The sequence below is a fragment of the Phoca vitulina genome, unplaced genomic scaffold (genome assembly GCF_004348235.1).
Source record: "Phoca vitulina isolate PV1807 unplaced genomic scaffold, GSC_HSeal_1.0 scaffold3, whole genome shotgun sequence".
NCBI lineage: Eukaryota > Metazoa > Chordata > Mammalia > Carnivora > Phocidae > Phoca > Phoca vitulina.
In genome coordinates, this window is record NW_022589706.1 from 33,135,429 (window position 1) to 33,279,607 (window position 144,179).

General features: G+C 34.7%; 1 protein-coding gene across 1 annotated transcript; it reads right to left on the minus strand.

The window, feature by feature from the left end:
• Nucleotides 1-11,423: 11,423 nt before the first annotated feature.
• Nucleotides 11,424-88,670, minus strand: GABRG1 (gamma-aminobutyric acid type A receptor subunit gamma1). Its single transcript, XM_032400294.1, has 9 exons — nucleotides 88,307-88,670; nucleotides 74,654-74,802; nucleotides 58,394-58,461; nucleotides 37,222-37,442; nucleotides 36,313-36,395; nucleotides 32,975-33,112; nucleotides 32,698-32,850; nucleotides 27,911-28,122; nucleotides 11,424-17,352 (listed from the first exon to the last, which is right to left on the minus strand). Exons 1-9 carry the CDS (start codon nucleotides 88,408-88,410, stop codon nucleotides 17,083-17,085), a joined length of 1,398 nt encoding a protein of 465 aa, XP_032256185.1. The 5' UTR covers nucleotides 88,411-88,670; the 3' UTR covers nucleotides 11,424-17,082.
• Nucleotides 88,671-144,179: the final 55,509 nt, after the last annotated feature.

Sequence of the window (144,179 nt, forward strand, 5' to 3'; positions counted from 1 at the left end):
GTTAGGTCTTATGACTCCAAGTGTTTCTACACTAATTCTCAAGACCAATAGATACCATGCTGTGTCTGGAAGAAGTTTCTGAAACAGAAATAAATAACAGATGGTTTTTCGTAGATTGGAAGGACTTTTGATTCAGATGTTAAAGATGAGATTCAAAACACTTGGATGGTATCTAATTGTTCCGGAACTAGTAAATGGAAAACTCAAGTGGTTTTTTTTAATGTGATTGGATAGTAGTAGATGGAGAGTGGTCTGTTTGACTCTAATTGCACGTTTTCCCAGTGTATATGAAAGCACTAGGTGTAATATATGTCAAATGATTACCATCAGAAGCATAGTCAGCGTTTCACAAAACAAACATAACAGAAAATATTTCAAACTTGAAAGTTGTCTACATACTCTTGGGTAAATGTCCATCAAAATTCAATGTTGAATATTTAATGAAGAATTTCTGTATTTAGTAGAATTGAAAATTAGAAGTGACTCACGGAAAAGTTGATGGAGGCAGAAGTTGAAGGACTCAGAAAGCTGAGTCCAGGGTTTTTGTTTGTTTGGGGTAGCCTGTGACCACTGAAAGAAATCATATTTAGATTCCAATTAATTTTAATAGGCATTAAAACAATAGCAAGATTCCTCGAGCACTTTGCGATTATCACAAACAGGCTGATTATTCCATTTTTTACAATTTACTACAAAAGTTTAAGTTTTTTATTTATCATTTTTATGGCCTTTAAAAGTCTAATTTCATTAATAGGTGCTCTCATCAATCCCGAGGGCAATTTGTCTTCACTTTATTACTTTCACTTCACTTTTATCACTTATTAATGCACTTTTGAAATGAGAATATGTTTGTATTTGTGGTATTTCAGCAATTTGGAAATAAAATATTGTTCTAAAACAATATCATTTGAGAAAATAATCCATGATGTTTATAATATTTCACATTGAGAGCCACTGTTCCTAATGTTTCTGTGACTTAATTGTTAATTTATTTTGCTTTTTATAGAGGTAACCACATTTCTTTTATTTTTCTCTATATCCAACTGTGAAATAAAGAAACACACACACAAACACACATTGTAATTAGTCAGGGTAATCTAACTTCAAATCTTACTCTGCCATTTACCAACAACATGACCTGAACAGATAATTCTACTACCAAAACCTTCACTACATCATTTTATTTTTTTTAATTTTTTAAAAAGACTTTATTTATTTGAGAGAGAGAGAGAGAAGGAGGAGAGGGAGAGAGAGAATCCTGCTGAGGGAGGAGCCTAACCCGGGGCTCCATCTCAGGACCCTGACAGAGATCATGACCTGAGATGAAATCAAGAGTTGGATGTTTAACAGACTGTGCCACCCAGGTGCCCCTTCACTACCTCATTTTAAAATAACATAGGGAAGGGATGCCTGGGTGGCTCAGCCCGTTAAGTGTCGGCCTTCGGCTCAGGTCATGATTCCAGGATCCTGGGATTGAGTCCCGCATTGAGCTCCCTGTTCAGCGAGAGCCTGCTTCTCCCTCTGTCTGCTGCTCCCCCTTCTTGTGCTCGCTCTCTCTGACAAATAAATAAATAAAATTTAAAAAAATAACAGAGGGAAACTCTAGAAATTAAATGAAATAATGTATAATATATATGTGTGTGTATATACATATATACACACACACACATCTCTATAATAAGAATATATAAAGAATGTATCATAATGTATTTAATTCATGTCTTCATGATTTCTGTGAGGTATTGGTGATCACAACCCTCTTGGATTATAACCTCAGAAGATCTGGGTGATATGTTGCCAGTAATATTCTGTCAGTCATGGAATTATAGTTGCTGAATTTTGTTTGCTGGAATTTCATATGAAATGTATTACCGATACCTATGCAACAGGCCTATAGTTTTCTTAGTTCCTCCTTTTTTTCCAGATTTTAAATAAGTTTTGTGGAAAGTCAAATTGAGAAATTTAAAAAATTTATTTGTAGTCTATTCCTTGAAATGTAAAATAATTCCTTGTTACATTTCTCCGGCTGCAGTGCCTTTCCTTCTTGATTCACAGTGTTACTGCGATAGTTAATACTTCCATGTCAATCTTGGGTAGTTCCTACTGACTTGTTACTATTGTGTAATCATACAAAGTACTTTAAGATGTCTCAAGTCTTTCTTTATCTGATGTTTTATCTTGCTTACATTTCCAACATTGATTACATGAATTATCTCACTTGTTTTATCAGTGCTTTTTCTTCTTTATTTTTTAATTGCTTGCCTGTGTTAATCCATTCAATTCACATCATGTTTATCGCTTTACAATTTTCTGTCTTTGTCATTTTCCTCTTTTTTGGTTTTTCTTGCATTTGTTATATTATTTGATTGAATTTTTATTCAATCCATTTTCTTTTTTTCTTGTTGATAATGATACATTAAATACCGTCCATTTGCTAGATAGACTGTATCTTGTTCCATACTTTTTAAAGGAAATTTTTCACACATTTGTTGTCTTATAATCAGGGTATAATTATAGCTTTTCTGTCTTTGAACCATTATTTCAATATTTTTTTCAAATAATAGTTATTAATTTCCTCTTATGTGGCAGCTATTTTGGACCCTGACTTTCTGAAGTTTACAACATAGAAAATAGACAATCAATTAACCAATAGATCAATATTTGTGTAAATATTTATAAAAGTTACTGTTTATTATAAGTGCTTCAAAGTGAATAAATGGGACTCAGATCAGTCGGATATGGAGAACAGAGAATAATTGTAGGGGACCACATTTATAGAGTAATCAGAGGATGCCTCCTTTAGATTACAATTAAGCTTAGATATAAAATATAAGAAAGGGACAACAAAGCAAACTATAGGGGAAAGAGTAGTCTAAGCAAAAATAATAAATTATAACAAAGTTCTTAGTTATTAGCACCCCAGGGGCTTTGAAATGACACTAGACAATCTCGTAGATGTTGGCAAGGCCAAATGTTACATGATTTTCTAGTAAATGAGTAACTGAATGAATTTATATTAACAAACAAACAAACTTCAAAGTGTGTGGAGATTAGATTGCAATGAATAAGGGTGGAAGGAGAAACATCAGAATACTGAGCCAATTTAGGAGTTCAGGGGATAATGAAGACTGTGTTTATGAGCTCACAGTGGAACTAGAGACAAATAAATCACAAAAGTAGGAACAACAGGTATGTAGTATGTAATATGTATGTGTTTTCCCAGAATATTGAAACAAATATTAATTTAAGTGCCTTACTTAGTATATATGCTTTTCAGTTTGCTACTCTATCTACTCATACCAGTCTTGGGTAGGCTGCTTCAGAAACTGTATATTTAAATAACCCACCTGGCCTAGAAGGCATTTAAATTAAGAAATACATATATATCCCTGCATTCATGAGGCTCACATTTATTCAGAATTGGAGAGATGATATAGAATAAATATATAGGTTATAGCATTACTATCACTAAAGAATCCTAGGTTCCATCACTCACAGCTCCTTCATTTCTAAAGAAGAAAAGTTGCAGTAGTTACTATTACTGCCTAAAATACCTCAAAACTTACTGCATGAAACACTCCTGTTGATATGCTCTTGGTTTTTATAGATTAAGAATTCAGATATGGCACAATGGGAATGATTTGTCCTGATTCCACTATGTCTGGGGCCTCAGGGAAGATTAAATGGGTAGAGGCAATTCAGTGCCTGAGGACTGGAATTAATCTGGGGACATCTTCACTCACTTGTTGAGTAGTTTGATACTGTCAGCTGGGACCTTAGTTGGCCTAACGGCTAAGAACACCTACATATTATTTCTCCATGTGATTTCTCCGTGTAGGCTATTTTGGGCTTCCTCACAGTATACTAGGTAGGTTGTAGGACCGAGTACCCCAAGAGAACTAGGTAAAAGTTGTATTATTTTTTATGATCTAACATTGGAATGCTTGTATCATTACTTCCACTAGAATTACAAGCCTTTCCAGATTATAAAGAAATAACATAAATCCTACCTCTTAATTGGAGGAAGGTCAAAATCACATTGTAAAAAGAACATGTGCATTCGGCAATGCTGTTGCCACCATTTCTGAAATACACAGTCTACCGTGCAACTGATACAGTAAATAATGGAACTCTGGAAGTATAATTTGCTTTATATAGTACTTGCAAAGAGCCAGCCACATCATAACTTCATTGCATGTTTCATCTTAGTTTAAATGTTATTTTAATTTTCATCTTGATAGTTTTAAGGAAAGCAGGTCATGGTTGAAAACCACACCATTTAAAGACCATTAGGAAACACATTTTTCAGAATAGTCAAAGAAGCATTTCAACTTATTAGCTTTCCTATGATGAATCACAAAATGAACCAGCTTTATACTAGGAAGTCAGCACCGCTCAATAAACTAATCAATGAACTAAGGCTTCAGCATATGGTATACACACTCTACTCCCCCCAAGATATTTTAAGCTCATTAAAATGGTCCAAACCAGATGCACATCCAATTTTTTTTAATGCAACTGTGAAATCCTTACCAAAAATGATTTTTTGCAAACGCTTTGAAAGTTCTCACAATTTATTCACATGCATTCTTGAATGTCTACCTTCCTTACTGTTCAACTAATCAGTCAAAATATATTGGACGACAGCCCCGTGAAAAAACTGAGGAAACTTGTAATATATTTGGCCTCTTACAATTATGTATTTATTGGCAAAAGTTAAGGAAGTGATAAAAATATTGAATTATGGCTTACATGGAGATTGATACTAATGCATTCTTCTTCTAGCATATATTCTGCATCATAGAATATGAAATAGAAGGGTCATGAGATGCATATGCAACTTGGCACCCACGTCTGTCAATAATAACTTGCTGCAGCCAAGTAAGTGCTTTCCTTCCTCTGCTTCTTGTAATGCTTGCAATATGCCTGTACAGTGTCTTTAAAAAATAGAAGCTTATTTTTTAACTCATAAAGATAAGAAATCTTGGGATAAACAGTCTCAGGCTTATTTAGCAACTCAGCAGGGGTATGATCCCTGTTCTTTCTATACATCAATTTTTACACCTCCAGGTCTTGTGTCTAAATTTGAGGGAGGAAGAAGGGAAAAGCCAAAAGCTGACAGATCTAAGGACTGAATGTACCCACCAGCCTTGTATAATTCTTAACAAGAAAAAGAAAAGTTTGCTGGAAGGAAGACTCAGGTACTTTCTTACATCTAATTAATGGGGATTGGATCACGTGGTCACCTTTAGATTATAAAAAAAAGTACAAGGAGACAAATACTTATTTGCTTCTTTTGCCTCTATAGAAGAGCAAGGCTGGGGGAAAAAAAGGAGCTGTGAATAATCTTTTTTGGCACTCACTTCACGTTATCTACTGCACATCCTATGGAGTCATTGCATTTATTGTCATCCTTGTTTTACAGTTGAGATGAGGGTGGTTGGCGGGGTGAAGTAGTTTCCCCAGTGTCATATAGTCAGTAACTAATGGAGCTGGGCTACAAACTGGGCATCTAACATTTTCAACTGCTGTACAATGCATCTTCCTATTACCACCTGGATCAGAAAGTCATTATTTCAAGAAATCTCTTTTTCATAACTCTTTCCCCTCACATAATCATCAGAGCAGATATTAATAATTTTGGATCATCTGAAAGATGCCAAAAGTTTCTATAAAAGTTATCTTTACTAAATCAATTAAAACAAAACAGTAAGGCTTACAAGTTTAAGAAATTTGTCTATGGTCATACAAAAATAAGGGAGGGCTAGGATTTGGTTCTAATTCCACATAATTTCAAAGCCGTTTTGTTTTTGTTTTTGTTTTTTACTACACAACAAGGGTTATAATTTTCCTAAATATAATGACTGTTCCAGATGCCACCCACTTATATCCACTCTGCAAAGAAGATTTTAGAGGTAATTTATCTATCATTTATCTATCTATCTATCTACCCATCATCTATCAATCTATCATCTACCTATCTACTAACAGATACATATTTAATTATGGTTAAAAACTCAGAATATAAAGTTTATCAGTTTAACCATTTTTAAGTGTACAGTTCAGATGTGTTAATTATATTTACATTATTTTGCAACAGATCTTTAAAACTTTTTCAGCTTGCAAAACTGAAACTCTATGCCTATTGAACAACTCCCCATTTCCAACATCCCATGGCAACTACAATTCAATTTTTTGTTTCTGTGACTTTGACCACCTCAGATACCTCATATTAATGGAATCTACAGTATTTATCTTCTGGTGACTGGCTTATTTCACTTAGCATATTGTCTTCAAGTTTCATCCATGTTGTAGCATGTCACATAATTTATTTCTTTTTAAAAGCTGAATCAGATTCCATTGTATGTATATACTACATTTTCTTCATCCATTCATCTGTCCATGGTCATTGGGTTGCTTCCACCTTTTAGCTATTGTGAATAAAGTTACAATGAACATGGGTGTACAAAGATCCTGCTTTCAATTCTTTTGGATATGGATAGTATTGCTGGATCATTATAGAAGTAATTTTAATTAATAAAATAATTTAAAACATTAAATCTGTAGATTTCATTTGGAGATTGCCCTTTTTATCTACCCCTGCATCCTTGTAGTTTTATGTTAGAAAAATTAACCTGTGGCCTTTGACTCTCCAGTTATATAGAGCTATACAAATAATCTTGTTTATCCAGATTGTTAGACCCTTAATGAAATCTTCTGCTTTTAATCCCATTCTGGACATGCATGTCCTGCTAATTCTATCCTTCAATGTCAATGAATACAAAAGAAATACATTTAATTAATTTAGGGCTTAGACTGGGTATGTGGAGCTTAGATGCCCAGAGAGGCAGTTTTGTAGTGTGATATAGAGGACAGGCTCCAGGCTGGCATGCCTGGGTTTAATCCCAGTTGTACCACTCATTTTCTCTGTGTCCTTGGGCAAGTATCTCAACCACTCTGTGCCTCAGCTTCCATTTATGTAAATTGGGGATAATAATACTATCTAATTCTTAGGCTATTATAAGGATTAAGCTGGTTAATATGAATAAAGCTCTTAGGATAATATCAAGTGAATATTATGTGCTGGCTATAATTACTTTTCTTATTGTCATATTATTTGTTATTGCCCACTCCTTTTTCATTCTCAGAAGCCATTCTGTCCTACAAGTCCTCATAGAAAAACATGGTTCTTAGTCCCATGATAGTTATTCAACATGTCACCCGCAATTTCCTGTATTAATTATTTGTCGAAGGTGGTTAAATTAGAATTGGACTATGGTGTGTTTATGTTGAATCATAAATGTTCAGTTGTGGGGCCAGCCAATACTACCGATATGTTTTAAAGTCACACCCTCATTCATATTGAATTTTTGTAAATAATTCTGGACACATAGTAAAAGCTCAGTGTATACTATTTTATTATGCTTTATAACAATTATCAAACTCAGAAAGTATGTCATATTCATTGTAACCTTAGCAAGAAAGGAAGCACTAGGAAGATTCAGATCTTGTCTTTCTTGGTCCAGCTTCTCTTCCTCCATTCAAACTGGCAAGAAAAAAAAAAAATTTACCATGGAGACAAAAAAAAAAAAAAAAAAAGAAAGAAAAAGAAAAGAAAAGAAAATCACTAATATTAACCAGAACTTTGGCAACAAATGTCACTTTAAAAAAAATCTAGCAAAGTAGTCCTTGGCTCTTAGAGCAAATATATACTTAGAAATTTATTGCACCAGTGTGTCAAAATTTTACCTCCTAATATCAGAGAAAATGGAGCTGGAGAGACGGAGAAGCTTCCTTGATGCATAAGTCAAGCTTGCCAAGGCGTCTTGGCCCAGTCATGGCTATTGACCCTGCAGTAGGAAGCACAGAACTCAGAATTGCCTGGAGTGCTTCTAACTCTTATTTTCCAGGTAGAGAGAAAATAAATATATGACCTTAAGGTGTATTGATTGTAATCATTTCTGAATCTTCCAGTATTGTCCTCAAACATTATTCTGAGTATGTTCCATTTCCCCTCCAAATTCCTCTAGCCTTCTTCTCTCTGCTCTGTGTCCCAGAAAACTGACTGTAAGGATTAGGTTAAAGTCCCCCTTGATCTCTGGCTTTCAGGTGGGTTTGCCAATGATGAGCACTAGCAGAAAATCAAAGGGAAGAAGGGAAGAGATGTCAGTGAGATATTTATTCTACAGGTTCCCTCCAGCAGAGTTGCCATGAGATACCAGTGTCCTTCAGTTAAAGGTCACAGTGCCTGTCAAATGTCCTTTTTTAAAAAAAGATTTTATTTATTTATTTGACAGAGAGATAGAGAGAGAGCACAGATAGGCAGAGCGGCAGGCAGAGGGAGAGGGAGAACTGGCTCTCTGCTGAGCAGGGAGCCCAATACGGGACTCAATCCCAGGACCTTGGGATCATGACCTGAGCCGAAGGCAGACACTTAACGGACTGAGCCACCTAGGCACCTCTCAAACGTCCTTTTGCCTACAGCTCTTTCCTTCTAGCTTCCTGCCTATTCCCTTCCCCTTGGTCCTTTAGCACTCACTACTCCTTCTGTAATTAGTTTCAGGATCCTAGAAGATGCTTGGGGGCTTTTCTAACTCTTATCTGTACTTTCATAAAGTGTTCTTTTATTAAACCCTTCCCAAATTATACAATTCAAATATCCCATCATTCTCTTTCTGGGATCATGACTGAAAAACACATCAAAAACACTGAGGTGAAAATACATTTTCTTACAAAAAGGGAGACAGAGTTAGGGAAGATGGGAGGGATTATGCATGCTGTACAAATCGTTCAAATTCTTTTTTAACATGCCTTAAAATCCAGAGTTTACATTGTAAACACAGAATTTATAAGAAAAAGGCGTGAGCTTGATGTGGGATGTTCACTAGGTCTCCCACACTCTCTGGTTTACAGTTATCTTGTTTGCCAAATGGAGTGCTTACTTACTATTGGTCCCTCATTTCCCATAGACTTTGCTAATGGTCAGCTGAGATCATTAATATAAAGATACTTGTGTAGTAAAACAGTATGCTAATATTAATTATTTATAATAATGCAAAATGAGGTTTTCAAAATTTTTATTATGAGTGTAATCTTTTAAAAAGACAAGTCAGAATGAAGAATTGAAATGTTAGCACAATTATTTGAAGGTTAGAAGCTAAAAATAATTAAGAATCTAAATCTTAGTTTGAATATAAGAAAATTTTAGTAATATACTTGAATCAATATTCAGAAATTTGATTTATGCTAAATGTTGAGTATGTCATTACTAAGTTACTTCTTATATAGAATTATCCGAAAGAAGCATTCCTATTTTATTCACAGTGTACAATTTTTAACAAACTACTTTTGGTGACTATTTGAAATGTAAATTTTAATAATTGAAGTGCACATCCTGAAATGCAGAAGGAAAGTACATGAGTAATATGCACAGTAAATTAAATATTTATTCCAGTGAAATTATTCAGAAAGGGCTGCTTAGATTTTAATACCGTGAAAATGTTAAAAGCAAGATTTTATTTTGACACAAACAATTTTAATGAGAAAACATACTTCATGTTTTCTCAAGGGGGAAAATATTAAAATTACTTTAATATTTGCATTTATCACTTTTCTTTTACTTAAAGCATCTTGTGTCAATTTTGGTGGCAATAGCAATCTTCTCTCTAGATTAATCTACTTTATCTACTTCAAACAACATTGAAATAATTATGAGGAAGCATGTATTTTCATTAATAAAACAGATTTACAATAATTTTTTTTACAAATTCTAAACAAGAAAACATAGCCTCAATTAATGTCTATTTGAGAGGGGCTGAAACTATAAAATACAGTGGAAAGCAATTAAGTGCATTATTTCACATAAAACTCTTTTTAACTAAGATCTTTTTCTTTTAAATTAAAATAAAAAAGGGGGTCTTCGGTGGCTCAGTCAGTTAAGTGTCTGCCTTCGGCTCAGGTCATGATCCTGGGGTCCTGGAATCGAGCCCCACATTGGGCTCCCTGCTCAGCGGGGAGTCTGTTTCTCCCTCTGCCCCTCCCCCAGCCCATGTTCTCTCTCTCTCTCTCTGTCTCTCTCTCTCTCAAATAAATAAATAAAATCTTTTTAAAAAATTAAGAAAATGAATTTTTTAAAATGTGGTACCTTTTTAAATGTCACAAGTAAAGTTATTCCAAAATATAAGTTGGCAAACTTTCTCTCTAAAGTGCCAGAGAAAAATATTTAGCCCTTATGGGCCACTTGATTTTTGTTGCACCTACTCAACAGTGCTATTGCAGTGCAAAAGAAACCATAGACAATACATACATGAACGGAGTGGCTGTGTTCAAATCATCAGTGTTGTAGCCATAGTTTGCCAATTCCTTTTCTAGAAAGTCAACAGTCTGTATTATATTTGATTGGATGTCAGGAGAATTTTTCAGAACACTTTTAGTACATATTTAAAACATTTCAGCTAAAATGAAGTCCACATTGGAAATAACAAATAAGCTGGTAAAGATCATGCTCTTACTAAATAATAGAATATTTTTGTGCTTTAAACAGAACTGAGTAGGTTGAATTTTCGGTCTAAATTTCTCTTTTGTGAAGGAAATCTGTTCTAGTGTTAGAATATGAACAATCATTTTGTCATTAGAGTAGTTCCATGTAATTGAAAGATAAGGGTCTCTAAATTTAATTTCAGTTTACAGGCATATGAGCTTGGAGAATGACTCTAATATACTGAGCCTTGGTTTTCCCATCTGTTAAATAGAGCTCTTTGCTCTGAATACTACATTATTAATGTAGAATGCTTAAAGTTCCAGACAATGGCAGGTGCTCAATAAACATTAAATCCTCCTCCATCTTCTTCAGTATTTTATGGAAACAGCATTGGACCTGAAGGAAAACTCATAAATTCTTTTCTTTTTTAAGTACTCTGCCATGGTGGCAGAGAACAGAGAACTGCAAGGGTGAAGCAGAAAATACCCTCTTTGGTGATTTTCTGGCTTTTAATTTTCCGTCACTATTTCCTCAAATAAAATAAAACATTTTCATGACATGGAGTATTTGGAATGGCCTGGGTACTAATCCATGTAATATATATTGCTCTCATTGACTCACCTGGGGAAGAATATCTCACAGTTCATATTAGGATGAAATCACAGGTTGTTAGAATAATCCAGAAATTCATAGTCTTTGTAGTGAAAATCATGCATAAAGATGAACTATCCTTACCTACCTTTTTATAGTTCATTTTCAGAGCTCTCTATCAAAGAGAAAACCTTACGTTTATGTTTTTCATTGGAAAAACGTAAAACAACATTGATCAGAAACTAATTTAAGCACTAAAGTCATGATTATATACTACAAAACAATAAAGGGACATATCTGTAGGAAAACTATTCAGAAAAACACATTTTAAGAGAACGTAACACTGTTTCTCATTCCAAAGTTACTGACTTTATTTTGCACTTAGAATCATCAAAGTACAGAATACTTTGAAAAGTTGAGATACCTTTGCCACACACTCACAAAATGCTCCCCAAAATGATAAGGCAGAAGCAGACAACAGAAGCCATTACAATCACAAGCCATAAAACTTTATTATATGAAGTGACCGGATACACTTAACGGATGCAAATAGCTGTTATTACAGTGATTTATCGAGATCCAAACTATTTCCATTTAGGTCAGTCATGTCTTTAAAGTCTGTTAATTAGCCCTTTGTGCTTAACTGCCTTACAGTTTTCACAGGCTTATCCTATCCATTCAAAGATTCAAACTATTCATGGTCCAGGTACTTTTCATGGTCCAACAATAAAAATTTATTTATTTATTTTGAGGTAAACATTTCAGAAATTGAGAATACAAATCAACTTCTTGGATTTGTCTCGTCCCACAGCAACCTATTTCCTACTGCCAGTTTTCCTCCCTTCTTTGTCCAAATACATTATTTTTTCTTTCTCAGAAAGAAAGAAGAGAAAATTATTTGAAAAGAAAGCCCTTTTAATGAGAAATAGATTTAAATAATAATCTGGACAGACCTGCCTTATGATTTGTACTTCAGGAGATTTTCTTTTTCCTCATCCCTAATGTGGGAAAAACATAGATCAATAGAAAAAAAATAAGCATTCGATTAAAATGTTCAAAGTAACAGCAAACAAGATTGTAATGCCTCCATAACTTCCTTGTAGTGTTTTCGCGTCTATTTACACACGTCCGTACTGTTCGCTACAGGACCCCTGCTCTCCTCACGCACACCATGTCACTCCGTTAATGCTGCCTGTTAATCACAGTTCCATCTCCATTTTCCTGTCTCATTCAGGGGCTAGCTTCCCTCTCCTTCACTGAACTTGTAGCACCGCAGTACTAACCTTCTTCCTCCCTCACCTCCTGTTTTATAGTTGCTTCCTAACTGGCTTTGGCTTTTCTTACTCCAAACATCACACACCAATAAGAGGAAAGTTCTGCAGTATTAACAATGATTCTTTTCTCCTTAAGTATCTTTGTGAACTCTCCATGAATTTAGACTATCACCCAGCCCACTGCGGTTTGTATTTTTGCGTCTTTACCACAGGGCCTAACCTATCTTTGTTTGTCTCATCTTTAATCGTCTCTATATGCATCTTAACTTTCAATTAAAATGGAACTTTTATTTGTGCCCATGCTTCTGTTTCTTTAGTCAAGCTGTTTACTCAACTGGAAGTGTGATCTCTAGTTAACCTCACCTAGTGACATATTGAATTCTCAAGCTCCCATCTGTGGAAACTTTCCCAGAGTTATCTTCCCTCCTTAAATTGCATAACTAATCCTCTCACTATATGTTTCTTGAGATTTCATCTTTATATATCCCCTATTGTACCTATGCATAGAAAGTGCTGCATAAATATTTTGCATTAGGTTATGTCTCTTCCAAAATGCAAAGACAAAAAAAGGCAGAACTGACCTTATATTTACTAGAGCAATATGGTCAATAGTGTTTGGAAACTCCATTTGGAATATTTAAAAAAAAAAAACTTTATTTATCCATTTTTAGAGAGAGGAGAATGGGGGGGCAGAGAGAGAGAGAATTCCAAGCAGACTCCACGCTAAGTGTGGAGCGCCACGCAGGGCCTGATCCTACGACCCCAAGATCACAACCCGAGCTGAAGCCAAGAGTAGGATGCTTAACCCACTATGCCACCCAGGCGCCCCCATTTGGAGTGTTTTTGACAGTGATTTGGTAATGGTTTCTGTGACTTTACAGTGGCTTGTCAAGGGCTTCATATAACAGTGAAAAACAATGAAGACCAACAGAAACATGAGACCAAGTATGTCTGTACTTCATATGGCAAGACATTGAGCAGTTAAGTAAATTTGATGATGTAAAGAATAATAGCTTGGTCAGAAATTATTTTCAAAAATGTTTTTGGTGGGACAAATGCTAACTCATTAAATGTCCACTGAGTCACTTCAATTCCAGTGCTAAGTAAGATCAATGAAATAATCGAGAATGTGGTATCTTGCCACAGGAAATTTTCCAAGTGAAAATGGCCCTGGCATAGAAGTTTGATAATTTTATATATGTACTTATCCATTTATTAGGTGCTTATTCAATTATTGGTTATTAATTTAAATTTTACTTGAGCAAATGATCCTATCTAAATCTCCTTTTGTGTAATCAAAGTACAAGATGCATTTTGTTACAACATATTCACTTGGGGGGTGCCTTAAGCATCTGCCTTCAGCTCAGGGCCTAACCTGAAGTCCCAGGATTAAGCCCTGTTTCGGGGACCCTGCTCAGTGGCTAGTCTGCTTCTCCCTCTCCCTCTGCCCCTCCCCCTGCTTGTGCGCATGCTCTCTCTTGCTTGCTCTCTCTCTCAAATAAATACATAGAATCTTTTAAAAACACAACATACTGACTTGGAATACAATTTCCCATTTTACAATTATGGGCCCCTTGATTTGAGAGTACTATCAATCATCCTTTTTGGTGCTAGATCATTGACAAGCATGCAGCCCTCCACTTTGGCCTTGCTATTAAGCAAAATTGCAGCATATTCTATGACAGTATATTAATGTCAGATATGGGAACACTAAAGGAAAAAACAACCTGGTGATTTCATAGCTACACACATTTACTGTGTTTTAACCTATAGTTGATCAGTTTTAATAGGTCCCTAATGAAATCTATGTCTTTAACTTAAAAAACATCCAATAAATTGTCCGATTTCTATTTACATTAAAACTTTATACTTAGTTGGATTTACTGAGGAATTTTGCCCTCTCCCTACCAGATTCTCAGGGAGGCTGTCTTTTTTTCTTTTCTTTTCTCTTGCTTTCCTTCTTTCTTTCTGTCTTTTTTTCCCCTCAGAAACTACTTGGCATTTTAGGAATTAATTTCAAGTGAGCCTAAGTTTTTCTGTGTAATTAAGAATAAATAAAATATTATGAAATTGTAAATTCAAGAGAATAAAATTGTGCCAGTCACAGTTTCCCTTCTCAGAACTTGTAGATCCTGGTCATATATTTAAAGGATGGGTCTATATGAATTAAAGTTTTCCCAAATGATTCTGCTCCATTTATCCTTCCTATCCTCTACATCCACTTCTTTGGTCTATATTAGTGTTACAACCATTTAAAGCAGCTAGGAAGCACAAATTCCAGTGAGCCCAATAAATTCAGATATAACTCTGAAAGGAGGATTTTTTAGAAACCTGTTTCTCAAGATGATAAAACTTCTTGAAAGAAGAGAGGGACAGGAATTAGACTGCATTCCCTTTAAAAATAAGTTCGATTTATTGCAACTTTTATTCTCATTATTATAAATACTAAGATTTACACATCTCTCTTTCTGATCTACATATTTAAATAAAGCTGCTCAAAATTCCACTTGCTTTGAAAACAAAGTGTTTGTTTTAATGATCTAAACAATGAATGTGTATAGTAAAGCATCTTTCATATTTTTATTAATTTTATTTCCACTTGTTAATATTGCTAACATTTAAAACCAAGTTAATGGAACACCAATGAGAAAATCAAAGCTATTTATATTAAGCATTTTAAAGTATTTTAAAATACAGTCATGCTCAGATAGAGTTGAATAATCCCAGAATTAAAATTGCCTTCATGAAAATGAACAGGTTATAGCTGAGAACATGGAAATAGCCATAATACATTTTAGTGAAGTGTTTTATCCTTCATGGATACTTTATTTTCCATTTATCCATAAATGAATGTTCACATTAAAAATATCCATCAATACTCAGCTATAAAAATGAATGCGTGAATAATTTGTAAGTGAATATATACATGGCCAAAGTTTAATTTGGCTCTCCATTCGAAAAAAGTAGTGTCGGTGGATATTGGGCATTATCACTCAATTCATGCTTACATTGTTTCAGAGGTTTATAATCAAAGGAAAAAACTCTGATTTAGCTGAGGAATGCACAATGAAATGTATTTAGATTAAAAAACAACTATATATTCTATAAAGATAAGCATAACCATGCCAGAGCCTCACTCGTATTCTCTAACCATGTGGGGAGAATTACTGTATTAAAAAAAAAAAAAAAACTAGTATCAAATGCACAGGCCCTAGCTCCCTCCACATACCCTAGGATAAGCTTTGATCACAAAACTCCTGATCCTCATGCTTGCTCTTGGCAATGGAAACAATTTTTAAAGCTTATCTCCAAGATCACTTTGGTGATTTCCCAAAAAATTAGGTGGTGGTGATGCATGTGAAGTCCTTATAATCGACAGATATGCCAAACTATTTACAGGAATGTAATGACCAAAGCCTAAATTTAATTCTCCTCTTAATGAGAGAGGCATTTGGGAAACTATCAACCAACAGGCCTTACACTCTAGTGTGGTTTTCTCAGCTCCTATCTCTAAGAATCTAGAGAGCTCCAACACTCGTGTTCCTTAGAGGGGCCTCTAATAGAACTCCACTTTTACCATCATCTTTGAGCCTCCTCTCATTTTTTTAAAAAAGAGAACATCATAACAATTTACAACAAAGATATAAAACTGACAGTGTCCAAACATAGAACCTGGCAAAGACAATATACGACGCACCTAAAACTATATTTCTAGGATGTTTTTAGTCTGGCAATTATTAATAGTACATATTTAAGACCATATCTTCAATATGAACCATTACTCAATTTGCTAGATAATAATTCTTTTCCCACAATGAGTGAATACAAGCACTGTTCATCAATGTTTTTCATCCACTTAGGGAACGTTAACACTTTTGTAGAGCATAAAGAAAAAATCAATTCTTTCTGTATTTAATTTCAGTGTTGGTAGATCTAAACATTTCAGTGTTAACTTCATACTTCATAAATGCTGTGAGGCAGAGAATAAAATGGTTAAATGTAACTTTTTTTCACCTGTATTTAAAAGAAATTACTTTGGCAGTTTCCATCCTAGTTTGTAAATCACCAAAACTAAAGTAACTACAGTTCTATTTAATATTGTGTCAGGAAATGGACTTGATTAAAATACAGATAAAAATTGTCCTTTTAATAAGGTAAAAATTGGTCTTTTCTTCTGATTTAGTTTGTTCTTGGGAGTGAAACATCTGGATATAAATGCCAGGAAATCATGGCTTTATGGTTTTAACTAGCTCTATTCCAAACAGGGCATACAAATAAAAAGTAAGGGGAAAAAATCAAAATAACAATATTTTCCAAGCAAAAAATTACTACATAAACGTTAGGCATGAGATTAGGCTCCCATTACAAACAATGATAGATTATATTTAAATAAAATATTATTAAAGTTATTAAAATATTCCATCTTTAAAATATGAATCACAGAACTTAGAAATTCAAAATCCTAATGGGATACAAGTAAAATAAATAAGATTAAAGTAAAAATATATAATAGTATTTTACTATACTGAATTTTGCAACTAATCTCTTTTACATATGGTGAAGTAATTAACATGAAAGCTGCTACTTTATCTATGAATCCGTAGAATAGTTACAATGCTTTTACATTTTAACCATTGGTTTCTCTGCATTTTAAATTTAAACTTCATATTACTTAAGTGCAATAGATTATATTGGATTCAGTTAAACTTCTTATGATTTTTGCCTGGTAAATAGAACTTATAAGTAAAGATAGCCAACCCAATAAACCAGATTGAACAGGGCAAAAGCTGTTGGGAAAAATATTCGAGAATAGGAGTCAATTTTAGCAATGCGTATGTGTATCCTTCCTTCCCTCCATGACCCTGTTCTGCAGTCTTCAAAGCAACAGAAGAAGCTGGTACAGTCTTTGCCCTCCAAACACTGATACCCATAATCCTCTTCTCCATGTGGCAGAGAAATGCTATTCATTGGAATCAGAGTGGATCCAGGATGGAGTCCAGGGGACATCTGAGTAAAATAATAAATGAGTTTTTGAGAAAAAATATCATAAAGAAAGATCAATTTGTCTCCTCAAGGCGAACTCTAAAAGACTGATATGCAATAAAAATAATCTTAGTCTACAGAAATCAAAGAGGTGTTCAATCTTAATGTGTTTTTAGATCATAATTTACTTTGTAAGACATAACTTAATATTATTTTCCATTTCAAAGACCACGCAGGAAAAAACCCTCAAATATGCAATATATTTTATAGCTTTAGAAAATCAACCTACCAAAATATTGTTAAACATGAATCTAATTCTAAAACAAAAATAAACTCTATATTTCTCTATTTTAAACTAAAACATTCACAATGCTATAAGTATCTGCTTGCTATTATTATATTATGTAATTTATTTATTTTAGTTACAATGAGAACAAAGAGCAAAGATGACATTTTGATAATGCAGAAAAGGTTTGAGGAGCTGTGAATGAATAAAAAAGACATGAGTTGGGTTTATAGCAGTGGATAAGGCATCATATTTTGGAGACAGAATATGCAGGAGTTAAAAATTCAGGTTTGATGGGGCGCCTGGGTGGCTCGGTGGCTCAGCATCTGCCTTCAGCTCAGGTCATGATCCTGGGATCAAGCCCGCATCGGGCTCCCTGCTCCTGGGGAAGCCTGCTTCTCCCTCTCCCGCTCCCCCTACTTGTGTTCCCTCTCTCGCTGTGTCTTTCTCTGTCAAATAACTAAATAAAAGTCTTTAAAAAAAAAAAAAAAAACTCAGGTTTGAGAACAACTGTGCCCAAAATTTGACTCATTCTACCAATATAGCTATCCTCACAGCTGGAATTATATTAGCACCTAATCTTTGTGATGGCTTTGATGAGTAAGTTTCATGGCTTATTTAAATGATGAGTGCCCCATCTTGTCCAATTATAATAGTTATTATTATCAGGATTATTTGAAACACATATCAAATTAACTTTTTATGATGTCAGGTTCTGACTAATACTTTTATAATAAAAAGATTTTTTAAAAAAATATTTAAAAATCAAGCAAGTCTAGGATACCATGAAACACTAAAGCAATCACTTTGGAGTCAGACAGGCTTGGACAGAAATTCCAGCTCTGCCCAGGAGAGTTAATGTCACTCTGAACAGAAAATGTTAGTGCTCTTCTTTCTATCTCTGTGTCCTCTCCTATACAAAAGTCACAATAATACATAGATCCATTTGATAATTAAATGAGATGATGTACATAAAGCACAAAGCAAAACATTTGAAACAGAGCAAGTATTCAGCATAGGTAATATTATTGTTGTCATTGTCATTGCTAGTGGTGATGCTTGAAGAAGAAATACCACCATTTGGTATAAAATACATGCTAAAACAAGCAACAATAACAACAACAATATGGACCTCATAAAAAAATGCTACTGGACAAAATACTTAATGAACTCTTGAATAAAATGGCAATTAAAACATTAATGAAAACTACAGTTTAGTAACTCTCCCTTCAGAATTTCTGCATATTTTAGGGGTTATATTAAAATGTAAATCTTAACAACTTGTTATAATTGGTGGCTTTATTATCTAAACACTAAATATAATGCTGAGATTATAAAAATTATTTTAACCTGATCTTAAATTCTTCCTGATGAAAATGTTTACAACAGTTTTTTCATCCTGCATTTTGAAATAGAGAAATTTCAAAGCCATGCAAATTAAACATTGTATGGAAAAGTTTTTAAAAACACAAAAAAGAATTTTTAAATATTTGGACCTATATTCAAATCCATTTTGTTTCGAATCCAAACTACTAAATATTAAAATTCAGTAGATGTAAAAGTAGCAAATAACCATATTTAGTGATATTTTAAAAGATAAATGCATCACACAAGTCATAATATTAGAAACAAAATGTGCAGCCTGAAGATAAGGAGCAATGCCCTAAACACAAATAAATTCATGACTCCACTTGCCTGGATGTATCCTAAAGAGCAGAAGCAGTATATTATTAAATGTTAATGACATATCTTTTGAGCTTGACACTTGGGGATACTTGACTAGACTCCGAAATTTTAGTGGAACAGTAAAATTATGTACAAAACGAGGCAAATTGGTATTCATTTCCTTGTCACTTAATACTTAAATAGCATATGTTCAAATGCTAATCAGAATGAAGTGATTAAAATACAAGTTTGTTAGTTGGCAATTTCAAGGTTATATGGCATAAAATACATTCCATATATCACTCAGCACTGCCATAAATAGGAAGACGATGTGTTTGTTGGAAGATACCAATTGTGCATGAGGGGGATGATTAAACATTAAAGTGTCCAAAAGTGGAGAAAAACTGCAAGTGGTTCATTTTAAAACTGGACTAATCTCTGGTGGTCAAAATCATGGAGAGCTTCTACAGCAGTGACACTTTCAATTGACATCCAGTTTCCTGCTACCCCCTCAAAACACCACAAGCTCATATAGTAAAAGAAGCTACACTTTAATGAATGATGGATGTGAATAGAAATAGACTTTATAGATGCTGAGAAAAATATCCCAAGAGCTGACACAGTAGCAATAAAATAAAATATTTTGACACATAGATTGTGACCTGGAAACCACTAAAAGAGTAATCAGAAGAATATACACATTCCAAACCTTATTTATCTGAAGTGCAGCTGTTTTGTTTTACCCATCTTATAATTTCTCAAGTAAAACTCCTATTGCATACCAAAATAGCAAGTATTGAAAAAACAAAAAATAAATCAGTTTAAGTAATATAAAAAGAAACTACATACTAAGATTTTCTTTTACTTTAAATAATATAATTTTGAGAATATACCATTTTGTTGTTATTTGAAAAAGTCACTAAGAATATAGCTGAATTTAACATTATGAGAAATTAATCCCGTTCTCATTATTAAAGATATGTTTGTCTGCTTATATATTAAATACTACATTATTTATATATTAAAGATTTATTTATTATTTGAGGGGGGGTGCTCCGAGCAGAGGGAGACAGAGAAAGAGGGAGAGTCTCAAGCAGACTCCCTCAACAGCGCAGAGCCCAACATGAGGCTCAGTCTCATGACTCAAGATCGTGACCTGAGCAGAAACCGAGTCAGAGACTAAATCAACTAAGCCACCCAGGTGCTCCCCCCTTTATTTTTTAAAGATTTATTTATTTATTATTTGAGAGAGAAAATATATATTACATTATTTATATGTTAGTGATAGAGTTAAGTATACAAAATATATTTCAAGCACCAAGATACACTAATGCCAAAGAAATATTAAGTAGTAAAGAAAATATTTATGTGCAAATTATATTTATGTATGTGCTTGTATAATTATTATTTGTATCATATACTAATATCAATGTTATTAAATATTAGTAATATGAACATCAAACGTTATTAGGTCATGTTACTGATATTATGAAATACTGACTAATATCACGGTTATTAATTTCCCATTTAAAACTTTGCATGTGAGAATGCAAGCCTGAGCACAGGTTTTCTCCACTCCACTTTTATAAAAGCCCATTGAAGTATCAAGCGGGATTTCAAAAACTACAAAATCCACATCAGTGTTAAAAACAGTCATGCAGTGGATCTTGGTGATGCGGAGCAGCCAATCAGCATGTCAGAATTCATACTAAGTTCTTGAAAGACAAGCAACAGGTGAAAATAGACCAACAGATAAGGTAGACCAAAGGAAGCCCCATTTCAGAAGAGGCTCAGAAAATGGAAACCTGGATGTGGGAGCTATTGTTCCCACCCAAGACACTTTAGAAACACTCTAATGCAGGACAAATGGAAACAATAAGCAGGATGGAACACATGGCGGTAGTTAAATGTCCATTTCCAGAATAGCTACAGCTGTTTGAACCACTGTTCATCTGTGCATATAGAAAAGTAGAGATGCTGACAGGTTGGTGTCTGCTCATGTGTAGAACTCTGTAACTTCTAAAAATAAATAAACAGATAAATTCATGCCATTCTAGGGAGGACTAGGGCTCATGAAGTTGTTATTGGAATGTTCTAGTGATACCCTCATCATCTTTTAGAGTGTATGGGTGTATGTCTGGAAGCAGTAAGATGTCATGCTCCCCTTCCACACACATGATAATGAAATGTGACAGTTGCACACTCAACAGTTACATAGAGGTCAAGCTTGCCGGGCCTACTGGAGAAAAATCACCAAGAACTTTCAAGGTAAACTAACAGTATAAAGGAAAAACATGAAGACAAACTGATTCTGAATTACTGATTCTAGTAATTTAGGAAACATAAAGGAATATTAAACTTTTGAATTAGTTCACTCAGAAATACTTGAAGAGATGTTGTGTCCACTTAAGGAAAACAGGTGGGAGAACAGTTAGAAAATGGGAGCTCTCAGAAATCCAAGAAGTTATTGTAAATTTAGAAAAAAACCTAAAGCATTGTAAAATAAAATCTTGAGGAGGGAAGTTGCCCACAATATATAGACAAAAATACCTCAATAAAAAATATGATAAAAAAAAATCTGGAATACGTGGATAATTAACCAAAGAGGTCTAAAATCTATCTAATAAGAACTTTAGAGGAGAAAAAAGAAGTAAATTGAAATAAAGAATCAAGAAAATTCTCAGAAATGAAAGATAGGATATTAAACAATGAGGAAATGATTAAGGTCAAAAAAAAAAAAAAAACAGAAAGTGTACTGATTCTTAAGAAATTTTAACCCCGTGGAGAAAGAGATGAAGATGAACATTTTCAGGTAGGAAAAGAAAATGCTTTACTGACAAAGAAATAATAATCAGATTCGCATTATAATTGTGGATAATAATGAATTAAGAAGTAGCTATTTAGGTGTATTATTTAAAATTTGAAAATTAACCAATAATTATTAAAGGTAAGATAAAATATTGAAGGAAAGAATAAGGAGACAGTGGGAAAGCTATATTTTTCTTTTATACCAAAGAATTATGACTATTTTGAAATCTGGTACCTCAAGAATCAGAAGTATAATGGAAATAATCATCACAGGAAAGTAAGGGCAAAAATGGTTAAAGTGTGGTTAATTCTGAAGACTGGGAGCAAGGGTTCAAGGCAAAGAATTTTATTCTTCACTTATACATTTTGCATTGCTTGATTTGTTCATGTGTTTCAACCATGCATGTATTATTATTTTTTTTAATTTAATTTTTTAAATGAGATTTTTTACTTGTGATTAATCTGGTCCACTTCAGCTGTAATAATCTATGGTTTTAGTAGGAAGAGAAATATCAAGGAGTGTTATTTGGAAATCAAGGTTGAAAAAACAAGGAGTTGGTGGCGGTGGTATTTATATACCTCTAGAAGAGCATTATATGACCATTGTCACAAATGATATTAAATGGCTATTCTACCCATTGAAAACATCCCACATCCACTGACTCTTTACAATTATTTAAATAACCCTGTTTTTCACATCTCATCAGTATCAAATGATCCCTTCTGGAAACTTTGCCAAATATCATTACAGGAAATAAGATGTATAATTTGTGAAACTGTGTGGCTTTTCATTATTTTAGCATTCTGAAAGGTAGAAAAATGTTTATGCACATAGATATGCACTAACTGAAAATAAGATCTTTTCTTTGCCGAGAAGGGGCTGCAGGTTGGGGATTGTGGGCAAAACAAAAACTTTCCTACACATTATCTTCACTCTAATACCATGGTTCCTGCTTTAGGAATATATTACTTCTTGAACTATTGCAATAGTTTCCAAATTTATCTCCCTGACTCTTCTGCCATTCAAGTGTATATTCTATTCTGCTCCTAATTATCCTTCAGAAACATAGATATGAATATGCCATCTTGTTTTTAAAAACATGCCTGGCTTAATAGTGCTGACACTACAGAATGTAAAATTTTTACCACAGTACTGGAGACTTTCCACAACTTGGCCATAAACACTTTTCTATCCTCAACCTAGGTTATTTTCTTTCTGAAGATTCCTATTTTCTAGACCAGCACTCTCCAATACAACTTTCTGTGATGATAAAAATGTTCTAGATCTGCACAGTCCAATATGGTAGCCACTAGTCACATGCAGCTATTGAGCACTTGAATTGTGGACTAACGATACTAAGATACTGAATTTTAAATTTTGGTTAATTTCAATTAATTTAAATCAACCTAGCCATAAATGGCTAATGGCTACTGCATTGGACAGTACAGCTTGGAACACATAACAGTCTATATTTTATTCTCATACGTAAGACTCAACTTGGCTCATGTGGTTCTTTCTGTCTTAAATGCTCTTCCTAATTTTTTCTCCTGAAATCTGCAACTTATTCTTCAAAGAACTACTTCAATGATTTCTGTAATTTTCTCTGTCAAATCCCCTTTGGAAGAATTGGTTTACAGCTTTTTGAATGAATTATTTACACTTGAAATGAAAGGGAGCCATCCACTGTGGCTCACATTGACATAGCCTCTTCTCAGTGTTATATGCTTAAGTCAATGTTTCACAGACTGCATCATATGGTATCTGGAGGTTTCTTCAGTGCAAAGGATAGAACACATAGCTCAGGCTTTGTGGTACCTATCTCTATTTCAATATGAACATCTCCTTTAAAAATGTTTTTTATCGGAGGACCTGGGTGGCTCTGTTGGTTAAGCATCTGACTCTTGGTTCATGATCTCAGGATCCTGAGACTGAGCCCTGTGTCAGGCTCCATGCTCAGCAGGGAGTCTGCTTCCCTTCTCTGTGTCCTTCTGTCCCTCCCCCCATGCTCTCTCTCTCTCGCTCTCTTTCTATCTCTCAGATAAATGTCTTTTAAAAAAGTAAAAAAAAAAAAAAAAAATTTTTTTTTTTAAGATTTTATTTATTTGAGAGAGAGAGAGAGAGCACAAGCAGGGGAGTGGCAGGCAGAGGGAGAAGCAGACTCCCCGCAGAGCAGGTAGCCTGATGCGGGGCTCGATCCCAGGACTCTGGGATCGTGACCTGAGCTGAAGGTAGACGCTTAACCAACTGAACCACCCAGGCACCCCTAAATTTTTTTTTAATTTATATTCATTGTAGAAAATATTTGCTTCTGAAAAAGTACTTGAAGTCTGTCATCTAATTGAGCTAATTCCCCTATAGGATCTTTGTTTACTTTTAATTTTTAATTTGTATTGTACTTTATGTATAGTATATTTTTCCATAACTAGATTTAAAGATTAATGAAAGCAAAAAACATATGCTATTGTTTTTTTCTCTCCAAAGTGCCTTGTCCATGGTTGGTGAAATAAATTTCCATCATTGTACATTTTAACCAAATTGAGAGGTTACGAATAAGTCAGTCTGTCCTCAAATGGGTAAAACAGGACCCTGATATAGGTATATATAACATGGTTTTCTGAGATTCCTAATCATCTATGGGAGGAATATTCTAGTTTCAACATGACTACTCTTGTGGCTTACCACAATTACATTTCTATGACCTTTATCTGTTTCATAGAGTCTTAATTCCATGTTCCAACATTCTTAACTTAGATTTTTTAAAAAAATAGATAATTACATAAACACAACTGAATCATATTCTTAATGAGTATAAATAAAAACACAATAATATGTATTAGATGGGATGGAAATGTGGCCCAAATTAAAATGTCATTGATATTCACAATAAAAATATAAAGAGGAAAGAAAGATATGGAAAGAAGGATCGAAGGAGGGAACGAAGGAAGGACGGAAGGAAGGTGGGAGTTAAGGGGGGAGACAGAGAGAGTGAGGGAGAGAGGGAGAGAAAAGGCAGAAAGAACGAAGGAAGGAAGGAAGGTGTGAGTTAAGGGGGGAGACAGAGAGAGTGAGGGAGAGAGGGAGAGAAAGGGCCTAATATTTCACATGTGGAGTAAGGTAAAAAGCATTTTTATTAATTTATGTTTTTTAAGAGGATTCATGGAAGCTAAAAATCTAAATTTGGACACATCTAAATATTATCTCTTTTTAAAATAAATTAGAATATTCTGGGTTCTCAGTTAAGCAGTCAGACCTCAAGAAGGTGATTTTGGTTTTGCTTAATAACAGACACGTTGATCTTTCAATGACTCTAGTCAAGGTCTTTGGTTCTGACCTATTACCATAAGTCATCTAGAGAACAAAAGGAGGAAATGCTAGATTTTAAATTACTCAGAATTTTGAACTTAATGGAAGAAAGTGTGGATATGGAAGGAAGAAAAAGAGAGAGAAGGAGGAGAAGAGGAAGAAGAAGGAGGAGGAGGAGGAGGGAAGGGGGAGGGGTTAAGAGAAGAAAGAAGGGGAAGAGGAAGAAGAACAGAAAGAAGAAGAACAACGACAACAAAGAAACATTTGAAAAGGTGTAAAAGCAAGACGCTGCAAGATTTCTGGGTCTAGGTTGTGTGTTTGATTGTCCTGGCTGGCAGAAGTAAAAGCAGACTCCACCAAACCATTAAATAGAGCACTTACGACAATAAGCAGAGCTGTTTATTCTTCATAAAAGTGCATTCTGATTTACTTGATTAGCAAGACCAGATGGCTGAACACTGAACCAAGCAGGGAGTCAGATTTGATTACTGATCCCAGTTTTTCAATCAAAATGTCATTTAGTATTAAAAGAACTCATAAATCACATAACTGAACAGAAAGGAAAGACTACAGAACTTTATTTTGGCTCCAAGGAAAATATTTTTGTACCCAGGTAGTCAGTTATATATATCAACTTAAATTTTGATGTTTGAAATTTAGTGTTTCAAAGCTCTTATTTAATTTTTATTGCATATTTTTTCATCTTTACTATTTGCTTCCTGGGCTTGATGTTAAATTTTAAATACTCAATATAGATTTTTTTTTCCTTAAATAACTATTCTAGAACATTGCTTAAGACACGGGTTTCCTTAATAAATATTTGGTGAATGGAAGATTAAAAAAACATCATAATTTTAAGGTTTGCACTCCAATGGTTAAGTTTACTGAGTAAATGTGACAAACTGATTAGCTATAGTCCCAGAGTAGACACTTGGTTGAGTGTCTTTGATAATATAATAATAGTATGTACATTATATATTCTTAGAATGAAATTAGAGAATCTATGTGAGATTGTACATTTCCTGATTTTATTCACAATTTCCAGAAGTAAAATTTTCAAAGTAGTAATTGAACATAGCTATTGGTGAGTAAAAAATAAAATGGAACATCCAGAGAGGATAATTTGCTTTGATTAAGGGAAAATAGTAGAAAACCTGCATTTTTCTTTACCTAAAAATTCAGCAAATGGATATTAAAGTTGACATCATTGCCCTCTGATGGTTTGTCCCTTCAGGGGCTACAATATGTCTCATGGATAAGCTAAAATAAGTCAAATTGAGAAAGTCACAGGCTAATTCTGCAATGTAAGTTATCAAATGTGTACTGCCAGCCATGTGCTCTGCTCTCCTGGAATACTCTGGGAAACCGAAAGCAAATCTACATAGGGTTTGGTCCTTGGAATATAACATGAAAAGTAAAATATAATTTAAAAATATGTCAAAGTTTTATAAAGAAATTAATGAAAAATGGGAGGAGGGATGAAAAGCATTGCATCCTAGAACTTACGAAGTTAGGAGATAATATGTAAAACTCCACGCCTCATTATATAGGCTCTATGGTAGTCTTTCAAGCTTGCCACTCAAGCGTAGCTGTTGTATATAGTTCTCATTTATTTAGGTATTTGGGAACAAATCTGCTTTGAAAACATTTACTGGAATCAGCAATAAAGTGCCTTTTTGGTCAATATTAGAGAAACAGATGTTTGCTTTTCTGAGTCCTATGAGAACAGGAAGTATAAAGGAAGGATTACAAGCTTCAGCTCTGGCACCAAAAAAGACCTGGGTATGAGTCTTGGATTTTTCACTTCCTCAGGCTGTCCTTGTGCAAATTACTGAACTTGTACTCATAGGAGCATAAATGAAATCATGCACATAAAACACCTGGCATATTCAGTAAAAGTGTTAGATATTATTTTAAGGTTGTTGTAATTGCCATTCTAATAAGAATTTATAGTCAATCATCCAACACTTAAGTATCTTAGAATTAATAGAACGAATCCTAATATATCAATTTGATGTTATACGTGTTGAGGTAGATACATGATAGGGAAGGGGGAGTAAGAGCACGCAATTATACACAAACCAAAAACACTTTATAGATATGACTTCCAAACACAGCTGAATACTAAAATTAAAGAGGGTTCTTTATCTTTAAAAATGAAATAATTTTGTGGGCCACCTGTTGTTAGCGCCCAAATCCTAACCAAAAAAATAGAATCAAAGAGGGATCTTAAATAATTTTCTAGGTACAAAGAATCTAGCACTTGAGGAAAATTCACAGCGTAAGAAACCACTCTTTACAAGGGGGATCCAAAAGTCTTTTCTAAGGGGAACTATATATACTTTTCCTAGTGGGCAATGACCTAACAGTCATTGAAACCTCCAGTTTCATCTTAATGGGATTTGGCTTTTGTTGGAGTACCTCAAGAATCCCTATCAGTCTAAGCAAGTGTAACATGAGTATTCAAAATATCTCTAACAGTAAGTTGCTGTTTATGAAAATAGAGATTTTTAACATACCGAGCTTTTATTCTTTAGCTTTCTGTCTCTAGTAGTCTTTAGTTTTTTGTTGCTGGTAAAATAATGCAAGGTGCCATATTCCATCAAGGCTGCAAAAACAAAAATGAAACAAACAGAAACAAAGAGATCCATCGCAGTCACATAAGAAACCTTAGGTAAGGACTTCCTGGCGATTGTGCTCAGAGTTGTCATAGTCAGAACTGTAGTGATACCTGTGGAGGGAGGGGAAAATACAAGGTAAAAAATAGCACCCGATTTTTATTTTTCCACCTGATTTGGCAATGTTGGGAGCAGAAAGAAGCAAGAGAAACAAAAGGAAAGGAAATTACTCGTGATTTACAGAAAAAATGACCGGTAACCATAGCTACGTTACGTTCGATGTGCTCTTCGCATCTGCAATGAGTTGTAATCATCTAAATTTGTGGACTACAAATAGCTGACTCCCCACACCCATCCTTCCATTCCTCCACAGCAAGAGACTGTCCAATTTTTAGCTGGCATGAGGTTGCATGGAAGAACTTCTTTGCCACCTTGGCTCAGCTATGTGTGGACACAGGCTGAGATCTAGCCAAGGAGAATCAAGTCAAGGGTATAAACAGTGTCCAACAGATGGCATTAAAAATGCAAAAAGGGAGTCAAAAATTTCAGATTTACAATTGTGAAATAGGTAAGTCATGGGGGTGTAATGCAAAAAGCATGGTGATTATAGTTAATAAGGCTGTGCTGTATATTCAAAAGTTGCTGAGAGGGTGCCTGGGTGGCTCAGTTGGTTAAGCGACTGCCTTCGGCTCAGGTCATGATCCTGGAGTCCCGGGATCGAGTCCCACATCGGGCTCCCTGCTCAGCAGGGAGTCTGCTTCTCCCTCTGACCCTCCCCCCTCTCATGCTTTCTCTATCTCATTCTCTCTCTCAAATAAATAAATAAAATCTTTAAAAAAAAAAAAAGTTGCTGAGAGTAGATCTCCAAAGTTCTCATCATAAGAAAATAAATTCTGTGATTATGTATGTTAACTAGACTTATGGGGTGATCATTTTGCAACAGATATAAATATTGAATCATTATGCTGTACTCCTAGAACTAATATAATGTCAATTGTATTTCAATAAAAATAAAAGATGGCATTAAAGAGACAGAAAATGCTCATCTTTCTTTCTTCCTCGTAGCTTTCTGCTGGAATGGAATGGCCAGAGCATCAACAGCCATCTTAGAACATTACATAATCATGAGAATTAAAATCATCCACAACATAGCAGAAAACTAGGATAAAATAGCAAACATCATATTTATGCACATCCCCTGCCATTTTCTTGCCATTTATTTTGGTTTCTCTTCATAGCCTTTATTACTCACTGATGTTATATGCTCTTCATATTTGTACATTACCTGCACACCCCACTAAAACATGAATGCCATGAACATGGGGATTTTACAGCTACTGTTCACTGTTAACACTGAAGCACTTAGAACACTGCCTGTTTCATAAAAAAGCATTTGGTAAATGTTTGCTAAAACACAACGTGGAATAAATAAGCTCAGGAAATTGTACTTCAATGACATATATATGTATGTATGTATGTGCATATACTTGTTTTAAAAAAAATCTTGAGCTCCAAATACATACGGCTCACAATTATAAGAGATATTCTTCAAGTTAGATCTGGCTATGGCTTATCTTTATAGTCAAAATGCTAATATTAAAAAATATGAATTCATATAACAACACAATTCCACAATTGGCTATTCCCTTTGATGACACTATGGCATTTTTTTTGGCTTCATACAAATATCATGGAAGAAGCAAGAGCAAAAATGAACTACTGGGACTTCATCAAGATAAAAAGCTTCTGCACAGCAAAGGGAATAGTCAACAAAACCAAAAGACAACCGACAGAATGGGAGAAGATATTTGCAAATGACATATCAGATAAAGGGCTAGTATCCAAAATCTATAAAGAACTTATCAAACTCAACACCCAAAGAACAAATGATCCAATCAAGAAATGAGCAGAAGACATGAACAGACATTTCTCCAAAGAAGACATCCAAATGGCCAACAGACACATGAAAAAGTGCTCCACATCGCTCGGCATCAGGGAAATCCAAATCAAAACCTCAATGAGATATCACCTCACACCAGTCAGAATAGCTAAAATTAACAAGTCAGGAAATGACAGATGTTGGGGAGGATGCGGAGAAAGGGGAACCCTCCTACACTGTTGGTGGGAATGCAAGCTGGTGCAGCCACTCTGTAAAATAGTATGGAGGTTCCTCAAAAAGTTGAAAATAGAGCTGCAGTATGACCCAGCAATTGCACTACTGGTATTTACCCCAAAGATACAAATGTAGGGATCTGAAGGGGTACATGCACCCCAATGTTTATAGCAGCAATGTCCACAATAGCCAAACTATGGAAAGAGCCAAGATGTCCATCAACAGATGAATGGATAAAGAAGATGTGGTATATATACAATGGAATATTATGCAGCCATCAAAAAAACCCCACGAAATCTTGCCATTTGCAACGACGTGGATAGAACTAGAGGGTATTATCTTAAGCTAAATAAGTCAATCAGAGAAAGACATGTATCATATGATCTCACGAATATGAGGAATTCTTAATCTCAGGAACCAAACTGAAGGTTGCTGGAGTGGTGGGGGGTGGGAGGGATGGGTCGGCTGGGTGATAGACATTGGGGAGGATATGTGCTATGGTGAGCGCTGTGAATTGTGTAAGACTGTTGAATCACATACCTGTACCTCTGAAACAAACAATACATTATATGTTAAAAAAAAAAGAAAAGAGGATAGTAAGAAGGGAAAAATGAAGGGGGGGAAATCGGAGGGGGAGACGAAGCATGAGAGACTATGGACTCAGAAACAAACTGAGGGTTCTAGAGGGGAGGGAGTGGGGGGATGTGTTAGCCTGGTGATGGGTATTAAAGAGGGCACGTATTGTTGGAGCACTGGGTGTTATACGCAAACAATGAATCATGGAACACTACATCAAAAACTAACGATGTAATGTATGGTGATTAACATAACATAATAATATTTAAAAAAAAAAAAGACAACTGCTGATCTGATTTCTAACACCATAGGTTAGTTTTGCTGTTTTAGAACTTCATATAAATGGGGGCTCCTGGGTGGCTCAGTCGTTAAGCGTCTGCCTTCGGCTCAGATCATAATCCCAGGGTCCTGGGATCAAGCCCCACATTGGGCTCCCTGCTCAGCAGGAAGCCTGCTTCTCCCTCTCCCACTCCCCCTGCTTGTGTTCCCTCTCTCGCTGTGTCTCTCCCTATCAAATAAATAAATAAAATACTTAAAAAAAGAACTTCATATAAATGAGCTTATTATAGTATGTATGCTTTTGTGTCTTGCTTATTTGACTCAGCATCCTATTTTTGAGATTCATCCATATTGTAGCTCTGTGTTGTGTATCAGTAGTATGCTCCTTTTTATTACAGAGGCGTATTCCATTGGCCATAATTTACAATTTACTTATTCATTCACCCATTGACAGACATTTGGTTATTTCTTGTTTGGGGCTATTGTGAATAAAGCTGCTATAAACATTAAAAAAAGAAAAAAAAAGAAAGAATCCATTCAAATTTTCTTTGGGAAAAAAATATGAGAACAATGTTTAAAAACAAAAATGTAATATTTAAGTCATACTCATGGTAGCATACAAAGAATCTGAAATAATTTATTTACTCTAAAGTATGTTCTAAACATAAAATAATTTGAAATAATAATAATAGTTTAAATAGGAAACAAAATGCAGGGATTAAGTACATTTTATTCACTGGCTATATGTACATTTCTCTTTGGACTCCCAAGGGGACTGTATTTTCCAAGTTTAAAGCTGGGTGCCTCAGGCTTTATCTTGCCACTTTTATGTGATTTTCATTTTACTGTATTTATTAAATGGAGTTATTCACCAGCTATCATAGAAATCACATGAAAACCTCCTTATTGTTGAAAACAGACTGTCCCAACTTTATATTTTTTAAGACACAATTATCAGTAGTGTGATTCATGTCTTGCACTGATCTTGGGAATGAAATTGATCAATAAGTTGTCTTTGTATATCAATACATAAATGGATGCTGTTTTCTTTTAAACAAACGTATAGTGATTAGACACATTTTTATATGATTTTGATTATTGCAATTGATTGCTAAAGAAAGAAACCAAAAGTCTATTTTTTCACGTATGAATTACAAATTACCCTTCTAATCAGTGTTATTGTACAGGCATCTCTCAAAATATTCATAGACTAATTACACATTTTATAGATTACAGAAGCCCAGAAGTTTCTTGTCCCTTTCAGTGACTTGCCCTTTAGAAAAGTTCACTGTTGATTAGCACCATTGTAAGAGCAGGGGATTTCAAAGCCTTCTAAACACACATCGGTTAATAAATGCTGGCTATCAGTGGTTCAGCTAAAAAATAAAATAAAATCTTGATGAAGAGTGATTAAAAATATAGACCAAATTGAGATATGTGTGGTTTTTGTTTATTAATTCCTGCTGAGTATTTATGTTTCCTTTGAACTCCATTAGCAGGAAAAATTTTTTAAATTCTGAAATTTTAAATTCTTTGTGATTCTATTTCCTACTTGTTTGTCATATATTCATTTCAACATTTTATAAAGCACTAGAGCACTTGTAAATTTTTGCTTGATTGTAATGTAGAGGAATATTCTAATATGTTCAACTATAAACTTTCTTCACATTAAAATATTTTAACAGTCTCATGATACTATAGCATAATATTCATATCATACCAAGTGATGTTCTTGCAGGAACTGCATCTTTATTGATCCAAAAAGACACCCAGGAAAGAACAACTGTCAGGATACATGGAATGTAGGTTTGAATAGTGAAATATCCCATTCGTCTGCTCAGGTCAAAAAAAATTGTCATGATAATATAATCCCCTGGAAGAAAAAAACAGTTTTATTTTTGCTATTAAAATATATAAAAGTATAGAGTCCAACCTATGATTTAAATACATAGTCATTTGTTGCTAGCATCATTCAGTGATTGGTGTTTCCTTCTTACCAGAGATTGTGTGAGAAATTTCAGTTGAGTTCCGTAACCCTACAAATGCAAACTGATATAATCTCCAGTATTTAGGATCAGCCACTTCTACAGAAGGTTTTTTCCACTTATACTCAATTTCATTTTTAGGGTAGCCATCTAGATAAAAATTAAAATAAAAATATATAGATTAGCAAGATTTAAGTCTGTTACTGTTTCAATACCAACATCATTCCAAGGCAAGTTCTTTGAAATTCATGTTTGTATTATAGGTATGTCAAATATAGAAAACATGGCATAAAATATATGTGTATAGTTTAAAAATCATATAATGATTAAATAATGATAATCCATGTAACTCTACTTAAATAAAAAAATAGAATCATGCTAGTGTCTCAGAAAACTCATGTGTCCACCCCAATATAGTAGTCCCTCTTGTAAATAGAGGTAACCACTAACTTGATTTCTGTGATAATCCTTCCCTTGTGTTTTGGTTATAGATTTTCTGATATGCACTTCTGAAACAATATAGCTTATTTTAGGTTCTTTTTGAATTCTACTTGATTGTTGCCATACTAGATGCATTACTTTATATTTTACTTCTTTTGATATGATATTTGTAATAGTCATCCATGCTAATGTATGTAGCTTTAGTAAATTTGTTCCATCATAAAGATGTACTGAAATTTATCTATTTTACTGTCGTAGACACCTATAATGTTTCCTTTTGGTCAATAATAACATTGCTACTAGTAACATTACTATACATGCCTCACAAAATACATGTATGCAAGTTTCTCTGGGATATATATAGGTATGGAATAGCTGGGGTCATAGATTGCATATAATTTCTACTTTATGAGACAGTGCCAATCTTCTTTTCATAAAGAGTATACCAATAAATTCTCTCACCGGCCAGAGTATGAAAGTATACCTGGGTCCATATTCTCATTTAACTTGATGTGGACAGTCTATTTTTACTGGTCTGTAAGCTAATTTTATTTCACATTTTCCTGATTATGAATGAAACTTAGTCATTTTTTCATATGTTTATTAGATTCTTAGGTTTCTTCTTTGGAGAATTGCTTGTTGAATCACCTATTCCTTTATTGGGTTTTCTCTCTCTCTCTCTCTCTCTTTCTGTTTTTGATCTGAATTAGTTATATATCCTGATTACTAGATCTTTGTTAGTAATTTGTGTTGAAAATGTCTTTTTCATCTTGGAAGTTGCTTAGCATGGAGGTGTATCCTTTCAAAAAAAAATTTTTTTTTCTGCCACATGTCAGAAAAATCCACAGGGACTTTTCGGAGTAATCAAGTGAAGGAAATTTGGGCTATAAATTCATGTGAAGGTGGGTTTGTAATTATATCCTCTCAAGGAATTACTTCACCCTAGTATGCTGTTTGCAGAGGCAACTTTTCTTTTAGACTTTAATATGTTTGTACATACATACACATGTATGTGTTGCTTCTTCATGTTACCTTAAGCATCCAGCCTTCGTAACCCAGCTGTATGTAGGAATTACGTTCTATTAGAACCCTAATCCACAAAGCTGTCAAAGTCAAAGCTCAAATTTACCTTGTTTGGCAAATGTCCTTGGGTCAAAAGTCACTATAAACATTTCTGGCTTAATTTTTTATGCTTCAATGCCTTCCTGGTGATTTCACTTACATGTTTTTGAGAAGATTTTTAATAATATAAAGTTTTAAATTGTTTTCAACAGAAGAATTGGTCTACTACATTATGGGAACAGAATTCACTATCAACTTTAAAAATTTTCAAAACATTGTATCACTTTGTACCAGGATATCCTCATCAGCCATTCAATGAAATAGCTCATCTCTCCACTAACCTATTAAAAATCTGTTCTCTCTTTTCTTTTTTCATGTCTTCTTTCTTGTTCTATCAGGCTCTAACCTTTGCTTTTCCATAATTTGTATTTTTTTTAAATTATCATTATCAATGCAATAGAATATAGTCATAGTATATGAGTGTGTGCACTAATAAAAGTAGTGAGCTTGTTACTTAACTATTCTAAATTTCATGATATTGACTTTTTAAATAGGGATGTATTGAAATTTTTGAATATATTTGTTGTGAAATTAGGTATAGAAATCTTAATTCTCTGCTGGATCCATGTAGAATACCTGAAAAGTTAGCTATGATTATTATATTTATGTCAGTGATAACCAATTGCATTCACAGGGACAGATTATTAATTTCTAGCAATGACAATCAAAGCCAAAGAGATATCACACCAAGAATTTAGTCATGGTGTCTAGGAGGCAAGTACAATAATTGCTAGATTTTCAAATATTTGCATTCCAACTATTCCTTGAGTGCTTGGATTAATCAAGTCTTTGTTATGATTTGGCTGTTTTATTCATTGAGAAGTTGATGTTAGAAAATTAAAGCAGTGAGATAGATTATAAATTTAAAAGGACATTTTAATGAGACAAAAATCTTTAAGAAAAGTCAAGAAAATCATTAATAAAAGCAGCAAGAGATATTTGGGAATTTTGTAAGTGAAGAAGCAGGATAATACTTGTGAATACATAAAATCTACAGTGAATAAATTTTAGAATGTGATATATAAAAAAGTCAAGTTTCAATAGAAGGAAAATAGCAGACAATTTGTGTATATAAGCAATAACATTTTTTAAACTCATTTTACATGTTTTTAAGACTTGTTCAATTATATATTATCTAGAAAAGCATTTTTATAAAAATATATGTAAACAATAAATATGAAATAAAATTGATATTCATATACAAAGATAATTATTTTCTTGGAACAAAATACTTTTTATATTAAAATTATTTAGCTCTAGTCATTTCTCTGTGTTTCAATCTTTCTTTTGAATAAAATAACCTTATTTCTACCTTGGTTTTTCCAGTTCATTAAAGTCTTCTCAAAGATTTGCTATTCATGTAGTAAATATTATTCACCAAACCAATCTTTGAAACATATTTTAAAATCCAATATAACAAAATTAAATCTTGCCTCAGGAGATGAATAAAATTTGAAACAATATTTTATTCATGGCAGTGTTAAAACATTTGAACACAAACCTATCTTCAGGACTACTTTATTTAATCAAAATAGGAAAAAGACACTGGATAAAACCAAAATTTGTAAGCAAAGGTATAATTAAATATATACATTTACTATGCATTTATTGTCACTTTTTAATTTAAAAGCAAGAAAATACGTCATTTGTAACGATTTTATCTGAGAGACGAACATAATCCCCACCTCTGAAAATTGTTATATTTTATCTCATTTTATTTTACACATTTAAATAAACAGAGTCTGAGGCTAAAATTCTATGAAATTATAACATATTTTGTCACTTACAGCTTGAAAATTCCAGTGGGCAAGAATGTTCATCCATAGGAAAGTTATGAAGCTGAAGATAACATTCTGCATTGATTGTCAATCTATTTAAATGAAAAAATAAATATTAAATATAAGAAATAATTTCAAGCATTAAAAATCCTTTGTCTAATTTTCAAGAATGATTTTGGCCTACATTAACAGACTGTGATATATTAGAAAATAATAATAATTGTAATGTCTCAAAGTTTTAAGTGGTGATATTATCGCATTCACAAGTGAGTAAGAAAATTCTAACATTTTCCTCTCCAGCCAACTAAGCTGCCACTGTATATATTTCAGTATAATTTCTGTTTACAGTTAAAAATTTATACTTCAGGATCACAACAAACACACACACACAATTAACAGAGTATACATGGTTAAGCATGGTGATTGTTTTCTCTTAAATTTTCATGAACTTCTTTCCATTAAGGATGATTCTTAATAAGATTGGGATGATTCTTGGTAAGATATGTTAAGATATGTTCAAGACAATGAATTAAACTTGAATCTTCATTTAATCCTTTCTTAAGAATGTTTTACTACATTATTGAATTTTATAGCAGGATTGACTCCTAGAGAAAATCTCAGTCAACCATTTGTATTATGGGTTAAAACACATAATGGTCACACCACACCTTCTTATGTTTCAGGAGCGGGCGGATATCAAGAGGTTTTTTTTCTTTGCTTTTAGTCCCTTTCATATACCAGTTACTCTGAGCTTAAAAAAAGAAAGTTTCCAAAATATTCCACCACTTTAAATTTTAGTGTATGAAAGGAACTCCATATTTCTTTCTTTGTAAAACTGAAAAAGGAAAATTTGTGAGTTGATCAAGTATTAGTATGGAAAATGAATTAGAACAACAACATTTTTTTAAATAGTATTACCTTAGAGTATATAGAACTCGTCCATCATTCCAAATTCGAAGCAGACGATTAGGAGTTGTTATCCAATGTGCATCAGATTTTCTTGAGTTTCTGAAGAACGTGTCAGGAATCCAAATTTTCCCTACCATATTACTGTTAAGCATAAGCACTTTCATGGTACTGTTGAATTTTAAACGACTGTCAAACCAGGTTTGGGCAAAAATTATATCTATTGTGTATTCCTGAAAGATAAAAAGAAGGGTAACAACCTATAATAGTAAAGTCACTATTTTAGATGTTTTCTTCAGATGTTTAAATTTTTACATTATAAAGTTTCCATAAGTAAATAGCTCTTAAACTCAGTCCTTTCTATGCCATTATCTTAACCTTCCTCTTTAATTGTTTACCTGAGTCATTTAAAATAAAATCCAAAATTTCTAGTAATAACTGCTTCCCATCGTGGCTTTATAATTGTTTTATAAATTTTACTCAAGATTTTATAATATGTGGGCTATACATAAAATATAAAATATTTTATATTATTACATAAAATATAAAAGCAAATTATCTTAATGTTAACAATTATATTAATTTTTGTGATATTTACATGGAGCTGAAGTTAAAAAAAATCACAAATAAGTACAAAATCAGGATGCAAATACTCACTAAATTATCTAAAAGATCTTATATTGTCTTTTGTCCAAAAAAATTAATTACAATTATGTAGATCCATTGTTTTCAAAAGTTTCAAAACAATCACACAATGCACACACCCCTATTAAGTGGGTATAACATGCCAAGCACTATGTTGAGTTTAGTACATATCCTGTCATTAAAGCCTCACTGCAAACCTGTGAAATAAGTACTGTTATAATTTTTATTTTTAAATCACATTTATTGAGCAATACAGAAGTAAAATAATTCTCCCCACATCACAGAGGTAAATAAGCAGATAATAAAGAGACTGAGTCACACCAGGCTGAATCCCAAATCCACATCCACAACAACCACATATATTGGTGGTCCTAGTGGAGCCTGATGGAGCCAGGATTAGAGCACAGGCTATGCCCATTATCAGCAAGTGACTGTAAACAGGAAATTGCATGGTTACGAGAGAACCTTCGAGGCAGTGATTAGGTATTATCTACCTTTGCATCCTGACAAAATGCCTGCCACATTATAAGCATTAAAATTGATTTGATAAAATTAATGAATAAGAATGCAGTAATTATCAATGCTATTGAGAAAAGTGATTATATGCATGTGTGTGTATAACTTTGATATTAAGAGAGAAATAAAAGAGTAAATTGAAAAATATGAGGTATTACATGAGTTACTTGTGGTGAAGGAGATTGGTTGATCTCTCCTGATATAATGCCAGCAATTGGCCAATTTACCTGGATGGACATATTTAGTATAAGAAATGGAAGTTTAATTGAGAGTTTGACAAATGAATGAAGATTTGAAAAAAGGTAAGGAGAATAATAAATAAACAGACTGGAGTCAACTTGTTAATAGGGAAGTTGCATCAAATCCTAATTTCCAGGCAGAATATTTATAATTGTAATTTACGTGACTAGAATGTGAGGAAATAGAATAGAGAAAGAATATAGACTAGAAAGGAAAACCTTCTTTTATGTATTTTTTTCTTTTTATTTATTTATTGAATAAATGTGACATGTAACATTATGTAATTTTCAGGTGTACAGCATACAGCATACATAAAGTTACTTTGATACGTTTATATACTGTAATCAGATTGCCATTGTAGCAATATTTATTACATTACATAATTATGGTACATTACTGTCTATATTCATTATACTGTGCATTAGATCTCTATGGCTTATTTACTTATTACAAGTTTGTATCCTTAAACACCATCATCTTATCTATTTTGGATGAACAGTGTTGCAATTTGGGAAAAGCACATACATATTAGTAATTATTTAAAATCCAACAAAGCCCTAGACATTATGCATTTGAGTATGAGATGTGCTTTATAAAGGGGTTAAGCAATATAGATAACCTACTATGAATAATTTTTTTATAAAATATATTTTTTAAAGATTTCATTTATTTATTTATTGGACAGAGAGACAGAGAAAGAGAGCACAAGCAAGGGGAGCGGAAGGCAGAGGGAGAGGGAGAAGCAGGCCTCCCGCTGAGCAGGGAGACCGTTGTGGGGCTCGATCCCAGGACCCTGGGACCATGACCTGAGCCGAAGGCAGACGCTTAATGACTGAGCCACCCAGGCCCCCTACTATGAATAATTTGTCCATATTATAATGTAACATGTGATCATTCAGTAATCTATCCATATATTTAGCCTCTCTTGTGTGTCATTGTTTTGCACGGATGTAAAGACATAAAGTACTTAAGCACAAAAACACACTTGCACCATGATCCCCTCCTGACATAGTCTTGATTGCCATGAGGTTGCCAGAATGATTTAGAGAGAGAGATGACGAAAATTTCGTTTTCTCCAACTTGGTATGGAATGGCGCCGAATCAAGTTGTGCTGTGGCATAGGGGTTGAAGGTGCTATTGCAACCAGGTAAGCCCTATACATTCCACAGCCACCAGCTTGCTGATGTCCGTTCCATAACTCAAGCGGAGTCATAATGCAAAACGTATCTCATAATACATAATAATGAAGTATATTTATTCTGTAGATGCTTAATCATATTATTTAGTAACATTAATGGATTGAACATGCATTTAGGGGGCCAATGAGCCTTCATATAAGATATCACTGGTGTACTTTCTCCCTGAATCTTGTGGAAAATACTTGGACAACTTTACAACAGTTACCTTTAACTCTTATTCTGACCGCCTGCTTCTCAGGCCAGATATCTTTTCTTTGGAATAAATTATGACTTATCTAAACAACCACTTCAACTTAGCCATTCAGAGTCTAGCAGTGTAACCTGTGTTAATGCCATGGCTTCTGGTTTTAACAGTAAATGCAAATAGAAGGAAGCCTTATACTCATTCTATTGTGGATCCTAAAAAGAGTATTTAATAACATTATGTGGCAGAATTACTTTGTACTTTTGTATGGAATCCAACAGTAGAAACTGCTTAAGATAAAGGATGAGGCTTACCTGCCAGGATTATAGGTTGGCAAAGATCCAACATTGGTTGGTAAAGGGAACATCATGCTACCTGATAGGTATACTTGGCTGCAGTGTTTCTAACTCATAGGGCATTAATGGCTGCACTTGGGAGGGAACTAACATGTGTAGGGGTGGGATTTAGCAAGCAACTGTGAATCCTGCTTAGCAACTGACAGGATCTTTTTTAGAATACCTGTTGATAAAGTGCTAATCTCCATTGAAAGAGTTATGATTTCTAAAGAGTAAACTCTGAGCAGAGAGTCTTGGGGGAAATGGGGAAATTTTTCTACCCATATTTATTCCCTCAGTCTAGGACCAAGAAGAGAAAGATATAGAGCATGTGTCTTGATAATCCAACTTTCTTAAACCCTTTGCAGATGCTAATACCTCCAAGCTCTTTTAAATTGCTAATCCTTAATAAGTGCTTCACTGAGATAAGAAGGTCATTAAAGTCTGTGCTATTTTTATGTAATCGAAAAATCCAATTTCATTTACCCATTGTATTAGTATAACTTCTGGAAAATGATCAAAGTGTGCTATTGTTCTTCGTGTCCTTATTTAGAGGTTATAATTATCTGCATAAGAAAGAAGCAAAAGAAACATGAAAAGGAATGTCCATTCACTCAGGACAACAAGTACAATAGCTTCTAGTATAAGCATTTTGCAGTAAGGAACAGTGCATTTAACATTCGAGATCCAATGTACATTATGACACTTTGTTTTCTTCCAAGTTAGCTGAGAAAACAGCATTAGTGAATAAAGGTGAAGAAGTGAGTCATCTTGATTTCTAACTCAGTCAAATCAAAACATAGCTGATGAAAGTGTGTGTCCTATAGTCTTCTTACTACGTGGTCAGACTTGCAATTATGCACATGTCTCACATTCAATAGAACTAGTTAATTCAATATTATTGTCTTTCTACTAATGGAAGAAACTTCACACAAAATGCAGACCTGCCTAAGTAATTAATAGAGGTGCATAATTTCGTCATGAAGTTTGTTTGATCCTCATCTGGTCTTCACACCCTGGCATTAATCTCTCCCTAAACTAGCTATTACTGTGGCCAAAATAGCATGCTGGGCCAAATAATGGTTTACAGTACATTAGATACTGAGGCTATGGACATGTAAAGAAAGGGTACAGGCGCAGCTAATCCACAGTACAAATAGCTTTAGTGGTAAAAGTTCATAGATAGCTGCTCCACTTTGCTCAGTTATTATAAAAGCACCGATTCTTGATACTATCACAATATGGTAAGTAAAATCTTGGTATTATTCTAGTTTTCAAATAGAAAAAGAGATAAGGAACAAAGATGATATGTCAGGATAAACCTGAATTCATCCAGAAAAACACTGAGAGATATTTAAAAAGTAGACATGAATTCTGGGTTCAGTTACCAAACTTTTAGGCTCTTACTTTTATGTCTCTAAATGTAAATTGCGAAAAGAATATAACATCATGTGCACTCATCAATTAACTTTTTAACAAATATTTTTCAGTGTTTAAGTTACTTCTATGTTGTTCTGGGTTTACAAAGATGAAAATGGATCCTACCTGTTATGAATATACTATATATAAAATAAAAATCGAAATTAATAAAACTTAAGAAAGGTACAATTAAAGAGAAATGGAAACAGCAGAGGAAACTTAAGGAAGACTTTATGACAGAAGTTGTATTTAGCCTGAACCCTGAAGGATATATGAAGTTCAGATACGTGCTGGGGTCAAATAATAAAAGTGGGGAGGAAGTAAAGGTAGTAAAATGTAGGGCATAATGGGGAAAAAAGAATGTAAGTCATATATAATGAAAAAGTGGTGCATTTTCTGTCCGTCAGGGAATGTGCATTCCTCAGATATACAGAAAATTCTATATCTGGAAGAGTTTTTGAAAACAATTACCTAAAATTACCAATTACCAATAATTGACTCTGGAACCTAGACACAGATCCATCCCCATGTATTGCTGAACTGAGTATTATGAACTGAGAGTCCTAATACTTCATGTGTTAATTTTATGCACCATACTTAATAATACATTTCCTATTAGATATTTCTTCTATAATAGTCAATATACAATTTCTTTTTTTTTAAAGATTTTATTTATTTATTTGACAGAGAGATACACAGCGAGAGTAGGAACATAAGCAGGGGGAGTGGGAGAGGGGGAAGTAGGCTTCCCATGGAGCAGGGAGCCCAATGCGGAACTGGATCCCAGGACTCTGGGATCATGACCTGAGCCGAAGGCAGACGCTTAACGACTGAGCCACCCAGGCGCCCCCAATATACAATTTCTAAGAATAAAATATCAAACTTAAATAATCACAGACAGCTAAACTTTACAAAGGATTTACAAATTAAAAAAAAAAAAAATTCCCAGGCCTTAAAAAGTTTATAATATACTAGAGAAGATAGAGTTAGATTCTAGATTTATATAATAAGTCACGTAAAATCTGGGGTGGGAACAATCCTTATGAACCTGTTTCAGTCAGGTTCTCCAGAGAAACAGAAGCCATAAGATGGATGGAATGGATGGATAGGTTGATGGATGGATGGACAGAGACAGATATAACAGATAGATTTATCTTAAGGTTTTGACTCAAGAAATTGTGGGGACTTCAAAGGCAAAAACTTGCAGGGCAAGCCAGCAGACTGAAGAACAGAGAAGAGTCGATGTTTCAGTCTTAAGTCAAGAGACCAGTCTGGTGGTAGAGTCTCTTCTTCCTTGAGGGACCTCAGTCTTTTTTCATAAAGCCTTATCTGATTGAATGAAACCCATCCACATTATAAAGGATGAGCTGATTTACTCAAAGTCTACTGATTCTCACATCTAAAAACTGTCTTCACAGCAACATCTAGACAAATATCTGGGTATACATAAAATGGACACATAAAATAGACCATCACAGAGTGGACACATAAAATAGACCATCACAGAGTTATAACATTAGGAATAGACATTCATCGATTCAGGAAGCCTTAAAAAATTAGGCATGTGTGTATTTGCTAGACAGATTAAAGTGACTAATTTTTGTGGCAGGAAGAATCATATTTCCCCAGCTCATGTTTCTGTGTAAATCTACACTCTTCATTTTTTCCCATCTCTTACTCACTCTACCTCTCAGAGAAGTCTGTTCCATATTGCTCAATTGGCTAAATGTAATATATAAAAAAATCATTTCTTAATAAATTCTTGTCTCTTTTTCATTCTTTGAACTCCAAATTTGATCTGAAAAAACTCTCTCCAAATCTCAATGGAAAGTTAGAGTCAGTGGGTGCACAGGAGTGCTGGCAAAACCATGAGTCCAGATCCCTAACCCTATTCTACATCCCCACTTCAATCACTAATTAGAAAGGTTTGTTTGCCTGTCTTCTACGCCTATTTGTCAGTGGATTCAGAATCTGTGCAGAGGGATAAAAATAGATTTTTTGGTCCTTTCAAACACCAAATATGCTCCAGAACATATAGATTACCATTTTTTTTTTCCATACAGATATCCACTTGTTAAGAAGTTCTCAGATTCAATTTTGGCATTGCATAAGGTAATAAAATTTGGAATTCTGTTTTTCAACTATAGGATTCCCAAATTAAGTCATACGATTTATGTTTATTTATGTCATATGTTTTGCAAAGTAATTCCAAAATGTTATCTGCCTTAAGATTGCTGCATGAGATCAAACATACAATATTGCCTATTCCCTGTACCATTCATAGGAGAATACGAGGTGTGGCTGTCCTCTTACCAGACATCTACTGCTAGGATGAGAAAAGTCTTGGACATGTCAATAATATCTCTATCAGTCTACCATGAGAAATCCATTACTTCAGATCTTGAAATTTTAAACAATAAGGTCCTCTAAGCATTTATAAATTTGTGAATTTAACCTTCCACAGTTATGCATGCCCTGAGAAGTTTCATCAAAATTATGACCTACTGATACCAAATATCACACGGAAGGACAATTTCTTGAAAAAATTCAAGGAACTTCCCCAATGCATGGGCATCAAAAGGTTGTTTACGGTCATCCCGCTTTTCTGAGATGGATATAAAAGAGGAAAGGATATGCACATGAAGTGTGTGGCATCTGCAACACAGGGAGCTGAAGTGAGAAACAAAGACAATCTGGAAGGCAAAAGAAAGGCTTTCTAGATTCACCATAGCACTGCATCAATCACAAAGACCGAAACTTAAACGGCTGGAGAAAAAGCACCCAAGTGAAAAACCTAACATATAATCAAGAGAAATCCAAATTCTTTTCAGTGTGGATAGTTGGACTATTCTGAATTCATGAGGTGAGACTGCATCTAGAGGGGGGCAGTTTAGTGTAGTGATTAAGGATGAATGCTACCATTGGGAAGTCTTCTGGGGTTTGAATTCTGAATATAACAATTTTCAGTTGACCTTGAGTAAATTTCCCAGCTTGTTATGGCTCACTTCCTTCTCTCGAATCCCTGCATAAGGTTCTTGCTAATATTTAATATAAATTACTTAAAACAATGATTTCACACATAAGAAGTATTCTATAATATTACGGTCATAATAATGAAGGAAAGACGTCATATCATTTTAAAAAGGGGACAACAGCGCCTTTGCAAACATTCCAATTTACAAAGATTATAAGACACAGCCATGTAATGCCTCCTCTGGAAGACATGAACATTTTATAGAAATAGTTTTATTTTTGAGGAGATTTCTTCATGTATAGAGACAGCCAGTTCCAATACCAAGATTCTAAGTCATAAAAATTCTCTAGCTTCTGGAAAGCTATAAATATTCATATTATTAGCTCATCTGCAGAATTTGAATCACCTAGTCAGTTTTTGTTTCATGAAATATTTGGCCCGCTCAAAACTTGGGGCACCAACTGAGTCTTGTTTTTCTCCTACCTCAGTGGCCACTCCTTCTCAGTCCCTTTTGCTAGTTCCCCTGCATCTTTCATATGCCTAAGCAATACAGTGCTCCAGTTTAATAATACTCAGTTCCCTTCTCTTCACTCCCAAGATAATCTCATCCAATCTCATGACTAAGTATCACGTATATAGTCTGAAGAATGCAAAGGCTATATTCCAAGTGCAAATACTTCCCTTGAAATCCCAACATGCATGTATAACTGCCTCCTTAATGCTTTTATTTGGATAGCTAATAGACACCTCAATCTTAAAATTTCAAAATAGAACTCTCGATCTTCAATATCTTCCAAAAAAACCCAAAACAACAACAAAAAAAAAACCCCAAAAAAACAAAACAAAAAAAACCTCTTGTCTCTCTTCTCCATTTCATTAAATGACAACTTTATTCTTCCAAGTTTTCAGTGAAAAAATCTTGGACTCATTCTTCATGCCTCTTTTTCTCTACAATTCCACATCTGGTCTTCAAAATACCTTGGTGTCCCCATTTTCAAGTTATTTACAGATTCTGATAAATTCTCATTTGTTTCACCATCATCAACTTTTTCCTTGATCATTGCAATTATTTGTAACTAGTTTCCCTGCTTCCACAATTAGCTTCCTATAGTTTATTCTTCACTCAGAAGGATAATGGTCTCACGGAAAATATTAAGTCATATCACTCCTCTGATCAACACTTTTCTATCACATTCCCATATTCAGTCAGACAAAAAACAAAAACAAAAACAAAAACAAAACCCAATATCCTTTCAATGTATTAAGGACTCCAGATGATCTGAAACCTAATACACCAACTTTTCCTACCTCTTTTAACCCTTGTTAATTTTACTACAAACACCACTGTTCTCCTTGTTGTTCCATGCACATTCTTATCTCAGAGCCTTTGCTCCTGCTATTCCCTCTGGCAAAGCACTCTCCAGGTATCCGCTTGACTTTCTTCTTTAACACTGTTGATTTCTATTTAAATGTCACCTAGTGGGTGACACTTCCTTTGGCTACTACATGCACTAGAACTTCACCACCATCCTGACCCTTCTTCCTATCAAGTGTTTTGCCTCATTTCTCTTTATTCATTCATTACCACTTCATATGTTTTATATTTACTTATTTTATAGTGCCTCCCAACTAGAATGTAAGCTCCATGAGGGCAAAGGGTATTTGATTATTCAATACTATAATTTGAACTCCTTTTTTAAATCAAGCATTCTTCTTTTATTTATTTTTTGTTTTTTTATTTGAGTATAATTGACACATGATGTTACATTAGTTTCAAGCATATAACATAGTGATTCAACAACTCCATGTGTTAATATACTCAGATCACTGCAAGTGTAGCTACTTTCTGTCACCATGCAATGCTATTACAATACCATTGACTATATTCCCTATGCTGTACTTTTTATTCATTCCTATGTCTTATTCATTTCATAACTGGAAGACAATATTTCCCATCACTCCCCCTTTACCCATTTTGCCCAACCTCTACATCCCTCCCCTCTGGCAAGCCTTGTGCACTCTTGGTGGGAATGTAACTTGGTACAGCCACTGTAGAAACAATATGGAGATTCCTCAAAAATTAAAAATAGAAATACAATATGATCCAATAATTCCACTACTGGGTATTTACTCAAAAATAATAAAAACACTAATTTGAAAAGATATATACACCCCTATGCTTATTGCAGCATTATTTACGATAGCCAAGATATAGAAGCAGCTCAAGTATCCACTGATAGATGAATGGATAAAGAAGATGTGAGATATGTGTATATATACATACTATGGAATACTACTCAGTCATAAAAAGGATGAAATCTTGCCATTTGTGACAATATGGATGGATCTAGAAGGTATGCTAAGTGAAATAAGCCAGACAGAGAAAGACAAATACCATATGATTTCATTTATTTGTGGAATCTAAAAAACAAAACAAATGAATAAACAAATGAAAAGCAGAATCAGACCTGTAACCTCAACTCTTAAAAATAGTGTCTGGCATATAAAAGACAATAAATAGTTGTTTATGGGATAAATGGATGATACATATATTTTAATGCCTGCTGTCTGTAATGCATTTGACTTAATCTTCAAGAATTAGGCCAAAATCTCATAAATTCATGCCTGAGTTCATAGTTACATAGGTCTATGATCTAAACTAAATTCATAATTACAGGTCTATGATCTAAACTGGAGTTATACAAATACTGTTACCTCTGCAACATGTGAGCGAATGTTACATTCTAAAGGGGAAACGTATAAATACACAGCATGACATCTGGAAAGAAATCATCTTCATGGTTACTATTAAAAACATGGTAAGGAATTCTCTGCAACAGATGATTGATATTCAAGGGAGGACTCTGCTTCCTAGAGAAGCCCTATCACCAATGAACCATCTGTGCTCCATCTACATGGGCAATATTTACCATTGATTGGTTCAATGCTAGATAGCTAGATTCTTTGCTCTCTGGTCTGAGTGTGACAAGTATTCCTGCATCTGTAGTTACACTGTATTAAAAATATATTCCTCTTTACTTGTATATTGAAATTTATTAAGAGGATAGATCTCGGGATGCCTGGGTGGCTCAGTCAGTTAAACATCTGACTCTTGGTTTCAGCTCAGGTCATGTTCTTGCAGTTGTGGGATCGGGCTCCACATTGGGCTCCTTACTCAGAGTGGAACCTGCTTCAGATTCTCTCTCTCTTTCTCTCTCCTGCTCAGTCTCTCTCTCTCAAATAAATAAATAAAATCTTAAAAAAAAAAGGAAAAATCTCAAGAGCTCTCACCACACACACACACACACACACACACACACACACACACACAAAGAAAAAGAAAAAAAAGGTAACTATGTGAGGTGATGGATATGTTAATTAGCTCGATTATGGTGATCACTTCACAAGGTGTATGTATATCAAAACATCAAGTGGTACACCTTAAATATATACAATTTTTATTTGTCAATGGTACATTAATAAAGCTGAAAAAAATTTTCTTGCTGTTAAAATTAGTCTTCCTATCTAAGCAAGATGGAACATTATATTTGGAAATGATATATTTAGAGAGAATCTGCATGTCTCAGGTTTTAAATTATTTATATTAATTACCACTTTATAGATTCTTTCCATTGTCCATATTCTTAATGCAGAAAATGAATTTTCTGACACTGTCAGTCTGCTGCTAGAATGGCATTGTTTGTACTGCTTTAGAAGAACTGATTGCCAGTGTTTACCTCAGTAGTTTGAATATAATGTGCACATCAGAAAGCTGAGTGTTCTTATGAGAAAATCCAAGGTTTAGCACACAATTTGCAGAATTTCCATTATAGAAATTTGTCATAATTTCCATAATAGCAAAACATCAAATGTCAAGACATTTAAACAAGTTCTTTCTCCTTCACATTTTAATTAAATTGCAGAGCAAATGATGTTTGTTCAGATTCACTGCCAATCTAGGCCTAAAACTTTAGTATTTTATTAAAATCATTTCCACTAAAAAATATAAAAATAACATATTGAATAAGAGATAAGGCACTGTCTTTTAATTATATGCACAATTTTAAATACATGTCAGATAATCAACAAAATGAGTCTGGATACCTCAAAAGAGGGTATTGTAGTGAGAAGTTGTGATGTAGTGTAAAGAACACTGGTTGGTTGGAATCAGGAAATCATACCATAGTTCCAAATCTGTGACTTTCTAGAATATAATGCTGACCAAGTCACTTATTCTGTCTCTCTGGAAAAATGAGGGCAAGAGGCAAGATCGTTATTATGATCATCCTGAGCTCTAAAGCCTGGTGATCATGAAAACATTATTGATCATGAGAATGTTATAAAATGTTAGAAATTAATTTTAAAAATATTTTAAACATGGGGCGCCTGGGTGGCTCAGTCATTAAGTGTCTGTCTTCAGCTCAGGTCATGATCCCAGGGTCCTGGGATCAAGCCCCGCGTTGGGCTCCCTGCTCCGTGGAAAGCCTGCTTCTCCCTCTCCCACTCCCCCTGCTTGTGTTCCCTCTCTCGCTGTGTCTCTCTCTGTCAAATAAATAAATAAAATCTTAAAAACAAATGTTTTAAACATAAACAAGGATAAAGGCTAAAATGAACATGATGTTTTTCAATGACCCTTCCCCATAAAATTACTTTGAGATATATGTGTTTTTGTTACTTTCATTTAATCCCACTTAATTTCCGCTAAATTGATTGTTGAAAATGGCTTCAGGCAATGGCCGCCAAACTTGGTTGACTAGAAATCTTTGAAGAGCATCTCAACATGATGATTCCAGATCCCTGTCATGAATTACTGAATCAGAATCTCCTGGAGTGATGACTGAGAATTTGGATTTTTCTTATAAAGAAAAAAAATATTATTTTCTTATATATAGTTTGGGTTATAAAGGCTGGGAAGTTTTTGACAAGATTCTATCCTTTCCTCAATCCATTTATATACTATATCCACTAGTTTTCGGCATAGCAAAAAAACAAAAAGCAAAAAAACAAAAAGAAAAAAAGAAGAAAGTAAAAGAGAGAGAGAGAGATCCTTGCTGTACAGAATAATAGATCTCTAACTGTGAACCTTAGGGCATTCAAACACCTTTTGCAGTCAGTATCTACAGATGGGAAAATTTATGTAGCATTCCCTCAAAATGAACCATGTAGGCTGCCATCTCTCTAAATATAAGCTCCCTTTACTAATCAGCATATGAGAACTTGTGTGTGTGTGTGTGTGTGTGTGTAATTAAGAGAAGTTTGTTTTTTAACATTCAACTAAAATATGTACCTCTACACAATTTTAGAATGTAGCCTTCTAAAAGCATGAAATATTAACCCTTTGAAGTTACCTTAGGCCATGTCGAAGTACCACCACATGTGCAAAACTGCCTTTTCTTAGACATTTATTGTTTTGTTATGTTTTTATATTACTAGCAAAGCATTAGCACTTGTCACTCTGCTTCTATAAATAAATTTTATATTGAGATACAAAACAATTTAAGTTGTTGCCTATTAACTTTGGGTTCAGTATTGAAAGTCCTTGGTAGGTACCATATAACCCAAATAATTCAATTTCAAACAAAGGGGTAAAAGAAGGGGAATCAAGAGGTATGTCTGAGTCAACTATAATAAATGAAATAGTGACTTGGAGCAGCTGGGAAGAAAACAAGGCTAAAACCAGCTATTAATCACATGTATGAAAGTCACAAGTTGAAACAGCTATCTAGACCCTCATTCTGCCTGAAGTTTCCCTTTTATGCCTAGCCTGAGGCCAGATCTACCAAGTAGTATGGGCTCATTCTACAACATTCTATATTTACTAATTCATAAAGGACTCAAATTGGAACTAACCCGGGACTCTCTACCTTGAGGCATATCATTAGAAAAGAATTCAAAATAGATACCTCCAAAATCTGACCAAGCTGTATCAGAGATCTCAGAGGTGTTTATACGCATATTCTAAGGAAATAATTATGGGTGGCCAATGGATTTTGATAACATTACTTTTAATCACAACAAAGTGGAAACATTCCAATTGCTAAATAATGGATTATTAATATATTATGGTACAAATACATCCCCTAATATTATGTGATATTTAATGACATTTTTTAAAAAGTAATTAAGTGGAATAACAGTCATGATATAATAAGTGGAAAGTTACAAAGTTCTAAAACAATATGTGTAATATTACAGCATTTGGTAAAACTATATACATAAAGATATTAAAATGATAGTAACAATAGTTACACTGGATAGTTATAATCTAAATTTTTTTCTTTTGGCCTAAGTGGAATTTCTAATTTTCCCATATTGGACATGTATTTCTTTTATAAGAAGAAAAAAAAACACAATTTTTATGGTGTTTTTTTTTTTTTAAGAAAAAAATCATAGGGTCACCATTTGTAACTTAAAATAAGTATGGGCTCATACACTGCATTCTTCCTGGCACTTCCCCTTCTGTTTTGATATGATCTGCATTTTTTTAGCCATCTTCCCCATTAGGTTTTATGCCTCTCTGAAGGAAGGAGGTCATAGCTTTTATAACTTAGCAGCCAATACACCAACTGTCACAATACAGGTAGTAAATAAATATAAGACAAACAAAACCACAAAATAAAAATTAAAATGAATTTGTGTACATCAAGAAATAATAAAATTATTTTAATAAGTTTTGGAGATTCAGAGGTTAATTTAATTTCCTTAATTTTAGAACTTTAACTTCCTATTTATGGGGCAAATGAGCATACTGGATCAAAGAAGCATAGAGATGAAAATAACACTCATTCGTTTACAAATTTTAATTTTATCTCTGCTAGTGTTGAATCAAAAAGTACGTAAATTTTATGTTGTTTTAAGATGAAGCTTGTGAAAAGAAATAGATTTTAGAGTATCTAATGCCAAAAAAATTAACATAATGCAGAAATAAAAAAATTAAATCCATGGAAACAAGCCTTAAAATATTGTACAAACCAAGCAAATAAACTTAAAATCGTTAAATATAAATGCATTTCTTCAAGTACTTTAATTTATCACAGCCAAGAAAACAAAAACCCTTTGTCTTCCCTCCATTAGCATATTCAGGTCAATTATCCAGATACAAAAGTGTATATATATTCTATGTTTTTGCTGTTTCATAATTCCTCAACTTAATGTACTTGGCAAGGAGCAACTAATTCCTGTTAATATAGTAAAAGGAATAAACAGGGTTTCTTTGATATGTAGAAGCTATGCCTAATGCATTACCTCCTTGAATCTAGAAGCAGCAGGGGCAAAAAAGAGAGAGAACGACAGAGAGAGAGAGGTAGAGAAACCAGTTGACCATTAGCACCAATTGCATGAAACACTGAAAAAATGTGTTCCTTGCAGTGTAAGAAATTCTTGAAGAAAAATCTCTGTGTGGGCACCAGCTTTCTCAATATATCTAGAATGTTTAAACACAAGTTATATGTCTGGAGAGTTTATTATCAAAAATGAGTGATAAGATAAAGTAAAAAAAAGACTTAAAAGTCAGCCCTCACCATTTGCATGCACATTATTAACTATACCCCCCTCACCATCACCCCCCCCCACACACACATTTGATACTTGGCTGATCCACTTAAATGAATGGAACAAAATTTGATTGCTGGGAAAATCCTTTATTTCCACTCCATAATGAATCATGTTTATGACTTTTGTAATGCTAAATATGCTTTTGTTTAAGAGTGTTTTGTTTTGGGGATAAAAAAAAAAAGAGTGTTTTGTTTTGGGACGCTTCGGTGGCTCAGTCATTGAGCATCTGACTTCAGCTCAAAATATGGTCCCAGGACCCTGGGATCAGCCCCACATGCGGCTCCTTGCTCAGCGGGGAGCCTGCTTCTCCTTCTGTCTGCCCCTCCCCCGGCTTCTGCGCGCGCATCCGCACGCATGCACGCGCTCTTCTCTCTCTCTCTCTCTCTCTCTCAAATAAATATTTTTTTTTTTAAAGAGTGTTTTGTTTTTCTTTTATAAGGAAGATTTGGATTTTCCTTTTCTCGTAAAAGGAGTCTGAAAAGGGGGATTATTTTTAAATATGCCTACACTAGCCATGAAGAAAGCATCCTGGTTTTTGCTAAGTTTATTTAAGGGTTTGTGTCCTGCTGACCGTCTTGTAGACATCTCCAGCCAGTGGTGATTTTGGAGTCCAGCCCAGCTGGTGCCCCAGCTACTTTCTAAGTTGTGCCCCGCATAACTCGTGCCCTGGTTCCTCTGCTCTGCCTCCATTACCAAGACCAATCGCAGTTTAATGCAGGAAGGATCTAGTCAGCTTCAGCTCCATACTCTAGGACTGTGTGATGTATCACTCGGGCAGCTAGAATGATATAAAGTGAGTTCTTCAGACATCAACTGGGACCTCATTCTTTTTTTAAGTTTTGATTTAAATTCCAGCTAGTTAACATACAGTGTAATATTTGTTTCAAGTGTACAACAGAGTGATTCATCATTTCCATACAACACCTGGTGCAGGTCACCTATTTCACCCATCCTCCCTCCCCCTCCTCTCTGATAACCATCGGTTTGTTCTCTACAGCTAAGAGTCTGTGTCTTGGTTTGCCTCTCACTCTCTTCCTCTCCTTTTTTTCCCCCTTTGCTCATTGGTTTTGTTTCTTCAATTCCACATATGAGTGAAATCACATGGTATTTATCTTTCTCTGACTGACTTATTTTGCTTAGCATAACACCCTCTAGATGCATCTATGTCATTGAGTTTGCTTCTCTCTCTGGGCCCATGCTTTCCAAGTGCTCATATCAGTAATCTCTTAATATTGGACTAAATAAGGGTGTACCAGTTTCTATAAGTAAACCCATGTCCAAATCATACCTGTAATTTTCTTATTTTTTATTGCCAGAAATATTCAGAAAAGGGTTTTTTTGGGGGGGGAAGTTCTATTTAAATGTTTTGTGTTCCCTTTTAACCAACAACAAAAAGAGAAAAAGAAATTTGCCCTTCCAAACAGGAGTGTCACTTCAGAGAGGAGTGGGCATGCATATTGAGAGCTGGGAAGTGTCTGTCTCTCCAGGCTGCTCTTCCCAGCCCTGCCACCCTGGGGTTGGATGGCCAGTCCAAGGAGTTCACTTTATGGGAGCCCTGGAAGGCCTTGGAATGAGTGAGGGAGCAAACCCCCATCCTGCAGAGAAGGACTTGGTCTCTTCTGCAGGTAGGGACATGAGCATGTGGGGCCTGGTGGTTCCAGAGGAGAAGGGAGTGGAAAGGTTAGATCTGGAATGTTCCATGGAAGCTCCAGGGCCTCCAGGTCTGGAAAATATGTTTGCTAGAAAAATAAGATGCTTTGGGAATTTCTGCAGTCTGTGTTCTCCACCTACCCATGAGAAACCTACTGTCTTGGCCAAAAGAACAGCAGGGAGGGAGCAGAGGTTGGAGGCCAGGCACTGGTCTGGCCTCAGTGGAAGATTCCAGAGAAGAGTGAGGCAGGCAGCCATCTTTGGTTTCCTGGGTCCTCCTCCTGGCAGCTGTAGAGACTATGAAAACTCCCACCCACCTGGCCATTGAGGTGTGGGCTCCCAGGCTGTGGGCAGTGCTAAAAGAGGAAGGCTGGCCATCTGTCATAGGTTGGTGGGTGCCCAGGCCCTGGACCCTCAGAATAGGATGCCCAAGGGGAGCAGGGCTAGCTGAACAAGCAGGGGGCCTGGGGACGCGCCGCCTGCTAAGCTGGCCAAGGCACAGTGGTCATGGTTGGCACTGATGTAGGCCATGTAAGCCATCACGTGGGGGAATGTAGTTCTGCTCTGGATGCCGTGCAGCAGGTGTGCCATGGGACCCTTGGCAAAGATGGCTACGTCCTCCCTGTCATAGGTCTCAGGGTGCACGGGCATGGGAGACTGCACCTGGTAATTGCTGTGAGCATAGTCCACCATGCAGACATTCTCTCGCTCATGGCCTACCACTTGCAGCCAGGCCCATTGCCATACAGGATGGCAGTGAAGGACTTCTTGTCTGTACTGCTTACCATGGGGGCCAAAGATAGCGTTGCCAGGGGGGTGTACCTGCCAAAGATGAAGACATGGGAGTGGTCCGCAGTGACAATGGTCAGTGTGTCTTCCAGGGAGGTCATGGTGTATGCCTACCCAATGGCCTGGTGGTATTTCTACCACCTCGTGCAGAGCCTGCTTGGCCTTTCCCTCCAAGCTATACCAGGAATTTTCATCTATCACTGTTTCTGTACTTATTCCCCTTGTGTTTTTTATATATAAAGATTTTTATTTATTTATTTGAGAGAGACAGAGGGACGGAGAGAGTGAGCACATGCTGGGGGGTAGGGCAGAGGGAGAGGGACAAGCAGACTCCCCGCCTATCAGGAAGCCTGCCTTAGGGCTCGATCCCAGGATCCCAAGATCATGACCTGAGCCGAAATCAGACTCTTAACCGACTGAGCCACCCAGGTGCCCCCTTATTCCCCTTGTGTTTAGCCTCCTTAGTTACCCATAATTTCATCTTGGATTCCCTAGATGTCTTATTGATTTTGACTTGATTCAGAGAATTGCTATGCCCTTTGAATGCTGTATTAGCTAGTCAGAGGAAAAGCTGCTATTGTTTTATTATCCTAAGACACTTACCCGAAAGAATAAAATCACGTAATTTCTCCAAAGCCCCCAAAATTAAGAAGTTAAAAAACATTTAAATCCAGGCTAATAACCTCTATTAACATTTTTTTTTTTTGCCTTCAGTTCTGATTGTATATTTTTGTTCTGTTTATATTTAAGATTGTTTTTTATTATTAACTTTTTGTAAAAATTTTAATTCCAGTATAGTTAAGATACAGTGTTATATTGGTTTCAGGTGTATAATATAGTGATTCAGCAATTCTATACAGTTCTCAGTGCTCATACATAACTCAGAGTTTTAATTACAGCACACATAGTTGAACAGCCTCTATCCAAATTACTTTATTCTTGTTCAGTCCTCATTAGTGCATCTGTTACTCATTTTGAATTTAAATTCTCAAAATGTAAGCTATAGAATTAATCTATTTATTGACTAAATTATACATTTGTTCAATGTTCAATTATTGAATATCCTACTTTTTTGATAGTGATACCACGATTGAAGTCATTAATCTAACCCTGAAAAAAGGTAAGGAAAAGCATATCTTATTATAGAATAATGTTGTTTTAGGTCTTACCAGTAATCTAAAGAGATATTATTTATTGTAGCCAGTCTTAAAAATAAATAACCATTTTTCATGAAGCCAAATATTGGCTAATTAAAAAAAATAAAACCATTAAGCTAATACATTAATTTTGTTCCTTACCAGTAACTTAAATTGTATGAGTTGTTAAGGGGGGAAGGGGAAACCTATCCTCTTGGTTGCTTAATTACACTCAGATCTGCTTGCTTGATTACACTCATATGCAAAACAATGTTGTTCATTTTATGAAAACTGAATTCTAATTTTCCTGCATTGTTTAGTTAAAACAGTCTTCTATGTAAACTGCTCCTTATTAATCCCCAGTATGACAATGTTTCTCTTTTAATAAACACTATCAAGTATTCTATGTCTTCTTTTCTTGTATGTGCTTTAGTATCACCAGTTTTAATAGCAATTTCATTTAATTAGCTTTTTAAAAAACTATCACTGGCCAAGGTTATAAGTATGTAGTTTGCCCTCCTGGGAAAACTAAATCTTTAATACCATGAAACTTTTATACAGGAAGATCATCATAGAAGTTTCTCAGTAGCCATTCTTTTTTTTTTTTTTTAAAGATTTTATTTATTTATTCATGAGAGACAGAGAGAGAAAGAGAGAGGCAGAGGAGAAGCAGGCTCCCAAGGAGCAGGGAGCCCGACGCGGGACTCGATCCCAGGACCCTGGGATCACGACCTGAGCCGAAGGCAGACGCTTAACCATCTGAGCCACCCAGGCGCCCCTCAGTATTCATTCTTGTCAAAGTATCTCTGGAATATGAATACAGCCTTGAATCCTATTTCTCTTTATTTTAATGACCACATTTTTTTAAAATCAATTCATTCAAATTAAAAACAAGAACCCAAGACTAAACATATACAATTCAGAAAATGTAGACGCCCATAAGCTCTAATGGGCCTGTCTTCTTTAAGCATTGGTTAATTGGAAACTAAACATTGTAAGATTCTCCTAAGAAGAAAATTAGCATTTTAGTAATCTATTACTTTATAAAATTTCATATTTGCATAGTGTTAAATTAATACACACAGGCATAGAGAATGCTTTAGCTTTACAAAAACCAGCGGTTTGTTTAGGAAGTCAATTGGGACAGAGCCAATACTCGAAAACGTATTGGAACTTTCCTTCTCCTTGGTTTCTTTGCCACTGTTTTGCCTCCATTTTCTTGCCAACCTTGCTGATTCTTTTACCATCTCAGCTTCATCTCTCAGGTCCTTAAATGTATGTGTTCCTTAAGGTCTGATATTTATTCCTTTTTTCTTCTCTTTACTTTAAGACTGTTGTTCCCATCTCTAAGAGGTTTAGCTAATTTCTGACAAATATTTGCTCCAGCTCTAACTTTCTCCTGAGAGCTCCTCATTTCAGATTCTCAAATTCAACTTATTTCCACAGCCAATTCCTACTCCTTTGCAATAAGGAGACAAAGATGTCAGTTATGGTGTGGCCCAAATGTTGTCAGTACAGTAGTCAATGCAGGCAGCTGCGAAAGTTAATGGCAATCATGTGAATGTCATATTAAGTAAGAGAAAAAACGGGGCTGACAGTAATACTGTAGGAATCATCAGACACAGGCAACTGTTAGGCATGATGGCCATTCAGATAAAAAAGGGGTTAAGGTCTATAAGAAAGGGATGATTTGACTATTGTACTAATGAATAAATGAGGTAAGAGAGAAAATCAGCAAAGTTTTAAGAATTATCTTTGGATGGTGTTATGGGCTGACTAGTGTCCCCCTAAAATTCATATATTGAAGCCCTAAACTCCAGTATCTCAGACTATGAATTTGGGATTACCTCAGAATAGAAGATCTATTGCCCAGACTACAGCAACCTCTTAACTGGTGTCTCTAACCCTCTTAATGGTCTTGTCCATCTTCTACACTGTTGGAACGTGATTTATTAAAAATATAAATTCACCTATGATACCCTCCTGATGAAAAGTTTCCATCATTTCTCTGATCTAAGGGAATACAATTCATATAACACACACTTCCTATTATGGCTGAGAAGACTCTCCTTAATAAGGACCATAGACATTCTGTCAGCCTCACTTCCTTACTTGCACTTTATGTTCCAGTGTTATCAAACCCCTGGAAGTTCCCCTGATCTTATCAGGTTGTTGCATTCCTCCATCATCTTGTGCATGCTCCCACTCTGCCAGTAAGTCCTTTTCCTTCTCTATTTTCCCCGCAGTCCTTGTGGTTATCTCTCTCCAGATTTCTTCAGGGATCTACTCGTGATGGATGAGGTGGTAATTTTTCATGCCCTAGCATAGTTCCTACCAACACAGCACATTGGAGTAAGAGGTTACACATTCTTAGATATGGGATATTTTAGCACTAGTCCCTGAACCTGGTACACAGTCATTTCACAGTTGCTCTGAACTCTTTCAGGATAAGCTATCAGAATCCATCACATATCCATTCTATTATTGGGGTATATACTCAAGAACTCTATGGCAGACAATTATTTTTATTATTCATCACTCACCATATTTATGGGATCAACTGGTCCAATGCTGTTTACATAAACGTCAGTTTCAATTACTGTGGGCCTCACTGCAAAATACCAACACAAAGAATGGTCAAAGATAAGATTAGAGGTTGTGTTAAATAAATCTTAGCTTTAAATAAATCTTCATAAATAACATTTACCATTTAAATAATAAAATATTCCTCATTGGGAAATTAAGAAACATCGCCCATTACAAAAACACAAATATCTTTTCAGTTAAAAAATCAATTATGTACGTAAAAGTTAACATTTTTAACTAAAAACATTTTTTAAGTATTTTTTTATTTTATTTTAGAGGGAGAGAGAGAGAGAGAGCATGAGCAAGGGGAGGGGCAGAAGGAGAGGGAGAGGGAGAATTCCAAGCAGAATCCATGCTGAATGTGGAGCCTGACTCAGGGCTTGATCCCAGACCCTAAGATCATGACTTGAGCTGAAAGAGTTGGATGCTTAACCAACTGAGTCACCCAGGCACCCCTAAAAACACTTTAATGTACAACCTAAAAAAGTTATAAATATCTAAATCCTTCATTAAAATTAAGGAAGTAAATTCAATAAAATTTACTAGATAATTTACTCTCTGCTACATGATAGGGTTTTAGAATTCGAATGGATATTAGAACCTAAATATTATGCAATCCTACTTAATGCCTATCAGTGGTGTGTTGGTAACTGTTTAACAGCCTTGTTCCCATAGTGGGGAAGCCCTGATTTGTAGATTTTGCCGATACCCATGGGTAAATATTCCCACAATGGTTGATTTAAGGATACAAACGTGAAGTCACTGAATTCAGAGTTGGGACAGTATCTAATAAATAGCTATTGTGAGCCAGCAAAAGGATGTTCTAGCACACAATGGGACTTGAAGCATGGTTATGAGGATTAAAGGAGATAATGTCTGTAAAGCATCCACCTTCAGGTCTGATTCTTATGAGGAGCTTCATAAATATTTGTTCTTACTTCTTTCTTCCCTGTTAACAACATTCCTTTAGGTTGTTTATGCTGGCTCCAGAATTAAGTGTATTTTTGTCTAAATTTCACAGAGTATATTGTATAGATGTCACTATGGATTTCATCTATTGTGTTTTGTACATAACCATTTGTGTTTTCCCAGTTAGTCTTAAGTGCTATGTATTGTATATCAGTATTTTTATAGTCTATCAAAATGTGTAGTGCAGATCCAGCCTTTTAAATGTTTATCAAATGACATGATTAATGAATACCTGCAATAATATTGGATTATGGTTTTTAGTTTGCTATGAAAAATATTTTCACATAGTTTATTTTATTTCCCCTGTCCCACCAAATAAAATATAAAGAATTCATTTACTAATTTGCAAATACTTGTTGAAGAGTGAATGTAAAGGGTTCACAATGTAGACAAGAAGAAGAAAACCATTTCAAGAAGAAAACCTATCATATCTCACAGAGATTTATATAGAGATGATGCAAACAAAATAAAGCAGAAAAACCTTGTAGATTGAAAGTTTCTATAATAAAGTGGCATGTTTAGTAACACTTACTCAGTTCTCCTTTCTAAATTTTATCTGACTTCCCATTTTTGGCCTAATATTTATCATTCTTACAATTCAGATGCTATGTTCGACCTGGCAGGACACACCTCCCCTTCTAACACATAGCTAAGCCTGCCTGGAGTCTCTATCCAGCCCCAAGTCCCCTGTCTTGGAAACTTCCAATTTGGCAGATTTGCCATGCTAGCAAGAATTCAATGGAAAACTTGAGGTATTTTGAAAAACAGTGATTATATAATTTTAAAACAATATTTAATTTTATCCTTTGCAATTAAAAAACACACTACATTTAGAAAAACATAATAATGTTTACATAGTTTGGTTTTCCTCAAGTAAAGATTTTATTACATGGTATATACCATATTTGTTAAAAATAGTTTTAGTATGCAAAAGTATAGGTCTCTAGACCTATACAATACATGGTAATGTAATTCAATCTGCTAGCCAACAATTAGATTTCTTAAATAAAAGTAGGTCATATGATTTATAGAAGGCTTTATAATTTAACTTAGGCTGATGACTTCTGAGATGATTTGCTTTAATTGTTTGCCATTTATTTTTGACTATGAATTGAAGCCAATAAATATCATACAATTAAGCTAGTTTTAGCTAGATTTACAGAATGGATTTTATGAAAGCCAGTTAATTTAAAAAAACATACGTTTATTAGTTCCATTTGTAAGTATATTTATTGCCAGTTATAAGCAATTAAGTGCAACGTACCAGACTTATTTAATTAGGTTTTTTTCAGTTCATCTGATAAATCAACAAACACTGAACATCTCTTTATTACATGATAATAAGGGCTGAACATTGCCTATGCTGAGAAATAAATGATTCTTGGGGGCATTTTTATTTATACGACATACTTTTCACATATATAGTATAGAAAGTTTTAGATATGAGTGTTCTATCCTGGTTCCCTGATATCAATATTTCCTTAACCAATCATGAGACAAATATATAACACTAGAAAAGTATTAACTTTTGCATTAGGGCATGAGCCACACTGAAATATTTCATGAGCAACAGAAATCACGTTCATCTGAGATAAGACAAAAGAAGAATCACATTAGTGAGTCCAATGTAGATCATTACTATTGATGAAGATATTCAATAGGTAACTTAATAAATATATATTTGCAAACTATGAGTATTTCCTTAGTTATTATGTACCCTATTTTATAACTTGGGGCTGCTGGTATTTCATCTAGTTCTTTATATGTTTTGTTTTGTTTTGTTTTTAATTTTTTTATTTGGCAGAGAGAAAGAGCACAAGTAGGCAGAGCGGCAGGCAGAGGGAGAGGGAGAAGTAGGCTCCCCACTGAGCAAGGAGCCTGACTCGGAGCTGGATCCCAGGACCCAGGGATCATGACCTGAGCTGAAGACAGATGCTTAACCAACTGAGCCACCCAGGCGCCCCTCATCTAGTTCTTTAAACTTCAGTCCCAAAACATGAGAAAGAATAAGTCTGAAAGGGAACTAAAATATTTCAGATTAATTTTAAAACCCCAGCTAGAGATTATATGCTTCAAAATATAGAGTAAAGAGGAAAACAACAGAAAACTGTCATTGTTCCTTAATAATGACTCATCACCACTTTTATCGATTCATACTATGAACAATACTTGTGGGTGAAATCACTTAAAATATAGGCTTCTTGGTAGAGTAAGTACATTTTCTTAGCTCTATGATTTTCTCAGTACAAAGTTTGTTCAATTGGAGGGTTTTAGTGATACTTAAAAAAGAAAACATCAGATATCCATTCAAAAATAAAAAAGGAGACTAAAAGGAAATTGTCATTCCAGGCTCATTAAATGATCTTTAGGAAGAGGGCACAGACTATGTTTAATTCTTCAACGCACATGGAGATGAAAGATCGCTTTATTTGTGACAGCATAATAATGACGGAAAAAAACGTAATACCCTAGCAAATTACATTTTTGATAGATGAAAGGCAGGTAGAGAGGACACTGGATTATTTTTGCAAGGCCTCTTTCTGCGTTGTGATTCTAAGTACTTTGCTTTAAGTATCTCAGCAGAATATAAGATAAACTCTCAGTGGGAATGAATATAAGAAAGAATGGACATTCCGAGCAACTTAAAGAAAATGCAGAGAACAGTAAGAAGAAGCAAAAAAGAATTTAAAAAGAAGAAAGCAGTTGGATCAATGCAGTTTCCACACTCAGCTTCCACGTAGCTAAGGCAAAACGGAAAACAGCCAACTGTAGAAATGGGTAATCAGTTTTTAATCAGAAGATATAAAATAAAACAGATTTTAAAAATACTTCATAATTGTTTTTAACCATGCTTTCTTAGATGACATATTCAAATTGCTCTAAGATATCTTTAGCAGATTGTGTAGCTTCTGGGTCACTTTTGTATATTAATTCAGATTAATTAATTAATTAAGGTTAATTAAAAATTAACTCGGGTCAATTAAAATCTCTAATCCTGGAACATAAGTTTAACAGTCTTTTCTGTTGTGACAGAATAGGCATTAAAAAAAAAGAAATAGCTCCAATGATTTATATGTTACCGTTAAAATACACAGACTTTGAAAAAACCATAACTAATATGTTTTTCTTGCCCTAGAATAGACAGTGGGGTTTCTCAATCCAAAGATATCCCAGGGGTCCAGATACTTCTTCCCAGGCCTTGCTAACAAGGAAATGTCAACTAACACTCACCATCTCCTTCTGCAGGTTACATATGGATACGTATGGATGAAAAGGTACATATGGATAAATAAGTTCTTAAGTGCAGTCTAATACTTTAGCCAATAGATACCAACACAATAAGCCAGAAACGATACTAACCCAAATTTTGGATAGAAAAAAATGCCTACAAAGAGCTCTTCAATAGTTAAGTCATTTATTATGTATGCTCTGAGATGAACAGATAAAATGCTACTAGGCAAGGTACATATGCCTACTTAAATTTAAATAGAAATTAATTAAATTAAAGTAAAAATGTATTCTCTTAGCCATATTAACCATATTTCAAGTAGTCAGTAGCCAATAACCAATATCAAGTATTCAATACACATACATATGACAATTTTAATATATATTTAATAATCTATTTTAATGTAATATAATTCATAATATATTTAATCAAGTATATATATATTTAATTATTGTAAATGTCATCTTAGGAAAATAGAAGATTGGCTTCTCCTTCTATAGTTAAACATTTCTTTAGACAGCAGACTTAGCAACCTGCTCCTGCTCCTATATCTGATCCAGAGGGGGTAGGGCAGTGGGAAGAAAGTTAGAAAGGAATGATGGGATCTAAATAAAAAAAAGCAGTGGAGTGTCTGCATTACCTACTCTTTAGTGTGTCTAGGATATTGTAATTTCTTGTGAGTATAACTCACATCGAAAGAAACTGAGTAGGCTAGAGGGATCTCACCAGTTTTTTGACACAAGAAAGTTGTACACCAGGAGCATGATCTTGTTGACGAAAGGAGCTAAGGCGGGTGGAAGATAGAACCATCTCAATTTCCCACGTCAAGGAAATAAACAGTTAAAATGCCTATGAACAAACAACAGAAACCAATCCTACCCTCCTACCCATAAAACTTGTTATTTATACAACTGCTTCTCAAAGTACATCAAGGGCCAGTTGGTGTGTGCCAGAAATGAAGTGAAAACTCACAAGACAAAGGTTTCAACTGCACCCAATTAAATGAACACAAAGACCATTCCTCTTCATATCTCCTGCATGTTCCCATCACTAAGAACCTAGAAGAGTAAAGCAGATTGAATAAAAGAGCAGATCACATCTGCTCCCTTCCTCACCCCACCAAGTCCCTCTCTGGTGGCACTTATCTACCCTGTGTCCTGGGAGAGTGATAGCATTAATTCTGTTCAGATATTAATTCCTGGATTAGATCAAACTATATGAATCACTGAAACTTCTTGGAAAGCCATAGACTCTACCCAAAAAGTTGTTAAGAAATGAAAAAGATTCAACATACAGTAGTTGAAAATTTACTAGAATTATACAACCTTTACTAGAATTATAAAACCTTAATGTCAATTTGCCATTAAGTTTAAAAGTCTTCAGTAAGTTCATTATATAAGTTTTCATAACATCAGTGAAGAATAAAGATGCTAATGAAATTTTGGACAGAAAGGAATGCCTGCAAAGAGCACCTCAACAAGTAAGACATTCATTATGTATACTCTGAGGTGCACAGAGAAAATGCTACTATGCACAGTATGATTATCACGGTTCTTAGGACATGTTTAAGCTACACTATTAAACTAAGTGACGATGTCACAGATGTACATGGAATTTGAAAGTCCATATCTTGATCTGAAATAATGTACTTAAAATGCTAAATTGATGAGGTAGACTGTCAAAATACCTACACATGGAATAAAAAAGATTATATACACTGGCTTCTAGTCAGCAAATACTCATTCAGCAAACAGTAAGGGAAACCTTAAATTTATGCTTCAAGTATTGTTTTAGCGACCAGGGATATGGTGATGATCTATTTCAGGGATCTTATTTACAGGAAGAAAAGGGAGTATCAACTAATAATAGTGAAGTATGAGGAGTAAAATGGAAGTACAGATTTCTGCTTCTTATGGTAAATAATTGGTATCAAATTAACCATCTCAATGAACATGACTATATGATTTATTTAAAATTAAAAAAATTATTGAAAGAATCACACAGCAGCTAACAAAATCAGGATTTGATGCAACAATTTCCTGGAAAGAATGTAAATGCAGTGATGTAAGCTCTGCATTATACTGGCCACTTTTCCCCTTTGGTGCATTTGCTGTTTTACTGCACAGAAATGGTGATTAAAAAAGGAGAGTGACTTAGAACTTGCATCTGTCTCACTGGGCTAGAGAGACAAAATTGGAGTTCAGGGCTGTCAAGACAGCCAAGACTTCCCTGCAACTAAATGAACAAGAGAGGATTCAATCAGACATTCTACATGAAATTCCCCCTCAAGGTTTTTACTAATTCCTAAATTGTGCATATGCACAGTGTGATGTTAAGAAACCAAATTTAAATCAGCTGCTAGGCGTCTAAAATAATATGGAGAGGTTTCAGCTATTTCCGGCATCTCTGGGGTCATCAAGGAGAAGGTTTCTTAGTACAAACCTCAGGCTATCAGTTGAGAGACTTCAAATGGTTATGCCCTGGGAAAAAGGAAAGTTTTACAAAAGGAAATATACTGGTTTGAGCCAAATGAAGGCAATTTCCTTTCTTGACTCTACTACCAAAATTAAAATCCTCTCTGGAAAGAAATAACATCATCTAAATCTCCATTATTTTTAATATACTCTACTGGCATTCAATAAAAAATTAACATACCATAAATGAAACAGAGGTCAATCACCTTAAACCAAGAGATAAAATGAAAAAGAAAAAGATTTACTTATTTATTTATTTATTTATTTGACACAAAGAGAGACAGATAGAGAGCACAAGCAGAGGGAGCAGCAGAGGGAGAGAGAGAGAGAAGCAGGCTCTCTGCTGATCAGGGAGCCTGATGCAGGGCTCGATCCCAGAACCCTGAGATCATGACCTGAGCCAAAGGCAGACACTTAACCGACTGAGCCACCCAGGCCCCCCAAAAAAGAAATTTTTAAAAAAGTCACACAAGTGATCAAGATATTGTGATTATCAGACTTTAAAATAATTACAGTTAACATATATAAGAAAATGATGAAAAGATGGCAAATTTGATAAAATACTTGAAATACTTTAAAAATCAGATGCAAATACTACAAGTAAGAATTATGAAACTAGAAAAGGGGTCAATAATAAAAAAAGAGAATGAAACACGGAGAGAAACAATGAAAATTATATAAAAGTGTATGAGACATAGTGGACATAGGGAAAGAGTCAAACATCAGCAATTGGAGCCACAGAGAAATTGAGATAGAAAAAATATTTGAAGAAATATTGGTGAAGAATTTTCCAAAAGCAATCAGAAATTCCAAAAACAGATTCAAGAAATCCTGCAAATTCTCCCAAATACCAAAAACACAACAAAAAAGTCTGGGAACCTTATATAAAACTGCAGAAAACAAAGACAAAGAAAACCTACAAACAGAGATTTAAAAAATAGTTTATTTCTAAAACAGTAACACTGTTGTTGAGAAGTGATTTTTTTCAACAGAAATAATAGAATTGAGAAGAAAATGGAGTGAGGTTTATAAAGTTTGGAAACAGCAGCTAACCTGGGTTTAAATATTCATTGAAAATATCATTCAAATGAAGGTGACATAAAAATATTTTTAATAAAAACTGAAATAATTTTTTGCCATGAGATTTACACCAGAAGAAATACTGAGAGGAATATTTTTCTAAATGGAAACACAGTACGAAGAAAGGAAAGAATACTAAAGGGAGTAATTTCTTGGTAAACATTAATTGCTTTTAAACGCTTTAAAATAATTTTGTTATTTCAAAATACAGCATAAAAATACATAGATATAATATCAAAAAAGGACTAGAGTTTCTGTGGTAAATGGCTTGAAATGTCCTTGAATTGTAATAAAGTTATTTGCTTATGATTAAATCTAATAAAGTAAGAATAAACATTTTAATCACTAAAAACGATAAATAATTTTATATTTAATAAGATACTATAAAGAGAAAATAAAACTATAACTATGTGATGAATCCAAATGAGGGAAAGAATAGAGAAAAAAAAACTTTGTAGAGCAGATTAAGCAGATTAGAAAAACAAAACAAATATAATAGCAGTAGATTTAAAAAATATATATACAATACTTACCTTAAATTTATCTGTGCTAACCACTTTATTTTTAAGAAAAAGATTGTAATACTTAATAATAAAGTAAACAAAATCCAAATATAAAACTTCTATTCAATAAAAAGTCATAAGAATCCTAAATTTGTATGTACCTAAAGAGTTTCATTATATATTAAGCAAAAACTGAATGGACTTAAGAAAAATAGAAAAATTAATGGTTTCAGTTAGATATTTTTAATACAAAAATATAAAAAATAACACAAAAAAGTTGCTATATAGATTATTTGAGCAACAAGAATAATAAACTGAACTTGAGTATGTTCTTGGAGGAAAATCGAATTGTTAGGTGTCAATAACAAAAATATACCCAGAACACAACCTAGTTTTTTAAATTAAGCATTATTCACTTAAACTAGTCAATGTGTCCAAGAAGTAATTATAAAGGAATAAACTGTGAAAGGCTAAAGAAAGGTTTAGAGGAAATTTCTTATGTCTTCATCTCTTAATATTTCCTCCAAAAATATATAGAACAACAAAAAAGGGAAAAATACAAGTACCCAAAAACTATGGCCTCAGCATAACTTGAAGACAGAGAATGCCCAAATTCTAAAACAACTGTAAAAGAAAAATAAAAAAACAAAAACCACCAAATCCTGGCAAAAAATCTCTCAAGCTCTTTCTCAAATCTGTTCTAATGCAAGAATTTGTAGTAAGCAAAGCAGACTAAGCAAACAGAGGAAGAAAGAAGAGAGTTACTTACCAAAAGTAGATGTAAGAGGACAAGTAGAGAGAATGAGCGTGCCATAAATCTGAAAGTGTTTAAAATGTGTCCTATGGCCAGAACAAGAACTAACAGGAAAGCGATCTACCAATATATGTGATGTAAAAGAGCAGTCTCCAAAATAAGTAGTTTTGGGGTTGAAAAAAAAATGTCAAAAGGGAAAAAAGAAGCGGGCTTTAAAAATTGGGTGCAGGAAATGAAGCAAAGGGGGGGATTTCATGCTCCTACAAGAAAAGAGAACCAGTGAATTGGAAATCATACCATCCCTCCCCTAGCATGAAACAAATATGCACCACCTACAAACAAATTCATTTAAAGTATCTGGATTTGCTATAATGACATAAAAGAACGTCGATGAATTAGGAATCTTAAAAAATACTTGCAAACTAGAAACACAGTAGGGAAAAAAAGGAAGAGATCCATACAAAATTGTTGCAGAAATAAGAAATCAAGACCCAGGACAAATCAACTATGGAAAATCTCTTCAAAAAATACTAACCCAAAAAATAAAAAAGTTGTAAGACAATACTCTAAACGGTCCAAAGGATTCAAACAACTATTTGAGGATAAGAAAAAAAAAAACCCTTGAATCAGAAATTCAGAAAATAAGTAAAGAAATGTCCTCTCCCCTTCCCACACATGAAAAAAACAAATAGGAAGAAATGACCAGAGAATTGATTGAACTGAAGAAATAGAAGAAAAAGAAGCATAATTTAAGCATAAATTAAGTCAAAAAGCTTTAGAAACGACAATTAAGGTCTCCTTTTTAATGTTTAAAGCCACAAGTCATTATGAAGATAATACACAGGATATTTATAAACCAAATAACAAAGCAGCCACTTTTATGAGGCAAAATCTACAAAAGAAGCAAGGGAAGACAGATAGTAACATGCCAAAAACTTAGAGTGAAACGAAATCATTAAATTCCCAGGTCAAAAACTAGAAAAACAAGAAAAAAGTAAAACAAAATAAAATACAATGAAGGTTGTAATAAAGACAAGATAGAAATTATGAGGAAGTTAAGACAAAAATGGTAGAACTCATTAATAAATGGGATCCTGGGCTTTGGAGGACATTAACAAAGTAGAGGAAAATAGTATTTTAATTTTCTTGGCCAAAAAAAGGGGGTAATAATACAACATATAAAGTAAGAAATTACAAAAGCAAAAGTAAAGTTTGAAACAGAAGAAACTTTTTAAAATCCTAAGACACTACTTTGAAGACTTCATTGCAAATAAACTTGAAAACATAGGTAAAAGGGACATTTTCTTAAGGAAATACAGATTACCAAAATTCATCCTGACAGAGTATAAAGTATAAAAAGATCAATTTCCATAGGAAAACAAGGTGATTATTTCCAAAAAACATGAGACCTGGATGATTTTACAATGGAATTCTATAAAATCTCCAAAGACCAGTTGTCACTAAAGCTCAATAAATTGCTAGACTTTTGAGAATAAATGAAAACTCCCTATCATGAAACAAATATAAAAAGGATATCTAAGAAAGATGAAGACAGTACTCAAATATAAAATGAAACATGAATATCATTCATGAATACCAATGCAAAATACTAAATAGTACATTGGCAAATGGAATCCAACACCTCATGGCCAAGGAGGCTTTACTCCAGGATGCAAATTGTTTCAATTAATATTATTTATCATATTAATAGATCTAAGGAGGAAAATATTCATAATTATTTCCAGAAATACAGAAAATGCCTTTGACAAATTTTAATACCAATTTCCTGATTTAAAAACAAAATCAAGGGGCACCTGGGTGGCTAAGTCGGTTAATTGGCTGCCTTAGGTTTGATCATGATCTCAGGGTCCTGGGATCAAGCCTGGCATCAGGCTCCCTGCTCAGTGGGGAGTCTGCTTCTCTTTCTGCGCCTGCCGCTCCCCCTGCTCGTGCTCTCTCTCTCTCACACAGAAATAAATAAAATCTTTAAAAAAAAAGATTTTATTCAAATAAATAAATAAATAAATAAAAATAAAAAATATAAAAACAAAACCAAGGAAGTTGAGGGATAATTTCTTAATGTAAATCTTTGTAGGACAAAACATTAGTCATTTCCACTAAGATCTAGAAAAAGGTCAAGTAACTCACAATCTCCACTATTACTCAATATTATACTAGAGATATTAGTAAATGCTATTAGATAAGAGACATCATCAATTAGTTGCATATGAATTGGTAAAGAAAAAATAAAATTATCTTTATATACGATACGATAGCATATTTTGAAAAGTCAGATAATGCTTAAACCATAAAAAAGTCAGTAAAGCAGCAGGAGGGTAGTAGGATATAAAATAAGCATTCATAAATCAATAACATTGATACACAAAATTAATAACCAGTAGAGGACATTATAGTTGAGAAACTACCCTTTACGTCAGGGAAAAAATTAAATACTTAGGACTCAATTTTTAAAATGTGAAAAATCTGTATGAGTAAATCTTTAAAATATTCCTGAAAGATGCAAAATAAATATGAAGAATTCAAAGACAGCCCATGTTCCCATATTAGATGACTCAGTGTTATGAAGATGTTAGTTCTCCCAAAATTAATTTACAAATTTAACACGATCCCAATAAACATACAAACAAGTATTGTAAGGTTTTTTTTAATAGAGCTAATTTTATTATTATTAAAAAATGCAAAAATAGGGCACCTGGGTAGCCCAGTCAATTAAGCAACCAACTCTTGACTCTGGCTCAGGTGATGATCTCAGTGTCATGAGATGGAGCCCCGAATGGGGCTCGGCCCTGGGTGTAGAGCCTGCTTAAGATTTTCTCTCTCCCTCTCTCCACCCCTCCCAGCCCCCCTCTCCCTCTCAAAAAAAAAAGAAGAAGCCAGATAAACTGAAAGGAAAAACAAAACAAATGAAAATATGACATGGAATTAGCCTTATAAGACATTAATACAAAATGTTTTAGCCTCAATATACTGTTGAGTCTCTACTATTACTATAGTGTAGTGACACATAGAAAAACAAATGAGGGAATGTAACAGAAAGATCAGAAATAACCAAAGTTCATAAGAAAATGTAAAATATGAGAAAGTGGGTGTCTCAAATAACAGAAGCAAAGATTGATTTCTTTCATAAATGATGTTTAGCCAACAGAAAAGCCATTCAGTAAAGAGAAAAATTAGATTCATACTTTGTACCATACAGTAACTCCTAATGGACTAGGGAATTAAATATAAACAAATAAAACCATGCAAGTACTAAAAGTAGACATGGATGAATTCCACTCAAAGTGGAATATAGCCAGTAATACTTGAGCCAAACCGTATTAGAAATGAATAAAATAACCATTGAAGGGAATAGGAAAGATAAGAACCTAAGTTAACTTTGTTGAAAATATTTTAATTACATTCTGTAAAGCTAAAGATGAAAATAATTGTAGTTGAGTATTTTATTCTAGTTAATTTGTTTTCATAGACAAATGACATGTTAAAATTTTAGAACTACATTTTGTATTTACTGGAATTGAAAAAATAAGAAAATATACTATGGATAAATCAGAGCCAGGTGTCTCACTGTTGGAAAAAGGAATTACAAATGAGGAAAGAGGAAACACTAGAATGAACCCCTTGGTGTTTAGTTCGGAAGCAGAACTATCAGTATGAACTCATGGTTTATAATACATGTAAGAAAAGACAGATATAGAAATATAGATGCCCATGAATGTGTTTGTAGAACATATATTTTCTACTTCTGCTCACTGAAATGGTTAAGAAGCAATAACACCCAATATTAATGAATATACCTACTGCCCTGATCTTGATTTCTAAATACCTTGGAGAAATGGTGAATTTTATTGCTTGGATCAAGATAAGCCAGGAATATCTTATGTACTAAAAAGTAAGGATGTGATCAGAAAATGATGGGGACATATGAAAGGACACAGAAGCCAAACTATAGGAAGTCCCAGTGCCAAATTTATTTTTAGCAACAAAATAATGATAATAATGGGTTATAAGCTATAAAATAAAACATATGTATAAGTCTACACTGAGTATAAATGAGTAGATAAATAAATGGAGGATAAGCCACAGCTCTTCCTTATAGTAGAATTACAAATAATATGCATAGAAGGAGTGATGATAATAATGAGTCACCATTTGGCAAACAGCACAGTAATAAATACTGTTACAGATAAGAATCATTGATGGATACTAGCTTAATGGACAAACATGTGCTGAGACATTTTTATATAGTTGGCTGTCCTCCTGACGGTATCTCCTCACAACATATGTATTAATCTAGAAGAGGAAAAATAATAAATTTACAGTGGAGAAACCTAGAAGAAACCATACTAAACCAAGTGTTAAAATTAATATCACCAGCAATAAGATATACTAACATCATGTACCTCCTGATAGAACACACTGAAAGGGCACAACATCACTTCCGTGTTATCCTTAGCAAAAAATGTATCAACTCAATGGAATAATGAAAATATCAGACAAACTGACAGACATTCCACTGGCCAGTACTCTTTAAGGTTATCAAGTTTATGAAACATACAGAAAAATAAAAATTATATCAGATTGGAGGAAAATCAAGAGACATGAGAACAAAATGCATTGTGGGATCTTTGTTGGAGTTCTGAAACAAATAAAAAGACATTAGTGAGGCACATGCCATAATCTAAATAAGGTTTGTAGAGTAGTTAATGGTATTCTTGATATTATTTTCTTGACTTAGGTTAGGATTTCTATGGTTATATAAAATGTTAACATTAGGGTTAAAGGGTTTGTGGAAATTCCACGTATGGATGCTATTTTATTAAGTCTAAGTTTTACCTTAAGATTAAATAATTAAAGCAATCTGAGAAAACATCAAATTGCATATGAGGAAATTAGATTAACATAATAAGCCAAATGTTGTAAAACAATGAAATTTAAGAAAAATTTTCAGACCCCCCAGGCAGCTCAGTCGGTTAAGCGGCCAATTCTTGGTTTCCGCTCAGGTCATGATCCTAGGGTCTTGGGATTGAGCCTCCCTGCCAGGCTCCCACACTCCTACTCAGCTTGTGGATTCTCTTTCTCTCCCTCCCTCCATCCCTCCCCCTGCGCATACGCTCGCACTTTCTTTCTCTCTCTTTCTCTCTCAAATAAATAAATCTTTAAAAAAAGTAAAGAAAATTTTTCAACAGAGAAAATTGACAAAGCCAAATTTTGATTTTATGACAAAACTAATAGAATTGAAAAAGTCCTTCAAGATTGATTCATAAATAAAAGAACAGATTACTAATATCAGAAATGATAAAGGGGAAAAAAACTCAGATCCTAGAAACATTAAAAATATCACAAAAGTTATTATGAAACAATTTAACACTAGTAAATTTGAAAATTTATATTCCTTAAGAGGTTCAGCTTACTAAAACTATTAAAGTAATTGAATTGTTAAAAAATTCTTTCCCAAATTAAACTCTAGGCCAGCATGACTTCACCAAATAATTCTCCCAAATATTTAAGGAAGAAATAGCATCCATTTTAGATAAACTCTTTCAAAGATGAAAAGTGAGGGACAACAGAACTCATTTGTAGACTTTAGCATGATTTTGGTTCCAAAATTGAAAGAGACATTACAGGAAGTAAAATAAATGGCTATTCCTTTATGAACATAGATGTAAAATTCCAAAACAAAATATAAAACTGAATCTAGTAATATTTTTTAAAGTTACCATATCACAACTAAGTGCTATTTATTCCAGAAATGAAAATTTAGTTTAAGGTTTAAAAATCAGACAGTTACTTATAGAACAAATGGTAAGTAGAATAAAGGGCAATATACAGTCATAGGATTATTTCAATAGATGTACAGAGTATTTGAAACATTGAGGAAAAAAGAACTCTGGCAAAATAAGAAGAGAAAGGATTTACAAAGAATGTCTTAAAAAAAGAAGCCTACATCAATCATACCTAATAGTGAAACATGAATTGCTCTCCCTGATGTTAGGAACAGCCCAAAACTATCCAAAATTTACTCTAGTCTTAGCCAATGCAACATGGCATGAAAACAGTATAATTTTGGAAATAAAGTAAAATATTCATTTTTTGCAAATAGATACTATTTGCAATGTAGTCATTATTTGTAAGTCATTATCTTTGTAGAAAATCTAGAAGAATATAACAGTAAGTAATTAAAATTTCACAAGGCTTCTGTGGACAAAATAAATATGCAAGATAACTTTTTTTCTATATACTGCTAATATAAAATTAGAAAATAAATTTTTAAAAATCTATTTACACTTGCAACAAAAATTCCAAATACATAGAATTAAATCTAGTAAAATATATTCAACACTTCTTCATAGGCAACAATAAAAATATATATATATAAATAAAGAAATACATGATGCTCATGAATTTAGTATAGTAAAAATCCAATATGGTAATGATTTCAGTTTCCCCATATTGACCATAGATTTAATGCAATCCCAATGACAATGCTGGCTGGTTTATAATTTTTGTTTGTTTTTAATAAGTCATTGGGGGGGACTTAGAAGTTAATTATTATAAAACTTATACATAAATGCAAATGACTAAGAAAAACAAAGTAGGATTACCAACACTATTACCGGCTTATAATTAATTAAAACAGTGCTGCATTGGCACAAAATTAGAACCCTACTTACCTTTCAAATATTCTCTTTTATGAAATACCTCTTAGCGGGCGCCTGGGTGGCTCAGTTGGTTAAGCGACTGCCTTCGGCTCAGGTCATGATCCTGGAGTCCCTGGATCGAGTCCCGCATCGGGCTCCCTGCTCAGCAGGGAGTCTGCTTCTCCCTCTGACCCTCCCCCCTCTCATGTGCTCTCTCTCTCTCTGTCAAATAAATAAATAAAATCTTTAAAAAAAAAAAAAAAAAAAAAGAAATACCTCTTAGCTTTTCAGGCAGTTTTATCAAAACTTTGCTATTGTGCCCTTTATTGTAGCAGTTGTAAAATAATTACATCAAAAATATTTATATGCCTTTCTTCCCACATCAGACTGTGAATTTCTCAACAGTGCCAATTTAACTAATAATTATCAAACCTAGCAGTCTCTGACATAGAGCAGATACCCAAGGAATATGAGCTATATGATTAAAATAACATCAGTAAATAAGGTTTCCAAAGTCACCAAAATCCCAAACAGATAACTCAAACTTACCTCCTATATCTGGGCGAAGTTTATTGTCATAGCCTTGAAGCAATGAGTTGAGGATTTGTGTTATATCTCCTTCATGAATCTTTGGTGCCAAGACCCAGGTTTTGTTCACTGTTAAATCCTCATCATCTTCGTCATCCGCTTTATCAACACTAAATAATTCAAAAAAAAATTTGAATGATAGAAAGTTCAACCAAATTCTGTATTGAAAAACAGAGTTTAAGATAATCATAATTCTTATAATTTTGTTAGGAAATAGTAAGAGGGGAAAAAGCATTAATAATATTTTACATTCAGTAAGGCTAATGCTTTCCTCATATGAACCATCCTGATATAATAATACTCAAAAATTAAGAATTCAGTACAAGAAACATAACACATAATATTGAAATAATAAATTAAACCTTGGCCACCACAGCTGTCATTAAAGGCTGTAGAGCTCAGGCACTGAAAATGTGAACTGTGGTCATAGATTTGTGCAGTACACACTCTGCACAACTGTACGTGGTGACTCTAAACCACCATACCCAAAAGTACAAAATAAAAGGTAAATAAATACAGGAAAATTTGTAATAACTGGTGAGATATTTAAAAATGCATGTGTAGAAAAGAAGACTAAAGGAAAAAGTATTGAACACATCTATGTTTCTTCCTTTCAATTCAGAAGAACACAGGCATCATATTCCAAGAACTTTGTCAGAGAATATCTTGTCATCAAATCATTAATGGGTAACTCACCTGCCACATATATGGAGGGGGGCATGACTATCAAGTTTTATGACTAGAAGTGAGACTTTAGAAATCAAATAACACCACTGCCTTTATTTTATAAATGAGAAAACTGAAGACAGTAGGGAACTAGCCAATGCACAAACTCACTTATTAGCAAAGCTGAGAATCAAGTCCTAACTCTCCAGTTAATGCTTCTCACTATACCCCTGTGTTTAACAAGCCCATGGATTCAGCTTAATTCTGCACCATGGTAGAAAATGCAGCAATATAGATATTCATCTACAATTCATCAATAGTAACAAACAACTCTTCTCTATTACTCATAAAGAATGCCATCTTCAAATGAGTATGATCTTCTTAGACTTAACACCTACTCTAGTAAATCTCAGTCCTCCAGTGAAAAAGGGTCCAAAGACTAAACACTTACATTGGTGAAGTCAGATAAATCCAAAATACATGAGTTATTTCCATATGTTTCAGAGATAGTCTTCCTTCTAGCAGTAAACAGGCAAATTTAATTCAGTATCTTGAGTTGATTTTTCTACGGTATCCTTTTAGATTTCTTTTGCTTTGGACTTAAAACATCTTAGCTAATGCAGCCCTCACTGTCTTTATCCTTCTTAAAATTTTTTTTCCAGGGGCACCTGAGTAGCTCAGTCAGTTAAGCAGCCCACTCTTGATTTTGGCTCAGGTCATGATCTCAGGGTCCTGAAATCGAGCCTTACTTCAGGCTCCGAGCTTAGAGGGGAGTCTGCTTAAGGATTTTCTCCCTCTCCTTCTGCCCCTCCTCCTACTCACATGCACTCTCTCTCTCTCTCTCTCTAAAATAAATAAATCTTTTAAAAAGATTTCCAGTTTTATTGAGATATAATTGACATATATTATACTACAAATTTAAAATGTGTAACAGAATGATTTGATATATATATATATATATATAGCAAAATTATTACCATAAGTTTAGTTAACATCCACCCTTTTTATCCTTAATGAGTACAAATTAACATTATAAATTAAAACTTCACCTTTATAGTATCTGCTACCTCATTTTTTCTCCATAGTAATTCTATTGATAGTTATTATAGGCAAATAATAAGGTGGGCTATTATTCTCAATATTTCTTCTCTCCTACCTGTCAGAGAACTATACTTTTCACTCCATTGACTTCTAACTTGGTCGTGTGACCTGAAATGTTCCTTCCTTACAGGAGGATTATACTTCCCTGATCTACTGAACTCGAATGTGGCCTTGTGATTTGCTTTGGCTAATGGAATATAAGTGACATGCATCACTACCAAGCAGAAGATTTAATGTCAGTGCACAGTTCACCATATCTCTCTTGTCCTTCTACCAAAAGCTGAGCCATACTTGGGGGCTACACCATTATTTCATTCCCAGAGTGAAGACAACATGGACAAAGCCACAGCTGACCTACAATGGCCATGTAGCCTGAGTGAGAAATCAACATTTAGTGTCATAAGCCACTGAGATTTGGGGGTAGTTTACCACCACAGTACACAACTTAAATTCATATGTGAACCCCTATGGTACATTTAGTTAACAGGTTTTTAATGAAGAGCTTATTTATATTAATTGTACTGCTGTCTTTAACTTCAAAAAGTATATACTACGGAAATATAGTTATACGATTTATTTAATATAATTTCTTATTTCCTTCAATAAAATATAAACAGCCACACACACACATTCATTCATAAACTAAAGCACGGAGAATCCTGAAGTATTAAGAATCCCTGCTGGTGTGTCCTCCAGGAAAGTTATCTTATCTAATTAGACTTGCTAAGATACTGGCAACAACCCAAATTTCAGAGCATCCATTTAACTTTAAATCCCAGTTTTATAGAATGAAACATCTGGGGGTTAGAGGCAGGCCACTGCACATATAAGCAGTTGATCTTTCTTTGAAACATGATTGTAGTTAAATGGAAGTCTCCAGGGGAAAAAAAAATAAAAAGCTTTTTCTATTTTTTAACAGTAGCAACATCCTGATAATCCAAAAGCACATGTTCATAGTGGTTTATATTCCCATTTCCCCAGCTATCTCAGAGGTAATATGAGAATCTCAGTGCTATCACAAAGCTAATTGTCTTCATTTTTGGCAATAATAGAAAGGAAATTTCATTATAGTTGATTTTTCTACATCTTCCCTCCAAGCTTTCTAAATTACTTTCAGAATATTCTTTAATTACATTAAGATCTTATTGATATTATTTTGGTGATTAAAAAGTACTTGTCATAATTTAAAAAAATAGTTCACATAGTTTATCTGATGTCTCAATATCTTTCACAGGCTGGGGGATTTTTGTAATGTTTATATACATTGAGTGACCATTCATTTGGGGGAAAGAAGTATGGTTTTCTTAGGTAACACTGAGATTTTCTTGACTCGTGCTCAAGCACTTCTTTTAAATAATTTGGATAAGTATAATTTTATAATTAATGGAAATACATTTAGACCCCTGAGTATAAAATTTTAGTAACTGTTATTTTAAAGATTGATGTTTTTATTGTTACTAACAACCACTGAGTGCCTAGAGGGCACCATTAAGTTCTTACCATGTTTCAGGAATTGTGTGCTACGTTCTTTCCACATCTTATGTCATTTAATCCAGAGTAATTTCATGAAATAAATATTAATATTACTACTTTACAGATGAGAAAAAATAGATTTATAGAGTTTCCAGGACATACCCTATTAAATAATAAAACCAGGAAGATTAACTTAATTTGAAGGCTATTTTCTCTCACTTTTTTTTTTTTTTTTGGAAGGTTCCATAGTATCATCTCATTTTATCTTTATTAAAAAAATCCAGGGTGATTGGACTGTGAGTTTTCTAATTCATAAGAATGCAGCAACACTTATGGTAGGTAATTAGTACATTTGGATTGTGCATGGATAGGATGCTAATCTCCATCCTTGAATTCCAAAAGGTTAGAATAATAATTTCAGGGAATCACACACACATTCTCCGATGAAAAGACTTTCTAACATGTGTGCTTAACTTCCAATACAATGCTTTAATTCATTTATAGAGGAAATATCATGTAGTGCAAGTGTGCTAACTTCTGAAAATGCAAAGACAAAGTTGTATTCCTGATCTAAATTATCTTATTTTCTAATAAAGGAGAAAACTATTCAAACAAATGATATAGAAGACTATCATATGAAAAGATGTTTATCACGTTATTATCTATGATAGCACAAATTCTAAATACTATGAGTATGTTTAAGTAAATAATTATGTAACCCTATGGTGTAATGGATGTATCCATTTGACTGATTTTGTGAATAGCCTACGAAAATAGAAAATTACTTTCATATTCTAATGTTATATGAAAAATAACATATAACAATTTGTTTTACCAAAACCTATGTATAAAATGGCTGAAGGTTTAATGGGAAAGCGGCATAATGAGTACACTAAGTATTCTACACTAGCGGAGCTGTAGAAAATTGAATTTTGTTTGTATATTAATAGTATGCTACAGTCTTTCTGTAGAATTTTGTAATATAAATACATTTGTCATTAATGCCTACCTAAAAATGAGCTGCCTTTTCCTATAAATCAGATAGAGTTTTGAAATAAATTTCTAATCATAAAACCAAATAATTAAACAGAGCCTTTTATAGAGAGAAGCAGAGCTTTATGCTCTGCCAAGAAAACAATGGCAGCCCTGAAAATTTGCTGCTCGGCTCTTCCACGGGAACAGAGTTGACTGACACCCCAGCCGCCAGCCCTCCGGACCAGACCTACATCTGCACCAGACCCAAACTTCCCTGGGCTGCTTCCAGCAATAACTGGACATAGAGGCAGTCCTAGTACACACCCATTCCTGCAGGACGAGGGGCTCCTCTAAAGGGCAACTCATGTTAGACAACTCTCACTGGCCTGGTCGAAACTTTCCTAGAAGTGCTCGACAGTCTGAGACTCTTTTGACACAAATGTCTTCCCACCCCACCCCACCCTGGCCTGCCCCACCGACCACCATGGAGGTGTCAGACCTCCATTACGTCAGAGGCCCCCTCAGCTTGCTTCCACTTCTCCTTTTTGTCTCACACAGGCATTTCTCTCAAAAATCTCTTCCATGTCTAATCTCGTCTTGGCATCTGCATCTCCAAGGCTTCTGCTTCTCACATTTTTTAATTGACAGCGCTAATTATTTACTAACGAAAAATTTTGAGTCACCTACATCAGTGTCGGTTTGTCTTTTTTTGTCTAAGCTATTTTAAGACATGATACAAATCAACCTGTTTATATAAGTTATTGCATGTGAAAAAGTGCTTTAATGAGTGTATTACTGTTCTTAATAAAACAAGCAAAAGTTTTGAACTAGTGATAACTAAGACAGGCTAAGTAAAACAACATATGTTATACCATACAATTATAAAGAGAATTCACCTTTATAGCTAGAGAAAAATAATATAAGCCTATACCAAGTCAATCAATTAATAGAAACTGTCTTTCATAAAAAGGCTGAATATTCATCAGGGTTTGCGCAGGATGGCTTTGATTTACACCTGTTGTCCTAGAATAATAATAGCACCCTCTTTCACTCACAAAATGGCCTAATTTGGATGATAAATTACATAGTCACCCTTTATATAGTTCATATAAAGGTGACTGTAATGTCCTGGTTCTGACACCTGGGGACAATTCTTCCGTTAATCTGTTTAGACAATGGAGATGAAACTCCAAAGCCAGGCCTCATCTGAGCTGTTGCTCATTACAGATTAGTGTTTGTTTATAAACATCAGATATGTTTCTATAAGCATAAGTCAAGTGACAAGTTCCAGGAAAGAAACATACCTGTTCTAATGTTTCTGAGTAGAAGATATCCTAATGCCAAAGCCTACGGGAGCTAGCTTTTAAAGAGTAGATATAGCCATTGATTTTAGATCTGAAATTAAGACAAGAAAAGTAAAGTAAAAAATAAAAATGTGAATTTTCTTGTTTTCTTTTTTCCTTTATATTCTAGCTGCTAAATTCTTTTGTTCAAAGCTCCTTTCTACAATTGTAGCTCTGAATCATTTTTATTATTTGTAAAAGTTAGTAGGGAAGCAAAAGAAGTAAAAGCATTACAGTTATAGATCTGAACTTTCAGAGTTTTAGAGAGGTGAAATGATAGTCCATTCAATTCGATGATCATTTTTTTTTTAGCACAATGGAATACAGGATCCATCACTTAACACACATAGAGAAGAATACTTAGGAAATTTGAGGAAGGAGAAAGGAGCCTCGCCTAGAATATTAAGTAAGTGTGTTCCACTTTGTGTTTCCAAAATGTCCAGGGCTTAACTCTCCTATAAAATTGATCACATTGCATCTTAATTAACTACCTTATTTATTTATGACCTTCTCTAAGCTCATTGAAGGTAAGGGTTAAGGTTTTCAATGTGGTATCATTGGCACATAGCCCAATGCCTAACACATGGTAGGTGTCCAATAAAAATACTCACTGAATAAATGGAAAGAATATTAGATCTCATCTTGCTATTTGCAGGTAAAATTACAGTGAATCAAGAAAATAAACAACTAAAAACTATAACTATTTGCCTTAATAGGAGAATTTATTATTGTAGCTAATGTAATATAAAATTAATTTAAAAAAACAAAGTATCTTTCTGATACTAGCACTAACCCCTCATAAATAAAAACAAAAATATTTCCTTCATAATAACAGTATGACTTACAAAATTATTAAGAGGAAATGTAATAGGGAAGATATAAGTCTTATGTGAAAAAACAAAAAAAATGAAGAATATAAAAAGAAAAAAAATAAAGGCACAGTAAACATTTTGGCTATAAAACAACATTGTTAATATATTATCCCTAAATTACCTTATAGATTTAATGAAGTTTTAATCAGAATCCCATAATTCAGATGTAAGAGGTTAAAATCATCATAACTAAGTAGAAGAATCAATATGGGAGTTTATAAGAAATCATTAAACAAGAGAATTGTTAGATGAAATTTGCCCTGCCAGAATAAAAAGAAAACATATTTTTTAGAGGAGGTAAAATAAACCATAATTTTCATTAAGTCTATTAAAAATGACCATTGGTTTGAAAGTATATTAAAATAAAAACCAAATTCTCTATTGCTCCAACTTATATACATAGATCCTGACAGAACATAAATTAGCCTTAGAAACAATATAATTCTTTATGACATTCACATTCTCTAAGCCTTCAGTGCTCTTATGCATCAGATAAATTCTAGAAGTCTGCTAAAAATTTTGCAAAGAGGAGCTTTATTAAATTAGAAAACATATTAAAAGATCTTAAAATTAAACCGAAGAAAGAAATGGCAATTAGTTCCTCTGAATGCAGAAAAATATACCTTTTTTTCCTAAGTCTTGGGATCACAAAATGAGAGATTAAAATTTTTTTATTGACATAAGGATACCTTCAGACCCATTCACTTAAAAAGGAGAGAATACAGATGCATAGAACAAAACTATCTTTCTAGTCTTTCCAGGTGTGACAGTTTGAAGGTTTTTCAAAAAGAACCCTTACTAAGGAAATGACAACACAAAAATACACTCATAAGCCACCTGCACGGAACCACAAATTAGTTTATAGAACATACCTGTCTGAGTAACACTTAAATTTAATCTAGCCAATATGGTTACTTTGTTCTAGTCAATATGGCTATTTTGTGGAAAAGGCAATCTTTACTCAAAACACTCTTCTTCATGTGTTGGCAGATTATTCTGCCAGTTATACATATCTGATGCATAAGAGGTAGGTAATGTCCCTGCATTTAAGCAATTCACAAATTGTACAAGTAACAGTCCTAGAAATCTACTCAAATATTAACTCTACTCAAATATTAACTTGTACAGAATCCTTGATTCTAGCAGTCTTAAAGCTACCTGGAGAACCAAATCACACCAATATTAAACTATTTATATTAGGCTAACTATATTCTCATCATAGACTTTCTGATATGCCCATGTAGCTGCAGGTTAGAGTGGAGGGTCTTTGTCAACTTTACTTCTCCGTCCTTAATGCTTAGCGCAATCTCTACTACTGGGTTACTCAATGTATCTGTTAGTCAATGTATTTGTCTAAAAATAAGGAGAAATTTTAAATCTCCAAATACATTGTATCTGGGAGAAAAGGATTCCCACAGTTCAGAAGTTCACTATTAAACTAAATGATACAGGTTATAACAGGATGTTGCTATTTTAATGCCACAGGTTAGATGACCAGAGTAAAGGATCTCCCAGAAGATATAGGAATACAGTTTTCAATTTCAAAAGGCCTACTAAACTGTGAGACCATACCACTGGCCACAGACCGGTAATGTTATCTCTCTCCCTCTCTTTCCTTCACTAATACTGTTCCATGACAGTGAGAACTTCAGTGTTTCCCCAGAGTTGCAACTGATGTCAGTTTCCTTGGTGTCCCCATTATAGCTCATCTAGAATTCTGAATAGCAAATACAGCGTTTTATCATCAGCGTAAACTACTAGAGTACAGGTTCACTGGGGACAGGGACTCTGCCTTCTTTGTCCTGCGCATCTAGCATTTCTGTTACATACATGCCCTGTGTACAGGATACAAACACTATGAGGGCAAGGATTCTGTCTGACTTACCACTGCATCTCCAGGTGCTAGAACTCAGCTTAACACACAGTAGGCACGGAGTAAATATTTGTTGAATGAATGCTAATGCTCAATAAATGTTTACTGAGTGAATTAATAGCTAAGACTATTTCCTGAAACATGAGGCTTCAGTTGGTTAAACTATTTTACTACAAATAGAATTAGATTCTGAGATACTTAAAAATAGAAAGAGACAAATTTCATCTGCCTCCCACAGAGTACAAGAACTCTAACAAGCTTCTGCTTGAAGAAGTCTAGTGATAAGGCATCCATTATTTTGTTAGAGGCCTTTTGTTTTTTTTTGTTTTTGTTTTTGTTTTGTTTTGTTTTTTAAAGATTTTATTTATTTATTTGACAGAGAAAGACACAGCGAGAGAGGGAACACAAGCAGGGGGAGTGGGAGAGGGAGAAGCAGGCTTCCCACTGAGCAGGGAGCCTGATGCGGGGCTCAATTCCAGGACCCTGGGATCATGACCTGAGCCTAAGGCAGACACTTAACGACTGAGCCACCCAGGTGCCCCTGTTAGAGGCCTTTTGAAAGAAAATCTGCCTTCACGTAGCTTTCACTACTTGGTTATGATTTGTCCCGCTATACCTATGTGTAATAAATTCAACCATGATTTTATATAGCATCCTTAGAAATAAGTTGCTATTTGAGTCCTCAAAAAAACTTATCTGAATTCCAAATTCTTGCTTTTAACTCTTTATCCTATGATATTTTTTCTAGATCAAGGGCTTCACTTTGTTAAAGTTTTTCCTAAAATAATTAATCTAGCACTGCACATAATATTCCAGATTATGTGATAGGTACACAGTAGATTTTTATACCTCCTCTGTTTCTATCAATTGCATTGTCTGTTCTTTTCTTTCCTTTCCTCATTCCTTCCATCCCTCTTATCCTTTTTTCCCCCACTCATCCATAGTCATGTTATTTGCTTTGACTTATATTGCATTTGTAATCTGAGAAGTGTGGTGGTTAAGAATGCAGGCTCTGGGCATAGAACACATGGACTTGAGTCTTGGATTCAGCATTTATCAGCAAGAAGATGTTTAGCGAATTCCTAAAAATTGCTGTGCCCCAGTTTTCCCATCTGCAAAATGGGGAGAAGAACAGTATCTAAGCAGTATTATCCCTTCATACTTGATTGGTTGCTTGGCTAAGTGTAACGTTCTAGGCTGAACATTTGTTTTTATAATCTTGGAGCCATTTCCCCCATAGTCTTCTGGTACTGTGATGAGAAATCTCATGGCTCTCTAATTTTCTTTCCTTGATTGAGATCTGTTCTAACAGCAGACTGTTCTGTTCATCCTGGGAGTTCTGAATGTATGTTTCTTTATTGTGACTACAAGATGTTTTGCTTTGATTAGTACCATAAATCTAGGCCTTAGCAGTGAGTATAAACTGCATACAGGTAACACTCACGTCTAGTCTGCTCGCCACTGTAAACCCAGCATGCTGTACTGTGTATGGCCCATAACAGGCTTTCAAGAAATATTTGTTGAATAAAAGAATGAATGATCTCTCCAGAATCCAAAACATATCTAATAATGCATAAGGGTTCAAGGACTTTACTGCATTGAGACAACTTTAACCAGCATAAATAATAGTAGAATCACTGTAATTCTCAGAATATCTGTTGTTATATCTTTTCAGTTAAAATTTTAAGTGCTATGTATTTTGCAATAATTTTCTCTCTTGGTCTTGAAACAAGCTGGGAAGGAGAATTTCATTTCCATTTTCACAAATGAGGACTCTCTGCCTCAAAGATTTTCCCGAAATTACCCTAGTGGGAAATGGTGGAGCTAAAACTAGAATTTACATTCCCATGGCCAAGTCCAGGATTCTCAATTGGTACCTTGTGTATATGTGAATTATTCCCCTGAGGCCCATACATTTAATTTATGCACACCTTTCCTCTTTCCCTCATGGCAGTCATTTATCATATTTTGATAATATCTCAAGAGCTTTTTTTCCCCCCAATTTTCCAGCCTGCCTTGTCCCCTCTCCTTTGGGACCCTGCCTTCATTAATACTTTCTTAGACAAATTTTAATCACCTTTATATAACTATAAAATATTAGATTAGCCTATTTAATGATTGAATGAAAAGTCAAACATTTCCTTTTGTTGCTTAGGCAAAAGTATGTCCCATAGTATATAATGGAACAAAATAGAAGGATATACCTATAAGACTCTATACACAGGGGATTGATCTATTACAGTATTTGCATTTTAGTTTCCAAAAATATTTTGTCTCTCGGTCCTTCTTTGAATATTTTGTTATCATGGAACATCATTACTCGGTAATTTTGTCCTCAAGTTTGCATCAGTATTTTATTAGAAAATTAAGTCAAAAATTAGATGCCTAAAGAAAAATCAATCACTACCACCTCCACAAAATACTGAAATTACTTGAAAATAATATATTTTATAAAGGAAGTGTATTTGAATATTTTCGTTTTGGCAACTGACTGCTAAGTTGTATGATTATTGACTCATGAAATTGGGGGAAAAAAAAACAAGTTATTTTCCCTGGGCTCTCTCAAAATATAACTTCTTAATCAAAGCTTATGATAAATACTTTTTAGAATAACTAAAACCTCCAAGCACTTTTTTCAACTCTTCTTAAAAATCTGATTATAGTTAGATTTTCTCAACATTATAAATAAGTCAAATCAAGCTTAAGAGATTTTAACCAACTTGTCAAGATGTCATAGAGCTTCACAGAGAACGAAACACAGGAACCTTGACTACAGCTTTTAGTTACAACAATAGGATAGGCTTTCATAGTTCAGCAATATAAAAATCAATAGTGTCTCTCCTTTATGCATTTGATGGAAACTAATGAGGAAACAAGCTATTGTCTCTGATTAAATATAAGAAATAACAACTTCCAGTTTGGTAAATCCCCAAATAGGTGACTTTGAAGATTTATTTTAGAAACCAGCATAAGACAACAAAATTCTTATAAACAGAACCATTTGTGATTAGTTTTAAAAGAAACGTCCCTCAAAAGAAGGAGAAAGGGAGAAGGAAATATGAATGTAACTGTTTTATACATGTTGACACCCATTATCTCCAGCTAAATATTAAAAGGGTGAAAACTTCACCACAACTGTAGACACTTTAAAGTAAAGACATAAACTCTCATCATGGAGGCCCTGGCAGCTAATTATAACAGCAACATATAGCTTTATTTTTTTAACATTCTTTTATTGTTTGGCCAGAATAATCCAAATCATCTATACTATTATGATAAAATGAATTATTTATCTATTTTAACTGCATAACACTTCTCTCTCACTCACTCTTACATATGGTAAAAAAAAAAAAAAAAAAGTACATGGAATTCCAATTAGAATTTCACTCTTGAAAACTGCAAAGAAAAGCCAATAGAGCAACGATTGAGTTGTTTTATGTTTCAGTTCAAATCTAAAACATACTGAATATGAAAATTTGTAGAAATCATAAGTGATCTCCTACTGCCCTTCATTTCCTAGATGAATTAACTGTTCAAAGAGGGTAAGGACTCTTGACACAGATCATGTCTCTAGACTTCCAGAACCCATCTCTGTCCACTATACTACATAACTCTTTTACTCTGAGCAACTTGAAGAGAGTTCTGGAGCCAATTATGATAACTGTAATATAAATAGCCTCAAAAACAAAAGATATGATTTCTTTACTCTCTTTAGATGTTTTGTTTTAGATATTTCGTCAATCAGCTTGTCTATTAGGTTCCAAGGGAAACTTGCACTTACAATGGCAAAGGAGCATACAGGTTGTTACTTCAGAAAACCACTGGGTAAATCTGTTTTTACTTATGAGAATACAGATTCATTTGTAATATTATGAAGATGCATGAAAACACTGATACATGATCGACCAAAATATCTTCTATAACTTTACAATATATTCAAAGAAATAAGTGATTATGATACAACTTATATACAGGAAATAATTAGTCAGTAGTATGTTCGTGCCCATGCAGAACAAATTTAAGTTTCTAAGGGGAAAGGGTAAATAAACTAAAACCGTAATACTTTAAAAAAAAAATCATATGTCAAACATTTTCTGGCCAGTCAAATATTGCTTAGCATAGCTTAATCCATTCTCTGTTTTGGGAGAGAAAATATAGTTGTTCTATCTGCTGGTAATGACATAAATATTCACTCTAGCTGTGTAGTAAAATTAATCATCATCATCATTTTTTTTTTAGTAATGATGCAAGTAGTTATAAAGACATGTTTCCATCTGCATAGTGATTGCATTTTACTTGAGTTCTAAACAAGATCACATAATACAATAATATAATGTTAAATATACATTTATATAAAATACAGTTACATGATATGAATAGTATGTCCAAGACCTTAATAGTGTCTATGTCTTAATATATTTTAACTCCATTCAGCCACTACTCTTATATCCAGGTACAATACCTGAGCATTTTATTTTTCTGTCAGAACGATTTCAAAGTTTTATTGGAAGATATTACAGTCCAAGGAGCCCAAATCCTGGTCCTGTTAAATTGGAGGCTTGGGGTTGCTAATGTCTCTCTCTCTCTCTCTCTTTGTCACACACACACACACACACACACACACACACACACACACACACACACACATTCATATCCATACAATTTTTTACCTCCTTGTAGATAACCAATTAAAACAAATATTATTCAGATAGCTCAATAAAATATACATGGTTATCTCTAACTTAAATATAACACACTCTCAAGCCTGATTTTTAAGCCATATTTATAATCTCTCTCCATATGTAACTTTGGGTTTTTCCAGAATAGCAAAAAAAAAAAAAAAAAAAAAAAAAAAGGTAAGAGAAAAAGCAATATTTGTTTATAGAAAATCATCATACATACCATGTTGTGTAACAAGTTTCTAAAATAACTTTCTCTTTAAAATGCAGAATTATCCAGAAAGTTCATCAGTGACATTCATTCGCTAAATTTAGTAGCAAAATCATTTTTACTCCGTCTCCCAGGAACTGAACCTTTACTAGTTTCTACAATGCCAAGTCAAACAAGCCAAAACAAAACAAATCCAAAACTGAACTGCCTTCCATGCTTTCATACATAGGCTCGTCTCATCCTATCTGAAAATAAGTGTATCTGACCAGAAAATAAAATGATGGTAAAATACCGCGCTTGTGCCCAGAGAAATGCCACTTACTTAACTTAGAATGATTTTCAAAAAAAAAAAAAGAAAAAAGAAATGAGGGGGAAGGGGGTTGATCCCAAAGAATAGTTTTAAGTCCTTGAATTTACTCACCAGTTTCCCAGATGCAGGGTCAGTAACAAGAACATCAGCCTCACCACTCTACTTTGACTCCACAGAAGAAAAGGGGAGAAGAGAAAAGCTTTCCAAGAACCCATCAGGATCGCTTTTTCCGCTCAGTTCTCCAAGCTAGGACTTTTTCTCGCACCTCGGCAGCAGCCAGGAGAGTACGGCGGGGGAGAGTGGCAAGGCAGTACACCTCCCAACCAGGTAGGATGCGACTCCCAGCGGAATTGAGCCGGGGAGCCAATCAGACCCAGAGGATGCTGGCATAAATTATCTGAAAAAGAGTTGGGCCAATCTAAGGCCCAAAGAGGCGGGGCTTCTCCTACTAGAAATCGAGCCCAGTGGGGAAAAGGGCTCCGTCTTTCCAAAAGAAAAACAAACCTCTCTCTCTCTTTCTCTGTCTCTCTCTCTCTCTCTCTCTCTCTCTCTCTCTCTCTCAGCCTCGGAGTGGCCTCGACAGAATCCCTCCCTAGGGGAAAAAGCCTCCCTCTTCCCCCTGGCCTACCCTCCTGCCTGACACTATTTCGGGGGCCACTGCCTCTTTCTCTCCCGCGTTTGAATTCTGAATCCGCCTTCCCAGAGAGACCCGTGGCAAGCTTACAGTACCTAATCGGTTTTCCCCAGGCTCACGAAGGTTCTGCTAATGTTTGTTAATTATCGTTAATTTTGAGTGTTGGGCGGTGTCTCATTTCGCTTTGCAGTCCCAGCACCTGGCACAGTGCCCGGCACAAATGAGCTCTCAGGAGAGGCTGAATATCTAATTGCATGAATGAATGAGCGGGCTCGGTGCATTCCTGGTAATCACATTTCCAACCCCCCTTTCGCTGCCCTTACGAGTGAAAGGATTGGCAGTCTCCTCTCTCAGGGCACCAAAGGATGCTCATGAATAATGCCCGGCAAGAGCTATCGCATTTTACAGAAACATAAACAAAAATTCTATTTTAAAATGGTCCTTTTAGCCATAGGAGTTGGAGACCTATTGCATGGGTAATCCTTGCTCTCTGCTCCCTCCCCAGTTGCCTTCCGGTATGTTGAGCTCCGTGTTTGGTACCTAACTTCAGAGGCTCTGCTTTGAGTTTGCAGCAGAGCCCAACAGTTGCCATGGCAACCAGAAGCCTCTGGCAGCTTGAACAACTGTACAGGCGAAGACAGTGGTGGTGGTGGTGGTAGAAGCAGGCTGTCTCTGCCCAGCCGTCTTCTGCCTTTATGCCTTCCTCAATCCCTGCTTCCCACTGAAGCCACCTGGAGTTGGAGTCTTTGGCTGTCTCGCTGATCACCCCACAACCACCTGGAATTGACCAGATTCAGGGGTGAACGGCAAGTAAAAACCACGGAGTTACTTGAGAGTATTTGTCTCCGGGCAGACAATTCAAGGCAGAAGTAACAGTGTTTGTGCATGAGCATAAGGTAACTGTTGCTACCTTATCTTCTGAAATCACTTAAAGGAACTGGATGGGGGTAACAAGGTTACAGATATTTCCTGGCCCAGAATAACAGATGGTGCAGTGCTGGGCTTTTCTCTTCTCTCTGACTGATTCTCCATCTTTTTGGTCTCCTCTGAAAATAGTATTGACCTCCTTGTTTTTCTTCTCCTACTAAACGTTAATTAGGCAGCATTATTCTCTTCAACAAAGCATGTTAGTCAAGGTAGCTCATACCAAATAATTTATTTAACAATAAAGTTTTGTTATAATAGATTCTGAGGTAAATAAATTTAGTTAAAAGTTGAAGTCAATATAAATCTGAGTAGATTTTTTTTTTCTGCTTTAATTAAGAATGTGCTTTGGATAACTATTTAACTGTTTCATTGGATGCCCACACTAATTCACTGATCTGATTAGCCAGTGAACTAGGAATTAATTCACTAGAAGTATGTAGTGAATAGCAAATACTTGCCTGGTTACTCTTTGCATTATGCTAAGATTAGGTAAGATTTTTGCATATATTACTGGGGATATGATACTGCATAGTGTTATACAATAGTAGTTGATAGTTATTCCATCAAAAATTCTTAACAAGGTTTCACTCTTATTGTTCCCATATATAACTGAAAGATGCTGAGAACAGTTAAGAGAAATTAATGGAGAGGAAAGGTGAAGGATATACCCTTGGGTGATTACATGTTGCCAGTTTACTTTTATGGAAGATAAAGGACTGGAGTAATTTCCAGACTGGGAAATTTCCTGTATTTTCCAAACTCTAGATTTTTGACAATTTTATGCTGAAATATTTTCAAATTTATCTCACTCCTTTCTTTCAAGCAATTTTATCTGACTATTTCTATCTCTTTGATTTTTTTTCCTTTTTATAATATATATCTTCTGGGAAACTGATCCTATTTTGCTGTCATAGTTAATTATAATTCCCTGTAAACTGAGTAAAAGGGATCTGAGCCCTCCAGAACCCAAAGAAGGAATAATTATTTTGGATATCAGCCATGTCTTGACCCTGAGAGTCTGTCTCATTTGATTTAATAAACCAGATGGGGGGGGTGGTGGTGGGTGACACATATTGTGAGTCCTGGAAAAAGCCAAGTAAGTATACTATACTTGTCAAAAAAAAGCATAGTGTCTCACAGAGTAATACTCAAGAGAAAACAGATCAGGTGTCATGCATGATTCTAGGTTAGAAGGCTAGAAATTGCTACTGCTAAGGGACTGGAGAAAGCTCGCTGTCTTCCATTGTGGCAGTCATTTCCAACTCGAGTCATTTGACCCCATGAGACCTTTATCAATATCTGAAGATATTTTCAGTTGTCACAACTGGGGTGGGGGGGAGGCGTAAGCTACTGGCATCTAGGGTTAGAGTCCAGAGTTGCTGCTACGCATTCTATACCTGAAAAGAAAGCTGTCCTACAACAAAGAATTATAAAAGTTCAAATTGTCAATAAACTGAAGTTGAGAACCCCTGCAATATGGATGAAGGAGATAGGTAACCAGATTCCACTGCACTTGATGATTTCCTTATACTTCTTAGCAGTCACCATTCCCCTCCTCCTTCCTTTGATAGGCTGAGCCACAACCACCATCACTCGTCTTGTATCTAGCTCCAATGACTATCAACTCATGGTGCACAGCAAATTTCTGTTTTCCAGAATTTGTTCAGGTATCATCTTAGAATAAAATGTTTGAGATCCCTATTAAAAATGCAGATTCATGGGCTTCTACCTAGACCTAATAAGATTGTTAGCAAGAGCCTCTGAAAATCATGCATCAGAAAGTTTGAGAACCATTGTCCTATAATCATCTCACAATATAACCAGGGAGACAGTGACCTGATTATGTACATGCAACCCTGGCCCCAACAAACCCAGTTTTTGACATGATTCATCTGGTCATTATTAATTTATTCATTAAAAATATGTATTGAAAAATTCTGATGTCGGACAGTATGCCTGGCCTTAAGAATACAATGGTGAACAAGACTTGCAACTTTGTGCCTCAGTTTCTTCACTTATAAAAAGGAGATGAGAATTCTATTTAGCTGATAGAGTTGTTTTAAGGATTAAATGGATTAATATATGGGGATCACTTTAAACAGTACATGTATATGGAAATTACTCAAAAAAATGTCGTTGTTGTTAACTCATTGAAAGTAGGTTTCAAATGTAATTTATTTCCTCCAGCCCTAAGTATAATACCTGGCACCAGGTAGTTATTTCTAGTAGCTACAGTCTAATAGGGAGAGTGGAGAGGATTAGGGGACACTGCTGTTCTCACCCCACCCTCAACATTACCATGATTCCTGGCTTCTCCAGAGCTAGAAGACACTGGAGTCCTGTTCTGGTTCTTCCAATGCACTTTTCTTCAGATGGCCACAAACTGTACTTCAGTCAAAACAATAACAGGTTCCTAAATGTATCCCTCAGTATCATACTTGTTTTGCCTTGTCAGATGCTCCTCCCTCAGCTTAGGAAGCTTTTCCTCCTCTTCATTTGCCTGCTCTCTTCATCCTTCCTAGTTAAGTTTAGGGCTTATTTTTCCCCCAAGCCATTATTGCTTATTCACTCCATGCTAGTCTGTTGAGTAGTCTGTCCTATAATAATAGTTAAAACCTACTGAATGTTTACTATGTGTCACCAGGCATTATACTTATCAGTTCTAAATTACAGGTGCATATAGTCCTCTGTTCACTTAAAGTAACCACTTCATATTTGTATCATAGAATATATCACCATTTTTGGAAACTATCTGGATTGCTACCCAAACCGTCAGTTTTGTGTTTTTAAATTTTATACTGAAGAGTCATAGTGCTTATCAGACCTCATATGTGTATATTTAATATTATGATAGTATGTGTATCTTTACCTTTCTCTCCCTAGAGTGTAGCTCAATGAAGGCAGAGATTTCATTTATTTTCATCACCCCCTTTGTCCAAAGCAGTGGCTAGCAAGTAATAGATGTTCAATACATATCTGCAGAATAATTAAGTATTCAATGTATAATCAAATGAATAAACACATTGATGGCTTTAATCCTTTTATATATTTCTGGAGCCCTTAAGGGATCTCTCTTCAACAGCGTAAGTCTCAGTGCCCATCGCCAAGTAGACAAAATCTAGATTGTGTTGCTTAACTTACTCCTTCCATGGGACCATGGGAATTAATTACTTTTCCTATATATAGGTCAATATGATCAAAATTAACAAACCACGTCATCTTAATTTATATAATCAAGTTATTACTTAAACCGAAGAGAGGGCCAACACAAAGAGATTTCAAGACTGAAGGCACACTCTTTGTCAATCTGTCCAACCTCCTGAATCCTATATGTGGTCTCTAGAATGCAGCCAAGAGAGGGAGTTCAGACCTGATCCTTGGTGGCAGACAGCAATGGATCTATAGCTTTTAAGCCTAAGTCCATCCCATTTTTTTTGTTTGGTTCCGTATTGTAATTCCTTAATATAGCTTTCTGCTGCTGGTTTTCTCTACTTTTTCTTGTTTATTCCCTATTTTCCATTCTATCTGATTTCCCCACCAATATGCAAATATGCTCATGTATAACATTAAAATATGCATATACACATATTAACCTCATTTCCCACTCTGTCTTTCATGCTTATCACTTACTCCCATTAATAGCCATCCTTCCCTACTTCTTCCCCATTCATCACTCACCAAACTCTATGGTCTGCCTTCTGCCCCCATGACACCAATGCCTCTATGTTGCTAAATCCTGTAGATGTTCCACTTAGTCACTTTCTATGATCTTTCATCAGCATTTGATCCAGTTGACAATTTCCTTTCTCAAAACACTCATACATGTCATGATACCATGCTTTCCTGGTTTTTCTCATGCATCTTTAGCTAACTCTTTAAGCCTCTTTACATGTTTGTTCTATCTGGCCCCAACATTGTGGAATTGCTCAAATATCAGTTCAACGTCTTTTTGCATCACACTCTCATATTAAGCAACCTCATCTATTTCCCAAGCTCTCTATCTATATCATCTATATATATCTATAGGTATCTATATCTATATGTAACTTTTAAAAAAGGAAAGAGGCACTTGGATCGCTCAGTTATGTTAAGCATCTGACTTTTGATTTCAGCTCAGGTAATGATCTCGGGGTTGTGAAATCAAGCCCCACTTCGGGCTCTGCGTTCAACAGGGAGTCTGCTTGAGATTCTTTCTTTCCCTCTCCGTCTGCCCCTCCCCACCTAAAATAAATAAATAAATAAATAAATAAATAAATAAATAAATAAATATCTTTAAAAAAAATTAAGAAGGAAATGATTCCTTTCAAATCACATTGCAAGTCTGGAATTTCTATTGGACTTCAGACACATATGTCCAACTAATACCAGCCTAGTCAAACTGAAACCTCACAGTTTTTCTCGATATACACATCATCTAATCTATCATGAACTCTTCAATATTCCCAGATCTTATCTCCAATCTATCCAGTGTAGATTGCAGTGACCATGGTCTCATAAATAAGACAGCCCTTGTTCAAACTTAAGATTGTCTACTACTAACTGTGTAAGAATAAGAAGCTTACTTATTTTTTAATACCTTAATTCCCATATGATTGCTGTAAAAATGAAATTAGTCAATGAATATAAAGCTCTTAGAACAGTGTCTGGCACATAGTAAGCGCTCAGTTAATCTTAATTATTGCTATTGTTATTATCATTCTCCAACTTCTTTCTATTTCTACTGCCAATTAATCCAAGCAGCCATCCTCTTTTACTTGGACTACTACAACACCTCCCATTTCCAGTCATACTTACCTCTGATTTATTTTTCATATAACTAGCAGATGGTAGAAAATTGACTATGTTCTGTGCAAATCATTCAATGATTTCCTATTGTAGGATAAAACTGTAATATTATTATTATGGCCTTTGAGACCCTCTAGCTTCTGGTCCTTCCCTTTCTCCCCTACTCCATCTTAGCACCCCTTTCCTTCTTTCAAAGTATTCCAGCCAGAATGACCCTCTTTTGGTTTTTTCATTGCTGTGACTCATTGATACCTTTGGGGTTTGCAGGTGATTTCCCCATGCCTGGATCACTCCATTCACCCTTCCTCCTTCATCTGACTATTGTCCTCTTTTCAGTCTCAGATTAACAGGCACATTTCCAAGCAAGCTCTAGTTCCCCAATTTAAATTAAGTCCTCCATTATGCCATCCAATAGCACTCAGTACTTTTCCTTCTTTTCCTTTCCTTCCTCGGTACTTTTCCTTTCTTTCTTCAGTACTTTTTCTTCCTTCCTTCCACTTGCTATATTTTATAATTCACTGATTTATTTGATTTAAGAAACAGTCACTAAGCACTAGGGTTTCAAGCATTCTTCTATATACTAAAGATACCATAATAAACAAAACAGTTTCATACTCTCATGGAGCTAGCATTTTATTGAGCTCTCTATAATATAAATTACATATATCTTCAATCTTAAACATATTTTCCATAAACATTTGTTTAATTTTTGTCTCTTATTTAGGCTGTTATTCCTTGATAACAAAAGACTTTATCTCTTCTTTTTTTTGCACACTGTCCCCAATGTCTGGTATCCTGCCCCATCAGAGCCATTTCCTGAATGAATAAATGAATGAAGGAATGAAAGTACAAGAAAGTTGGAATTACATAAGTAAACCCTTGTAAGCACAATGAACCATATAATTAAGTTATATTTGGAAAAAGATGAAATGTAGAATTAGGTCACATAAATTTAAATCCGTCTACATTAATTATTTTTGTGATTTTTAGCAAGCCATGATATCTCTCAATTATCTCAGTAACCCAAGGTTTCTCAATTAGAAAATAGAGATGAAAATTACTTCTACCAAAACAGATATGAAGATTAAAAAAAACTTTAGTATTACTCTTTGTAAATCATTAAATGATATAGAAATATTCGTTGTTGATATTATTATTATTTTTTGATGATCAATACAAAATCATGGTAATTAAAGAAGGCATGACAAAGAAATACAAAATATCAAGAACTAACAATGACATAATCTTACAGTTTTCTAAACATCGGATTTCTTAATTTGTTTAGATATCTTAATTTATTGAAAGCCTGTAACAATCCTGGGAGACATTTACTATTATAATTCCTTTATTTTACAGATGGCAAAACTAAGCAGCAGAGATTTACTTCCCCACGTCACATAGCAAGTAGGTGGTAGAGCTGGGATTTGAATCTAGGGATTCAGGTTTCAGAGCCCATTTTTTGACCTGCTACATGATATTGTCTTTTAGATGACCAATAAGTCATGATCTCAGCTTTAAAGGAAATCATCCGTATGTCTGCCAAGACATCTTTCCCCTCTCAGGTTAACCAACACTGTTATTTCAGTGACTACATACTAGGGCATCATTATTGTGAAAATCTTTCATATTTTATTTTAAAGGGCCAGCCCATAAAAATGTCAAAGGTGGGAAAGAGTTTTAAAAAATGACCCTTAAGCAGCCATGTTTCAAAGGAATATAGTCCTGTTTAGGATATGAGACACTTACAGGAGAGAGATCCAGCACTTGGAGATTCATCAAAGCCTGACATTTAATGAAAAACCTAAAGGTCTTGATGGAGCTTTATTATATCAATTACTCATATAGTCTAATATATTTTATTTAAAAAATGCCTGGCTAGCAGGACTGGCATTGAAATAGTAGCCCCAGAGCATCTTTGAATGGGCCCTATCCAATACCTAACTCCCTTAACATCTAGTTTATAGCCCGCAATATGTTTATTTGTGTGGTTTTGGCTAGCAGCTAAAAAATATAGTTTCCTATAGCCATTAAGATCCAGAGGTCCTTCAACTTGTTTATTTCCCCCCTCTATTGTCTCACTGTAGCCCTTGGTCAGGCAAAAAACACAGCAACTACAGGTAAATACTGGGAAGCCATGTACGGTCTTCAACTCTCCTCTTAGCTGTATGACGAGGTACCATGTACACCAAAAGAATTATTTTTATTGACAGAAATCTGGGGAACCCTTATAAGTATAAATTCTAAGTTTGTTGGATCAGGGTGGAAGGATTATAATGCTGGATTTTCAAAATGTGTTAAATGAGCACATGTACTAAGCAAAGATTTTGGATTCAATATGTTTAATCAAGGGGCTAAGAGTATTTGTAGCAGTTTGCTTTAATGGTTGATTAAAGCTTTTACCCCAAGGTAAGAAATAATGAAGTTAAAACATTTGTGATACCGAAAAGTAGGTATCCAAAGTTTTAGGAAGAAATGGTTATTAGCAGAGATTTGTCCCACTCACCAACTCTAATCTATGCACCTAAATTTGTCCAAGGACACTTCCTTAACCTTAATGTATTCCTCAGGGAAGCTCCAGCAGCCTTGAAGAATTCTGGGGTGGCTATTACCTGTAGGCCAGGGATGACAGTGGCAAATGGTGCCATCAAACTGGATTCCCAAAATCCAATGGAGATAATGGGATCCCAGGGATTCCCTATATTCAGTGGGTGTGATAAAACCCCAGGACCGCAGGAGCTGAGTGGCAACACTTAATCACTAGAATTAAATTATCACCATTGGATTTTGGGAATCCAGTTTGATGGCCTTCCTCTAAGAAACCCTGACAACATTTATCAGAGTGACTGTGTATTGTAGAAGTTGAATATCTAGACTGTGAGGCTCTAAGGCCCTGGTTCTGACTAACAAGCAATACCTGGAGATCCAAAATGCAACTGTAGTCCAGTAGCCATGGTAGATGTCTATAGAGATAACTGGATAAATGGTTTGGTTACCACAGTAAGCCTGTGTGCACCTAAACTCATCATGTGATTTTATCCCAGCTATAAAATGCATGGTTGTGAGAAACAGACTCAGCAACTGGCAGAAAACCAGATTTGTTCCTTGACTTGTGGAGAAAAACCCAGGTAAAAGCCACAGAACTACATTTATCTACCAAAATAAATAGGCAAAATGTGGTACCATACTTCTGCCGTATCAAGGACTTAAAAGGTGAAGGAGTAGTGCTTCTTATGACAAACATATTCAGTCTGTCTAGTGGGCTTATGCCGAAGGCAAATGGATATGAAAGAATAACAGTGGATTATAAAATATCTAAGTAGGTAATGATTCCAATTAGAGTTGTTATCATGTGTTTTCATTGCTGGAATTTCCACAATCCCATGACAAATAGTATTTAGCAGATATTTTATTGGTGAAAACCATTAGAAGTTGACTTTTAGCTGAAAGGGTCAGCAATACACTGTTGCTGAGTTACCTCAGGGCTAAATCTAACATCCATCCTGAGGACATCATCTAGTCTAAAGGCACTTCAGTTGCCTTTCTATTGTATAAGACTCGTACTGTTCTGTCACATTGATGACACCATAATGATTGGACCTGGTGAAAAAGAAGAAGGCACTATGCGAAACACCTTGATAAGACACATGCTAACTGAAGGTGGTAAAGAATTCCACAAAAATTCAGGGCCTTACAACCTTGATGAAATTTCTAGGGGTTCAATGGCCTGCACATGTTCAGATATCTCTGTGAAGGTGAAAGGAAATTTGCTGTATCAGATCCTTCCTATTACTAAGGAAGGAACAGAATGTCTCTGGATTTTGGAGGCAACAGATTCCTTATTCCGGTTTATTACTCCAACCCATTTGCCAGGTAACCTTAAAGTCTGTTCTTTATTAGTGCTTTTATTGTTTTTATCAGGACTCAGAAAAGAGAAAATTCGGTAAGTTTAGATTATTGCATAAACTGCTCTAAAAATTCGGTAAGTTTAGATTATTGCATAAGCTGCTCTACCATTTGGGCCACAGGATACGGCAAATCCAATTATGTTCGAAATGATGGTAGCAGATAGGGATACTCTATGGCACTGATGGACAAATTCCTATTGGTGAACCACAAAGTAGACTTTTAAGATTTTAGAGCAAAGCAATGCCATTCTCTTCAGATTATTTTCTTCTTTTAAGAAATAGATTCTGGCTTGCTACTGGTCTATAGCAGAAAATGAACACTTTCTATGAGCCACCAAGTTACCATACAACCTGAGCTACCCTTCACCAGTTGGTATTGTTGGGCATGGACAGAAGTCTATCAACAAATGAAAGCAACACACATGAGATCAGGCTTGAGTGAAGCATGAAGGCATAGATAGATTAAGTCACATGAACAAAGGGCTCAGATGCCTATGGCCCATAATCCAGCTCCATTACCCCTCTCTCTCAATCATTATCCTTAGAACCCCATTAGGAGTTTCCTATGACTAGTAACTGAGGAAGGAAAAATCAGGCCTTATTTACAAGTAGCTCTGTAGGATTGACTAGAACCACCCCAGAGCAGACAACAGCAGCTCCACAGTTTCACTCCATGATGCCTCCAAATAAAGCAGGGAAGAAAAGTCCTCCCAGTAGGCAGAACTTGTGAGTAGTATAACTATTTTGTTAAGGTTTTTTTTCCTGAAGTGAGAGATGGTCAGAGGCAGGATCCACACTGATTCCTAAGTTGTGACTAAAGATCAGAGATTGGAAGGAACACATAGGAAAAATCGTGACAGGAAGAAATGGGAAGAGATATCTGGATAGATATCTCTGAATGAGCACAGAATATCAAGATATTTTTTGATCCATCTGTGAATGCTCACCAAGGAGTAGTTTCAGCAGAATAAGATGTTTATAATCACATGAACAAGATGATGTCTTGTATGACTATCAGCCTCTTTCTCCAGCCACCCTTGTCCTTACAGACTGTCTCTTACATAAAGTGGACATGGCAGCAGGGATGAATGTTATGCATAGTACCAACAACATAGATTCAACAAATATAGTCTGACTTACAATTTCCCAGGTTTTTTTTTTTTTTTTTTAGTATTTTACTTATTTATTTGAAAGAGAGAGAGAACACAAGCCCGAGGAGGGGCAGAGGGAGAAGCAGACTCCCTGCTGAGTAGGGAGCCTGATGCAGGGCTCCATTGATCCCAGGCCACCAGGCACCCAAACAATTTCCCAGCTTTTTAATAACAGATACTAATACTTAGCTCCCAATATGGTACCATTCCCCAGGGACATCAACTAGCTGCCTGGGAATAAGTTGATTAAATGGGACCCTTCCAAGGATGCCATTTTCTTCTGCAAGTTAGCTGAGTTTTCAGGATGGGAGGTTGTGAAAAACACCCCAGTTTCCAATTTTTCTTCACTTTCTATCCTTTCACTTCTTCCACAATTGCTATTTGGTCCTACCTACAAAATTCTACAGAAGGCTGACTCATTTTTTGCAAAAGTAAGAGGTCCAAATTACAAAGTCTCCAAGAGTATTTGAAAATAAACAAGGTCTAATGTGTTGAGTCACAGTATTGAAGTATTTTTACATTAAAATCTTTATGGACAGATCTCACATGACACAGTAATCATCATCTGATATCTACATCTGTTTTTCTGTAATTCTACACTGTATTTGTATTCCATTTATAGCAGTTTGTATTTTATATTATGGTGTTTGTCACTAAATGGTAAACTCTCTATGGCAAAGACTCTCGTTTTTGTCTTCGTGTTCCTAATATCTGGCTATAGTGGGCACACTATAACAGTTGAATGAAAAAGAGTGAATTTTTGAATTATCTGTCAGTATGTATATCTACAGAAATGAGAACAACATTTAAGTCATAAAAACATAATTAAGAATTGGAGACTTGTTACAAACTTGGGTGCATAGGATGGGATATATAAAGGTTAATATGAGGAGAGTTTTCTCATCAGAAATAAAGATGGTACAAGGATTTGGTGCAAGTTGAGCCCTTCAGAATTGTGTATACTGCATTTTTGTTCATCAAAACAGACTTGAAAGTTTATCAGGGAAATTGTGTCAGATTCCATGGGTAAAAAAGAGGAATATATTTGTCTGGATATACAGGGTAGTGTTATAGACCAGGAGTATGGACAATTAATTACTGAAGCAAATTATGAGGCAATGAATATAGAACCAAATTTATATTAAAATATTTTATAAGTAGAGTAGATGGGAAGGAAAAAATTTACAAAACATATATGCATAATATTTTAAGGATTTCTCTAATATTGAATATTTGATTAGTGCTGATTCTTAAAGGTCTTTATAGTATTAATTTCAGTGATATTTTTCCCATCAAAAAATTATGAACATCTGTGTTTATTCTCTGAAAATTATATTTTATTTTATTGTTATATTATTAGTTCTCTAAAGTCAGTATTTCACTTGGTAATGGTTTCTTCCTTATTGCTAAAGGCATCTATAAATTATTCTGCCCAGAACGAATGTTTAAAATGGTTATGAAGGCATGGAATTTTCTGTCATGGTCTTTAGAAATAAATTTATCATTGTCAATTTTTTGCATTGAAAAGAAGTTTAACATAAAGAACATTTAGATAATCTCATGCCTTTATAAACATTGAAAAGTAACACAGGACTTACTAAGTTTTGAACCATATTTCTAAACCTGCCTATTTAACAGAAGAACCTAGTGGAGCACTTAAAAATAGAAATTCTGTACAATCTGATTCAGAGTTTCAGTAGGTAAAATCCTGAAATTTGTAAGAAACCTCTCAGTAGATACATAAGTAAAGGATATGAGAACCTGCATAAAAATCACCAAATACAATGTCAAAATGCATTTGGTACATATTTGTTCAGTGAATATACAAGTAAACTACTGCTTTGCTAAATTTTTCACCTTCCTAAGAATGTTAAAATAGTTCCAAGAACTTAGCAAGTATTTATAAGCCATTATAATAGTGATCCTTCTCTTAGAGTTTGGTGACCTCATAATGAAAGGACGGTTGGGATTCACAGTCTTTGAACTCCTTTTTACACAAATAAAATACATGCTTCCCCACCCCCACAGCCCCAGAAGAAGTTCCATCTCATTCTCATTGATTCAGCAAATATGTGACTACCTACAGGGATCCTTATTTCCTTCCCTCAAAGGTTAAGGGCTATTGGCCTAAAGTACTCATACAGCTGTTGATTTGCATGTATGCTGATCTTTCCTCTAGGCCTACCACCAACATCATTTAAATTTTAAGCATAGTGCAATTACCATGAACTCATATACCCTTAGAATAAAAAGGATACATGTGATCGAGAAAGAAAGTCAGACAATAAGACTTATCCACATTAATTTACGTATGGAATAGCCACAGAAGTTTTGGGTTTTTGTTTTTGTCTTTTTTCCATAAAGGAATTCAAGATAGAGATTGGTACTTTGAGATCATTTCATTAACTTCAACCCTCTTCTAGAGTTTAGTTACCTGCATTGCAAGAACTTTCTGTTGACAGGGTGGAAGGTCATAGTTTTGATGTCCTTGTAGTCCATGTTACTTCAATCTGTCTAGTAGCTTCAGTCTTTGTGGGTTTAAAGTTGTTTAGTCAACCAAACAAGGACAGTATAGATTGAATTGATCAATGTCACCTTGAAGGGAGGTTAAAAGACTTTTTTGCAAGACAGTGAAATACACGAACTAGGAGAGAAAGTTTACTAATATGCTAAATGACAGAATTAAGTTTTGAAAAACCCTGATGCAGAAATGAATATAAAGAACAACATTTAAGTTATTTTAAATCATGGTAATTGAAGTATAATCTACAAATGGTAAAATTTTCTATTTAGGTGAAAAATTACATGGGTTTTAAAAAATGGATACAGTTGTGTAACCACTGTTGCTATGAAGATATAGAATATTCCCATTACTACAAAGTTTCCCCATGCACCTTTGTAGTTAGTCCATGTCACAACCAGCCCTGGAAATTACTGACTTGATTTCTACCTCTATACTTTGCCTTTTCAGAATGTAATATAAATAGAACCATAAAGTATGCAATCTTGTGTGTCTGTGTCTTTCATTTTGCATAATAAATTTAAGATTCTACTTTATTAGGTGTTATTGATATTATGTTCCTTTATTGCTAAACAATATTTAATTGTGTGACTATATCAAGATTTATTTATTATTCACCAGTTGATGCATGTTTCTTAATGCATAGAGTTACTACTATAAACATTTGTATATATGTCTTTTTCTGGATATATGTCTTCATTCTCTTAGCTAGATGACTGGGAGGGAGATTGCTGGTTGCATATTATATTATTATACTATATTATTTATATTATATTATCGATATTATATTATTTTCATATTACATCTATATTATGTTACATACATAATACGTGCATCTTATATAATATATATGAAGTGCTAAATTGCTCTCCAGAGTGCTTTCCTGAATGCGATGTATAAGAGTGGTTCTGCATCCTTGTCATCACTTGGCATTGCCATTTTTTAGCCATGCTAATATGTGTGTAATGAATCTCATTTGGGTTTTCATTTGCATTTCCCCAATAAATAATGATACTGAACTTCTTGAATGTGTTTGTTTGCCATCCATATCTCTTTTATAAGGAAGAGTCTGTTCAATTCTTTTCTACTTTTAGTGGATGTATTAGTGTTATTATTATTATTGAATTGTGAGAGTCCATACAGCTTTTTAATGGATATAGGCATATTGTGCTTCATAGATACTGTGTTTTTTACAAATTGAAGTTCTGTGACAATCTGCATCCAGCCAGTCCATTTGTGCCATTTTTCCAACAACATTCGTTCACCTTATGTCTCTGTGTCACATTTTGGTAATGCTTATAATATTTCAAATTTTTTTGATTATCATTATATTTGTTACGGTGATGTTACTATTGTAATTGTTTTGGGACTCCATAAACCGTGCCCATATAAGACAGCAAATTTAATCGATAAATGTTGTGTGTGTTCTGACTGCTCCACCAACTGGCCATTCCCTCTCCTTTCTCCTCTCTTCAGGACTCCCTATTCCCTGAGATACAGCAATATTAAAATTAGACCTTACAATGGTCTCTAAGTGTTTATGTGAAAGAAAGAGCTGCATGTCTCTCACTTTAAATCAAAAGCTACAAGTGATTAAACTTAGTGAGGAAGGCATGTTGAAAGCCAAGGTCGATGGAAAGCTAAGCCTCTTGTGCCAAGCTGTGAATGCAAAGGAAAAGTTCTTGAAGGAAATGAGAAGTTCTATTCCAGTGAACACATGAATGGTAAGAAAGAGAAACAGCCTTACTGCTGATGTGGAGAAAGTTGGAGTGGTTTGAATAGAAGACCACGAATCACAATATTCCCTTAAGCCAAAGGCTAATCCAGAGCACGGCCCTAACTCTTCTCAACTCTATAAAGGCTGAGGGAGGTGAGGAAGCTGCCGAAGAAAAGGTTGAAGCTAGCAGAGGTTGAGTCATGAGGTTTAAGAAAAGAAGCCATCTCTAGGCCATAAAGGTGCAAGTGCTGATATAGAAGCTGCAGCAAGTTATTCAGAAGATCTAGCTAAAATAGTTAATGAAGGTAGCTACGCTAAACAACAGATTTTCAATAGAGATGAAACAGCCTTGTGTTGGAAGAAGATGCCATCTCGGACCTTTAGAGCTAGAGAGGAAAAGTCAATGGTGGCTTCAAAGTTTCAAAAGATAGGCTGACTCTCCTGTTAGGGGCCTAATGCAGCTGGTAACTTCAAGTTGACACCAAGACTCATTAACATTCCGAAAATTCTAGGGCCCTTAAGAATTATGCTAAGTCTGATCTACCTGTGCTCTGTAAATGACACAACAAAGCCTGGAAGACAGCACATCTGTTTACAACATGGTTTACTGAATATTTTAAGCCCACTGTTGAGATCTGCTGCTCAGAAAAAAAGATTTATGTCAAAATATTACTGCTCAGGGCTGCCTGGATGGCTCAGTTGATAGAACATGCGACTCAGGGTTGTGAGTACAAGCCCCACATTGTGTGTGGAGATTACTTAAAAAATGATATCTTAAAAAAAATAAAAAACAATATTACTGCTTGTTGACAGTAAACCTAGTTACCCCAGAGCTCTGATGGAGATGTGTAACAAGATTAATGTTTTCATGCCTGCTAATACAACATCCATTTTGGAGCAAAGAATAATTTCAACTTTAAAGTCTTATTATTTAAGAAATATACATTTTATAAGGCTATAGTTGCCATTAGGTAGTGATTCCTTTGATGGTGAGTAAACTGAAAATCTTCTGGAAGGATTCACCATTCTAGATGCCATTAAGAATATTTGTGATTCATGGGAAGAGGTCAAAATATCAACATGACCAGGAGTTTGGAAGAAGTGGATTCCAATCCTCATGGAGGACTTTGAGGGGTTCAAGACTCAGTGGAGGAAGTAGCTGCAGATGTGGTAGATGTAACAAGAGAACTAGAATGAGAAGTGGGGCCTGAAGATGGGACTGAGTTGCTGCAATCTCATGAGAAAACTTTAATGGGTGAGGAGTTCCTTCTTAGGGATAAGCAAAGAAAGTGGTTTCTTAAGATGGAATCTACTTCTGGGGCGCCTGGGTGGCTCAGTTGGTTAAGCGCCCAACTCTTGATTTCGGCTCAGGTCATGATCTCAGGGTCCTGAGACTGAGCTGGCATCCGGGTCTGTGTTCAGCACGGAGTCTGCTTGAGATTCTCTCTCTCCTGGTGAAAATCTGCAAAGACTGTTAAAATGACAACAAAGCATTTAGAATATTACATAAGAGTGACAGGATTTGAGAGGACTCCAATTTTGAAAGAAGTTCTACTGTGGGTAAAGTGTTATCAAACAGCATTGCATGCTACAGAGAGATTGTTCACAAAAGAATCAATAGATATAGCAACCTTCATTGTTGTCTTTTTTTTTTCATTGCTGTCTTATTTTAAGAAATTGCCACAGCCACCCAACCATCAGCAATCGCCACCTTGATGTCAGCAGCCGTCAACATCGAGACAAGACCCTCCACCAGCAAAAAGGTTACAACTCACTGAAAGCTCAGATGATGGTTAGTGGTTTTTAGCAACATAGCATTTCTTAATTAAGGTATGTACCTTGTGTTTTGAAACATAATGATATTGCACACTTAATAGACTACAATATAGTATAAACATAACTGTTATATGCAGTGGGAAACCAAAAAACTCATTTAACTCACTTTAGTGCAGCGGTCTGGAACCAACTTGCAGTATCTCTGAGGTATGCCTGTATAGGGTTTGTAAATATTTTCTCCAAGTATGCAATTTGTCTTTTTATTTTCTTTAGTTCTTTGAAGACTAAAAATTTTTAAGGTTGATGAAGTACAGTTGTCAATTCAGTTTTCTTTTATGGTTTCTGCTGTGTGTGTCCTGTCTAAAAACACTTTGCCTATTCCAAAGTCAAAAAGATTCTCTCGTATGACTTCTCTAGATGTAGTTGTAGGTTTTGTGTTTCATTTTATGATTCAATTTGTGTTAAATTTTCTTTATTTTGCTAATTATGCATCAAATCTTCTTTTTTTTTTTTTAAAGATTTTATTTATTTGAGAGAGAGAGAGAATGAGAGAAAGAACACATGAGAGGGGATAGGGTCAGAGGGCAAAGCAGACTCCCTGCCAAGCAGGGAGCCCGATGCGGGACTCGATCCAGGGACTCCAGGATCGTGACCTGAGCCGAAGGCAGTCGCTTAACCAACTGAGCCACCCAGGCGCCCCTCAAATCTTCTTTTTTGTCTGTAGATACCCAATTGGTGCATCACCATTTGTTGGAAAGACTATCCTTTTCCCATTGAATTACTTTACCATCTTCTGGTGGAAATTAATTTCTAATAGATATGAAGTCCTATTTCTCAACTCTCTATTCTGGTCCAGTGATCTACATGTCTATCCTTATGCCAATATTAAATTACCTGGATTACTGTAGATTTAAATGTTGAAATCAAGTATTGGGAGTTCTTCTACTTTATTCTTTATTTTCAAAAATTCTTTGACTATTTTAGGTTTTTTACATGCCTATAAATATTTTAGAATACACTTTTCAATCTATAACAAAACCAAACAATCCCCCCAGCCAAAAGAAAGCACTGCTGGGATTTTGTTTGAAATTGTGTTGAATCCACAAATCAATTTGGGATCATTGATATTTTAACAATACTGGAAGATATATTTTTATGTACAATTCTGCTTTCTGTTTTTTTATTTTTTTTCCTCCAGTGGTGTGATGATGGAAATCAATTGTCTTTTGGCTTGCATCATTTCTAGTCAATAAGTTTAAGACAATTTCTATATTTTTCTTGGTACATAAAGTGTCCTTTTTTTCTCTTGATTGCATTTAAGGTTTTCTTTTTCTCCTTTTCTCCCCATATTTTGAACAAGATGTGCCTAGGTGGGTGGGTTTTGGTTTGTTTTCTTAGTATATATGCTGATGGGGGTTCTGTGCTCTTCTTGGCCATTATATCTTCAAATATTTTCTCTGTATCCCAATTTTCTCTCCTCCTTCTGGTCCTCCAATACATGTATGCTTGCCTGTTTCCTATTGTTTCTCTGCTCCGGGATTCTCTCTTTTTTTCTTTTCTCTCTTCTTTTGTGTCCAATCTAATAATAAACCCATTAAAAGAATTCTTCATCTCTGATAGTGTTTTTAAAAACTCTAGCATTTTTTATTTTACTTTCTTAAATTATCCTACATTTTGTTAAATTTCCTCATACATATATATTATCTACCTTTTCTAGTATCTCCTGTAATATTAATTTTAGTTATTTTATTTTTTTTATTTTTTTTATTTTTTTTATTTTTTTTAAAGATTTTATTTATTTATTTGAGAGAGAGAATGAGATATAGAGAGAGAGAGCATGAGAGGGGGAGGGTCAGAGGGAGAAGCAGACTCCCTGCTGAGCAGGGAGGCCGATGCGGGACTCGATCCCGGGACTCCAGGATCATGACCTGAGCCGAAGGCAGTCGCTTAACCAACTGAGCGACCCAGGTGCCCCTATTAATTTTAGTTATTTTAAAGTCCCTATCTCATAGTCAAATATCAGGCCATTTCTGAGTCTGATTTCATTGATTACTTTATCTCTTGACAATAATTTTAATTTTTTGTCTTACATCTTTGTGTGTCTCAATTTTTAAGTAAATATCAGGCATTGTATATACAATGATAAAGACTAAAAATAATATTTATTATTGGAAATAGGCATGCTCTTAGTGTAGGGGATGTGCTTATTTAGTTCATAGCTGAACACAATTTGGGTTTTGTTATGGTTATCTTTAGGGATACTATGATGGTTAATGTTATATGTCAATTTGACAGGGCTAAGAGAGAGTTGGTAAAACATTTTTCCCAGGGGCGCCTGGGTGGCTCAGTCGTTAAGCGTCTGCCTTCGGCTCAGGTCATGATCCCAGGGTCCTGGGATCAAGCCCCACATCAGGCTCCCTGCTCGGCGGGAGGCCTGCTTCTCTCTCTCCCACTCCCCCTGCTTGTGTTCCCTCTCTCGCTGTGTCTCTCTCTGTCAAATAAATAAATAAAATCTTTAAAAAAAAAAAAATTTTTTTCCCAGGTGTGCATCTGTGAGGACTGGTCCAGAAGAGATTAGGGTTTGAACTGGTAGACTGAGTAAAGAAGATGACTGTCACCAATGCAGGTAGGCATCATCTAATCTGTTGAGGACCTGAATAAAACAAAAAGGCAGAATAAGGCAAGGCAAGATTCATCTGCTTTCTCTGCTTGAGCTGGGACATCCCTCTTCTCCTGTCCTAGGACATCAATGCTTCTAATTCTTGAACTTTTGGGCTGAAAGTGAGACTTTGGGCCGTTGGACTCAGATTAGGATGTACACCATTGGGTCTCCTGGTTTTCAGGCTTTTGGGTTTGAACTGAAACTGCGCCACCGGCTTGGGCCTCCAGTTTGGAGATGGCAGATCATCGGAATTCTTAATCTCCATAATAGCATGAGACAGTTTCTCATAGTAAATCTTTTCCTACACATCTGTGTATATATATATTTATATAAATATATATATACACACACACACACACACACATATATCTTATTAATTCGGTTTCTCTGAAGAACCCTGACTAATATAGATACATAGTCTTCAAATTCCTCTAGAACTGGGCTGTTGTTACCTTGTATATAAAGCAAGGAGTAGAGTGCTATACATTTTTTTAGTGTTTCTGCTCCCTTTTCAACTTTAACCAGTTTTGCACACCTGCACTCCAAGTAGGATCTTTCTACACATTTTTGCCCTTTCTCAAGTGTCAGACCGTTGATGCTTGTTTGGTACTTGAACTGTGTGCTGTGCACAGATGGTGGTTTGCTATTTCCCTGGTCCAGTCTCAGCCTTGACTAACCCTGTATTACTAGACTTTGGAGTAGGGCTTTCTGTGCATTTATTCTCTTCCTCCTCATGACAGCCAAACTCTTCCTTCTATATATGGTTAGTCTTGGGGTAGCGTCCCCTGTTTTTTCCCAGTGGTACCAAATGTATGCTTCATTATACATAGAATTTTGAGCCCCAGTCTCCTAGTCCTCTCTTAAGGGGTAGAAATTTTTGCTTTTACTCCTCCCCCAGAAGCAATAAGTCTTTTTCTGCATCCTGATGTGAAACTGTTTGTTGCCTCTTTCCTAGTGGTGTGAAGTGTCTTAGTTTGCTGGAAAGAAGGGTCCAGGAAGGCAGGCAGGGCTTTGAGACTGTCACCACCAGGTCCCCCTCTGGTTTCCTATCTTCATGTATACCAGCACCACAAAGTACAGCTTTCTCCAGTTTTGTTTTGTTTTGTTTTGTTTTTATCTTGTCCTCAACCTTTCTTGTGAAAATAAGATGAAGTCCTGTTAAGAAAAGCTTCCTAGTTAACATGGACTCCCATTTTATCCGGGGCCCCCAGTGATTCCAAACTGGTATGTTAGCCTGATTTACCTTTAATTATTCTTTTTTTTTTTTTAATTTCTTCTTACTCAGTTGTATGGTGATCTCCTCTTTCTTCTAAGCTTTGCCAAAAGTGAAACAGTTCTGTGTCACCTCTGTCCTCTTTGGGAATTTGTTTACATAGTTGCCTTTACCCCTTAGCAATCTGATGGGATCAAAGAAAGTATTGATTTTGTAGATTATTAATCTTTTTTTGTTTTTAGGGTAGCACGAACATTCATTGCAGCTTCCTACATCCTAAGCAGAAATGAAAGTTTACACTTAGCTATACAAAAATAATTATACAATGACAGAAAAAGTAAGGATTGGAATGACTATAATCCATGTGAAAAAGAAGTCAAAGTACCACATCTTTTATGTACATACATATCAAAACTTAAATTAATACAAGTCTATTTAAAGAGCAAGGAAAACAAAGTTTAAACTGAATGCTGAAGTAATGAAACTACATTTGTATGTTTTAATTCTGGTTGTCCTACATAAAGAGGAACATTAACAAATGAAAAGTTATGACATTTGAGAACAATCTAGGAGACTAAAGAATTAGTGTATGAAACAGGTTGTTTAGGAGACAAATGAGAAATCATATTAAGTAGCAAAATATGATAGCTATCTTGTTGTAGCTCCCTGTGAAGAATAAAACTGGTACTTATAAGTAGAAAAGTGAATATTCTTTTACTAGAAATTAGTAAAAGGAGAAATGTAGTTTGAGATAAATGTTTTATTTATTTATTTATTCTCAGTTCTTGTACTTTTCTAAACATGTAAGTGTAAACAAATTACTTAACCTCTCAGAGTTCAATATGCAGATTTATAAAACGGAGACAAAAATATCAAATTTACACATTGGTTTGCAAAAGCATTTTTCAATTTAAGACATGCTTTGAAATTGTTGATTATCATCATTACCAAAAATTGAGGATACCAACAATGAATGAACATATCATTTAGTATATGCCTACTATATGCTAGGCATACTCTTATGTACTTTACATAAATTATCCCATTTACAATAAATTTATAAAGTGTTTGCATTTTAACAATTCTATCATCTAGTCTCTTAGATTCTTGATCTCTTCCTCTGCTCAAATTTAGAGACTCATCACTCTTCTGCACCTAAATGCTCCATCTCCAAAACTATAAATCTGGTATTTAATACTCAGATCAGAAATATACTTTGTGCTGCTTGTCTCCTTTTCTTTGAGTTTGTCATTAGTTTATTCTTCTTGCCATTAAAATATTAAGAATTAAGATAGAAATTTGTGAGTCCATAAGAAAAGAGCCAAGGATATAACTCAGTATACTTAATGAAGACCATAGAAAAGGAATACAGAGAGTCTTATCGATACAAATATGTATTGTCCAACCCTGCTGATCAGAGCTCAGTGTTCTTTGCAAAGGTGTGGTGTCAAAGCCATGTGTCAGGATTTACCAAAGTGCTTTCACACAACACTAATTCTAAAGGATTTTATTTATTTCCAAAAATTTATTCCAAAAAATAGTTATAGTTGACTCTTGAAAGATGTGGGAGGTAGAGCCACCAACCCCTGTGAAGTCAAAATCCATGTAACCTTTTGACTCCACAAAAATTAATTATTAATAACCAATTGTTAACCAGAAGCTGATGTTACTGATAACATAAGTAGTCAATTAACACATATTTTGTATGTTATATGTATTATATACTGTATTCTTACAACAAAATAAGTTCAAGAAAATAAAATGTTAAGAGAATCATAAAGAAAAGAAAATACATTTACAATACTGTACTGCATTTATTGAAAAACATTCACGTATAAGTGGACCCATGCAGTCCAAATACATGTTGTTCCAGGGTCAACTGCATTTGTTTCAAATAAATGAAAATGAAAGTACTGGATTCAAGAGACTTGAGGTTCCTATCTTGTAGGGATTCTCAAAGGCTTATGTATTCTATGAATTTCCAAGAAGGGTTATTAATATTTAGTATTAACTATAAGATCTCCATCTTCATTTTGTTGTTTTGTTTTGTTTGTTTTCTTAGATTAGCTCACAGCTTAAAGAGTCTATAGAATGTTTTACAAAACACTTTATTGTAATAAAAAATGACTTTGCTATAGTGTCTTCACTGCATATTTCCTTGACAAACATGTGGTAGTTTTCGGACACTGGTTTAGCATTCAGTCATTTGACTTCCTACTGAAATATCTTTCATCTGGAGATAAAGAGTAGATTTCACAATTGAGAAAGAAGATTGAGACACAGGGGGAAATAAAAAACTATGTCAGAAAAACTAATTGAAAGCTTCTAGAATATTTGAAAGAAAAAATTAGCTGAAATTAGATATTATTCTAAAATATTTGTATACTCAAAGTAAACTATTAAAATTAAAAATTGTATCAGTATATAAAATTAATAATATGTGCCATTAAAGGAACAATTACTTTTTAGTAGGATTTGTATGTATCTCTTTGCATAGATTTTTCATTTAATTTAATCCCTAGAAGAAATCTTCCACTTTAATATTATTATATTTATTTTATAGACAAAATAAAGGAAACTCAGAGAAGTTAAATAACTTGCCCAGGGTTACACAGCTACTTAATAGCAGGCTGGTATTTAAATCTCAGATCTTCCTAACTCCAGAGCCCTGCTGTTTTCTACTATACTTCAAAAGGATTTAAGTAGCTGCTTAAAGCTAAGAGCATATTTGCTTCATTTAAGTAACATGATGCCAGCAAAACATCAAAGAAGGAAATTGCAAATTAGATACCAATGGTAAAAAAGCACTGGTTTCTTTAATCATAAGAGAAACTTGGCACGAAAATACCCAAAATAACTAACATAATGTTTCCCACCTAAATTTAAAGATATCTTCTCAATCTTTTCTTTGTTCACTAGCTCTAATTTATTAGATGCATGGGTTCATTGACAGTGCTTTATGATTGCAAATTAAACTCAGGATATCAGAATCTGCTAATGAAGAAAATCAGTCTCACAACATCAGCTCAAGTGTCTTTATCATAGCATCTCATTAAAGAGATCATAGGTTTACTCAAAGACAAGATTAAATAATCACAATGTTACAGAGGTGAACATAATTTATCAGATACAGAAGTACAAACAGTAAAGGTGACTACAGAGAAATACTAGAAAATAAAAATCATTCATATAAGCAATATGAGCCATGGTCTCTGAATCTTTAAGTCACTGTCTGGTAATAAAATAGCTGTTTGGTAATAGCTCAAAGATATTTGAAGCTAGTATCGTATATATAACTCAAAGAGGAGAAGAGTTCTGTCAGGTTATGATATTTCCTTGTAGGACATTTTCTAATGAAGGCTGCAGAAAATTCTGATAAATTAAGCTTACACTGAGCTTCACCTTATGCATTACATGTGATATTGACTAGTACACGATTAAAAAGTCAGGTCCTGAGCTATTGTTGATGATGATTCCCTGGGAATGTCATCTGTGCAAATGGGAGCCTTGTTTTATGTTGAACAGAGGAACTCTTGTAGCCAAAGGGATTTAAAGTACAACCCATCTCTAACTACCAGTCAGAAAAACATTGATACCTTTGGGAACTCATGGATTCAATGGAGGCTCAAGAGAAACAATTATTCAGATCAGAGATAGAGATCAGTCATTACAGTGACAAGGAGAAGAGACTTCAGTAACAGGAGTCTTGAAGTGAAATATAAACATTTCAGGATTGACTGGAAGATGTGGAAAAGAACATGATGAATGCCAGAAAAAGAAAAAAAAAAAACAGACTGGACGACAGCTTCTTTTTTATTAAAAAAAAAGGGGGGGGGGGGTAAATGTTATTTGTTACCTAATGCAGAGAAACCGGAAATAAATTTAAAAAGTCATTCTCCTTTAGAGTTCACTGTATAATAACGGTATAGTAAATCCCATATAGTTTTCATAAATGAGTGTAGACTTAGTTATGCCTAGTAAATCCTTTTGTCAACTTCAAATATTTCTGAGTTAAAACAAAGATGAAAACACCCAATACTGTTTCATATAGATATATGAACCATGTGGATGTTTTCTGAATGTTAGAATTAAGATTTTTGTTCCCAAAATGAAGAAAATCAGGAAAAAGTCCCTTTTTCAATTATTTCTGCCATAACAAAACTTTAATTCTATTTGAGTATGATGCCCCTCACAATAGCATTTACTTGTGTATTCTGAAAAATTTATATTCGCTGCTTGTCTTTTAAATAAACTGAGATTGTGGAGGGGAGGAAATCGTGTATTATCCATCTTCACATCTCTAGAGCTTAATATATGCATGGAATACAGGAGTAGCGTAATAGGTTCATTGAGATAAGCAATTAAGTAGAATGAATAAAGACTAACATAAAGAGAAGCAATATGTCATTGCATAAATAGGATTGGAGCATGAATTAGGAATTGGTCTTAGATTGTGATTTTGGCATTAATGTAAGCATGTTTTAAGTTCCTTCATCTGACATTGTAGAGCTTGAACTAGATCAGTTGTTTTTAAACATTTGGTTTATTTTTTATTTTTTGTTTATTTTTAGTTATAGAGTCCTGTTCTCAGAGGAAAACTTTCCACAAATCCCAATACACAAAAAAGGTAAAGACAGAGATGAAATGGATAAATCAAGGGCACAGGTAACAGAGCCCTGCCTGCTTCTTCCATTGCTGTTTGTTCTTATCACATACCATTCAACAATAATCCTTAATCTCTTAAATGAGCATTGCAAAGAGTCTAGTTGAAAACCATCATTCTACTACATGATCTTTAAGCAATGGGTAGATAAAAAATACTGTATTTATAAAATGTGTGTGTAAATAATAAAATATGTGATGTATATAAATCATAAAACATATTAAATGTAAATAAATAAAATATAAATATAAAAGCTAAATAAAATATCTAAAATATAATAATATAGCTTTTATAATTAAAATAACATACCATCTCCCTACCCTGTTCTTGGCATACCTGTCTTGCTATGATTGAGCAATTATCAGGATTTCCTATATAAACCATTAAAACAATCAGTAAGGTGTTAGGAATGAAATACTTCTCTACTTGCTTTTATTTTTTTTTTAAGATTTTATTTATTATTTGACAGAGAGAGATACAGCGAGAGGGAACACAAGCAGAGGGAGAAGGAGAGGGAGAAGCAGGCTTCCCGCTGAGCAGGGAGCCCAATGCCGGGCTCTATCCCAGGACCCTGGGATCATGACCTGAGCTGAAGGCAGACATTTAACGACTGAGCCACCCAGGCGTCCCTCTCTACTTACTTTTAAACAAATTTGTTCTCAATCTTATAATTTTGTGTGACCCCTTTTAATATGCCTTCTATTTAATGTCTAACCGAGTTGTAGCTGCTAAAGTATACAAAACAAGAAAGTTAATTCAATATTAAAGATTCTTTCTCAAGTGTGGTTCATTTTGAATTCCACAGTTTACTCTTCAACTACTTTGTAAGACAATTTTCTTAATCTAATTAAATCATTGCCATACTCATGAATTTAATGAGTGTACAGTTCTATAGTAAATCTTTTCTCCAAAAAATCTTTAAAATATTAATGAAAAATAATTTTTAAATTGCTATTACAGGTTTTTCATTATTTAAAAATGGTGTAGGTTTTGTTTTACTTGATAATTACTTTGTAATCTTGGCTTGAATATGATCACACATATTTAGTTTCTATTATTATTCTTTATGTTAATAGTGTGTCCTGATGAATACACTTAAAAATACTGTTTGACTTTTATGAAAATGGAAGATAAACATTCTTCTGAAGTTATTCACTGCTAAGGAAAAAGAATAAAATCTCTGTTGTATGTTTCAGATGTAAAATTTAAACCTAACATAGGTCTTATAGTTTACATTTGTGAATTAAAAAAATTATTTTGAATAAGTTTCATATATTCCTTTTGTACTTATATATTCAGCAAGAGTACATTAGTGTAAAAGATTCAGGTAAACACAGACCTTGCTTTTATGGAAGCTATATAGTAAGCAGAAAACAAAAATTCAATTAATAATAATACCTAAAGTTTTTTTGAGTGTGCTTAACTTGTGCCTGGCACTTTTCTAATACTTTTAAAGATATTAAACGAAAGGAATTTAGTAGCAAACTCAAGGCTAAACCTCTTGGGAAGAACTCCCTAAACCTCTGTGATGACCAGGAAATTGTAAGATCAGAAAGCCGCAACTGCAATTATCAGCTCCAAGAGCAACTGGCTTGCAGTTATAATCAGGAATTAAGAATGGCCCTCTAGAATGTTGGATTCAGAGCCATTTCACTAATCTCCTAGCAGAAAAAAAAATGCTTTGGACACCTCTTACCCCACTTAGCTTAGCTCATTTCCAAATTCAAATCTCACACTAATTCATCTGGTTAGCAAAATTGAAATCAGATCCAAGGTCCTAACTCCTAGGAAACTGGGAAAGATAGTTTCAACACACTTAAAGGAAGTTGGAATAGTGTTTCAAGTGGGCCAATCTACCCCAAATACAACTTTGTGTGCTAAGATGGTGCATTATTTTACAAATTGTGATTGTTGGTTCAAAAATTGGATCAAGGCAGAGGATCAAGAAGACCTATATATCTCCTCCAAGCCTATATATCATGAATTGGCATAAATGCTATTTTTGTTAAAGGAAAACCCTTAATAGCCCTGGAAAACAAAAGTACACCATAAATAGGCCATGTATTTTTTAAACTTTTAGGAGATAGATAATCTTTAGGATCATAATGATCCTAAAGCAAACCCACCACAATGTAAAATACAAAGCAAGCTCCTGCAAAGGTTATTGTAATTCCATGATATTCCAAAATTAACATAAAGAAACAAGGGATGGAGAGGGACTCCTTAGTCAATTCTCAGAGTATTTAATTAATAATATAACTTTCCTTGAAGTTAAATTTGTTACAACAGCATAGCTCTCTAAAGAGTTTTGTGGGGTTTTTTTAAGATTTTATTTATTTATTTGTCAGAGAGAGAGAACACAAGCAGGGGAAGCAGCAGGCAGAGGGAGAAGCAGGCTCAGATGTGAGGCTCCAGCCCAGGACCCTGGGATCCTGATCTGAGCTGAAGGCAGACACTTAACGACTGAGCCACCCAGGTGCCCCTAAAGAGTTTTATTAGTGTGTTGACAAGGGTCAGAGGTAGGGAGTGACTAAAAGAAAAGGTATAAGAGAGCCTAGAAATTTGGGACTCCTCAAAAAGTCAATATCCCAAGAATAAAATTCTCTTTATTTTGGCAATTAGGAAGGCACATAACCAGGCTTTCTATGCTTCACTCATATAGTCTCAAGTGAAACCCGCCAGGTGACACTTTACCTACTTATACAGAATATGAAGACAGCCTCCCTCTCCCTGCCCCAATTCTGGGATGAGACTTGTTCGGGAAATCAACCTATATCACTTGAATGGAAACCTACATTATACCTATATAAGTCTCCATTTTCCTTCCTTAATGTAATAAATTTTCTAAAATTTTGAGGAAATTAATAGACCTAAAGAGAAGGACAAAAGTGAATGACCAAAATAACTGAGCCCAGAAGAAAGAAAATAAGTCAAAGAAGATCCTGAGTACTAGAAATTCTCAAAGAAGTTTTTTAAAAAGATTTTATTTATTTATTTACTTATTTAGAGAGCACACATGCACAGATGAGCTTGGAAGAGGGCCAGAGGAAGAGGTAGAGAGAGAATCTCAAGCAGGGCGTGATTTCACCACCATGAGATCATGACCTGAGCCAACATCAAGAGTCAGAAGCTTAACTGACTGAGCCACCCAGGTGCCCCTCCAAGCAGTTTTTGGGAAAAATTAATCCAGGAAAAAAAAGGCTGCTGGGATAAAGGAGATAATATTAACCAATATAACACACTTATAATTTAAAAATATAGTTAAGTAAAGATGGATTTAGATAAAAATAAAATTTGTTACCTGAAAGGAAAAATCAGAAATTTTTCAGAACCTAGAGCATCAGTCCAAAGGAGATATTTAGAGGCCTAGCTAATGTGTTTTCCTTAAGAAGAGAATAAAGAAAATGGAAGAGGAGAAATGTATGTAGCTTTTATAGTTGCTTTTGTTTGCTGTTGCCCTAGTTTTACTTTTTAAGGGGTTAATTTCCCTAGAACTAGTCCTCAGATTGAAAGAATCTATCAAATGCTGAGAAACAATCATTTCATTCTTTCCTTTAACTCTGACCTATTAACAAACTGGCAAAATTATGGAAATCTTAAGATGAAAGAAGAGTTTAAAAGCCTTAAGGGGGAATGAAAATATTAACTGTAAAGGAATAAGAATAAAATTTGCATCAAATTTCTCTTTTTAAACACTAGATACTAGAAATAGAATAATGTCTTTAAATTTCTGGATGAAATTTATTTTCAACTCAAAGCTGTATTCCCAGTAATAATTTAACTTTGGAAGATGAAACATATTTTCAGTCAAAAAGTACTCTTCAAATATTAATTGTTAGTTCATCAGCTTGTCATTTAAAGAGTTTTAAAAGAATTCCATGAGAATGTAAGGCAGAATTTTTTACAAAGCAATTTAAATAAAGAGATAGATATAGAATACAATAAACATTAGCTACAATGTAAAATGGTTAAACCAGTGTTTAAAATCTAAATTACTTCTTAAGCATAATGAAAGAAATTAAGCTATGAATCACAGTCCATATTTTAAAATGGTTGATGATTATGACATAAAATCTCAAACTGATTAAAGTAATCATATATTATGACAATATGGTTAATTGCAGGAAAGAAAAGATGGTTAATTTAATTATCCTTCCTGAATATAGTTGAGAAATCCCATTTAATCTTGATAGATATTGAAAAAGTACTCAAGAAAATTTAACATGCGTTTGTGATTACAAAGAAATAGCAACAACTTTAGATTTAAAAGTAAATTGTTTAGTTAATAAGAATATCTATCTGAAATCTATCAAAAACTTCAAACTTAATGCTGTAAAATTAGATACATTTTCAATTATGGCCAAGGACTAGATAAGAATGATGTTCTTATTCAGTACTATTTTAGAAGTATTTTTTAAATTGACTTTATATTTTTTAGAGCAGTTTAAGATTCACAGAAAAATTGAGGGGAACTTGGAAGCACTTTGATAAGACACACACATTATATCTCTTGAAAAGGAAGATTTGTAACTGTCATTAAGCTCATCATATAAGCTGATATGTAAACTCTATAAGAACAAGGACTATTTTGTCCTCAGAAACTAGAAATGTCATTGCATATAGCAGTACATAATACATAAGTGTTAAAGTGACCAGGTAAAATAATGATGTATAAACATTCATAACTTTTCTATGCAATATAGAAAAAATTAAATGAAAAAAAAAAACAACAAACTTACGAAAAACCTAGGAATAAAACTTACAAATGTGTAGGGTCTGTATAAAGGCATTGCTGACACTAATGAAGGACATATAAGACAACTGGAATAAACTAGAATATTTCATATTCTGGAATAGGAAATCTTTATAATATAAAGATGTGAATACTACTAAAATTAGCTTGTAAGTACATAGAAATACTCTCAAATTGAAAGATAATCATAAAGGTAGGCAATGTAAACTAAAACAACAGTGGGCATCATGTTTCACAACTTAGATGGGCAACAATTTTTGAAACTTTGTTAATAGTCTTTGCAGTTCCAGTTCTAGTAAGTTCCAGCATGGAACCTACAGGTAATTATTTCAAGATGTCATGCATCAAGGTTAAGAAGCACATTTTTTTTAGAAAATATTTTAAGAAAGAGAGAAACAATGGCAGACAACATTTGTGGACCAGAGAGATAGTTGGGTAGAAGTGGCATTGGGGTGGAAGAAGGGCTAGATATGCTAGATATGCTAGAAAAAACTAAAAACTGGGCATAAAAGAGAAAAAAATGTATAGCGAACAGAATTCACTTTTTTTCCTAAATAGAAAATCTCTTGCACATTTCCAAGGAAGTATTATGTATAGTTAATATAGTTTAAGTAAAAAGTGGTAATATGGAACACAGGGAAAAATAGCCTTCCTTTCACAGATATGTTCAATATGGCAAACCCATAGCATAACAGAAGTAAAAATTGACCTAAAACCAGAGGGGAGGATCCAACACTAAGGATGAGCAAATACTAGGCACAAAGAGAGATAACATGATAATGGCAATCTAGAGGTTAAGAACCGCTAAAGTGGTTAGCTCCTGAGACTGACCTATGAAAGATAACAGAAATTATGGATGTCTACGTTGAGAAATAACAAAAATTTTGAAAACACATAAAAATGCTAATGTGTTTACATTATAAAAAATAGATATATACACAGTACATTAAATGAAACAAAATAGCAACAAACATATCCTATATATATATAATATATATGTATATATATGTATAATATATATGTATATATTATATATATATATATTATATATATACACACACACAACTGAAAATATACTCTGTATTAAAAAATAAAAAAGTTTTCCTATCCAGGGTTTGTTTATAAAAATGAAAGAGAGAGAGAGAAAGGGAAAGAGGAAGAAAGAAGATAGAGAATGAGAATTTGAGAGAATAAGATCCAAATACAAATATTTGTGTCACAAGAGCAAAAACTTGGTGGGTTGAGGCATTGACAGTGTTCTCCACACCATCTGGCATTTAATACACACTATTAAGTGCTGATCTACCATTTGTAAGTATGGAAACTTCAATGAACTTTTCCCAGGTACTATTCACACAGCTATAATGATCAGTATTCTTGATGGATTGGATTATTTCCATGTTTTTAGGGCAGGTGGAAGTATTTAAAACCACATATACTTTGGAATTTTAGCACGTTATTGGTATAAATACAAATCTTGCTGCTGACACGATCATATTTTAATATGTTTATTGAAGATGAGCCGTGACAAAAGGAAATGTGGAGATCCTTCATTGTAATGCATTGTTCTTTCCATCTAAAAGAAAGCAAAAAATAGTGTTGTTATCAAGCACAGTGAACAATGTTATTTCAACAATCAACTTGCTGGCTGTTAATCGTCTATGGCAAGACTTGAGACTTGACTAGAGACCTATGTCACTTGACACATAGCCATCATCTGTAGTTTGGGTGCACAGCATGAAAGAGCATTATGGTGGAACAATGAGACAAGAAATCTAAATGTAGGAGCTTTGTGGACTGGATAGAGTGGAGGAAAGGGGGACAGAGAGGAATTGCTACACAGTACAGAAATTTAACCAGGTGTGAGGAGGTAAAACAAAGGCAAAAGTTAGGCTTCCAAATACTCAGAAGAGCAGGAATCCAATCTAAGAACTCTGAAAGTTTACCATCTTCATGATTCAACACCATCTCTAACATGGAGGAAGTTTGTTCTCCCTGTATCCTGGGCAAGGGGGAATCTGGCTCTTTAGCCGATAAACCCCAAGATTCACCAGAGTTGAATCCTGTCCTTGGCCTTGGTTAATGCCAGGAGAAGGGAAATGATACAATTGCTTTATAATTCCTCTCTGAAAGCATTTACAGTTATGTTAGATTTAGCTTTTTTAAAAATTAGTTTAGGTCATCCCTCTAAATTTAAGTCCCAAAACCAGCTCTATCTTTCTGCTACCAAATATTTTATAAAAATTAACCTGATATTATTATTTCTTAAGGGGATCTGGAAACAGAAGGGAGGTATGTGACCTTTTGGAGGACTGACTTTTTATCATCTAGTATTTAAGCAATTGGCTAGTTAGTCTTTGTAGACTGAGAATTTTCTTTCTTCTTTCCACTGGCCTTCCAGATTCTTAGAGAAGAGAATAGACTGACTCTGCTCATAAAATATCTGGGACTTTGCTTTAGGTTCCTCCAGGCTAAACTTCTGGTGCCTACAGCTGGGCGTTTTGGAGCCATTATGGGTTTTGAGACAGGCCCGCGATCCAGAGTTCGTGCCAGTTCGCAGAGAAAGTGTGTCGTCCCCTACACCCAGACGCTAAGCGGGGCCACTCTCCCAGGGAAAGCCCTATAAATACTTGAGGACTGCTATCAAGGACCCATCCCAGTCATCATTGCTCTACACTACAGTAAACATACCTTCTCCATGTTGGTGGGAACGCAAGCTGGTGCAGCCACTCTGGAAAACAGTATGGAGGTTCCTCCAAAAGTTGAAAATAGAGCTACCCTACAACCCAGCAATTGCACTACTGGGTATTTACCCCAAAGATACAAATGTAGTGATCCAAAGGGGTAAGTGCACCCCAATGTTTATAGCAGCAATGTCCAGAATAGCCAAACTATGGAAAGAGCCAAGATGTCCATCAACAGATGAATGGATAAAGAAGATGTGGTATATATATATATATATATATATATATATATATATATATATACAATGGAATAAAATAAAAAAAAATATCTGGGACTTTATTTATAAAATATCTGGGACTATCATTGTTAACTCTGCTGTTTCCTGCTTCCAGCAATGTGCAATTTTAACTCCCCACACACCTGCAACAATTGGACTTGAAATTCTGTTTATGTTCCTTACATTTTATGAATCCTCCTCATCTTTTTCAATCTTTATTTTTGTAGCTAAGTTTACAACCACATCTCCCATTGTTTCATTAACATGGAGGCTCCATTTGCTCACTAACAAATGTAATCTTTTCTTTTTTTAAGATTTTCTTTTTTTTATTTTTTATTTATCTGACAGAGAGACACAGCGAGAGAGGGAACACAAGCAGGGGGAGTGGGAGAGGGAGAAGCAGGCTTCCCACTGAGCAGGGAGCCCGACATGGGACTCAATCCCAGGACCCTGAGATCATGACCTGAGCTGAAGGCAGAAGCTTAACAACTGAACCACCCAGGCACCCCAACAAATGCCATTTTTTACCACTTTACCTTTGTTGTTTGCTTTGACAAAAACAAACATTTTCCTTTCTTTCTTTCTCTTTCTTTCTTCTTTCTTTCTTTCTTTCTTTCTTTTTCTTTCTTTCTTTCTTTCTTTTTCTTTCTTTCTTTCTTTTTTTTTCTTCCTTCCTTCCTTCCATTCCTTCATTCTTTCTCCGTCTTTTTAAATTTTTTAACCATATTTCTCTTCTAAAAGATATTTTGGGGATCTTTTTTATTCTTCTCCATTTTGAGATAGTATCACACTAAAATGGAAGTCACCTTGATTGGATAATTATTTATAAATGCCAAAAGGTGAAAGCTGAGCATTGGAGAGGAGGGATCAATTCTCTTATTTAACTAGTTTTCACAAAAAGAGATCTTGAGACTACTAAAATTTTCTGAATATTAGAGAATATAAAATCTTTTGTTTTTTTAAGTCTCAGAACATATTTATTTATAAGTTTATCATTTTTGAGGGTAATTCTCATATAAATTCTTACAAATGTGACAATTTTCAATGTTCTTTTTTAAAAAAATTAAAGTATATCAATTTTTAGAATTAAATTGATAAATATCCATTAGGTGTCATAGATATTTTGGGAGAATACAAAACATTCTTTCTATGAGTTTAAAATTTAGTTACAGAAATAATGTGTGGATGCAATACAAAGGAATTCATAATACTATGCAATAAATAATAAATACCAAATGAAGTTTATGGGATAAAAGTTCTTTAGGGGTTTAGTGAGGGAAGAAATTGCTTAATATGGAACTTAACCTGCATATGGAAAGACAAACCCTTGCTAGGACACTGGTCAGTCACTGACCACTTTGGTGAAATAGGGATATTTGGTTCATACCACTTGGATATAGAAATATGGGAGAGATTTGAGGGTAGTCTTAGGAGTGCTGTCTCCTAGTATTGCTGTGCTTGTTTTATTTGTACAGAGTAGAGACAGGAGATTTACTCTGGTGATTTAATGCAGAATTAATAAGAAGAGGGGGATGGACTGCAGTAAGTGAGTTAAAAGTTACTGTGGTAATTTCTGTGAAAGGATAAAAGTCAAGATTAAAGTAATGACAGGAGGAAATGTGGCAGAAATTTGTCAGACTTTGGGTATTTTGTGGATATAAATGGCCAGTTTCATCACAGGAAAGTCAAATACAGAAATAAGTTAAAGCCCAATCAGGTTTAGTTGCTTCTTTCTGTCATTTCTAAATATCTGACACTCTTTTGAACATTAAAATACATAAAATTGTTAATGAAGCCTCTCTTAGGAATCCAGAAAATCGTAATGTTGTGGAGAAAATGGACATGTCCGGAAGAGAAACAACTATATCTGATTGTAGTATGTGGCAGTTTATTAGGCATTTGGTGATTATGTGTTAAGCAGCTTATGGGTAAGCATGTAGCTATGAGAAAACATGGCATATATCATATATCAACACTGACACACCAACCATTTTATGGCACATATACACATATGACTTAGTATTTGTATTAATCTGTGAATTATCAATACATACAAACCCACCTAGTATGATTACTTTATCCTGGAGGAAGTAGATCACTGATAATTTAGGGCTTTATGCTTTAATTAAAAACTGTAACCCTTTGATGTATGGAATTGTTGAATCACTATATTATACACCTGAAACTAATATAACACTGTATGTTAACTATACTGGAATTAAAATAAAATAATATAAAATAATAAAGAAAAGAGAAAAAAAGAAAAAAATTATAATCCTTTGTGAATGAGAGCTTTTTTTACCCTCTTTTTTTTATTATTTTATTATGTTATGTTAATCACCATACATTACATCATTAGTTTTTGATGTAGTGTTCCATGATTCATTGTTTGCGTATAAGACCCAGTGCTCCATTCAATATGTGCCCTCCTTAATACCCATCACCAGGCTAACCCATCCCTCCACACCCTTCCCCTCTAGAACTCTGAATGAGGGCTTTTATTAATGCAGTAACCTGAGAATTCAATAATTCAAGTTTTACACAGTTAATACTGATTTTAGTCAAGTTCTAAATTGTTGCTAAAAATGAACTAGTTAGAGCCTTACCAGTTAAAAGCTAAAGATAGAAGTGTGCCCTCTATAAGAGGCCCTGTACTGTCCTAGCCATACAATCATTGTCAGGTTGAATTCTCTCAACAACCTTGAAGGCTAGATTTGAATTGACATAGTCATAATTCATAATGATTATTTATTCCTAGGTACTATATGTGTCTAGTTTTTTTTTTAGATAAAACTACTAACAATCATGTTCATGTGTAACTTTCTCTATGCTTTTAAATACACATAAATGCCATTCATATACATAAACATTATTTTTTCCCACATAGTGTATCAGTCATAAGATGCTAAATTACAATGAAGAGACAAACAAGAACAGAATTGGGCAAAAGGTACATTTCTCATATATGTTCCATATGCAACCTAGGTCAGCAAAGGAGCTCTGTTCATTGTAGTCACTCAGAGACCTGGTCTGACAAGAACTCCACCTTGACATGTTCTCAGGTTCACTGTAGCAGAAGAAATAAAATAGAAGTAACCATGCACTGGATTTTAAGGCTTCCATTTAGGGGGAAAAAAAAATGCACACATTACTTTAGCCAAAGCAAGTCACACAGCCACATCAAATTTGGAAGACAATCTAAATATATACCACAAAGATATGTGAAATAATTTTTCAACTTGACCTAAAAATGTTTGTGTACGGGAGTGGCCCAAAATAACTCACCGGGACGTAAATTAATACTATTAAAATATTTCAAAGCATTGTATTACATAAAAAACTAAAATTTCTATATTTTCTGGCTAGTGGTATAATAGTCAACAGTTTGCAATCAGTCTGAGTGACACACTTTATCTAATGGATTTGTTTCTCTTCTAAAAAATCTGTAATATTTTTTATTATTGGAAAAATAAAGATGAATTAGATTCTACCTTTGGCTCAATATTTGGCAAAAAGACCTAAAATCTCTTCCAAATGACCACAAATCACAGTGAAGTAGTTGAATTACTTATAAAGAATAAGTTCTGAAAATGATATATTGAGACAGTTAAATATGCCTTGCTAAATAATCCCGAAAGGGACAATATTAAGATCCCTAAGTTTTATAAGAAAATTTTCTATATGACTTGATAAACACTTCCTTCAAGTATACCAGAATTTGAAGTCATCATTTTTATGGATGCATTTAACCCCCGTTTATGTACTGACCTCATTTTCTCGACAACCTAAAGCCTCTGAACACTCGTTCTTTTCCAGAAGTAATTTTATTCAAAGTCTGTGGGGAAAGGTTAGCACAATCAAGATGAATATATTACTCTAAATTTTATATCTCTTTAGCTCTCTGATTCACTGTATCTATCTTTTAAGCTCTTGGCCTTTCGACATCCCTAGACACAAATTCAAATATTGTGTAAAGTATATTACATGGTAATTTGTGTGAAATATAGAGAAACGTCGGGTTTTTCATAGAAATGAATAAAAGTTCTGAACAAGTAAGGTGGCTATAATTTTTGAGACACAAAAATCTTTGTCTAAGTCATTGGGAAAGAAAGCTAGACAAATCAATTATTATTATATATATGAGAGAAGGAGAGGGAAAGAAAGAGAAAGTTTCACTGTTCAAATCACCTGATGAACTTAAGAGTATTATACTAGGCTAAATATTAATTCATTGTAAGATTTTATTTAATCTGCATGTTAAATATAGGACCTTTAGTAAGAGGAATAGAGAAGCAGATTTATATCTATTCAGCATCTACTATTTTAGACATGATGGGAGGCATGTGGACAGGTAGGTAAGAGGTAAGATGATAGATACGTGCATGTGTACAAGCACATATATATAATATGTACAATAATAAATATTATATGTATATAAATATATATATATACAAACTTGGGTGATATACTTTCTACCTTGGCTTTAATTTTCTCATTCATGAAATGAGTATACTAACATCTACCTCATTGACTTACTGTGAGGATTAAGGTAATTATCAAAAACATGCAAGTAGTCTCCTCCTGCCTCTTTATTAAATGTCCCATTTTATGGTCATTCTTTATTTACTCATCCAACATTTTATTTTATTTTTTAGCACATGTCTGTTTCCAAATAACATGCAGGCCCTGGGGATTCCTTGTATAATAAAACACATGCAAAGTAATTGCCCTGTGGAACTTACATTTTATTGGCTTTATGCACTTGAAAAAAAAAATCATTCGTGAAACTTTGGATTTCATGATTTCTACCCTACACATTTGGTAATTAATTCTTTGAAAGTAATGTCCAAATAGATTACCCTTCCTCTGTTGTTTCAGTGAAATAAGTATCCTATTACCTTCTACCTTTCATAATTTTATAGATATAACCTCATTTTAATATTGAGTAGTGCCAAAGCATCCAATAAAGATATTGTAAAATATATGTAGAGAGAGAGAAAAGGGAAGTTTCTATATTTATCCACAGATTTGTTCTCTTATTGCTCAGTCCAACCAGTTTTCCATTGGTTATGATCGGTATCACCTGGACATAGTCTCTGACTTACTGTGGTTCTTTTTAAATCCTGAAAGCTAACATTATGCCTAGGAACCAAATAGCAAAACACAATTCATTGTTTTCTTTACAAAAAAGAAATTAAGTTTCCAAATATTCCAGAAAAAAAAAATCCATATTTTCACTACCCAAATTTGAATTAATGAACCAGAAGCCTACAATTCCAGAATAGAAGTCTGAGGCTACAAGTTACAATGGGGTCTAATGTCCAGCCCCTGTTTTTGTCATCCCTTTTTTCTACTTTAACTCAAATGCCTCAAGTTGCCAATATTGTTAAAGTAACTGTATTTTGAATAGGATAAGTTTGAATGCTACATACAGGAGTTATAAAAGCCAACAATATAGAGGATTTCTCCAGAGATCTAAATCTGATCTATTTTCCTTTCTAAAATGTACTAGTCTAGCTGTTCGTATTAAAGTTTGTCTAGTAAGTCCTAATCTTAACCTTCCTCAGAACAGTAATTTGAACTTTTAAAATATTATCTCAGAATATTGCTAACAAAATTATCGCAATGGATGATGTTCTAATCTTCAGGAGTCTTGATAATGGACTTGGATGTTTATTGTATGCTGGATTTTTTATAGTCTCCTATTTAAACAAAAATCATTTTGCACTTCCTCTCATGTCAAACTTGTAAGAGGCAGAAATTGAGCAGTAAAAATTTCAGATAAGGAAACCAAAGTTTATAGAACCTGATCATGAAATAATCATGGTTAGTTAAAAGTTAAATTTGAAGAAAATCTCAGATTATGGGACCCTCACTAGAAGAGTCAGTTGCTTAGTATAGATTCACAGTTTATTCTTCTCAAGCACAATTTCACTTGCTCTTTGGCTCTCCCAGTTACAAAAGCAAAACAATTATTATTAATTAGTCTACAGGAGATACATCAATCGACTTTGACTCTTATTAATCTCCTCTCCTACCCTTCCTTGTCTCCAGGAAATCATCTTGCTTCTGATTCCTCAAACTCAGCTAGCAGTGTCAGGCTTTCGAATTTTTCTCATTAGCTCTCACTGCTCAGAGTGCCCTCTCATTGTAGAGCTAACAACTTTTCCTCCTTCACCCTCAGCTCAAATGTCCTTTTTTCCTAGGAAATACTGCAATGATCCCAAAGATACTTCCTCAAAGTTCCCAAAGCACCTGTGGATTTTTTATCAAAGCATAAATCTCTCTTAAGTGACTCACGTGCTAATGTTTTTGTTTCAACCACTGTATTAGAATTGACTCAAAGGCTGATTCTGTGTCTTATTTGCCTTTGCAATCCTAGCATCAAATTTAATCCCCAACAGGCATTAAATAAATGTTAACATGACTGTTTTGCTGTAGGGATGTTCTATCCAATACATTTATTCAGATAGTCTGCAATAAATAATTACTGAATACCTACCAGTTACCAGGTACTATGTTGGATAAAAGACCACACACTTTACAAGAAAATAAAGTAGTTCAAAAGTGCTATGATGGGGTTAACTTAAGACACAATTGCCAGCATGTAAGAGATTTTCCAAATCAGTTTTGGAATTCAGGGAAGGCTTGGACAAGAAGGTGATACTGAATCTAAGGTCCAAGGTGTAATATAGGTCATGATCCCTTTCCTGAAATCCTGGAGCCAGATGCGTTTCCGACTTCAGAATTTTTCACATTTTAGAAAGGTAATATGGTGGTTATATAGTGTGTTATGTAACATTCCTGATGGGAGTTAGATAGCACTCCAGCATTTAAAATATTTCTATTTCAGCAGAGAAATGTGAATGTTCACTTTAATTAGTAAATAATAGTTATCACATTAGTTCAAGCAGATCTTGCTTCCATATAAGCATAGGGCAGGTTGAGTCCGATTTTCTTGCCATATAATCTCCAAAACTCTTTTTGTTTCCAGAGGCTTTTGGATTCTGTAATAGGAAATAGATGACCTAGGACCTAAAATAAAAGCAAACATCTACCGGGTTCTTACTTTTTGGCAGGCACTGTTACTTTATATGTTTATGATTAAATTATTATTACAACCCTGTAATGGGTGTACTATTTTATGAGACAGAGAAAGATTAAGCTCACAGAATGACTCAAAATCACACAGCTGAGTGACTGAATCAGATTTGAAAGAAGGCAGTCTGGTGCCCGAGGCCATGCCTTTAACCACACTCTGAAATGTCTTTCCCTAAGTTATGTAAACAAAGGGAGTTGACTGGGTAGCAAGAAAAGGGAAATGAGGGGAGTGAGGCAGAGCACATTCTAAACCCAAAGTACAGAACAAAAGCCTTATAAAGCAGGTAACAGAGTTAGCATCTTATGATTTATTTGGCATCAAATAGGCAAAAAGGGCAAAGGGGTGTTAGGAGATAAGAAGCAGAAGAACTCAATGAACTCTATTCCGAACATTGTACGTTTAAGTGCCTATACATTATTCCAAGGGAGAGGTTCCTACACAGTTGCACAAATGTGTGGCTTGGCAAAGGGTGCAAGGTGAATATGTTGATATGAGGCTATCAGCAAAGGAATAGTAATTAAGCCATGTAGATGAGTGATACCCAGACAAAATATGTTTTAAAAGAAAAAGAATAGGGAAAAGAATCAATTTCCCAAGAAACAAATTATGTAAAAGATCAGAGGAAGCAGAATGCTAGAGGAGCCAAGAAATGGCACAAAGAGAGATCGACAATACCAGAAGACTGTGATGTTCTAGAGTCTAGATTTCCTGGGAAATACAAGACAGTAAAATGAAAATAACAGTTCATTTAATAAATATTAAATAAAACCCCAAGTAATATGGAGATGTTAAATATATCTTCTTTCTTAATAAAATAAATTTGGTCAATAAAAAATAAAGATTAAAATTATAAAATAACTAACAAAACATTAAGAAAAAATAAATTATAAGGCAAAAGAGCACAGTGGAAAATTGGTAGTCAAACACTATTTTTTTTAAATCAAAAAGTACTATTAAATTGGGATTGTGACATATTCTAAAGCTGATCTATGGTAATAGATGCCCAATGTGGTAAAAAAAATAACCATTGATATTTTCACACTTGAATTTTATACATAAAATATGAATTTTACATTGAAGACAACACAAACAAATAAATATACCATGCTCATGATTTAGAAGGAACAATATTATTAAAATGTCCAAACTACCCAAAGCTATCTACAGACTCAATAAGATTTTTCACAGAACTACAACAAAGAATCTTAAAATTTGTTTGAAGCCACAAAAGACCTCGAATGGCCAAAGCAATCTTGAGAAAGAACAAAACTGGAGATATCACCATCCCAGATTTCAAGATTTACTACAAAGCTATAGTAATAAAAAATGTATTGTACTGGCACAGAGATAGACACATAGCTTAATGGAATAGGATAGAAAGCCTAGGAATAAGCCCATGCTTATATGGTAAGTTGATCTATAACAAAGGAGGCAAGAATATATATAGGGGAAGTGATAATATCTTCAATAAATGGTATTGGAAAACTGGACAGCCTCATGCAAAAGAATAAAATTAGACCACTTTCTTATAATTCACACAAAAATAAACTCAAAATGCATTAAAGATCTAAATGTGAGTCCTGAAACCATTAAACTCTTAAAAGAAGGCGTAGGCAGTAATCTCTTGGATTTCAGCCTTAGCAACAAATTTATATAAGAATAGGCCTCCTCAGGAAAGGGAAACAAAAACAAAATTAAACTATCGAGACTACACCAAAATAAAAAGATTTTGCGCAGTAAAAGAAGTCATCAATGAAACAAAAAGGCAACCTAATGAATGGGAGAAGATATGTACAAATTCAATAAGGAGTTGAAATACTCAATAGAGTTAATAACTAAAATGTATGAAGAACTTATACAACTCAACACCAAAAACACAAGCTGATTAAAAAATGGGCAGAAGACCTGAATAGACATTTTTCCAAAGAAGACAAAGATGGCCAAGGGACGCATGAAAAGATGCTCAACATCACTAATCATCAGGGGAATGTAAATCAAAACCACAATACGATATCACCTCATACCAGTCAAAATGACTAGAATCAAAATGACAAGAAATAACAAGTGTTGGTGAGGTTGTGGAGAAAAGGGAACCCTCATGCACTGTTGGTGGGAATGTAATTTGGTGCAATCAGGATTAAAAATAATATGGAGAGTCTTCAAAAACTTAAAAATAGAATTTTCATATGATCCAGTGATTCCACTACTGGGTATTTGCCCAAAGAAAACAAAAACAGTAATTTGAAAAGATATATGCACCCTTATGTTCATTGCAGCATTATTTACAATAGCCAAGATATGGAAGCAACCCAAGTATACATCGATAGATGAATGGTTGAAGAAGAAATGATATATATATCTACCTATATACATATATATCACTTTATTTATATATATCTATTACTTTATATATGTCTATATAAAGTGGAATGTTACTCAGCTATAAAAAAGTATGTATCTTGCCAACCTGGATAGACATAGAGGATATTATAATAAGTGATATAAGTCAGACAGAGAAAGACAAATACTGTATGATTCCACTTATATGTGGAATCTAAAAAATAAAACGAACTAAAAAACAAAATAAAAATAGAATCATAAATACAGAGAACAAACTGGTGGTTGGCAGAGGGGAGGGTAGTGGGGAAGTGGGTGATATATGTGAAGGGGATTAAGAGGTACAAACTTCCAGTTATAAAACAAATAAGTCATAGAGATGAAAAGTACAGCATAGGGAACATAGTCAATAATATTGTAATAACACTGTATTGTGACAGATGGCAACTAAACTTACCTGGTGAGCATTGTGTAATGTATAGAATTATACTTCAGTAATAAACATTAAAAAGTAAAATAAAATAAAATCATGATAAAAAAGAAAGTGCTTATTAAAATAAGTCAGATGGTTATTTATTTGGTTTCATAATACATATATTTTGATCAAATTCTAGCATAATGATTAATTTCTGACAAATAATACTCATGGTAAAAAAAGTCAAGAAAACTCACTATAATTATCATTATTTAATATTTTGGGGGCTGCACTTTCCAATATCATTTGTCAAGAGGGGAAAAAAAGGAATATAGTTGAAAAAGAAAGAGGCAAAAATATCAACACTGCCAGTTTATTTGATTATATAACTGGAAAATTTAAAATGCCTAATGAAAAACTATTAAAAATAAGATATTTAAAAAACGATTCTTGACCCAAAGTTATTTTACAAAAATCAGTGGAAATAAACAATTTTTTTAAAAAGTACAAGAAAAAAATATTACATTTATAAAATCAAACATGAAAGTAAAGTTCAGGACATCTGCTGAACCCAAAGCATGAAGATCCCTAAAAGTAAAACTTTATTAAAGGACATAAAAGAATTAACTAAACCAAATCCATTATTCATCAGTATAACATGCAATATTATTATAGTGTAAATTATTCATAAATTAATATGGCATATTATGACCCTATAAAAATTACCAATACTGTTTTTATTTAGGGAAACTGTTTCTGAAATACACTTGGAAAAATAAACATTTGGAAATATCCAAGAAAATTCTGAGTACAAGAAAAGAAAATAGTGGATAATATTCCTACAAGAGAGTAGATACACGTATAAGGCCACAGAAATAAAAAAGTAGTTTCTTTTGATGCAGAAAAAATAGATTTATGAAATAGAATTGAGATTTTAAGCAAGAGAATGAACTGTTCACAACATTTATTATGATAAAGGTGGCATTTAAAGCCAGTAGGTAAAAAGTGCTTTAATCCATAGATAGCACTGGGGCAACTGGGAAGATCTTTAAGTAACAGCAATAAAAAAGAAAGAGAGAAAGAAGGAAAGAAAAAGAAAAATCTAGATATGTCAAAGAATTAATACAAAAAAAATGCAGTAAGAAAAAATAAAGAAGGAAATAAAGCTGCAAAAACACTTGAAAAAAAAAACCACCATATATGTTGTTCTCATATATCAGAATGGGAAAAGATTTAGTAACAAAGCATAAATCCAAAGATAGAAAGAAAAAGACTGATAAAATTTAGTTTACATAAAATTTTAATATATTTATAGAAAAACCATCATAAGCAGACTCAAATGCAAACATTACACTAAGGAATCTATGGTAGGCAGAATTCTAATATGGCTCCCAAGATTTCTAGCTTCTGAAAACCACAAGATTTTACAATTCCTTTCTCTTTAAATGTATGTAGACTATGGCTAGGGTGAATGGATTTTACAAATTTAATTAAGGTCCAGATGGTTGACTTTGAGTTAACCAAAAGAGAAATGAGCCTGTCCTGATCTAAAGGTGACCCATTTAAAAAAAAAAAAAAAAATGCAGACATTCCCTATAAGAAGAGACACAAAGCACCAGAGCTTCTCTGTCCCACCTAGAAGAATTCAGCTCTCTTGTATAAGAGGATCTGAGAGGGCCATGTGGGGGGGACAATGGGTGGACTTTAGGACCTGAGACTGACTTTGAAAATATTACTTTGGGAAGTGAGACTGAGATTCTGGATTATAATTATAAATTCTTTTAACCTGAAATGTTCATTACTGCATATATTACTTTCATAAGTGATTTTAAGAAAGTATACCTGAGGAGGGAAGTAAGAAGAATCAGTGATTTTGGACAACAGTATGAAGAGACTATTCGTGAAAATAAGATATTAGATAAGACAATAACGAGATAGAAATGAGATTTAAAGACTGTTAGAAAAGATATAGGAATAAAGAGAGTTTGAAAATAAAACAAAATGGGAAATGGTAGAATGAGAGCCCCCAGAATGAAGAAATTAAGTAGGGGGTATGAAAATCATTCAATGCTTCATCATTTGGCAACCAGTCTTACCACTCAGGGGAGATGCAAAGACCTGGACAGATTGGACCTATGGCGACATATTATAACTATTTTCCAACATTTTTCTGTATGCCTTTTTTTTCCCTAGCAACTTTGTCACTAATGTCTTCCCAGAAATCATAGCACTGAATGAGAAATTAGCCTAGAGAGTATGTAGTCCAGCAATTTTCCATGCTGTGTTGAAGGAGGCAAAGAAAGCCCCGACTTAGACACAGTGATTCTCAAGTGAGAATAAGGGTCAGAGGCCATAGTAATAGAATATAGTTGTGGGGAAGTGCTCAGCAAGGGAAGATATTTCAAAGAGCTGCCACATTTATAATCTAATTTTATCCTTAAAACATCCACAAGATAGATAAGTTAGGGCTTACTATTTTTGTATTTCAAAGGAGGACCTGGGTGCCAAAAGGATAAGTGACCATATTATATGACAATTTGTGCACACATTTTGGTGGTTTCTATCTATAACACTATGTGAGAACTGAGAGTTTTAAATGGTTCTTCTGATGATCAGAATACTTTCTGATTGAGAGTTTTAAAGGATTTTATATTTTCTAAAATTTCCTCTCTCTTACTACTAAGTGCAATTTTGTTTTCTAATCCAAAGACTTCTTGACAGTAGTTATTTCTGTAAGGAGGGAATTATAGATGATTTCTCACTTTTCTCTTTTCTTTTTTCATTTTTTTTTTCATTCACAGTTCTTGTTAAGAGACTTCCAGACAAGATAATCCTTAAAAATATACCAATGTAACATGAAATAACTTTTTAAAATAACAGTATGTCTCTAAAGAAGACCAGAGTAAACATTTAAAACAAGATAGGAATAGCTTAGAATCCTGGTTACAAATATGGGCTCTGAAATCAAACTATTTGGGTTCATATCCAAGCTCTGTGTGACATAACAAGACTCAATAAACATATACTACTGATGACAGTTAGGAAAATGGTTAAGGTGCACAAACTTTAGCATCAGTACAACTTGTCTGGAAAAACTGGCCTCATAATTATTGCAGCTATGACCTTCTTCAGACAACTAAACCTCTCTAACCCCAGTGTTTTCATGTGTAAAAGGAATATAGCACTTTGTTTACATACTTTGTCAAGCCAATAATGATTGCTATTCATTATTAATTAGATTATTGATAACTATAAATTATCATTACTGCTATCTTTGATAATTACAAAGCCTAATTAAACTTTGTGACATAATGATGTTCCTAAAGAATTATTTTGTACGTTACCATGACTAGGTAATTTTCTGACCCAGCATTAACAAAATAATTCAGAGATGTCTGAAATATAAACATAATTCTGCCAAGATCAATGAGTAAAACCAGTAGAGAGAGGACAGTTTTCTTGTTAAGCAACCACAAAAAGATGGTAAATGCCTTACATATTCACTTAGCTTTGATGAAGAGACCCACAATCTTTTCCCAAATGATATTCCTGGGGAAATGTGCAATTCATTGATTAATCTCACAACCCCCCTGCATACTAAGAATGACTAATATCAACTGCTCTAACCCACTTATCAACACCCACTGTCTTTTTCACAAATATCGACTCTATCTTTACCATAGGCCAGTCATTTTTTCTTGGGTCTGGAAACACATCAGTAATGAACAAGATAGACATACGTACTTTTCTTCTCAAGCTTAGAATACAAGGAGAAAAATAAAATATAAATATATAAATAAGGTCATTTTGGATAGTTTAAGTACCATGAAGAAAATAAAACAGTGATTTCATAGAGTGACTCAGGGGTGAGATGAAAGGTAACATATTACACAGGGCAGTCAGGGAAGACCTCTCTAATGTGATGACAATGGAGAGGAGATCTGTATGACAAAACGGAAAGATGCTTGAAAAGACCAGGGGAAAGAATACTGCAAGCAGAAAGAGATACCATGAGCAGTGTAGTAAAGGAGCTTGAGAATGGTGTAAGGCGAGATGGAAACAGTAAACAACCAGATTCTGTATAGCCTTGTATAATTGGTCAAACCTGAAGGTTGACTCTCTTTAAGTCTCTGAACAGCTATGTGAACAGTTTGCCTGTTAACGGGGGTAACTAGTTTCTGGGGAACTCCATGTTGACTATGATCCAACAGTGCTGTAGGGATGGGACCTCCCAATCAAGTGCAACCATATGTATTCCCTTGAATCTGAGACTTTGTTTCTTGACTGCTACTACAACTGGTTTAAAGATGTCAGGTATTTTGCTTTGCTTATAGTTTGTTCCAAGCAAAGTACATTATTTTAAAATCCAATAACTAAATAAATAAGTAATAATCTTAAACTAACCCTGTGGGTGAATAGGTTAAGAGTCTAAAAGAAAGAAAGTTTATTTTGTTCCCTTTAAGTACCCCATGATTATACAATAAATATGATAGTAAATATAAGGTATTATGTTGTTGTCTCCCATATTAGGAACTAAAAATATTTCCTTAACAAGTTCTAAATCTTAAATTTAACTCTTTAAGAAACACTGATTTATCTGAAATGCCCTAGGAATATAGAGACAGGATGCCATTCTTCATTCTCTTTTCTGATTCACTCACATGTGTGGTTCCAAGTAAGCCTTCAGTATCACAGCACTAAGGCAATGAATTCACTGAAATGCTGATGAAAAACAAGGTAATAGCAGACTGATTTTTCCCCTCCCCACAATTTTCCCAGTCCCCCAAGGCAAGAGCCTCTCAAGAAAAGAGCATTTTCCCCCATAATGGCTTTTACTGGCAATAGATGCTGTGTATGTGATTCATTTGGACCATGGTTTGTTGGCTACTGATCTCCCATTTCACTGGCTTGCTACACATGGATAAGTTTTCTTCCTCTGGTTATAGTAGGAAAGAATGAGCTAATCTTCTTCTAATTCTTTGCCCTTGACCATTTACGCTATGATTCGGGTTCAAGAGTGAGAGAGTGACTGGCAAGTCTATTAAGTAAACTTTTACTCCTCTTCCCATGTAGACCACAAGGCTACATTTCATATCTAACATTGCAGAGAAGTTCGGGGATTTATCTATTGCTAGTCAATGTAAGCAAAATGTAAGCAAAAGAGGGCTCTATCATTTTCTGAACTACAAGTATTCCTAAGTGCAAATGACCACATTGTTGCCTCAGCTGTCAGAGTGATGAAGATAAGCACTGCAAACCTAAAAGCAATGTATTGAAGATAGTGGAGCCACAGGTGAAGAAGCCTGGATCCCAAATTATCTTGTGGAGAGCCATCACTGATCAACAGTACCCTTATTGGGACTCCATGTGAGTAAGAAATACATTTTTCTTGTTTTTGAGCCACTTTTTTGATACATTTATTTTAGCAGTTATTTTTGTCTTAAGAAAACAACAAGTATTGGGGTGCCTGGGTGGCTCAGTTGGTTAAGCGACTGCCTTCGGCTCAGGTCATGATCCTGGAGTCCCGGGATCGAGTCCCACATCAGGCTCCCTGCTCAGCAGGGAGTCTGCTTCTCCCTCTGACCCTCCTCCCTCTCATGCTCTCTGTCTCTCATTGTCTCTCTTGCAAATAAATAAAATCTTAAAAAAAAAAAAAAAAGAAAACAACAAGTATTGTATTTTGATTCAGGAAAAGGAGAATTGGAAAAGTTGGTTCTTTCCTGAAGTATCAAATAAAGTGATGTAAACAATGAGAAAATATTTCTAAGAGAATCTGAAACTTCTAAGTGTTCAGACGTGCAACCCTTCAATGAAAGTCTTCCTTTAGGAAAAAATAAATCACACTAGCTACAAAGCCCTCTTATAATTATAATTATCAGGCCATCAACTTCCAGGGAGATTTAATAAGAATAAGTAAGATTGGAATTTCAGAAAAGAAAAAGTAGAACAAATTATTAATAACATTTGTTTGGTTGAATAAGAAATAGGCTCAAATAACTAAGGAAATTATGTTGTACTTTTAACTGACTTCTAAACTCTTGAGATCCTAATTTTACATATTGGGATAATAAGAGAAGATTGTCATATGCATCTCTGATAACATTAAATAAAAGTACTGCATACAATATTACAGTTGTCTTTGAAAGGGGTGTTTCTGATATTTGGTTGGGGACATTATATGTTCCACTTATTTGGTGTTTAAATTGAAATTTAGTCCCAATTTATAGCCCATATACAGTCCTATCTAAAAAGTGGTATCTTACATAAAGGCAGTGAAATGGTACAAGAAGTCATTAAAAAGAATGAGGGCTTAAGGGTGGACTAAAACCATAGGCTCTAAATTAGTGTTGGAATTGGTCATTAAGAGGATGAGACCACTGGTTGACCAGTGAGCTGGACCTGTGTTATCAGAGGCTCCTTCACCCCTCCCCTGTCCTTGGAATGTACCTCTCACCTACTATTCCCGCACTAGTGGCTGTTTCAAAGATGTAGTCTTGAAAAAGTAAGGTGTTGTTGAGATCATCTGGCCTGAATATGTGACTGGACCTAGGTAAGGCTGCTATATAAACTTTTAAGATTCTAGTCGTTAGGGGCAGAGATCTGCTGTACTTGTGGATGCCCAAGACAAGCCTCATAGGTAAGTTCTTTTGCTTATTAAACCTGCCACTTACCAACCTGCAATGTTTCACCTCCTCTGGTCTCTCCTTGACCTACGTGTACAGGGGCCAGTTTCAGATTTCACCCAGAAAACTCCTGAAGTTGCAAATCAACAATTAGGCTTTCTGATAATCTAGAGAAGTGATATGGTTATTCTTTTCTAACTTGCATGTCACAATGTAAAGGAATAGAAAAGTAAATTGAAAATAACTTCGCTACATCAACATTATTTATACCACACCGAGCCTAATTAGTTCACACAAGATGGCATTATTGGGGGGTGGGGAGAAATTGATAAGGGACCCACAGGGTAATACAGCATAGTAATTAACAAAGTTTTTGAAGGTTGAGGGGAGCCTGGGTGGCTGCCTTTGGCTCAGGTTGTGGTCTCGAGGTCTTGGGATCAAGCCCTGCATGAGGCTTCCTGCTCAGCGGGGAGTCTGCTTCTCCTGCTCCCTCTGTACTCTCTCTTTCTCTCTCACTCTCTCTCAAATAAATAAAATCTTTAAAAAAAGAGTTTTGAAGTTTGAATTGTCTAGATTTATTCTGTCCTTTACGAACTGTGAGTCCTTGGCCATTTTATTTCACATCTTTGAACTTTGCTAGCCTCGTATGTATTAAGTGACTAGAAATAATACGCACAATACATGTGAGATTTAAATGATATAGTGTGTTCATGATATTTAACACAGTGTTTGGCACATGGCTAGCTCACAATGCGTGTTAAACATGCTTTCTAAATAACCTTTATTATTCTTTTTCCCCCTGATTACAAAGTAACATGCAAAACTTCATACAAGATAGGGAATACATAGAAATGCAATAAAATGATAGTAAGTATCCTTGTTGAGCAGTTTCAGGTTGCCAGACTCTTTTTAAAGAATTTTCCATGTTTAACTCATTTAATCTTTAATAGCAATCCAGTTTTTTATTAATGAGAAAACTTAGGCTCAAAAAAGGTGAAGTAAATGACCAAGATCACAGGACCAGAGTTAAAGTAAATTAAAAAATTTCCAAGTGTGAACTTTTAAGTAGCATACCACAACCACTATTCTCCACGATCCCACTAACCAGAAATCTTCCTGCCCACCCATAAACGCCCTGGCTAGAAATAAGCATTGTTGTATTTGGGATATGTTTTATCAGTGCTTGTTTTGATCAGATTGTTGATGATGGTTTTTAACATATCCTTTCTATTAGTTTCCTAGGATTGCCAAAACAAAGTACCACAAATAAGATGGCTTAAGGTGACATGAATTAATTCTCTCAAGGTTCTGGAGTTCAGAAGTCTGAAATCAAGACGTTGGTGGGGCCAAATAAGGCTGTAGGAGAAGATCATGTTTTGCCTCTTCTAGCTGTGGCAGCATAACTTCTAGCTGCCTTGGTCTTCACATGGCTGAATTCTTTCTTTCCCTGTTTCTTCATATGGTATTCCCCTTGGGTGTTTCTTTCTCCTCTTCTTATAAAAGTCTATTGGACCAAGGGCCCTCTAGTTCAATATGACCTCATCTTAACTAACTAAATCTGCAGGGGCGCCTGAGTGGCTCAGTGGGTTAAGCAGCTGCCTTCGGCTCAGGTCATGATCCCAGGGTCCTGGGATCGAGCCCCACATCGGGCTCCCTGCTCGGTGGGAAGCCTGCTTCTCCCTCTCCCACTCCCCCTGCTTGTGTTCCCTCTCTCACTGTCTCTCTCTCTGTCAAATAAATAAATAATATCTTGGGGGCCGAGCAAGATGGCGGAGGAGTAGGAGACCTGGATTTCATCTGGTCTCAGGCATTCAGCTAGATAGGGATCAGACCATTCTGAACACCTACAAACTCAACAGGAGATCGAAGAAAAGAATAGCAACAACTCTCTGAACAGAAAAGCGACCACTTTCTGGAAGGTAGGATGTGCAGAGAAGTGAATCCAAGGCGACATTCGGGAGGATAGATGGTGGGGGGGGGGGCCTCCGTCGGCCACTTCTGGCAAGTGATAGAGCCTCGGAGCACAAAATCAGAACTTTTAGAAGTTGGCTCCGCTGAGGGATGTCGCTCCAGTGGCTAAGCAGGGGGTGGAACCCTCACAGGACAGTATGGTCTCAGGACCCTCGGGGTCACAGAAAGACCGGGGGTGCCTGAGTGCAGCAGAGCTCCCAGGTATCAGAGCGGGGAAGCCGGCTGCAGTGACGGAGCCGAGGAGCGGGCTCTCAGCTCGGGGTTGCCATAAACCGTGATCTGCGGCACAGTCAGGGCACTGCTCCCCAGCAGGGACCCAACAAGCGGCAGATCCGGGGAGACTCCCCTTCCTCCCCGGGGAAGAGTGGTGTGGGAGTGCACCGCAGGGATCTGCTGGGTTTGGAGACTCCACACCGAGTCAGGTGCCAGAGATAGAAACACTTGGTCACAGGCCGGGTGAGCACAGGGTGCGGCCAGAGACCGGGGAGACGGGAGTGACTGCTTTTCTCTGGGGGCTCACTGAGGAGCGGGGCCCCAAGTTCTCGGCTCCTCTGGGGCGGAGATTGGGAGGCCGCCATTTTCACGCTCGGCCTCCAAAGCTATATGGAAAGCTTGCAGGAAACAAAAGCTCCGGAGAGCAAACCCAAGCAGATGACTTGGCCTGGACCAGGCAAGGGCGGGGCAATTCCACCTCCGGCAAAGACATTTGGGAACCACGGCAACAGGCCCCTCCCCCAGAAGATCAATGAGAACAGCCAGCCAAGACCAAGTTGACCGATCAATGAGAACAGCAGAACTCCAGCGCTAGGGGAATACTGCACATAGAATTCATGGCTTTTTTACCATGATTCTTTAGTCTTTCAAAGTTAATTTTTTCTTTTAACTGTCCTTTCTTTTTTTTTTAATTTTTCTTTTTCCCTTTTTCAACCAACATCTTATCAATCCCTTTTCTAAAAAAAATTTTTATTTTTCATTTTTAGAGTCATATTCTATCCCTTCATAGTAGTTACCCTTATTTTTGGCATATATATATATATAAGTTGCTCTCTCTTTAAAATTTTGAGATACAGTTTCTTCTAACAGATCAAAATATACCCTAAATCTCTAGTGTATGGCTTTGTTCTAGTCTCCTGCCTGATCACATTCTCTCCCTTTTTGTTCTTTTTTTTTAAATCCTCTTCTTTCTTTTTTCAAACAACTTATCAATTCCTTTTATAAAATTTTTTGTAATTTTCATCTTTACAGTCATATTCCATCCCTTCATCATATCAACCCTTATTTTTGTACATATATAGGTTTTTCTTTCTTTAAAATTTTGGGAGGCGCTTTCTTCTAACAGACCAAAATACACCCAAAATCTAGTGTGTGGCACTGATCTATGCACCAGCCTGATCATATTTGATTATATTCTGGTTTTTTTTGTTTTGTTTTGTTCTGTTTTTGTTTGCTTTTATCTTTTTCTTTTTCCTTTTTCTTTTTTTCCCTTTCTTTTCCCCTGGCTTCAAGTCTTTTCTGATTTGTTTAGAGTATATTCTCTGGGGATGTTGTTACCCTGTTACCATTTTGTTCTCTCATTCATCTAGTCCCCTCTGGACAAAATGACAAGACAGAAAAAATCACCTCAACAAAAAGAACAAGAGGTAGTACCGACTGCCAGGGACCTACTCAGTACGGACATTAGTACGATATCGGATCTAGAGTTCAGAATCATGACTTTAAAGATACTAGCTGGGCTTGAAAAAAACCATGGAAGTTATTAGAGAAATGCTTTCTGGAGAAATAAAAGAACTAAAATCTAACCAAGTGGAAATCTAAAAGGCTATTAATGAGGTGCAATAAAAAATGGGGGCGCTAACGGCTAGGATAAATGAGGCAGAAGAGAGAAACAGTGATATAGAAGACCAAATGATGGACAATAAAGAAGCTGAGAAAAAGAGAGATAAACAACTACTGGATCACGAGGGCAGAATTCAAGAGATAAGTGATACCATAAGATGAAACAACATTAGAATAATTGGGATCCCAGAAGAAGAAGAAAGAGAAGAGGAGCAGAAGGTATATTGGAGCAAATTATAGCAGAGAACTTCCCTAATTTGGGGAAGGAAACAGGCATCAAAATCCAGGAGGCACAGAGAACCCCCCTCAAAATCAATAAAAATAGGTCAACACCCCGACATCTAATAGTAAAACTTACGAGTCTCAGAGACAAAGAGAAAATCCTGAAAGCAGCTCGGGACAAGAGATATGTAACCTACAACGGTAGAAACATTAGATTGGCAACAGACCTACCCACAGAGACCTGGCAGGCCAGAAAGGACTGGCAGGATATATTCAGAGCACTAAATGAGAAAAATATGCAGCCAAGAATACTATATCCAGCTAGGCTGTCACTGAAAATAGAAGGAGAGATAAAAAGGTTCCAGGACAAACAAAAACTAAAGGAATTTGCAAACACGAAACCAGCCTTACAAGAAATATTGAAAGGGGTCCTCTAAGCAAAGAGAGAGCCTAAAAGCAACATAGACCAGAAAGGAACACAGACAATATACAGTAACAGTCACCTTACAGGCAATACAATGGCACTAAATACATATCTTTCAATAGTTACCCTGAATGTAAATGGGCTAAATGCCCCAATCAAAAGACACAGGCTATCAGATTGGATTAAAAAACAAGACCCATCGATATGCTGTCTGCAAGAGACTCATTTTAGACCCAAAGACACCCCCAGATCAGAAGTGAGGGGGTGGAAAACCATTTACCATGCTAATGGACACCAAAAGAAAGCTGGGGTGGCAATCCTTATATCAGACAAATTAGATTTTAAACCAAAGACTGTAATAAGAGATGAGGAAGGACTATATCCTACTTAAAGGGTCTATCCAACAAGAAGATCTAACAATTGTAAATATCTATGCCCCTAACATGGGAGCAGCCAATTATATAAGGCAATTAATAACAAAAGCAAAGAAATACATTGACAACAATACAATAATAGTGGGGGACTTTAACACCCCCTCACTGAAATGGACAGATCATCTAAGCAAAAGATCAACAAGGAAATAAAGACTTTAAATGACACACTGGACCAAATGGACTTCACAGACATATTCAGAACATTCCATCCCAAAGCAACAGAATACACATTCTTCTCTAGTGCCCATGGAACATTCTCCAGAATAGATCACATCCTAGGCCACAAATCAGGTCTCAACTGGTACCAAAAGATTGGGATCATTCCCTTCCTATTTTCAGACCACAATGCTTTGAAACTCGAACTCAATCACAAGAGGAAAGTCGGAAAGAACTCAAATATATGGAGGCTAAAGAGCATCCTACTAAAGAATGAATGGGTCAACCAGGAAATTAAAGAAGAATTTAAAAAATTCATGGAAACAAATGAAAATGAAAACACAACTGTTCAAAATCTTTGGGATGCAGGAAAGGCAGTCCTAAGAGGAAAGTATATAGCAATACAAGCCTTTCTCAAGAAACAAGAAAGGTCTCAAATACACAACCTAACCCTACACCTAAGTGAGCTAGAGAAAAAACAGCATATAAAGCCTAAACCCAGCAGGAGAAGAGAAATAATAAAGATCAGAGCAGAAATCAATGAAATAAAAACCAAAAGAACAGTAGAACAGATCAACGAAACTAGGAGCTGGTTCTTTGAAAGAATTAACAAGATTGATAAACCCCTGGCCAGACTTATCAAAAAGAAAAGAGAAATGACCCAAATCAACAAAATCATGAATGAAAGAGGAGAGATCACAACCAACACCAAAGAAATACAAACAATTATAAGAACATATTATGAGCAACTCTATGCCAGCAAATTAGAAAACCTGGAAGAAATGGACGCATTCC

Excerpts from the sequence above, each read along its gene's own strand:
- GABRG1 (XM_032400294.1), bottom strand. The coding sequence starts at position 88,410 with ATGGGTTCTTGGAAAGCTTTTCTCTTCTCCCCTTTTCTTCTGTGGAGT. Across the intron at positions 32,851-32,974 it reads AATTTCTCACACAATCTCTG|GGGATTATATTATCATGACA; the intron begins GTAAGAAGGAAA and ends TTTTTCTTCCAG. Across the intron at positions 28,123-32,697 it reads TCCTGCAAGAACATCACTTG|GTATCACTACAGTTCTGACT; the intron begins GTATGATATGAA and ends CTCCCTCCACAG.